Source organism: Coregonus lavaretus (genome assembly GCF_964263955.1).
Source record: "Coregonus lavaretus genome assembly, chromosome: 19".
Taxonomy (NCBI): Eukaryota; Metazoa; Chordata; class Actinopteri; order Salmoniformes; family Salmonidae; genus Coregonus; species Coregonus lavaretus.
Window position 1 is genome coordinate 25,659,205 of NC_140006.1, and position 144,179 is coordinate 25,803,383.

The window sequence follows — 144,179 nt, forward strand, 5'->3', positions numbered from 1 at the left end:
TTTGCCAACCCTGATGTTCTAGCAGTGTCTGAATCTTGGCTTAGGAAGGCCACCAAAAATTCAGACATTTCCATTCCGAATTACAACATTTTCCGTCTAGATAGAACTGCCAAAGGGGGCGGAGTTGCAATCTACTGTAGAGATAGCCTGCAGAGCTCTATCATACTATCCAGGTCTGTGCCCAAATAGTTTGAGCTTCTACTTCTAAAAATCCACCTTTCCAGAAATGTCTCTCACTTTATTTTTTAAAGGCATCTGTGACCAACAGATGCTTATCTGAATTCCCAGTCATATACAATCCATAGATTAAGGCCGGCCTAATGAATTTATTTAAATTTACTGATTTCCTTATATGAACTGTAACTCAGTAAAATCTTTGAATTTGTTGCATGTTACATTTATATTTTTGTTCAGTGTACAAACAGATTAAGATACCACAAAATGCCAGACCTCAAGGTGAGAGCAGTCTTAAAATAAACCAATGCATAATACTCAATTTACATGCCACATTGTACTGAAACACCAAAACATTGCCCATTGTCCATCCACGGTCTATCTTGGCATTGATGATATTGTTACAAGGGTTTTGATCAATTGTGAGTAGGCCTATAATCCAGTCCAAGACTATGAGATGTAGATATACATAGGCCTATTGCATGACTTACCATCTGATTCTCCCATGTATTGAGGGCATGGATGATGGCATCAAAATCTTAAACGGTATCTTTTATCTACACTACATTAGCCTAATGTTATCAAACTGTTTGGACTGAGTCACCAATTTCCAGTTTACTTTTTATTATGTCTAATGTCCCCATGTTGTGGCCACTTTATGCACTGGTGTTAGGAGTGTGTATAAATCATTATGAAGCCCTCTAGTGTCCTCTTGTGGTAAAATTCTGACAACAGAGTTTGGCTTTCTGCAATTAAAGGGAGCTTTTCCTGATCAGGTTTCATGATCAGAAAAACTCTTGGTCCTATGTATGACAGTTCTGTGGAATAGGACACAGGATACCAGAACTCTGTTCCAAAACAACAGTGGTCTCCAACCCACAGCCTGAAGTAAATTATTTGCACATTGTCATAATGATACAATTACACTTAATGTCTTTAAATTGGATTGATTTGGACATGCCTTGTTCATGTACCTGTTTATTGAAGTGCGTGTATAGGCCAAATAATACGCTAAATATACAGTATATACAGTACTGTATAGATACTAATGTGTTGTTTCATGTAGTAATGTTATACTAAACATATTCATAATTCACTAATCCATCCATTTTAATGTATTCACTATTCACCCACTCACATCTTTGATTGGGATTGATTTAGACTGATTAGCCTATCACACAGCGCCAGTGCTCTATTCTACTAGAGTGGAATGAATGTAGAACTGGCGTGCTGCCATATGCCTCACAGGGGAGAACAGATTCCCACACTTGTCAATTTCATGGTTGATGGACTTTAATTACTAGGCAGGAGACTAAAAGTGAAACATGATCTGAGCTGAGGGACACCTCTGGCCTGTAGGCCTGCCACTGACTGATTTGTCACCTCCCACTGTATATTCTCCCCATAAATTGTGTGATGGTACGATCTAGGTGAAATCTTTACACTTCAGGCACAGGTATTCAGATAGTTGTGCTTGTACAGTGTGAGTGGGTCGACAACGTCAATAGATAGACTTGGATTCTCTGGATCGCTGTAAAGTGTGAGTGGTAGAACACAATTTCCACCAGATCACTGCCAATAGCTGTCAGGAGATTCCACACACAGCCATTGTAAGTCACACAGTATATGTGCCATGCACAATGCTACAGAAGCATGAGACTCATGCAGTTGCTCCTGTCATGCAACTAGATGGTGGAATCCTTTTGCCTAAGTATGTACCGTTGGTAGGAACTGATCTAAGTGGTGGTTGGGAAGAACACTAACAGGGGTTCCCAAACTTTTTCACTCAGACCCCCCTTCTGGCATTGGGGAACATCCTGGGCCCCCCTACGCGTATGCGCGCCATGTCTATTTCTATAGGCACAAACTTTTCACACCCCTCTTGTTGGTGGAGAGAACATATTGTAGGTTTAAAGCTTATTCCCTGCAATTCTATACATTTTGTCATGGGGTGTAGAGAACATTTTGCAGTTTTAAAGCTAATTTCCTGCAATTTTACACATTTTGCCATGTCATGCGTGTGTTAACCTCTGAAGGTAAATAATGTACTTACAGTGAGGGAAAAAAGTATTTGATCCCCTGCTGATTTTGTACGTTTGCCCACTGACAAAGCAATGATCAGTCTATAATTTTTATGGTAGGTTTTATTTGAACAGTGTGAGACAGAATAACAACAACAAAAAATCCAGAAAAATGCATGTAAAAAATGTTATCAATGGATTTGCATTTTAATGAGGGAAATAAGTATTTGACCCCCTATCAATCAGAAAGATATCTGGCTCCCAGGTGTCTTTTATACAGGTAACGAGCTGAGATTAGGCGCACACTCTTACAGGGAGTGCTCCTAATCTCAGTTTGTTACCTGGTTAAAAAACACCTGTCCACAGAAGCAATCAATCAATCAGATTCCAAACTCTCCACCATGGCCAAGACCAAAGAGCTCTCCAAGGATGTCAGGGACAAGATTGTAGACCTACACAATGCTAGAATGGGCTACAAGACCATCGCCAAGCAGCTTGGTGAGAAGGTGACAACAGTTGGTGCGATTATTTGCAAATGGAAGAAACACAAAATAACTGTCAATCTCTCTTGGCCTGGGGCTCCATGCAAGATCTCACCTCGTGGAGTTGCAATGATCATGAGAACGGTGAGGAATCAGCCCAGAACTACATGGGAGGATCTTGTCAATGATCTCAAGGCAGCTGGGACCATAGTCACCAAGAAAACAATTAGTAACACACTACACCATGAAGGACTGAAATCCTGCAGCGCCCGCAAAGTCCCCCTGCTCAAGAAAGCACATATACAGGGCCGTCTGAAGTTTGCCAATGAACATCTGAATGATTCAGAGGAGAACTGGGTGAAAGTGTTGTGGTCAGATGAGACCAAAATGGAGCTCTTTGGCTCAACTCAACTCGCCGTGTTTGGAGGTGGAGGAATGCTGCCTATGACCCCATGAACACCATCCCCACCGTCAAACATGGAGGTGGAAACATTTTGCTTTGGGGGTGTTTTTCTGCATTAAAGGGACGATGGACGGGGCCATGTACCGTCAAATCTTGGGTGAGAACCTCCTTCCCTCAGCCTGGTAATTGAAAATTTGTCGTGGATGGGTATTCCAGCATGACAATGACCCAAAACACACGGCCAAGGCAACAAAGGAGTGGCTCAAGAAGAAGCACATTAAGGTCCTGGAGTGGCCTAGCCAGTCTCCAGACCTTAATCCCATAGAAAATCTGTGGAGGGAGCTGATTGTTCGAGTTGCCAAACGTCAGCCTCGAAACCTTAATGACTTGGAGAAGATCTGCAAATAGGAGTGGGACAAAATCCCTCCTGAGATGTGTGCAAAACTGGTGGCCAACTCCAAGAAACGTCTGACCTCTGTGATTGCCAACAAGGGTTTTGCCACCAAGTACTAAGTCATGTTTTGCAGAGGGGTCAAATACTTATTTCCCTCATTAAAATGCAAATCAATTTATAACATTTCTGACATGCGTTTTTCTGGATTTTTGTTTTGTTATTCTGTGTCTCACTGTTCATATATACCTACCATTAAAATTATAGACTGATCATGTCTTTGTCAGTGGGCAAATGTACAAAATCAGCAGGGGATCAAATACTTTTTTCCCTCACTGTACATTCAGTAATCTTGCTCTGAATTGTCATCCTAAGGGTCCCAGAGATAAAATGTAGCATAGTTTTGTTCCATGAAATCAATTTGTATATTCAAATATAGGAACTGGGTTCTACAGTTTGAACCCCTGCTGTCTCTGGCTCCACACCCACCCCACCCGGACATCTAGATGTGTGAAAGTTAGTGTATAAGCAAGAACCTACGGCGGAAACTAGCCAGCTAGTCAGCTAACTAGCTACTTGCTATTAGCCACCGTTAGCGGTCTTCATCACTGTCCGTGGCCTGCACTACCTACCAGCCAGCTCTAGCCTGGGCAATTATCGGCCAGTCTGCACAGCGTGCTATCGACCCAGAGCATATCGGATTTTTTGCCGGAATCACTGAATCACTGGACCTTAACACCGGACCATCGCAACTAGCTAGCTGCAACCGAATGGCTGTTGTTGCCTGTGCTTTAGCAGCCTACGATCTACTCCCGGAGTTACTTAGTTCTGTTCACTGGACCTTATGATCACTCAGCTACATAGCTAATGCCTGCTGGACTGTTCCTTTACACGGTACCCCATCCTGTTTATCTGTTTAGCATCAGCCCAAACTTTCATCGCCATTACCAGTTGTTGTCTTAGCCCTCTCGAATAACACCTGTGATTGTGTTATGCCTATTGCTGTTTGGGTTAGTTCTTATTATATAATTTCACTGTAGAGCCCCAAGTTCAGCTCAACCAGCCTCAGAGAGCATACAGTGAGGGAAAAAAGTATTTGATCCCCTGCTGATTTTGTATGTTTGCCCACTGACAAAAAAATGATCAAATGATAATTTTAATGGTAGGTTTATTTTAACAGTGAGAGCCAGAATAACAACAACAAAAATTCTGATAAACGCATGTCAAAAATGTTATAAATTGATTTGCATTTTAATGAGGGAAATAAGTATTTGACCCCTCTGCAAAACATGACTTAGTACTTGGTGGCAAAACCCTTGTTGGCAATCACAGAGGTCAGACGTTTCTTGTAGTTGGCCACCAGGTTTGCACACATCTCAGGAGGGATTTTGTCCCACTCCTCTTTGCAGATCTTCTCCAAGTCATTAAGGTTTCGAGCATGACGTTTGGCAACTCAAACCTTCAGCTCCCTCCACAGATTTTCTATGAGATTATGGTCTGGAGACTGGCTAGGCCACTCCAGGACCTTAATGTGCTTCTTCTTAAGCCACTCCTTTGTTGCCTTGGCCGTGTGTTTTGGGTCATTGTCATGCTGGAATACCCAGCCACGACCCATTTTCAATGCCCTGGCTGAGGGAAGGAGGTTCTCACCCAAGATTTGACGGAATATGGCCCCGTCCATCGTCCCTTTGATGCGGTGAAGTTGTCCTGTCCCCTTAGCAGAAAAACACCCCCAAAGCATAATGTTTCCACCTCCATGTTTGATGGTGGGGATGGTGTTCTTGGGGTCATAGGCAGCATTCCTCCTCCTCCAAACACGGCAAGTTGAGTTGATGCCAAAGAGCTCGATTTTGGTCTCATCTAACCACAACACTTTTACCCAGTTCTCCCCTGAATCATTCAGATGTTCATTGGCAAACTTCAGACGGGCCTGTATATGTGCTTTCTTGAGCAGGGGGACCTTGCGGGCGCTGCAGGATTTCAGTCCTTCACGGCGTAGTGTGTTACCAATTGTTTTCTTGGTGACTATGGTCCCAGCTGCCTTGAGATCATTGACAAGATCCTCCCGTTTAGTTCTGGGCTGATCTTGCATGGAGCTCCAGGCCGAGGGAGATTGACAGTTCTTTTGTGTTTCTTCCATTTGCGAATAATCGCACCAACTGTTGTCACCTTCTCGCCAAGCTGCTTGGCGATGGTGTTGTAGCCCATTCCAGCCTTGTGTAGGTCTACAATCTTGTCCCTGACATCCTTGGAGAGCTCTTTGGTCTTGGCCATGGTGGAGAGTTTGGAATCTGATTGATTGATTGCTTCTGTGGACAGGTGTCTTTTATACAGGTAACAAGCTGAGATTAGGAGCACTCCCTTTTAAGAGTGTGCTCCTAATCTCAGCTCGTTGCCTGCATAAAAGACACCTGGGAGCCAGAAATCTTTCTGATTGAGAGGGGGTCAAATACTTATTTCCCTCATTAAAATGCAAATCAATTTATAACATTTTTGACATGCGTTTTTCTGGATTTTTTTGTTGTTATTCTGTCTCTCACTGTTCAAATAAACCTAACATTAAAATTATAGACTGATAATTTCTTTGTCAGTGGGCAAACATACAAAATCAGCAGGGGATCAAATACTTTTTTCCCTCACTGTACACGCGGAGACCGGCTCAATCGGTACCTCCAGTGATGCTATCTCTTTCATAGTTTCCCAATGCTTAGGTGTACCTCCACTGTAATCATATCCTTCCATATCCTTGTCTGTACATAATGCCCTGAATCTATTCTACAACGCCCGGAAATCTGCCCCTTTTCTCTGTACCCAACGCACTAAAAGACCAGTTCTTAAAGCCTTTAGCCGTATCCTTATTCTATTCCTCCTCTGTTCCTCTGGTGATGTGGAGGTTAACCCAGGCCCTGTAGCCCCAAGTATCACTTCTACCCCCCAGGCGCTATCATTTCTTGACTTCTGTAACCATAAAAGCCTTGGTTTCTTGCATGTTAACATCGGAAGTCTCCTCCCCAAGTTTGAGTTATTCACTGCATTAGCACACTTTGCCAACCCTGATGTTCTAGCAGTGTCTGAATCTTGGCTTAGGAAGACCACCAAAAATTCAGACATTTCCATTCCGAATTACAACATTTTCCGTCTAGATAGAACTGCCAAAGGGGGCGGAGTTGCAATCTACTGTAGAGATAGCCTGCAGAGCTCTATCATACTATCCAGGTCTGTGCCCAAATAGTTTGAGCTTCTACTTCTAAAAATCCACCTTTCCAGAAATGTCTCTCACTGTTGCCGCTTGCTACAGACCCCCCTCAGCCCCCAGTTGTGCCCTGGACACCATATGTGAATTGCTTGCACCCCATCTATCCTCAGAGTTCGTACTGCTTGGTGACCTAAACTGGGATATGCTTAACACCCCGGCCGTCCTACAATCTAACTTGATGCCCTCAATCTCACACAAATTATCAAGGAACCTACCAGGTACAACTCTAAATCCGTAAACATGGGCACCCTCATATATATCATCCTGACTAATTTACCCTCTAAATACACCTCCGCTGTCTTCAACCAGGATCTCAGCGATCACTGCCTCATTGCCTGCATCCGTAATGGATCCGCGGTCAAACGACCACCCCTCATCACTGTCAAACGCTCCCTAAAACACTTCAGCGAGCAGGCCTTTCTAATTGACCTTGCCCGGGTATCCTGGATGGATATTGACCTCATTCCGTCAGTAGAGGATGCCTGGATGTTCTTCAAAAGTGCTTTCCTCTCCATCTTAAAAAAGCATGCCCCATTCAAAAAATGCAGAACTAAGAAAAGATATAGCCCCTGGTTCACCCCAGTCTTGACTGCCCTTGACCACCACAAAAACAAAAACATCCTGTGGCGTACTGCATTAGCATCGAACAGCCACCGCGAAATGCAACTTTTCAGGGAAGTCAGGAACCAATATACACAATCAGTTAGGAAAGCAAAGGCTAGCTTTTTCAAACAGAAATTTGCATCCTGTAGCACTAACTCCAAAAGGTTTTGGGACACTGTAAAGTCCATGGAGAATAAGAGCACCTCCTCCCAGCTACCCACTGCACTGAGGCTAGGAAACACTGTCACCACCGATAAATCTACGATAATTGAGAATTTCAATAAGCATTTTGCCACGGCTGGCCATGCTTTCCACCTGGCTACCCCTACCCCGGCCACCAGCTCTGCACCCTCCGCTGCAACTTGCCCCCCCCCCCGCTTCTCCTTCACCCAAATTCAGATAGCTGATGTCCTGAAAGGGCTGCTAAATCTGGATCCCTACAAATCAGCTGGGCTAGACAATCTGGACCCTTTCTTTCTAAAATTAGCTGCCGAAATTGTCGCAGCCCCTATTACTAGCCTGTTCAATCTCTCTTTCGTATCGTCTGAAATCCCCAGAGATTGGAAAGCTGCCGCGGTCATCCCCCTCTTCAAAGGGGGTGACACTCTAGATCCAAACTGTTACAGACCTATATCCATCCTGCCCTGCCTTTCGAAAGTATTTGAAAGCCTAGTTAACAAACAGATCACCGACCATTTCGAATCCCACCGTACCTTCTTCGCTATAAATTCTGTTTTCCGAGCTGGTCATGGGTGCACCTCAGCCACGCTCAAGGTCCTAAACGATATAATAACCGTGATCGATAAAAGACCGTACTGTGCAGCCGTCTTCATTGACCTGGCCAAGGCTTTTGACTCTGTCAATCACTGCATTCTTATTGGCAGACTAAATAGCCTCGGTTTCTCAAATGACTGCCTCGCCTGGTTCACCAACTACTTCTCAGATAGAGTTCAATGTGTCAAATCGGAGGGCCTGTTGTCTGGACCTCGGGCAGTCTCTATGGGGGTGCCACAGAGTTCAATTCTCGGGCCGACTCTATTCTCTGTGTATATCAATGATGTCGCTCTTGCTGCTGGTGACTCTCAGATCCACCTCTACGCAGACGACACCATTTTGTATACATCTGGCCCTTCATTGGACACTGTGTTAACAAACCTCCAAACGAGCTTCAATGCCATACAACACACAACACTCCTTCTGTGGCCTCCAATTGCTCTTAAACGCTAGTAAAACTAAATGCATGCTCTTCAATCGAACACTGCTTGCACCCGCCCGCCCGACTAGAATCACTACTCTCAGCGGGTCTGACTTAGAATATGTGGACGACTACAAATACCTAGGTGTCTGGTTAGACCGTAAACTCTCCTTTCAGACTCACATTAAGCGTCTCCAATCCAAAGTTAAATCTAGAATCAGCTTCCTATTTCGCTACAAAGCCTCCTTCACTCATGCTGCTAAACATGCCCTCGTAAAACTGACTATCCTACCGATCCTTGACTTCGCCGATGTCATTTACAAAATAGCTTCCAACACTCTACTCAGCAAATTGGATGTAGTCTATCACAGTGCCATCCGTTTTGTCACCAAAGCCCCATATACTACCCACCATTATGACCTGTACGCTCTCGTTGGCTGGCCCTCACTACATAATAGTCGCCAAACCCACTGGCTCCAGGTCATCTATAAATCACTTCTAGGCAAATCCCTGCCTTATCTTAGATCATTGGTCACCATAGCAACACCCACCCGTAGTATGCGTTCCAGCAGGTACAGTGGGGGAAAAAAGTATTTAGTCAGCCACCAATTGTGCAAGTTCTCCCACTTAAAAAGATGAGAGAGGCCTGTAATTTTCATCATAGGTACACATCAACTATGACAGACAAATTGAGAAAAAAAATCCAAAAAATCACATTGTAGGATTTTTTATGAATTTATTTGCAAATTATGGTGGAAAATAAGTATTTGGTCACCTACAAACAAGCAAGAATTATGGCTCTCACAAACCTGTAACTTCTTCTTTAAGAGGCTCCTCTGTCCTCCACTCGTTACCTGTATTAATGGCACCTGTTTGAACTTGTTATCAGTATAAAAGACACCTGTCCACAACCTCAAACAGTCACACTCCAAACTCCACTATGGCCAAGACCAAAGAGCTGTCAAAGGACACCAGAAACAAAATTGTAGACCTGCACCAGGCTGGGAAGACTGAATCTGCAATAGGTAAGCAGCTTGGTTTGAAGAAATCAACTGTGGGAGCAATTATTAGGAAATGGAAGACATACAAGACCACTGATAATCTCCCTCGATCTGGGGCTCCACGCAAGATCTCACCCCGTGGGGTCAAAATGATCACAAGAACGGTGAGCAAAAATCCCAGAACCACACGGGGGGACCTAGTGAATGACCTGCAGAGAGCTGGGACCAAAGTAACAAAGCCTACCATCAGTAACACACTACGCCGCCAGGGACTCAAATCCTGCAGTGCCAGACGTGTCCCCCTGCTTAAGCCAGTACATGTCTAGGCCCGTCTGAAGTTTGCTAGAGTGCATTTGGATGATCCAGAAGAGGATTGGGAGAATGTCATATGGTCAGATGAAACCAAAATAGAACTTTTTGGTAAAGACTCAACTCGTCGTGTTTGGAGGACAAAGAATGCTGAGTTGCATCCAAAGAACACCATACCTACTGTGAAGCATGGGTGTGGAAACATCATGCTTTGGGGCTGTTTTTCTGCAAAGGGACCAGGACGACTGATCCGTGTAAAGGAAAGAATGAATGGGGCCATGTATCGTGAGATTTTGAGTGAAAACCTCCTTCCATCAGCAAGGGCATTGAAGATGAAACGTGGCTGGGTCTTTCAGCATGACAATGATCCCAAACACACCGCCCGGGCAACGAAGGAGTGGCTTCGTAAGAAGCATTTCAAGGTCCTGGAGTGGCCTAGCCAGTCTCCAGATCTCAACCCCATAGAAAATCTTTGGAGGGAGTTGAAAGTCTGTGTTGCCCAGCGACAGCCCCAAAACATCACTGCTCTAGAGGAGATCTGCATGGAGGAATGGGCCAAAATACCAGCAACAGTGTGTGAAAACCTTGTGAAGACTTACATAAAACGTTTGACCTGTGTCATTGCCAACAAAGGGTATATAACAAAGTATTGAGAAACTTTTGTTATTGACCAAATACTTATTTTCCAACGTAATTTGCAAATAAATTCATAAAAAATCCTACAATGTGATTTTCTGGATTTTTTTTCCTCATTTTGTCTGTCATAGTTGACGTGTACCTATGATGAAAATTACAGGCCTCTCTCATCTTTTTAAGTGGGAGAACTTGCACAATTGGTGGCTGACTAAATACTTTTTCCCCCACTGTATATCTCACTGGTCATCCCCAAAGCCAACACCTCCTTTGGCCGCCATTCCTTCCAGTTCTCTGCTGCAAATGACTGGAACGAACTGCAAAAATCTCTGAAGCTGGAGACATTTATCTCCCTCACTAATTTTAAGCATCAGTTGTCAGAGCAGCTTGCCGATCACTGCACCTGTACACAGCCCATCTGTAATTAGCCCACCCAACTACCTCATCCCCATATTGTTATTTACATTGTTATTTATTTTGCTCATTTGCACCCCAGTATCTCTATTTGCACATCATCTTCTGCACACATCATCTATCACTCCAGTGTTAATACTAAATTGTAATTATTTTGCACTATGGCCTATTTATTGCCTTACCTCCATAACTTACTACATTTGCACACACTGTATATAGATTTTCTATTGTGATATTGACTGTACGTTTAGTTTTTGTTCATTCCATATGTAACTCTGTGTTGTTGTTGTTTTTATCGCACTGCTTTGCTTTATCTTGGCCAGGTCGCAGTTGTAAATGAAAACTTGTTCTCAACTGGCTTAGCTGGTTAAATAAAGGTGAAATAAAATTTAAAACAAAAATAAAGAAAAATAATGATCCATCATGTATGACATTCCTGGGAGTGTGTAAACTTACATTTTGTATTACTATATCATTTTTGTATGTTCTCTATAGTTATGTACTTGAAAATGTATAAATTGACCAATTCGGCACATTTGGGCAGACTTTATACAAAATAGTCCAGTATTTGCTTCACTGGATCAATCTGAAACTTTGCACACATACTGCTGCCATCTAGTTGCCAAAATCTAAATTGTGCCTAAACTACAATATTATATTGTGGCCTTTATCTTGCATTTCAAAGATGATGGAACCAAACAAATAATAAAAAATGCATGTTTTTTTGTTTGTATTATCTTTTACCAGATCTCCTACATTAATTTCACATTTCCACAAACTTCAAAGTGTTTCCTTTCAAATGGTATCAAGAATATGCATATCCTTGCTTCAGGTCCTGAGCTACAGGCAGTTCGTTTTGAGTATGTTATTTTAGGCGAAAATTGAAGAAAAAAAAAGGGTCCGATCCTTAAGAGGTTAATGTGATACAGCATTTGAGTGACTCAAACATTACAACAAAATCAATGGGTTAAAAAACCTAGCTAAAAAATATTAGCTGACATGGGCTAGTTGATCTGGACATTTCTGAAAAGTTATATGTAGCTCTCTAAGGTCTGCAATGACATGACAAGAGGAAAACTGATGATGATATACCCAATAAAAAAATTGCACCTTGTGTATTCTATTATTACAACTTTCAGGAATACGTTGAAAGCCGGACTGATTTCCTGCCGACCCAGTTTGGAAACCACTGCTCTATAGACCGGCACAGTGGACACACCATAATACCCATAAAACCTAGCGGTGAAACCCGGTAATGGTTCCAATTCTTTTTTCCAAATACATTTTTGTGTCTGAAATTTTAGAACCAGTTCATGTAAGGTCTGTGTTTCATGTAGGCTTACCCTGGCTTGAAGTTTTGATAGCAATGTAATTCTCTCTTGGACAAAGAGAGTTTTCTCAATATATTCACCTTGATTTATTCTCAAAATTCGAAATGCTAATTAGCAACAGAGAAAACCTAAGCAAGACTAGAAATTCCTGCAGGAAGCTCCTGCACCTCATCTCTAGCAAACACTGTCAGCTACCGTTCACCAGGACGAACAGAGACCTTTGTGCCCAGAGACCTTCTGTGCCCAAACCATGAATTTGCGTCCCCTTTCTCTGTCTTAGCTAGCCACTGACTACTTTTTAGCTAGCATTCTTCCTCTTCTGCCATGGTGGATGAGTTACCTTTTCTGGCAAATCCAGGGCCATTTCTCTTTCCCAACGGAAAATGGCAGCTCCAGACCCGAGTCTTGTCACTGGGTTTCCGATCCACCTGTCTGAAAGACAAAAAAAAAAGTTTATTTTACTAGCCAGCTAGGTTGATTACTAAAATGATAACATCCATATTTAAATACCATAGCCCACAGACTTGACTATAGTAACGGTAAAATAGACTGCACATCTAAAATCCTACTATGTAGATGGGACATTTCTGCTGGGATGGAGGAATGATCTGGAATGCTCAACTAGATGATCAGGACAGTCTAGGGAAATATATATGCATATATGCATGCAACGCCAATGCAGCCATAGGCCTACTACAGTATGATGGCATTAACCTTATGGGCATTTGCAATGCACCCCTTGACATTGTGCATCTGAAGCAGAGAATAGCTTCTCACACATTGTTTACATATTGTTGAGCTATATGCTCTCAATTAAAAAATGATACCAGTAGACTATTAGGCTAATCATTATACCAGATTTTGTATATGCCTTGTGATGACATGAAATTGTTTACAGCAAATCCAACCCTTGTAATCTAGGTAATGAAATGTATATAAGCAGGAGATGATGGGATCCTTAGCTTAAAACGTAGACACAACTACTACTACCCAGTACAATGCCAGATACTTTTCACTCAGAAGGTTTGAGTGGCACTTGGAGGTGATAATGAAGATGACTACCACAACAATGACATTGTCTATGCTAAATGTTTCAATTGCAAAACAAATAAAAAATTGTTAGGCTATAAGAAATACATTTTATTCAATGGGGCAAGACAAAGCAGAGATGACACACAAAATACTTTTCATTTCACCCAAGTAACATTATAGCTTATTATTAAAGTACAATATGTTTACAATATAAAAAATAGCATTTTACATGTTGTTCCAAATGACATTTGATGTATTCATACATGTGCACATGAATAAATTACTGTGAAACTGTGTTTCTGTTTAATCAGCAGTTATTGCTACCCTTCATTCGGTTTAAGGGGGAACTTTTGTAATGACGACAAGGTGCTCTCTACTCAAATGGCACAACAGATTCACAGCACATGACAACTATTTTGTCTAACTGAGGGATGTCTCCTGTTATATCTGGAAAAGGACAAGGTAGTAGAAGTAGAAACGGATGCTGCTGCAGCATTGCTCATCTTCACAGTGGGAATCCAGTCGACATGGGTGTCTTGATAGAGGTCAGTTGTTGAACCTACAGTACATAAACAAATGAAAAGCACACCTGATGTTAGAATATCACTTCTTCAGGTCACCTATACCTTCAGGGCTCTTGATTGTTTGGTTGTGTTTTAATTAATTCAGGTGTTTTAGTGTCATATAAAGATGCAATCTATTGTTGGGCTGGAAAAACCAATAGTCAACACAGCAGGTTGTCTTATCCCATTGAGGCCTTTGTCCTATGCTGTAATGTCCATACATTTTCCCTCGTCTTATAAATAAAGTTCTCAACAAATTATATCATTGGGTCAACGCCACTGGAGAGTTTTTTTGGACAATAATGTCCTCCTCCAGAATATTGTACAATTTGTCTCCCAATTTTTTTGTAAGATTAAATATGTAGCTGGTGATTTGGATGGAGTCAGGTCAAGAGGGTAAATCACAGAATAAATGGTTTATTCAGCAGATACAGCGGTACGCAGCAATGCGTAAAACACTCCAGTGCAGTAAAACGGCGCACTGGGGAAAACAAGGCACACGGGTGAATATCCCAGCGATACACAATACAATATACAGTGGGGAAAAAAAGTATTTAGTCAGCCACCAATTGTGCAAGTTCTCCCACTTAAAAAGATGAGAGAGGCCTGTCATTTTCATCATAGGTACACGTCAACTATGACAGACAAATTGAGAAAAAAAAATCCAGAAAATCACATTGTAGGATTTTTAATGAATTTATTTGCAAATTATGGTGGAAAATAAGTATTTGTTCACCTACAAACAAGCAAGATTTCTGGCTCTCACAGACCTGTAACTTCTTCTTTAAGAGGCTCCTCTGTCCTCCACTCGTTACCTGTATTAATGGTACCTGTTTGAACTTGTTATCAGTATAAAAGACACCTGTCCACAACCTCAAACAGTCACACTCCAAACTCCACTATGGTCAAGACCAAAGAGCTGTCAAAGGACACCAGAAACAAAATTGTAGACCTGCACCAGGCTGGGAAGACTGAATCTGCAATAGGTAAGCAGCTTGGTTTGAAGAAATCAACTGTGGGAGCAATAATTAGGAAATGGAAGACATACAAGACCACTGATAATCTCCCTCGATCTGGGGCTCCACGCAAGATCTCACCCCGTGGGGTCAAAATGATCACAAGAACGGTGAGCAAAAATCCCAGAACCACACGGGGGGACCTAGTGAATGACCTGCAGAGAGCTGGGACCAAAGTAACAAAGCCTACCATCAGTAACACACTACTCCGCCAGGGACTCAAATCCTGCATTGCCAGACGTGTCCCCCTGCTTAAGCCAGTACATGTCCAGGCCCGTCTGAAGTTTGCTAGAGTGCATTTGGATGATCCAGAAGAGGATTGGGAGAATGTCATATGGTCAGATGAAACCAAAATATAACTTTTTGGTAAAAACTCAACTCATCGTGTTTGGAGGACAAAGAATGCTGAGTTGCATCCAAAGAACACCATACCTACTGTGAAGCATGGCGGTGGAAACTTCATGCTTTGGGGCTGTTTTTCTGCAAAGGGACCAGGACGACTGATCCGTGTAAAGGAAAGAATGAATGGGGCCATGTATCGTGAGATTTTGAGTGAAAACCTCCTTCCATCAGCAAGGGCATTGAAGATGAAACGTGGCTGGGTCTTTCAGCATGACAATGATCCCAAACACACCGCCCGGGCAACAAAGGAGTGGCTTCGTAAGAAGCATTTCAAGGTCCTGGAGTGGCCTAGCCAGTCTCCAGATCTCAACCCCATAGAAAATCTTTGGAGGGAGTTGAAAGTCCGTGTTGCCCAGCGACAGCCCCAAAACATCACTGCTCTAGAGGAGATCTGCATGGAGGAATGGGCCAAAATACCAGCAACAGTGTGTGAAAACCTTGTGAAGACTTACAGAAAACGTTTGACCTGTGTCATTGCCAACAAGGGGTATATAACAAAGTATTGAGAAACTTTTGTTATTGACCAAATACTTATTTTCCACCATTATTTGCAAATAAATTCATAAAAAATCCTACAATGTGATTTTCTGGATTTTTTTGTCTCATTTTGTCTGTCATAGTTGACATGTACCTATGATGAAAATTACAGGCCTCTCTCATCTTTTTAAGTGGGAGAACTTGCACAATTGGTGGCTGACTAAATACTTTTTTTCCCCACTGTAGCTCCACCGAGCTATAGTAACCTCTACAATAAACAATCACACACAAAGACAAGGGAGGCAGAGGGAATATTTATACAGGTACTAATGAGGGGATATGAACCAGTAGTTTGTAATAAACAAGTCAAAACAAATGTAATGATGAGATGAGGAGCGGCAGTGGCTAGAAGGCCGGTGACGACGAACGCCGAAGCCTGCCCGAACAAGGAGAGGAGGCAGCTTCGGAGGAAGTTGTGACAAGATGTTTGCATTAAAGACATGAAGAAACGTCTCTGATATAGCCTATAGGCCTATGCCACTCCTCGCTCAGCCATGCACATTGATTAGATTGAGTTATATTAATAGCCTAAATTCTGACTATCCAATCTACTCATCACATTAGGAATACATTAGTCTGCAAATGCAATGATAGATGCATGCAATGCTTTATTATAAAGGTGCATTTTTATGGCGAAAAAATTTATTCCCCAAACTTGAAAGTCAAGCGCCGCCTATGAGAGGGATGCATACTAATAACTAGACTACAAACTAGCTGGCTACCTAACTAGTGTTGGCTAACTTACAGTGCATTTGGAAAGTATTCAGACCCCTTCAATTTTTCCACTTTGTTATGTTACAGCCTTATTCTAAAATTGATTAAAAATGTAAAAAAATCTCATCAATCTACAAACAATACCCCATAATGACAAAGCAAAAACAGGTTTTTATACATTTTTTCAAATTTATAAATAAGAAAACCCCTGAAATATCACATTTACATAAGTATGCAGACCCTTTACTCTGTACTTTGTTGAAGCACCTATGACGCTACAAGCTTCGCACACCTGTATTTGGGGTGTTTCTCCAATTCCTCTCTGCAGATCCTCTCAAGCTCTGTCAGGTTGTATGGGAAACGTCGCTGCACAGCTATTTGCAGGTCTCTCCAGAGATGTTCGATCGGGTTCAAGTCCGGGCTCTGGCTGGGCCACTCAAAGACATTCAGAGACTTGCTCCGAAGCCACTCCTGCGTTGTTTTGGCTGTGTGCTTAGGGTTGTTGTCCTGTTGGAAGGTGAGCGCTCTGGTTTTCATCAAGGATCTCTCTGTACTTTGCTCCGTTCAACTTTCCCTCGATCCTGTCTCCCAGTCCCTGCCGCTGAAAAACATCCCCACATCATGATGCTTTGACCACCGTGCTTCACCGTAGGGATGGTATTGGCCAGGTGATGAGCGGTGCCTGGTTTCCTCCAGATGTGACGCTTGGCATTCAGGCCAAAGAGTTCAATCTTGGTTTCATCAGACCAGAGAATCTTGTTTCTCATGGTCTGAGAGTCCGTTAGGTGCCTTTTGGCAAACTCCAAGTGGGCTGTTGTCGTATCGGGTGAATGGTGGCAATTATTGCTGATGAACAAAGGAGTCCGCTCATACTGAACTTGGATCATAAGGTTTATTCATATCACAAGCTTCAGCATAAGTGACAGATGTCATGACATCCGGAGAACGGCGTCCCAGATTGCAATGGCCGTTCTGCCCTTTCATTGTCTAGCCCCTACTTATAAACAATGCAAAAAGATGGGTGGCTCCCTCTTCTGGCCAATCACCAGTCTCCCCTGGGGCGTCACCCCACAAACGCCACATTTGACCTAACATAAACAACATTCCATTTCTTCAAGAAAAACATTTAACAAAGGCATAATCCCAATACACGACACTGTCATGTGCCTTTTACTGAGGAGTGGCTTCCGTCTGGCTACTCTACCATAAAGGTCTGATTGGTGGAGTGCTGCAGAGATGGTTGTCCTTCTGGAAGGTTCTCCCATCTCCACAGAGGAACTCTGAAGCTCTGTCAGAGTGACCATCGGGTCCTTGGTCACCTAACCTGACCAAGGCCCTTCTCCACCAATTGCTCAGTTTGGCCGGCGGCCAGCTCTAGGAAGAGTCTTGGTGGTTCCAAACTTCTTCCATTTAAGAATGATGGAGGCCACTGTGGTCTTAGGGACTTTCAATGCTGCAGACATTTTTGGGTACCTTTCCTGTCTCAGAGCTCTTTGGAGAATTCCTTCGACCTCATGGCTTGGTTTTTGTTCTGACATGCACTGTCAACTATGGGACCTTACATAGACAGGTGTGTGCCTTTCCAAATAATGTCCAATCAATTGAATTTACCACAGGTGAACTCCAATCAAGTTGTAGAAACATCTCAAGGATGATCAACGGAAACAGGATGCACCTGAGCTCAATTTCAAGTCTCATAGCAAAGGGTCTGAATACTTATGTAAATAAGCTATTTCTGTTTTTTATTTGTAATACATTTGCAAACATTTCTAAAAACCTGTTTTCACTTTGTCATTATGAAAAAAGAAAAAATTAATCAATTTTAGAATAAGGCTGTAAGATGACAAATGTCGAAAAAGTCAAGGGGTCTGAATACTTTCCGAAGGCACTGTAGTCTTGTTGTTAACACCTTGTTAGCATAACAGCTAACAGCTAAACTAAACTCTAAATCGATCAGACAGTGATGAAATGATCGGAGCAGACCCTGTACTGACAGCTGTCTGGGTTCAAGTCTTGACTGGCAAGAAGGTTTCTTCGCTTTTCTGACAGTTCTTGATTCTTATCTCCTTGGTGTTTCATGATCACGGATAATCTGTAAAAAACATGTTTTTCCTCTCGTCTTTCCTGCCTTGTTAGAGCAGCCAAATAGTGCACAAAAATTGACCATGGTGATGGATCAAGTTGTTTTAGACACTGTTTGGGGTAGCCACTCAGCTGTTGTTGTTGTCAGAAGAATTTATGCGGTGGTCTTTCAACATGGCCGCCAGGATGTGTTGTACGTCACCTGGTAACCCTCTATAGAATGAATACAGTACGTCTCTCACTTGTGTTGGTGACAGTCTGTGTCATGAGATGGTAATGTGACAGACAGACTGACTGATTTGGCAGTGACACAACTCAATAGGTGATCATATTTTCACATATATTAATAGCACATAGTTTGAGATAGCAGAGAATTGGTGACATCATTAGTGTTAATGGAGTAAATAATATCAATCAATCAATCAGTCAATCAAATTGTATTTATAAAGCCCTTTTTACATCAGCAGATGTCACAAAGTACTATACAGAAACCCAGCCTAAAACCCCAAACAGCAAGCAATGCAGATGTAGAAGCACAGTAGCTAGGAAAAACTCCCTAGAAAGGCAGAAACCTAGGAAGAAACCTAGAGAGGAACCAGGCTCTGAGGGGTGGCCAGTTCCCTTCTGGCTGTGCCGGATGGAGATTATAACAGTACATGGCCATTAAGACCAGATTTTTCTCCAAGATGTTCAAACGTTCATAGATGACCAGCAGGGTCAAATAATAATCACAGTGGTTGTAGAGGTTGCAACAGGTCAGTACATCAGGAGTAAATGTCACTTGGCTTTTCATAGCTGGGCATTTAGAGGTTGAAATAGCAGGTGCTGTAGAGAAAGAGAGTTGAAAACAGCAGGTCTGGGACAAGGTAGCACGTCCGGTGAACAGGTCAGGTTTCCATAGCCGCAGCCAGAAGAGTGGAAACTGGAGCAGCAGCACGACCATGTGGACTGGGGACAGCAAGGAGTCATCAGGCCAGGTAGTCCTGAGGCATGGTCCTAGGGCTCAGGTCCTCCGGGAGGGGACGCAGAGAGGGAGAAAGAGAGCATTAGAGGGAGCATACTTAAATTCACACAGGACACCGGATGAGACAGGAGAATAACACCAGATATAACAGACTGACCCTAGCCCCCCCAGCACATAGACTATTGCAGCATAGATACTGGAGGCTGAGGGGGGGGGGGGGGGGACAGGGCCAACCAGGCAGGATAAAACCCCACCCACTTTGCCAAAGCACAGCCCCCACACCACCAGAGGGATATCATCAGACCACCAACCTACTACCCTGAGACAAGGCTGAGTATACACCACAAAGATCTCCTCCACTGCACGAGCCCGAGGGGGCGACAAACCGGACAGGACGATCACGTCAGTGACTCAACCCACTCAAGTGACGCACCCCTCCTAGGGATGGCATGGAAAGCACCAGTAAGCCAGTGACTCAGCCCCCGTAATAGGGTCAGAGGCAGAGAATCCCAATGGAGAGACAGGAACATAATTAAATAACCCTTAACATTTTATTTCACATTTTCAGAAAACCATTTCAGTTTCTCAAAATGAATCGATTAAATATACAACAATTTTGCTGATTTCATACAATACATTACACAAACACAATATATTCCAATCTGTTGTCTATGTTCCATTCATAGTAAACCTGTCTCCTCTCCCTCTGAGCCACCCTGAGAACACAGTGTGGTGGCCTGCTGCTGGAGGTAGATAAGGTTTAGTAATCGGTGAGCCAGGTTGAACTAAGCTCGGCTGATCCATCTAGGTGATTGAATCAGGTGTTAGGACACTTAACACTTAAACATCAGTACAATCCCCCAAAGACGTCTTATAGCCTCTTTACACTTACTAAACTTTTCGTAAAAATTCTGTCAGCTACACATATTACTCAAATGTAAACTTGAGTACTTGCTACGTCTCAACCGGTACCTCTGGCGGTAGTGCACAACACTTGCCCGACAGTTGTCCCCTTTGAAGCAGGTATGGGTAGCTGCAGCTCAATATGGTGACCGGAGTATAGGCAAGTGGGTGTGTAGAAAGGAGTGGGTGTATGGAAAGCAATCAGCTAATTTGGCAGATTTGTTGCCACTCAAGACCGTTTTGCGTGGTTGATTGGGCTGCACAACTGAGTCGATAGTAAGCCGGCGACCAGTCCTCCGGTGTTGCGCCTGCTTCCTACTGGGTATCATGGTCATGTCGCCGGCGGTAGCTACGTGGCCATTTTTTCTCTCTCACATGATTTGATTTCAATTAGGATAACAGCCTACACAAGAAATCATTAATATTGATAACCATCTAGATGTCACCTTGATACATACATACAGTCTACTACTCAATGTGGAGGGCATGAATGGCAACAACATGGCAACAAAACCAGGACACAGTGCTCTTCGCTCTCACTTGACAAACACTAGTGTCCTGCAATGGCGTGGGAAGTAACTACCTATAGCCAATATCAGGGTGACAGTCACAGTAAGCACCTGCATACAACACAGGAAGCAACAGAACACCTAGCATCAATAGTTTTAATCAAAAATAAACAATTGTCAGTTTTATAACTGAAAATGTACAATTATTTGTGTAAAACTAACAGTGAAATACGACTCAGACTCATCCTTGGCTTAAAAACAGAAGTCTAAACTCTCGCGATACGGTAGCTCAATGTACGGTAGTTGCATGGTAAGAAACAGAAGAAAAAAAACACAGTTCAATCAAAACCGTCTAACCTATCTTTTAGTTGACAATGTATTAGACTAAGCAAAGGTGATTAGATGATATTGAAATGTTGAAGTTGAAATGGTGCTTGAATAATGGTAACTCCATGGTTCCAAATAAATAGTTGTTTAGTAGTCTGAAAATGTTACCGCATGAAACATTGCCTTGCTTGACCATGCTGTTAGTCATGTAAATGTTTGTTTACATGCAATATGTTTTGTGGATTTCACCAGACAGAGGTTGCTCTCCGGTTTTGTAATGAAACAAACGTGACCGACCACCTCGATTCAGTCTTATGTAGCAAAATTTGAAATTTTGTTTTTTACATTGGATAAAAGTAGAGACTCAGAGCAAGAAAATGGTATATCATACACTGCAGTTGAGGAACAATGGGAAAGTAAGTCTGCTTTGAAAATTGATAAACTTGTAACCCCACTTTTGAGAAAATGGCCCTTGAATGTTTTGGTACACCTACTGGAGAGCTCTTCTTTGTGTACACCCATTCAGCACCGTTGACATCCTCTTAAGCATTAGCCCCACTCATCTCTTTAAGGATTCACATGTACCATGTGGTAAACACCCGATATCAAATAAAATCTAAGTTTATTTGTCACATGCACAGGATACAGAAGGTGTAAACATAGTAGCAATATCAAAAACAGAAAGTGTCCAGATAAAAATATTGTATATATATTTTATCATTATTAGATGACACTTATACCCACCCCCAAGCCACATCTAGCTAAGTGGATGGGTCACTATTGTCTAGACATGTACACATGTTCATGAAATCCAATAGATGGCCGTAATCACCCCCAGACACACCTGGCTAATTTGATGGGTCATGTAATAATCCGGCAAAGTGGAGTCTTTTGTTTAGACATGTCGCTACCTAGCTAGCTAGCAAAACATTGAACCAGCATAATCCCAACTCATACTACTACCAATACATTGTCATAGCTGTAGTATGAATCTGCAGGTAGCTAAAGCTAACAAACTAGGTTCAATGTTAGCTAGCTAACATTACGCTATAACTAGCAATGCAAATTGATTTCTGATTCTAATAATATTACTACACAGATCATACACGTAATGTTAGCTAGCAAGCCAGCAACCTAACGTTTGCTAGCTAACTAACAGTATGCTTTCATTTGCAATAAAGATGACTTTCTGACTAAATTAGAAACGTATATCTGAAAATGTAGCCAGACGCTTACCAGTATACATGGATGAATGCTTCACGGCAGACTGGAACCATTTAACTCAGTTTTGTTTGTAGCTACATCTTGTTTGGCCAGCGTTGTGTCAAGTCACTCCGGTTCACACTGACCGTGGCATGAGCAGAAAGTAGCCCATCACTTTTTCCAACTGATCTGTCGATAGAGCCTGCTAAATTCAGGGCATCAATGTTGTTGAGAAAAGTAGCAAAACTTTTGTAGTTCTCGATGGCTAACACTATATCTTTCAAAAACGGCGTAGTAGAAAGGACTGTCAACACATACTGAACAGCTCACGTTATAGACAGAAGCATGCTACATGGCAGACCAATCCGAACTCATCTCCCGGCATGTCCAGCCCATCCATTATCTCAACCAGTCATGGCTAGTGGGAAAGTTCCTGTCTCTTTCCATGGCTAAACCAACTAGGCTCATCATTTAACACATTTATTTTTATTTATGGATGGAATGCAAATTTGTTATTAAGGCACATGAAAGTTCACATATTCCAGAAGGCATTTCTGCCAAAAAACGCATTTTGATAAAGAAATGTATGTTTACGTTCAAATGCCGCTCCTGTGAAGTAGTGACGTGCGACATACGCTTAGTTTCCTGAAATGAGTCACAAATGTGTGGTTGAATTTATTCTGCCACTGGGTCTTCTTATTGTCTCGGCCTTAGACCTATATATCACAGTGTCAAGGCATATGAACTAATAGGTTATAGAGCAAGAAATGTAATAATCACAACACATAGGTTGCAGTATGGCTTTTTTTCTGGATTGGCTTCCCCTGTGATTTTACCCACGCACCGCTACTGGTTGTAAGGTGTAGGTCTACTGTACTTTTATATTCGTCTAAGAGGGTTAATCATTCATTTTTGATAGACTAACGTTAGGCTACTTGATGAAAACACTCTATTAGCAACTCTGTGCTTTTGTCTTGAAGCTAAAATGTAATGAGTGTAGCCTACAGACAAGAATATAAACCCTTTAATTGTCTGCACATGCTTGTGAATTGTTGCATTATTCAAGAGTGTTAAATGGTTTGGTTGCATTATTCAATATTGTAATACGTTTTAGAAGTACATTTTTTGAATAGTTTGTGCTTACTGGTTAGTGGCTACTGTGACCAAGCATGTCACATTGCCAGCCACAACGAAAGGTAAGGCAAAGATGTAATTGTGATTTCACCACTCCACTCCTCAGACTGTCCTTCATCTCTTGTAGTGGGAATAGGGCCCTAGGCTGTGTATTATAGGGGTAACACTTTACATGACACCAAGCGTCATAACACATTATAACATGATCATAACCATGTCATAATATCTCATAACAGCTGACATAATTTGTCATAACCTGTCATAATATGATCATAACACTGTCATGACCCATATATTTACACCTGTTGTGACACATATTGCGTTATTTTATGGCTGGTTATGACACCTACATCAAAACCCACATTTATTCAAATGTATTTTTTCCCTGCCAAGAAGTTTCCTTTCGTTTGAAAGTTTGTTTCTTAAGTCCTTTGTTAAGTCCTTTGTTGTTGTTGTAACGAATTCTTTACAGACCAGTTTTTTTCATAATATTTTAAATAACTTGACATTATGACCATCCTGTGTCACTTTACTTAGACTAAGAAAATGCACTTTATGACAGTGTCATGAAGCATTATGATGACCATCATAATCATGGCGCAGTGGTCTAAGGCACTGCATCGCAGTGCTAGCTGTGCCACTAGAGATCCTAGTTCAAATCCAGGCTCTGTCTGGATTTGGACCTGGAGACCCATGGGCAGCGCACAATTGGTCCATCGTCGTCCAAGGTAGGGGAGGGTTTGTTTCCCACCGGGGGCCAGTATGAAAAAAATAACATAAAAATACAAATAAAACATGTATGCATTCACTAACTGTAAGTTGCTCTGGATAAGATCGTCTGCTAAATGACAAAAAAATAAATAAATGTAAATATAAGCCAGATAGGCCTATCAGGTACATGCCCTAATACCAAAGACAATATCAGCATGTAAAGTAGCTAGTTAGCTGTCAATTTAGGAGTCTACAATCTCACCATGTTCAACCTGCAGATCGATGTGCCTCACAGAGTGAAGTCTAACATTCGCAACGGAAGATATACTTTTAAGGAGATGGGAAATGTTGCCCATGATACGTAAATTGACCGCGCGGTGCATTTTGGCCTATTCTGGGACAAGGAGCGCCCTGGAAGTCTATTGGGCGCTAACTCAAAAACCCAACATTAGCACGAATTTCGTCAACAAGAAGTACAACTTTACAAATATTTTCCAAGATGTGAGATAATTAACTTGCTATCTGTAATATCGTATAGCTTTGGATTCTTGACATGAAAATAGGCACGTTTCTTGACATATACACTGACTTTGAGAAGGGATTACGTGACGATTATTTTAGCAACTGCGTGACGCAGCATAACAACGTGAACGCGATTGGTCGACAGTCTGCTGGGTGGGGCATTTAACGTTTCTTCATTCATTGGATTCCTACCACCTTTGTATAATACCTCTGGCAACTGCACCCTGCAATGCACCCTTGACTAAAAAGGCAGACAAATAGGAAAAATGTGTTAGACCCACATAAATCACACATTTCTCAAGGTAGTATTGGGGATTTATTATTCTCCTAAATTGATGGGATGACTAACTTAGAAAGAATGCATTCTTGACTGGGCTAATGTAGGTTGTGACACCTGGCAGGCTGTGATTGATGTGAAGAGCTGTTTTAGGGGGTAAAATGAGATAAGGATTGTGTCTCCAAATGCTAGACTATACTGGTTCTTTGTGATCTGTGAACCTTCCTTGGACGTAGGAATGATGTCTAAGGGAGCTGGCTCTTCTCACTATGACAGGTTGTTATGATGAACGTATGCCTGGTAACAGAAGAGGCTGGCAACAGGGGTGCATCAACGGATTGGCTGAGTAAAGTTTAAACCACACTCAGTCCTTTACTCTGATTGGCCAGCAGAGAAGTGGGAAATTCTCTCTGTCAGAGTATTTGAGTATTGGATCTGAAACAATGTGTTAGTTCTCTGGGGTGCCCTGCGAGGTATCTCAGAGAGCCCGTATATACGAAACATCATATTTACCATTGAAGGTTTTTGCATTAATGAAAATAACTAGTATATCTTAGAAGTCGTGTTGACCTCTTTTGTTCCTAATACCAGATTTGAATTGACGCGACTTTGACAGTAGGAATATCGCAAAAATATGATGAATGGGTCATTCAAGAGAAGACATCCTCCCGAGTTATGGCATTGGCCAGTATTAAAATCTGACATGTATGATAGACGTTTTCGCGATCTAAAAGTTGTATTTCTATTAACTTCCAATGTAGTGAGAGCGACTTTTTCACAACTATGCCACATCATACCGGCCTGATTCCTGCCTGCTTGAACGCCAATAGCTCAGATACACATGAAAACATGAAATGACCCAGGGAATCGATAGAACATCACCCAGAGATGCACAAATACAATATAACATTCAAGATGGGTGAACCTTTCCTTTAATATGGTCAATTTCAGAAAATGTTATATAACATAAACACACTGTTGACAAGTAGGCTATGGTGTAATGGAATGTTTTTCCTTGTGTGGTAGGTTTTGTGGGGTTTGACACTTACATAGGTGCCATAATGAGCCATAAAATAACTACCATGGTAGGTTTTGTGGGCTCTTATGTAGGTGTCATAACCAGGCATAAATTAACCAATATATATCACAACAGGTCTAAATATATGTGTCATGACAGTGTTATGACCATGTTATGACAGGTTATGACAAGTTATGTCAACTGTTATGACAAAGTATGAAAAATGTATGCACTCACTAACTGTAAGTCGCTCTGGATAAGAGCGTCTGATAAATAAAATAAATAAAATAAAAAAATAAAAAACGGTTGTGACCGTGTCATAATGTGTTATGACACTGGGTATCAAGTAAAGTGTTACCGATTATTTTATGAGAGTTTATATTTTTTCTGTTTTACTGTTGGTTAGTTAAAAAGAGTATGGAATCAGTTGTTTGGAATGGTAATAGTTGTTGAGTATTTGCCTAGCAACCACCTTGCTGTTTTGTGATTGGTGGAATGTGAGTTAATTGAAAAGGAGAGAACAGGAAGTATCTGTGTGCAATTGATGATTCAATCTACATAATAATAATCCATCTCCATCCAGTTTATGTTCACAGAGTCATCCATCCACCATTGAAAGAACCCTCAAACTACAATTGTAACACAAGTGTATGGCTTTTAACAAGTCTGTCTGGTGGCACCTTACTGAATGTCTCTGATAGTAGTTGAGTAAAAGGCTACTTTTTTACATTTTTTGTCATTTAGCAGACTTACAGTTAGTGAGTGCATACATTTTCATACTGGCCCCCCGTGGGAAACGAACCCACAACTCTGGCGTTGCAAGCGCCATGCTCTACCAACTGAGCTACACAGGGCCTCAATGTGCTAGAAGGATTCTGGACAATGCAGTTCCGCTTTTATGTACTGTATGCTGAGTCATTGTAGTATGCTGTTGGTGTATTACAGTATGTCCATTTGTGCAAATAAAGTGAAATAGGTAAGGCCACAAAAATAACAGCAAAGACATTTCTACTAACAGACAATTCTGTTCTTCCTCCAACAGTAGTATTCATGTATCCTCAGTTAAACTTTCATAAGCACCATGAGCACTATGCAGAAGACAAGGTGTACTCTGTAAGGTAGGAAAGCTCTAAAAGAGGCTGTAGTTCCCTGGGGGAGGACACATACAGTGGGAACAAAGGGAACAATACTGCTGTGATGCATCGTTTAAATCCACTCTCTACACTCTCTACTCACACATGGCTCACTCATCCCCCCTCCTCTCCCCTGTAAATATTCCCCAGGTCATTGCTTTCAATGAGAATGTGTTCTCAATCAACTTACTTGGTAAAATAAGGGTCAAATAAAATAAGCATTAATAATTTACCATTCTGGAAGACACAGCTTTAACCTTTGAACATAGACATACCACCAACCCCCCACTGCATTTACCATATCCCAAATGCACAGTAGGTATTAATATTTTCCCAAAAATCTATGAAGTTTCAATACCGGGAATAATTCATATCATATATAATATTATCCCAAAAGTCCTGGGAAATACCACAGAAATTAGAAGTGCCAATTTAAAGCGTTTAAAACCAAGATATAGTCACTATGCCAGGGTTCTCCCAAAATAAAATTGTTGCTGAGCAACATTGCCAGCTTGGCTGCGCCACTATGTAAACATTTCACAGCGAGTGAAACTGATATTTAGTAATGATAGAGTAACTTTGATCAATGACATTGTTGTGAATTGCGAAACAGGCCGTTCATAAATTCCAAGCCTTATGTTCCTCAATAAATTCAGTGCATTTCAGCGGTCTAAGCTATCTAGACACAGAGCGCGCTCAGGACGCACAGAGTAGGCTATAGCGTTGTCTAATCATACAAACTGTGTAATGGCAGTCAAAGAAAAGTCTAATGACCAAAGTTGCTAAATTTGCTAGATAATGACAGAATATCACCTATTTGGCTAAATCGAGTTGATGATTATACAGATAGCAGCTCATTAATAAAGGTGAGATGAAGAGAGGAAATTGTTTAAATATCAAGGTACAGTATCTTAATGAGGACCAACTCTGTTTTAAAAAACAACCTGGTATCAGAGCATTTCGTGTTATTATGTACGTACCTCCGTAACACTCCATTAAGGATATGTTATGATTGGTATGGTTATAGAAGACAGATGGCTACTTAAGGCAAAAATGAAAGGAGGGTATAACGCGAACGTCTAGTAACTGCGAGTTCAAATCTAATCACAGACAACTTTAGTATTTACTTTAGAAGCTAATTAGCAACTTTTCAACTACTTAATACTTTTTAGCTACTTTGCAACTACTTAGCCTGTTAGCTAACCCTTCCCCTAACCCTAACCTTAACCCTTTTTATTAAACCTTCACCTAACCCTTCCCCTAACCCTTTAACCTAACTCCTAATATTGTACGTTTTGCCAATTCGTAACATATATTACGAATTGTAATTTGTAACATATTATACAAAATAGGTGATGGATGTCACGTTGTATAATGATTAGAAGACAGGCGCAGGAATACGTATTAGGGGTTTTATTTACTCCACCCAACACAAGACACGTCATGGAAAACAACAGGGAGGAAGCCAAAAACAAACATGTGTATGTATATACAAAAGAGCAATGTGTAACTTCTACACAATACACGGGATGTAAACAACAAGAGCACAATACACGGTACTCACGAGACAAATGGACATGGGACAATAATCGACAAGGACAATGGAGAACAGAGGGCACATACAGTTGAAGTCGGAAGTTTGCATACACTTAGGTTGGAGTCATTAAAACTTGTTTTTAAACCACTCCACACATTTCTTGTTAACAAACTATAGTTTTGGCAAGTCAGTTAGGACAGCTACTTTGTGCATGACACAAGTAACTTTTCCAATAATTGTTTACAGACAGATTATTTCACTTATAATTCACTGTATCACAATTCCAGTGGGTCAGAAGTTTATATACACTAAGTTGACTGTGCCTTTAAACAGCTTGTTAAATTCCAGAAAATTATGTCATGGCTTTAGAAGCTTCTGATAGGCTAATTGACATCATTTGAGTCAATTGGAGGTGTACCTGTGGATGTATTTTAAGGCCTACCTTCAAACTCAGTGCCTTTTTGTTTGACATCATGGGAAAATCAAAAGAAATCAGCCAAGACCTCAGAAAAAAAATTGTACACCTCCACAAGTCTGGTTCATCCTTGAGAGCAATTTCCAAATGCCTGAAGGTACCACGTTCATCTGTACAAACAATAGTACGCAACTATAAACACCATGGGACCACGCAGCCATCATACCGCTCAGGAAGGAGACGCGTTCTGTCTCCTAGAGATGAACGTACTTTGGTGCGAAAAGTACAAATCAATCCCAGCACAACAGCAAAGGACCTTGTGAAGATGCTGGAGGAAACAGGTACAAAAGTATCTACAGTAAAATGAGTCCTATATCAACATAACCTGAAAGGCCGCTCAGCAAGGAAGAAGCCACTGCTCCAAAACCGCCATAAAAAAAACAGACTACGGTTTGCAACTGCACATGGGGACAAAGATCATACTTTTTGGAGCAATGTCCTCTGGTCTGATGAAACAAAAATATAACTGTTTGGCCATAATGACCATCGTTATGTTTGGAGGAAAAGGTGGGTTGCTTGCAAGCCGAACAACACCATTCCAACCGTGAAGCACGAGGGTGGCAGCATCATGCTGTGGGGGTGCTTTGCTGCAGGAGGGACTAGCGCACTTCACAAAATAGATGGCATCATGAAGAAGGAAAATTATGTGGATATATTGAAGCAACATCTCAAGACATCAGTCAGGAAGTTAAAGCTTGGTCGCAAATGGGTCTTCCAAATGGACAATGACCTCAAGCATACTTCCAAAGTTGTGGCAAAATGGCTTAAGGACAACAAAGTAAAGGTATTGGAGTGGCCATCACAAAGCCCTGACCTCAATCCTATAGAACATTTGTGGGCAGTTACACCAGCTATGTCAGGAGGAATGGGCCAAAATTCACCCAACTTATTGTGGGAAGCATGTGGAAGGCTACTCGAAACGTTTGACCCAAGTTTAACAATTTAAAGGCAATGCTACCAAATACTAATTGAGTATGTAAACTTCTGACCCACTGGGAATGTGATGAAAGAAATAAAAGCTGAAATAAATCATTCTCTCTACTATTATTTCACATTCTTAAAATAAAGTGGTGATCCTAACTGACCTAAGACAGGGAATTTTACTAGGATTAAATGTCAGGAATTGTTAAAAACTGAGTTTAAATGTATTTGGCTAAGGTGTATGTAAACTTCTGACTTCAACTGTATATACACATACTAATCAGGGGGAATGGGAACCAGGTGTGCGTAATGAGACAAGACTGTCCGAGGTTGGTGGTAATGATCCATGTCAGTGATGCCTCGAAAGCCGGTGACGTAGACCTCCTGAACTGGTGAACGGAATGAGCAGCAGTACCGGGGGGATCCGTGACAATGGACATCCACAAATTAATACATATCATACGAAACGTAACATACAGATTTACGTACAGAATACGAAATGATCTGAGCCCACGTTGTTCAAAAATAGCCATATCTACTCTCATACCGTTGTCACGACTTCCTCCGAAGCTGCCTCCCCTCCTTGTTCGGGCAGGCTTCGGCGTTCGTTGTCACCGGCCTTCTAGCCACTGCCGCTCCATATCTCATCGTTCCATTTGTCTTGTCTTGTCAATTACACACATCTGGTTCATATTCCCCTCATTAGTACGTGTTTAAGTGTTCCCTCTGCCCCCCTTGTCCTTGTGGGTGATTGTTCATTGTGAGGATTAGTAGCTCGGTTGAGCTCAGTATTTTGTATTGCCGGGGTATTTTCCCTGTGTGCATGTTTGCTCCAGTGCGCCTGTTTTGCGCACTGGACTGGTTACGCCGGATTATGGAATAAACTCGGAATACTGTGATTTACCCTCCTGCGCCTGCAATACAGCAGTCAGGATTTTGAGTTTAAGTGGGATTAGGATGATAGAAAACTTGCCTAGGCTCTATATAAGGCATTGTAAATGTTTCTGATCTGTGATTAGATGAGCAAACAAAAAAATTAGCTTCCACTTGTCCAGCCAGAGATCAATTAACCAAATATATAGACAGAGATTCAGTGAAACACATTGATTGATTATCAGACAAGTCACAGGCTTTTGGTCGGGAGTAGGACAGGCTACTACGTGAGTGAAGAGCACGCAGACTTGTATAACATGCTAGCACAATGTTCTGATCTGCTAATACATGAGCAAACTTGAATAAAGATCATTAGCACTCACCTCAATTTAGCTAACATTTCCCCAGTCTAATTGTTACCAAATATTCATATAGAGATTCAGTGAAAACTAAAATCTGACATTGATTGATTTATCTAGTCCACCACGCTTATCTCAAAGCAGGGGCTTCAGCTCACCGGGCTTGGGTCGGATCAGGATATCATTTTCAGTTCTGATGAAAACTCTTCACTGCATTCGGGTCTCGTGTGCAGTCCGGTAGTGTCAATTATGCGTGTGCTTTGAATTTATGGCGCCTTTGTGTGAAGTAAATATGCTAGTCTAAAGGCTCCCATGTGACAACTTGTTTGGATAATGTGCCATTAAATGTTTTGCCAATCTGCTGCTGCCATGTTGTGTATTTTGTGTATTGGCATTAGTGCAACATTGGGGAAAATGTTGTAATTTCCCGGGTCTTGTCATTTAATTTTTTCGGGAAATGTGAAAAGTGGTCACGCAGGACAGTCCCGGGATCCTGGTTACCCCAGGAATCCCTAATGCACAGTACATTGGGTAACTAGATGTCTGTTATTTTTGACTGCCTACTGTAGCAAAATAATCCTGCAGCAACAGGAAATGTGAATTATTATGTGGATTATAATTAATGGACATTTTTTGAAGGGGTTGATACATTTGTCATTAGGGCATATCAAGGCTGGCATTTTAAAGTGAAAATTACAAACTTTAGAAGTCTTTTTAAACCTCCAATACACAACAAGTTCTTCTAAAGTTTGTAATTTTCACTTTAAAATGTCAGACTTGATATGCCCTAATGACAAATGTATCAACCCCTACAAAAAATTTCCATTAATTATAATCCACATAATAATTCACATTTCCTGTTGCTGCAGGATTATTTTCCTGCTGTAGCAAACTGGCTCAAATTAAGGTCCTACATCTATACAGTGTTACTGTAACTAGATGTCAGTTATTTTTGACTGCTATAGCTAGCTGAGACAAATGTCAAGATAGTGGATGGATCGGGGGCAGTCAGCATATTCCAATATTTTCCTCCTGCCAGGCTAATTCACATTAGAACAGGAAAAGTTAAAAGAGCACTTTGTGTTTTATGTTTGATGACGGAATCTGTGCGGTGGCTTCACATTTTACTTTTAGCCTCTGGTTTTCTGTATAATCAAATCAAATCAAATGTTATTTGCCACATGCGCCGAATACAACAGGTGTAGACATTACAGTGAAATGCTTACTTACAAGCCCTTAAACAACAATGCAGTTTTTAAGAAAAAATATAAATATAAAAAATAATTAAAGAGCAGCAGTAAAATAAAATAACAGTAGGGAGGCTATATACAGGGGGTATCGGTACAGAGTCAATGTGCGGGGGCACCGGTTAGTCAAGGTAATTGAGGTAATATGTACATGTGGGTAGAGTTAAAGTGACTATGCATAAATAATAAACAGAGTAGCAGCAGCGTAAAAGAGGGGGTTGGGGTGGGGTGGGGGGGCAATGCAAATAGTCCGGGTAGCCATGATTAGCTGTTCAGGAGTCTAGGGTGGCTGGAGTCTTTGATCGTTTTTAGGGCCTTCCTCTGACACCGCCTGGTACAGAGGTCCTGGATGGCAGGAAGCTTGGCCCCAGTGATGTACTGGGCCTTACGCACTACCCTCTGTAGTGCCTTACAGTCGGAGGCCGAGCAGTTGCCATACCAGGCGGTGATGCAACCAGTCAGGATGCTCTCGATGGTGCAGCTGTAAAACTTTTTGAGGATCTGAGGAAGCATGCCAAATCTCTTCAGTCTCCTGGGGGGGAATAGGCTTTGTCGTGCCCTCTTCACGACTGTCTTGGTGTGTTTGGACCATGATAGTTTGTTGGTGATGTGGACACCAAGGAACTTGAAGCTCTCAACCTGTTCCACTACGGCCCCGTCGATGAGAATGGGGGCGTGCTCAGTCCTCTTTTTATTCCTCTAGTCCACAATCATCTCCTTTGTCTTGATCACGTTGAGGGAGAGGTTGTTAATTCCATTCCCAGATATTAAGTCAGGATGAAAAACTGCTTTGCTCCAAAATCTGGGGGTGCTTACTGTGACTACACACTACACAGAACCCCACTAGTAATATGACTTTGCCACCAGGAAATAACCCTGATGTGAAACTTTCCATTAGGGCTATTGGGGGCCCCATAATTAGTCATTAACATTGAGACAGATAGCGGAGTGTGATGATAGTCTCATTTCCCAATCACAGAATCTTTCATGGAATTTAATTATGCCTACATGAGGCCTAATGGAGCTTCTGTCTGAGCACATGCTGAAAGTAATTAAAATGTAACTGAGACATTCTTAAAAGTTAATCACAGATATCAAGACTTCATCCTAAATGTTTCATGGATAAAAAAGAATGTCATGGAAGGTGGGATGTGGGATGTCAGAAAGAGAAGCTTACATTTGAGGAAGAAATTGTGCAGTCAACGGTGAATTTAGGCTATGGAATATCTGCACTCAGTGGTGCAAAATACTTAAGTAAAAATACTTTAAAGTACTTAAGTAGTTTTTTGGTGTATCTGTACTTTACTCTACTGAAGAAAAATATAAACGCAAAGTTCAACAATTTCAAATATTTTACTTAGATACAGTTCATATTAGGAAATCAGTCAATTGAAAAAAATTAATGAAGCCATAATCTATGGATTTCACATGACTGAGAATACAGATATGCATTGGTTGGTCACAGATACCTTAAAAATAAGTTTGGGGCGTGGATCAGAAAACCAGTCCAGTATCTGGTGTGACCACCATTTGCCTCATGCAACATCTCCTTCGTATAGAGTTGATCAGGCTGTGCGAAGTTGCTGGATATTGGCGGAAACTGGAAAACACTGAAGTACACGTCAATCCAAAGCATCCCAAACATGCACAATGAGTGACATGTCTGGTGAGTATGCAGGCCATGCAAGAACTGGGACATTTTCAGCTTCCAGGAATTGTGTACAGATCCTTACGACAAGGGGCCATGCATTATCATGCTGAAACATGAGGTCATGGCGTTTGATGAATGGCACAACAATGGACCTCAGGATCTCGTCACGGTATCTTTGTGCATTCAAATTTCCATAGATTAAAATGCAATTGTGTTCATTGTCTGTAGCTTATGCCTGCCCATACCATAACCCCACCACCACCATTGGGCACTCTGTTCACAACATTAACATCAGTAAACCTCTTGCCCACACAATGCCATAAAAGTGGTCTGTGGTTGTGAGGCCGGTTGGATGTACTGCCAAATTCACTATAACAACGTTGGAGGCGGCTTATGGTAGAGAAATGAACAGTAAATTCTCTGGCAACAGCTCTGGTGGACATCACTGCAGTCAGCATGCCAATTGCACGCTCCCTCAAAACTTGAGACATCTGTGGCATTGTGTTGTGTGACAAAACTGCACATTTTAGAGTGACCTTTTATTGTCCCCAGCACAAGGTGCACCTGTGTAATGATCATGCTGTTTAATCAGCTTCTTGATATGCCACACCTGTCAGGTGGATAGATTATCTTTGCAAAGGAGAAATGCTCACTAACAGGGATGTAAACAAATTTGTGCACAACATTTGAGAGAAATAAGCTTTTTGTGTTTATGGAACATTTCTGGGATCTTTTATTTCAGCTCATGAAACATCATGGGACCAACACTTTACATGTCATGTTCCGTACATTTTTTTGTTCAGTGTATTTATATTTTTACAACTTTTACTCCAGTACATTCCTAAAGAAAATATGTACTTTTTACCTCCATACACTTTCCCTGACACCCAAAATAATAGTACCTTGTGGTTTGCTTAATATAAGGAATTTGATGTATAGCATTTACTTTTACTTTGTACTTTTACTCAAGTATGACAATTGAGTACTTTTTCCACCACTGTACGTAAGTACATTTAAAACCAGATAATTTTAGACTTTTACTCAAGTAGTATTTTACTGGGTGACTTTCACTTTTACTTGAGTAATTTTTTATTAAGGTATCTTGACTTTTACTTGAGTACTTTTTCCACCAATGTCTGCACTACACCCATCCATCAAATCCATCAAAAAAGGTCATATTCTCTCTCCAATTGCTATATTATTCATTATTCAAATGTTTCTTGTGGAAGTTTCTTGAATTTAAAGTGTAAGATCACAACTGCATAATTAGGTTTCATGAATTTACATTCTATCCACCTCTAAACCTTGTGAAATAATGTCTGAATGATTACATGATACTACCACTACACAGTCTGCTACAGCACAGCATCATGCGTGGCCCATTGCAATGCAGACACCTCCAGTTCTGCTTATCACCCAGAAACTGCTCTCTCTGCAGTATTTAATGCATTCTCATCTGAGCAGTATCAAACAATACCTCCACCCTGCAGTATCTGAGCTCAAACGATATGTAGGTTACTGTAAGTAGCAGAGGAGGAGCAGGAAATGCAAGAGTTCATAATAGCCTATACAGTTTTGAAGAGTTACTGCTGGATCCGACCAGTCAATAATGAAATATGCACAGGAAAACTGCTCACTGTACATTTAAAAACTTCATTCATGTGTCGTTCCATGAAATGAGTGCCTTTTGCACCTCTTTGATATTTTATGTAGACATTGTACACCAATATTGAATTTTAAAACCCTGTTATATTCAATGAAGTGCCCTTAAATATATAGTTCTATAAATGTGATTTTTAATATGAATAAAGGCTTGCTAAAGTACCAAAATGCAGCATTTTGACACACCCTCCTAGCACCATGTGACTTCTAGGAATATTTTTATCCAATTAACCCCAACATTTCTCCAAGTTTCACCATCATTGTAAAGGTCTAGTTATTTTGTTGCTTTGACAAAGTCATTTCTGAAGATGATTTATTTCATGTGATTAGTGATTAAATGTACGTCTATCCCTCATTTTAAGGTCAACCCTGTTACGTGAACAGAACTCTAGTTTTAATATGGTGAAACTATTCCTTCAATCTAATAGTCAAATCATAGTGGGGAAACTGGTTCTACTCTTTTTGGCCATTTTCTGGTGTTTTGTGGGCAGGTCGAGCATAACACGTCAACCCTATTACCCATAGATAGACAGACTGGAATGTTTTAACAGTTAATTTTTTTGTGAAGCTTGCATTCAATTGCCACTCCCTGTTGCACACATCAAGCTTCCATTCGCCCTATCAGAAGGAGATTTATGGATGATTTAAGATAAAATCGTCAACCCTGTTACAGTCAACCCTATTACTTTATTTGGCTCTTCATGTGCACTTACTATAGTATTTTTATTTATTTAAAGGGATACTTCGGGATTTTGGCAATGAGGCCCTTTATCTACTTCCCCAGAGTCAGAGGATCTCATGAATACAGTTTATGTCTCTGTGTGCAGTTTGAAGGAAGTTGCCAATTAGCGCTAGCGCAATTGCTAACTAGCGTTAGCGCAATGACTGGAAGTCTATGGGTATCTGCTCGCAGCATTGGCTCGCGGAACTACCTCTAACTTCCATCATACTGGACACAGAGACATTAAAATGGTATCAACTAGTTAATCTGACTCTGGGGAAATAGATAAAGGGCCAAAATCCTGAAGTATCCCTTTAACCTGAGATGGGGAAACTTGTTTTTTATTAAGTTAAACATTAGGTCAAATCAAAATTGCATTATACACTTTGGACTGCTTCAGAGCCTATAAGTGTACATACAGTTGAAGTCGGAAGTTTACATACACCTTAGCCAAATACATTTAAATTCAGTTTTTCATAATTCCTGACATTTAATCCTTCTAAAAATTCCCTGTCTTAGCTCAGATAGGATCACCACTTTATTTTAAGAATGTGCAATGTCAGAATATTAGTAGAGAGAATTATTTATTTCAGCTTTTATTTCTTTCATCACATTCCCAGTGGGTCAGAAGTTTACATACACTCAATTAGTATTTGGTAGCATTGCCTTTAAATTGTTTAACTTGGGTCAAACGTTTCCGGTAGCCTTCCATAAGCTTCCCACAATAAGTTGGGTGAATTTTTGTCCATTCCTCCTGACAGAGCTGGTCAGGTTTGTAGGCCTCCTTGCTCGCACACACTTTTTCAGTTCTACCCACATATTTTCTATAGGATTGAGGTCAGGGCTTTGTGATGGCCACTCCAATACCTTGACTTTGTTGTCCTTAAGCCATTTTGCCACAACTTTGGAAGTATGCTTGGGGTCATTGTCCATTTGGAAGACCTATTTGCAACCAAGCTTTAACTTCCCGACTGATGTCTTGAGATGTTGCTTCAATATATCCACATAATTTTCCTTCCTCATGATGCCATCTATTTTGTGAAGTGCACTAGTCCCTCCTGCAGCAAAGCACCCCACAGCATGATGCTGCCACCCCCGTGCTTCACGGTTGGGATGGTGTTCTTCGGCTTGCAAGCACCCCCTTTTTCCTCCAAACAGTTCTATTTTTGTTTCATCAGACCAGAGGACATTTCTCCAAAAAGTACGATCTTTGTCCCCATGTACAGTTGCAAAACGTAGTCTGTCTTTTTTATGGCGGTTTTGGAGAAGTGGCTTCTTCTTTGCTGAGCGGCCTTTCAGGTTATGTCGATATAGGACTCGTTTTACTGTGGATATAGATACTTTTGTACCGGTTTCCTCCAGCATCTTCACAAGGTCCTTTGCTTTTGTTCTGGGATTGATTTGCACTTTCCGCACAGAACGAGTCTCCTTCCTGAGCGGTATGATGGCTGCATGGTCCCATGGTGTTTATACTTGCGTACTATTGTTTGTACAGATGAACGTGGTACCTTCATGCGTTTGGAAATTGCTCCCAAGGATGAACCAGACTTGTGGAGCTCTACAAAAATTTTTTCTGAGGTCTTGGCTGATTTCTTTTGATTTTCCCATGATGTCAAGCAAAGAGGCACTGAGTTTGAAGTTAGGCCTTGAAATACATCCACAGGTACACCCCAAATTGATTCAAATGATGTCAATTATCGTATCAGAAGCTTCTAAAGCCATGACATAATTTTCTGGAATTTTCTAAGCTGTTTAAATGCACAGTCAACTTAGTGTATATAAACTTCTGACCCAGTGGAATTGTGATACAGTGAATTATAAGTGAAATAATCTGTCTGTAAACAATTGTTGGAAAAATTACTTGTGTTATTCACAAAGTAGATGTCCTAACCGGCTTGCCAAAACTATAGTTTGTTAACAAGACATTTGTGGAGTGGTTGAAAAACTAGTTTTAATGACTCCAATCTAAATGTATGTAAACTTCTGACTTCAACTGTACCTATACGTTTTCTCATAAGTGGAACATGAAAGTACATAGGCTACAACAGTTAAGCATTTGAGACTTTAATGTGAAAATCGCTCCATATAGTGTTCTTTCAGTGTCTCCAGATTTCATGCATAGACATTGTAGGTGGTCATGGCAGGTTCAAATGGAACAACTGGCACTTGAAAGCCACCCTGTGATAGTCAAGGAGGAAATTGTTCATACTAATTGAAAGATTTTTTATTTTATTTAACTTTTCCTGGCGGAAATGTTAATCATGTACAAAAGTGGTCCACTCTCTGAAATGTCAATGCAATACTTTCCATTGCCGTCCATAATTAAGAACCTGTTATCAATTGTTCTATTCCCAGCACTGAAGATATTCCAGCCAAATTGTTCTTAGTGCAGTTAGTTTATCATTTGGTTTCTGTCTAATGTTGATTCAGACCCTTCTTGTTCCCTCAGGAGACCCATCGGTCCTCATCAGACATAAGAGAAACAAGAGAGAGAAAAATATAAAATGTTTAAAGATAGCAAAGTTTCTAACATACGGCATAAAAAAAGAAGACAAAAAAATATTATTTCATACACATACTGTACCACCTGTCAGAATTGATTCAGTAAAGTCTAGGTTGCTTTCATCAACTTTCAGGAAGTTACAGTAGTGTAGAGAGAGAGAGAGCGACTGAAAGTTGTGCTTCAAAAAAGTGTAAACTACACGCTTCCATGATAATGAAATCAATTACGTTGCTTCATTGCATTTCATCCTTCCGTTCCCAATCGATTCCTTTGACATTTTCTTTGAAGTTGTTGCCACTCAGTTTCCAGTGCCATTCTGTTATTTGTCCTTGACTTCACTGTACAATATATATTTTTTAAAAGGTAATGAAAACAAAATCTTGAATCCTTTGAAGGAGGTTTGAATCACATGTTTTGAAGATGCAAAAAACGAAACTGATGATTTTTGCACAAATCTTATATTTTTCTCCCATCTTCTTTTGTGTCAGATATACAATAGACTTAGAGCTGTCATAATCCTGTACTAAAATATAACTGTCCAATAATTAATGTTATTTTCTGTTTATACATTGTTTAGACTAGAGCTGTGTACACTATGTAAAGGTAGAACTAGTAGAATTATCCTGATATCTATGAGGATGACATTTAGCAGATGCTTTTATCCAAAGCAACTTAAAGTCATGCATGCATACATTTTTGGTATGGTTGGCCCCAGCGGGAATCGAACCCACGATCCTACTTTATCCTTTGATCATCAGACCACCCTGTAACTGAATGCTATTGCTACTGTGATGTATCCCCATGCAATTGGAACTGGTCTGGTGCTGTCTTCCTGTCCTAGCGTCAGTTTACATCAGAGACTCAATCACCATCCTGTCTGAACCACCTAACTTGCTTCTGTGCCTGCCATTCTCCCTCACTCCCTCCCTCCCTCCGTCCCTCCCTCCCTCCCGCACACGCTTGCCTGCATCTAGCTGATCCTGGGTGTAATCATTAGTCCAACAGTTGCAAACAAGAGTTTCTATTGGATAAATTCAGGTATGTTTATTCCCGTTTTTTCCGTTTGCTTCCGTTTAAGAAACATTTTTCGACAGAATCGGCGGAATGAACACACCACTGATCACACGCAAACACAGTTCACTTTCAAAGCAGCCACATACAAACAGCATGATCCCTTTGATCATTGTATAATTGCTTCTCACATCTAAGCACTCTCCTCCTCTCACCTTTTCACTTAACTTGTGGACATCAGTGCACAACACATCAGCTGTCTGTGACCAGGCGAAAAAACTTTTCCAAGCCAAACCTTCATATCATAACCGCTACCCGCTACACACAGACTTTATCTTTGTCACCATACTAGCTAACATCATAGTCAACATAACTACTATAACTAACACATTAGTAAACCCGCTACAATCATGCAGTACAGTGTACAGTCAGCAAGCAGTTACAACGGTGGGCCCGGTGGCAATAAATTATTAAAACTAAAAGCTTACCTTGACATGGAAGAGTTCCAGTGTTGGATAGCCATAGCCAGCTAGGTAACATAGCATCCCTCTCTGTTTGAGCCGGGTGTTTGAGTAGGCTAAACTAGCTAGCTGCATTCGCTAGCTAAGTAAGTGAAAGTGGAAAATATAGCTAGCTCTCTCTCTCTTGCTTCTCCTTCATTTTTGAAGAAATTAATTTGTTCAAAACAGTTCAACTATTGTCTTTCTCTCTGAGTAAACTACTCACCACATGTTATGCTCTGCAGTGCTAGCTATCTTATGCTTTCCTTACTAGATTCATTCTCTAATCCTTTGATTGGGTGGACAACATGTCAGTTCATGCTGCAAGAGCTCTGATAGGTTGGAGGACATCCTCCGAAAGTTGTCATAATTACTGTGTAAGTCTATGGATGGGGGTGAGAACTACGAGCTTCCTAGGTTTTGTATTGAAGTCAATGTACCCAGAGGAGGACGGAAACTAGCTGTCCTCTGGCAACACCATGGTACTACCCTACAGAATGCTGTTGAGGCTACTGTAGACCTTCATTGCAAAACAGTGTGTTTTAATCAATTATTTGGTGACGTGAATATTTAGTATAGCTTTATCTAAAAAGGATAACTTATTTTTCAGAAAAAAGGATGGTTCCCCTCTTCCTCTTCTGAGGAGCCTCCACTGGTGCAAATAATTTGAACTATTGGCCTCGCCTAGATTTGCGACAACTTCATTGGAGCAATAGCACTAATGTTTTACCTGACTGCACACTTTGTTGCAAAGATATGGAGACTTAATCATGTGGGATAAAATTGTGCACACTGTACAGTACATCTTAGTGGCACGTAACATTTTCTGGAGTTCTGTACCTTCTAGTTTGATAATTGAAACAGTGTCCTCAGATGAATTACCTCGCTGATGACTGATGGCATGGCAGAGTCAACATGCAACAGCAACATATTGTTTCTGGAATGGTGGTCCAGCCCCAATTATTTCATTTTTGTAAATTATTTGTTTCCACCACTGTATTCGGTTAGGAACACCACCATTCCAAGTAAGTGTGTCTTAGTAGATCGTGGAAACCCATGGTCATTTTAAATATAAATGTTCATGAATAATAACCAGATATACCATACATGTATCTTTCAGTAGGTGGTTCTGTTAGTTGTTCAACAGACTTATGGCAAAAACAACATCCCCCAAGAGGCCGTAACCGTCCCTGTAAGTAATAACCCTCTATCTGCAGAGAAGGATAGTATTTCCCTCTCATCCAAAGGCCAATAGTGATGGCCAATTATGTAGGTTACTATTTCTAATACCAGCAGTCATGTCTAACAGGAGCATGGAGAATGTCTTTGCCTTAGCTCCTGTATCGCTGTAGCTGTCAAAGTCAGCATGGGAAATTACAGCACACCAGCCTTAGTCTATGTAGTAGAATAGCTCATCACTGTTTGATTCCCCCAACTACTTATGCAGAGGGGGATCAAATGCATACATGCATGTGACATTCTGCATTCGTCCATGGTCTACTTTGTAGTTAAACGTGCGTCTAATCAATTTGCACAATAGGAGAGTGTGTAGCTACAGTATACAGCGCTGTCTGAAAGAAGGAGGATAGAAGTTCTTCGTTTTTTCAGCCTGACAGGATTCAGGATCAACAGCAGCTAGTCTTGTGATAGAGAGGAAGGTAAAGTGACAAGGGCTCTAAAGTAGTATACATTTCTAAAATTCCCTAGGTAAACAAACCCTGACAATTTTAAGCTTGTGGCAACAATGGCAAGTTGTGTTCAATGCAGAAGTGAATTTTTATAGGATTTATAACACCTTGCCTTCATCAAGCTAAACATTTGTTTTGGTTTAAGATTTACACTCTACATTTAATAAAGGATAGTTCACCCAAATGACACAATTACACATTGGTTTCCTTACCATGTAAGCAGTCTATGGACAAGGTATAAAAGCAATCCATGCTTTGGTTTAGTTTCCACATGCTAACATTTTAGCATTTCTGGCACAAATCCCGTGCATCGTGTCCAATTAATCCGAAAATTGACTGTGAAGCTCAACAAAGTCACTTATAGATGATTTGAACATGAATGCTATTATCGATACCATGACTTGAATGGGATTTGTGCCACAAAAGCTAAAACGTTAGCATGCAGAAACAGTGCCAGGGAAACTAAACCAAAGCATGGATTGCTGTCATACCTTATCAATAGACTGCTTACAGGGTTAGGAAACCAATATGTCATTTTGTAATTTGGGTGAACTATCCCTTTAACACTAGGCCTATTAAAAGAATGGCTACTATTCTACTGATTTGGATCTGATGCATACAGCCACTAAAGCTGTAGTATGGCAGGGACACCTTTGGGATGAATTGGAACGCCGACTGCTAGCCAGGCCTAATCGCCCAACATCAGTGCCCGACCTCACTAACACTCGTGGCTGAATGGAAGCAAGTGCCCGCAGCAATGTTCCAACATCTAGTGGAAAGCCTTCCCAGAAGAGTGGAGGCTGTTAAAGCAGCAAAGGGGGGACCAACTCCATATTAATGCCCATGATTTTGGTTTTGGAATTCGATGTTTTATGTGTGATGAGGTGTGAATGACGGAGTCAGGCGCACGAGGTAAAACACCGAAATCCAGAGTTTATTCAGTGTTCATGAATAAAGCGCAGCAAGCGTCAAAACGAAACTAGCACAAGGGAAAATTCCACGTTGGCTACATGCAACCGAGCTACTCACTCTCACAATGAACAATCACTCACAAAGGACAAGGGGGCAGAGGGAACACTTATACACAGACTAATGAGGGTATGAGTACCAGATGTGTGTGATTGACAAGACAAGACAAGACAAATGGAGTGATGATAAATGGAGCGGTAGTGGCTAGTAAGCCGGTGACGATGAACGCCGAAACCTGCCCGAGCAAGGAGGAGGGGCAGCCTCGGCTGAATTCATGACAGTACCCCCCCCCCCCCCCCCCCCCCCCCCCCCTTGACGTGCAGCTCCAGCAGCGCGCCGACACCGGCCTTGGGGACAGCCAGGAGGACGCGGAGCAGGGCGAGTCAGATGGCGACGATGGAAGTCACTCAACAGAGAGGGATCGAGGATATCCCTCACCGGGACCCAGCACCGTTCCGTACCCTTCCCACTCCACGAGGTACTGAAGGCCCCCCGCCCGGCGCCTCGAATCCAGTATGGAACGGACAGAGTACGGCGCCCCCTCGATGTCCAAAGGAGGTGGAGGGACCTCCCGCACCTCAGACTCCTGGGGCGGACCAGCCACCACCGGCCTGAGGAGAGACACATGAAACGAGGGGTTAATACGGTAATCAGGGGGGAGTAATAACCTATATGTGACCTCGTTGATTCTCCTCAGGACTTTGAACGGCCCTACAAACCGCGGGCTCAGCTTCCGGGCAGGGCAGGGGCAGATTCCGGGTCGAGAGGCAGATCTGATCCCCCGGTACAAAGACGAGGGCCTCACTGCGGTGACGGTCAGCGTTGGCCTTCTGACGATGCACAGCGCGTTGGAGGTGAACATGGGCAGCGTTTCACATCTCCTCCACGCGCCGAAACCAGTCATCCACCGCAGGAGCTTCGGTCTGGCTCTAGTGCCACGGTGCCAGAACCGGTTGATAACCTAAAACACACTGAAATGGCATTAGGTTCGTAGAGGAGTGGTGGAGAGAGTTCTGGGCATATTCTGCCCATGGAGAAACACTGACCACTCCCCCGGCCGGTCCTGGCAATAGGACCTCAGGAACCTACCCACATCCTGATTTACCCATTCCACCTGCCCATTACTCTCAGGGTGGAACCCAGAGGTCAGGCTGACCGAGACTCCCAGACATTCCATGAACGCCTTCCAGACTTTTGACGTGAACTGGGGACCTCGGTCAGACACTATATCCTCTGGTACCCCGTAGTGCCGGAAGACATGTGTAAACAGGGCCTCCGCAGTTTGCAGAGCCGTGGGGAGACCGGGCAGAGGAAGGAGGAGGCAGGCCTTCGAAAAGCGGTCCACAACGACCAGGATGGTGGTGTTCCCTTGAGAGAGAGGCAGATCAGTTTAAAAAAACAACACTCAAATGAGACCATGGTCGTTGTGGAACTGGTAAAGGTATTAACTTACCTGCTGGGAGGTGCCTAGGTGCCTTACTCTGGGCGCACACTGAGCAGGAGGAAACATACACCCTCACGTCCTTAGCCAAGGTAGGCCACCAGTACTTCTCGGTCAGGCAGCGCACTGTACGACCGATACCTGGGTGACCAGAGGAGGGTGACATGTGTGCCCAGTAGATAAGACGATCACGGATAAGCGCAGGCACGTACTGCAGCCCAGCTGGACACTGCGGTGGAGATGGATCTGTGCATAATGCCTGCGCTATATCTGCGTCCATCGCCCATACTACTGGCGCCACAATGCATGAGTCTGGCAGTATGGGGGTATTGTCTCTGGGCCTCTCCTCTGTATCATACAGCCGGGACAATGCGTCTGCCTTCACGTTCTTCGTACCCGGAATGTATGACAGTGTGAAATCAAACCGGGTGAAGAATAGGGCCCACCTGGCCTGGCGAGGGTTCAGCCTCCTCGCTGCCCGGATGTACTCCAGGTTACGGTGGTCCGTCCAGACGAGGAATGGTTGTTTCGCCCTCTCGAGCCAATGTCTTCACACGGTCAGAGCTAGGACAACAGCTCCGATCGCCAACGCCGTAGTTCTGCTCCGCCGGGCTGAGCTTCTTTGAGAAGAACGCACAGGGGCGGAGCTTGGGTGGCGTGCCCGAGCATTGAGACAGGACTGCTCCCATCCCAACCTCGGACGCATCCACCTCCACTACGAACGGTAGTGATAGATCTGGGTGGGCCAGTACCGGGGCCGAGGTGAACAGTTCCCTAAGGTTACTGAAGGCTCTGTCAGCCTCGGCAGACCAGCGGAGCCGGGACGGCCCACCCTTCAACAGAGATGTAATGGGGCGATGCGACCTTGCCAAAGCCCCGGATAAACCTCAGATAATAGTTGGCGAAGCCAAGGAAGCGCTGCACCTCCTTTACCGTGGTTGGAGTCGGCCAATTACGCACGGCTGCAATGCGGTCGCCCTCCATCTCCACACCTGTGGTAGAAATGCGGTATCCGAGGAAGGAGACGGACTGCTGGAAAAACATACACATTTCTGCCTTAGCATAAAAGTAATTTTCCAACAGTCGGGACAGTACTTTGCGAACCAGGGACACATGCTTGGCGCGCGTAGCGGAATACACCAAGATGTCATCGATTTAGACCACTACACTGCGACCAAGCATGTCCCGAAACACCTCGTTCACAAAGGAAGACTGAGGGAGCATTCATCAAACCATAGGGCATCACCAGGTATTCATAATGCCCCGTGGTTGTGCTGAATGCTGTCTTCCACTCATCTCACTCTCGGATACGCACCAGGTTGTACGCACTCCTGAGATCTAATTTAGTGAAGAAGCGCGCTCCATGCAATGACTCAACCACTGACGGAATGAGGGGGAGAGGATAACTAAATCTAATCGTCTCCTTGTTCAGTGGTCGATAGTCAATGCACGGGCGCAGACCGCCGCCTTTCTTCTTCACAAAAAATAAACTTGAGGAGGCGGGTGAAGTGGAGGGACGTATGTACCCCTGGCGCAGGGACTCGGTGACGTATGTCTCCATAGCCTCCGTCTCCGCCTGCGACAGGGGATACACATGACTCCTGGGAGGTACAGCGTCTACCCGAAGGTTTATTGCGCAATGAGGTGGCAATTTAGTTGCTTTATTCTTGGAGAAAACTTGTGCCAGATCATGGTATTCGGGGGGAATGCGCACGGTGGAGGCACCGTCTGGACTTTCCACTGTGGTTGCACCAACGGAAACACCCAGACACCTACCCTGACACTCTCGCGACCACCCCGTGAGAACCCTCTGCAGCCATGAGAAAGTGGGGTTGTGGAGTGCTAGCCACGGAATACCTAACACCACAGGGAAAGCAGGAGAACCAATGATGGAAAAAGTGACCTGCTCACAATGCGTCTCCTGTGTGATCATGGTGACTGGTACCGTGACTTCCTTTATCAACCCTAATCCTAATGGTCGACTATCAAGTGCTCTGATGGGGCGTGGAATGGATAGGGGGACTAATGAAATGCCCTGGCGGCGTGCGAAAGTTTTATCCATAAAGTTCCCAGCTGCGCTTGAATCTACTAGTGCCTTGCTCTTGGGAACTCTCATGTAATCAGGGAAGTAGAGTGAGGGAAAAAAGTATTTGATCCCCTGCTGATTTTGTACGTTTGCCCACTGACAAAGAAATGATCAGTCTATAATTTTAATGGTAGGTTTATTTGAACAGTGAGAGACAGAATAACAACAAAAAAATCCAGAAAAACTAATGTCAAAAATGTTATAAATTGATTTGCATTTTAATGAGGGAAATAAGTATTTGACCCCCTCTCAATCAGAAAGATTTCTGTCTCCCAGGTGTCTTTTATACAGGTAACGAGCTGAGATTAGGAGCACACTCTTAAAGGGAGTGCTCCTAATCTCAGCTTGTTACCTGTATAAAAGACACCTGTCCACAGAAGCAATCAATCAGATTCCAAACTCTCCACCATGGCCAAGACCAAAGAGCTCTCCAAGGATGTCAGAGACAAGATTGTAGACCTACACAAGGCTGAAATGGGCTACAAGACCATCGCCAAGCAGCTTGGTGAGAAGGTGACAACAGTTGGGGTGATTATTCGCAAATGGAAGAAACACAAAAGAACTGTCTATCTCCCTCGGCCTGGGGCTCCATGCAAGATCTCACCTCGTGGAGTTGCAATGATCATGAGAACGGTGAGGAATCAGCCCAGAACTACACAGGAGGATCTTGTCAATGATCTCAAGGCAGCTGGGACCATAGTCACCAAGACAACAATTGGTAACACACTACGCCGCAAAGGACTGAAATCCTGCAGCGCCCGCAAGGTCCCCCTGCTCAAGAAAGCACATATACAGGCCCGTCTGAAGTTTGCCAATGAACATCTGAATGATTCAGAGGAGAACTGGGTGAAAGTGTTGTGGTCAGATGAGACCAAAATCGAGCTCTTCGGCATCAACTCAACTTGCCGTGTTTGGAGGAGGAGGAATGCTGCCTATGACCCCAAGAACACCATCCCCACCGTCAAACATGGAGGTGGAAACATTATGCTTTGGGGGTGCTTTTCTGCTAAGGGGACAGGACAACTTCACCGCATCAAAGGGACGATGGACGGGGCCATGTACCGTCAAATCTTGGGTGAGAACCTCCTTCCCTCAGTCAGGGCATTGAAAATGGTTTGTGGATTGGTATTCCGGCATGACAATGACCCAAAACACACAGCCAAGGCAACAAAGGAGTGGCTCAAGAAGAAGCACATTAAGGTCCTGGAGTGGCCTAGCCAGTCTCCAGACCTTAATCACATAGAAAATCTGTGGAGGAAACTAAAGGTTTGAGTTGCCAAATGTCAGCCTCGAAATGTTAATGACTTGGAGAAGATCTGCAAAGAGGAGTGGGACACCTGGTGGCCAACTACAAGAAACGTCTGACCTCTGTGATTGCCAACAAGGGTTTTGCAACCAAGTACTAAGTCATGTTTTGCAGAGGGGTCAAATACGTATTTCCCTCATTAAACTGCAAATCAATTTACAACATTTTGACATGCGTTTTTCTGGATTTCTTTGTTGTTATTCTGTCTCTCACTGTTCAAATAAACCTACCATTAAAAATATAGACTGATCATGTTTTTGTCAGTGGGCAAACGTACAAAATCAGCAGGGGATCAAATATTTTTTTCCCTCACTGTATATGGGTATGGTACAGTGCGCAGCAGAGGGCTGGTGTGGGTGCTCAATACCTGGGGTGATGCGAGAGTGCCCTGCCGGCCGCCTCCTGACTCAAAAGACCGCTGACGACAACGTGTGGTGGAATGTCCCTTCGTGCCATCCGATTGGCACTGTCGCTGTCGTCTTCTGTTCTCTCAGTGCGCGGTACCACCCAGCTCCATGAGCTCTGGATCCGCATTGGTTGGGGGCGGGAATGGGCAGACCTCCTCCAGGACGTCCACTGGTTGCCAGCAGGTTATCCAGACGAATGGCCATGTCCACCAGTTCGGTAAAAGACAAACTGGTGTCACGGCAGGCTAGCTCCCGTCGGACGTTCTCCTGTAGATGGCACCAGAACTGGTTGATCAGGGCCCGCTCGTTCCACCCGGATCCTGTTGCCAGAATCTGGAAATCTAGCGCGAACTCCTGTACTGTCCCCATCCCCTGCCTCAAGTGGACCAGCTCTCACCTGCCTCTCGACCCTCGGGTGGGTGATCGAAAACCGCCCAAAATAGGCGGGCAAACTCCCTGTAGTCCTCCAACGCGGCTCCTCCTTCTCTCCAAACCGCGTTGGCTCACTCCAGGGCTTTCCCCTAGAGGCAGGAAATGAGGACGGACACCTGCTCTCGATCTGATGGTGCAGGACTGACACTGGAGCAGTACAGCTCCAGTTGGAGAAGGAATCCCTGACATAGAGCCGGCATCCCATCGAACGCCCGTGGTCGAGAAATCTGGATCCCTCCGGGTGCTGTGATGTAGGTGGCTGGATCCGGTTGGCGAGCTGGTCTCGACGGATCGGTTCCTCTTCTCTCCAGGCGTTGGACGACCTGAAGAACCCGATCCATCGCTTCCCCCAAGCTGACCAGCATAGTGGAATGTTCCTGGACCCTTGCCACGATTCCAGGCATGCGCTCCTCTCCTGCTGACTCCATAAAGGTGAGTGATTCTGTGATGAGGTGTGAATGACGGAGTCAGACGCAGGGGGTAAAACACCGAAATCCAGAGTTTATTCAGTGTACATGAATAAAGCGCAGCAAGCGTCAAAACGAAACTAGCACAAGGGAAAATTCCACCTTAGCTACATACAAGGAAAGCGTAGCTCAACCAAGCTACTCACTCTCACAATGAACAATCACTCACAAAGGACAAGGGGCAGAGGGAACACATATACACAGACTAATGAGGGAATGAGTACCAGGTGTGTGTGATTGACAAGACAAGACAAGACATCTGTAGCTCAATTGGTAGAGCATGGCGCTTGTAACGCCAGGGTAGTGGGTTCGATCCCCGGGACCACCCATACGTAAAAATTTATGCACACATGACTGTAAGACGCTTTGGATAAAAGCGTCTGTTAAATGGCATATTATATTATTATTATAAGACAAATGGAGTGATGATAAATGGATCAGTAGTGGCTAGTAAGCCGATGACGATGAACGCCGAAACCTGCCCGAGCAAGGAGGAGGGGCAGCATCGGCTGAATTCGTGACATTATGAGCAGGTGTCCACATACTTTTGTTCATGTAGTGTATATTCTTCAAGAATCAATGGGTACATATCTTTAATTTATAAGTCCAAAAATCGATGTAGCAACTCATGATAGCCCCTTTAATTCATGAGGAAGTACAGTATATAGCATCATCTAACACTGAGATACAGGAATCTATACCGTATTAGAATTTATTCCCTGGGATTCACCAGGATTTTCCTTTTATCAGCAGCTCTTTGTTGATCCGACAACTTTAAAGCAAAATTGTCATAACCGTTCACCTGGTGGGTTTCCTTTTTCCTTTATGGGTAAAAGGAACTGGACAAGTAATCACATTGGTGGAGGCCGCAGAGATGCTATTTACCCTCCATAGCCTTTAAACATCCTTCTCAGATAGAATGCAATTATATAGTAATGCATTATTCTTAATCTAACCACCATTACAACAACAGAATGATTATCTTTGTTGGGGTCACAGTTATTTTCAAAGGAGTAAGTACACACAATGTTTGCAATGCAGCATATTGTGTAATATTGTAGGTAGGTGTGGAATGGTCTTATGGGCTGTTTAGCTGTATTATCATATTCAAAGAAGTGATAGTAGTGGGAGTCATGATACATTATCATTTCAATATGATATATAAGACATGGTGTGAGTAAATGGATAAGCTCTTACTTGATTATCATTATTCCTGTTTTATGTGTATTATAAGAAAATGAAACCATTATTAATATTGTATTGTAAAAATAGCCCAATAATTCAAATAAGAGTCCCCTCATCGCCTGTTATTATTAAAGACATTAAGGAACGGTTTATTGTTGCTTTATTGACGGAGCTGGCTCTCATGGGAATTGATCAAGACTGAGCAGGAAACAAGACCTTTTCACAGCTGATTTATAAATCCCTGGGAAGTAATAAAAAGCTGCACACCAAAGCATTTGGATCCAATTATCATTCGTAGAATGGTGTTGTTTCCCAATTAAAAGTTGCTCTGCTCCTCTGATGTAGTTTTGGGTAACTGTACACAAATTTATATTGGTTAACTAAAGAAAGAGTTGAAAGACCTTGGAAGGTTACAGTTGTACTCCAGACTGTGGGGTCAGCAATCATATTGAGAAGAACAGGGCCCGTATTCATAAAGCGTCTCATAGTAGGAGTGTTGATTTAAGATCAGTTTTGCCTTTTAGATCATAATGACCACGATAATATGGACAGAGGGGACATACCTGATCATATATCAGTACTCATACTCTGAGACACTTTATGAATACTGACCCAGATACTTACCACAACGGTACTAAGTAGGCAACTCCTACAAAACTGGACACATTATACATCATGACACATGACTTGCATATAAATTCACCTATCTGGAATCATTGAACTTTATTTATCAATAAAAATATACACTAGGGAAAATAGTTACCTTTTTTTTATACCAACTTCATGATTTTGGGGGTTTGTTTTTCTCCAAAAATTGTAATACTTTCCTCCACTTCAGTTGTCAGAGCCCAGTGTAAAATGACAGTCAATTCCACAACGAAACGGAACAAGTTGTATAACTCAAATAGCTCTGTATTGTTAGGTTAACCTTTAATGGGATAGAAGAGGAGATACGTTTTAGGGGGCTATGGTCTGTTCTGTCTCAGAGAGTTCTGTCCCAAACAGTGTGTGACCCTCCGGCTCCCAGTCCTTCAGGTCACTGTAGCTGAGTTCAGGGGGCAGGACCTGGGCCAGCCCCAGAGAGCTGACCGACCCCGTGGGGGAGCCACGGCCCTCGTACGAGTACGTCTGGAGGGAGTCATAGGGCGGCCCGCTGGTGTCCCTGTCAGCTTCCACCACTTTCTGTCTAATGACATGGTGCATGTCCTCTGTATCCATCAGCACCAGGGACGGGCTCTGGGGCCCGCAGGCCACCAGCCACCCCTCTGTCCCCGGCCTTTCCTCCCGTCGCAGCCTCCTCCATTCCGCCCCGGCGGGGTTCCGCAGTGCTGCGATGTCAAACGCCTCTGTGTCCTCCTCGCCCCCGCCCTCGTCGTCGTAGGTGACCACGTTCTCCCGGACGTCCTCCTCAGAGATGATTAACGGCTCCTTCTTGCCCTTTTTGCTCCGCAGGATGACAAATAGCACCACGATGGCTACAGTACAGGCCAGAGGAGAGGGGACAAGACCACAGCGATTAATATGTCATTACAGGCTCAAAATGCACAGCCTATTCTCCAATGCATCGATTTAAAAGTAGAATTGTGGCCTTAGCTGCTGGAAACAAATCAGACAGAGTTACTCCTCCAGCTGGTGTGAAGCCTTTCATTATTTCTACCCCATTGGCAAGAAGGTCACTCCCCCAACTCTGGAGTGTGGCTCTAAGTGGCTGACTTAACACACACACAGGCAAGAAGAGTCTCTCTCCCTCCCCATCTCTCTCTCTCCCTCCATCCCTCCCTCCCTCTCTCAATTCAATTTAAGGGCTTTATTGGCATGGGAAACATATGTTAACATTGCCAAAGCAAGTGAAGTAGATAGTAAACAAAAGTGAAATACAGTGAGGGAAAAAAGTATTTGATCCCCTGCTGATTTTGTACGTTTGCCCACTGACAAAGAAATGATCAGCCTATAATTTTAATGGTAGGTTTATTTGAACAGTGAGAGACAGAATAACAACAAACAAATCCAGAAAAACGCATGTCAAAAATGTTATACATTGATTTGCATTTTAATGAGGGAAATAAGTATTTGACCCCCTATCAATCAGAAAGATTTCTGGCTGCCAGGTGTCTTTTATACAGGTAACGAGCTGAGATTAGGAGCACACTCTTAAAGGGAGTGCTCCTAATCTCAGCTTGTTACCTGTATAAAAGACACCTGTCCACAGAAGCAATCAATCAATCAGATTCCAAACTCTCCACGATGGCCAAGACCAAAGAGCTCTCCAAGGATGTCAGGGACAAGATTGTAGACCTACACAAGGCTGGAATGGGCTACAAGACCATCGCCAAGCAGCTTGGTGAGAAGGTGACAACAGTTGGGGCGATTATTCGCAAAAGGAAGAAACACAAAAGAACTGTCTATCTCCCTCGGCCTGGGGCTCCATGCAAGATCTCACCTCGTGGAGTTGCAATGATCATGAGAACGGTGAGGAATCAGCCCAGAACTACACAAGAGGATCTTGTCAATGATCTCAAGACAGCTGGGACCATTGTCACCAAGAAAACAATTGGTAACACACGACGCTGTGAAGGACTGAAATCCTGCAGCGCCCGCAAGGTCCTCCTGCTCAAGAAAGCACATATACAGGGCCGTCTGAAGTTTGCCAATGAACATCTGAATGATTCAGAGGAGAACTGGGTGAAAGTGTTGTGGTCAGATGATACCAAAATCTTTGGCATTAAATGTTTTACATTTTAGTAGACTCTCTTATCCAGAGCGACTTACAGTTAGTGAGTGCATACATTATTTTTTTAATTTTTCATACTGGCCCCCCGTGGGAATCGAACCCACAACCCTGACGTTGCAAACACCATGCTCTACCAACTGAGCTACATCCCTGCCGGCCATTCCCTCCCCTACCCTGGGCCAATTGTGCGCCGCCCCATGGGTCTCCCGGTCACGGCCGGCTACGACGGGGCCTGGATTCAGACCAGGATCACTAGTGGCAAAAGACCACTACGCCACTGCATCAACTCAACTCGCCGTGTTTGGAGGAGGAGGAATGCTGCCTATGACCCCAAGAACACCATCCCCACTGTCAAACATGGAGGTGGAAACATTATGCTTTGGGGGTGCTTTTCTGCTAAGGGGACAGGACAACTTCACCGCATCAAAGGGACGATGGACGGGGCCATGTACCGTCAAATCTTGGGTGAGAACCTCCTTCCCTCAGCCAGGGCATTGAAAATGGGTCGTGGATGGGTATTCCAGCATGACAATGACCCAAAACACACAGCCAAGGCAACAAAGGAGTGGCTCAAGAAGAAGCACATTAAGGTCCTGGAGTGGCCTAGCCAGTCTCCAGACCTTAATCCCATAGGAAATCTGTGGAGGGAGCTGAAGGTTCGAGTTGCCAAACGTCAGGCTCGAAACCTTAATGACTTGGAGAAGATCTGCAAAGAGGAGTGGGACAAAATCCCTCCTGAGATGTGTGCAAACCTGGTGGCCAACTACAAGAAACGTCTGACCTCTGTGATTGCTAACAAGGGTTTTGCCACCAAGTACTAAGTCATGTTTTGCAGAGGGGTCAAATACTTATTTCCCTCATTATAATGCAAATCAATTTACAACATTTTGGACATGCGTTTTTCTGGATTTCTTTGTTGTTATTCTGTCTCTCACTGTTCAAATAAACATACCATTAAAATTATAGACTGATCATGTCTTTGTCAGTGGGCAAACGTACAAAATCAGCAGGGGATCAAATACTTTTTTCCCTCACTGTAAACAATAAAAATGAACAGTTCTCTCTCTCTCCCAACTTCTCTTCCCCACCATGCCACCTTCCTCCCTGCCCCCTCCACACCCTCTCTTGTCTCTTACCCAGCAGGATGATGATGCAGAGCAGAATGGCGACGAAGGCCCCGGTGCTCAGGCCTGCTGTGGAGAGGAAGGCCGGGACTCGGCAGGCCTTCACCCTGCTGCTGCTGCTGCTACCTCCTCCTCTCTGGCAGACACACACCCGGAGGCTCAGGGTGGAGGTGCTGCTCAGGACAGGCTCTCCTCCGTCCCTCACAACCACAGGGAGCTGGTAGAGATCCTGCTCCGATTGGCTGAACTGACGCCTCCGCGCCACGATGCTGGCAGTATTGTCTGGAGTGGAATGACAAGGTTTAAAATACACTGGATGTATAATTGTATTGACAAAAAGTCACTATAAGACTTGATACAGACATTACTCCAAAATGCAGTGTATTTTCATCATTTGATCTACTTTTCCAAAATATACCATCTAAAGGAACGTTGCCCTGACCTGATTTCCCCCTGAAATAACATAGGCAACCACAGAGAACAGAAGAGTAGTACAACAAATAACTTTCCCTGAAATATGAGGAGTGTTCGCCAACATTGCAGAGGAAGCCCATAGTTCCCCACTCATTCCCGCTGCTATCTCTTAGAAAAGACTGGGGTCAGATAGCGACTGCCTCTTCAGGCTTTATTAAAACTAGCCAACAGTATTCTATCCAGCCCAGCACCGCTGTTGCCATAGCTTTTCTCATTCAGGAGAGGCTCCAGCAGATTTTCATTTTCACGTCCCAGAGCGACGCTTTTGTATGCACAATCACGGCCCTCCTCTTCACAATACAGATTCATTTTCCCCCAGGAGCACAGAGCCATGATAAAGCATGTCACTTGGGATGGTAAGAGACAGGGGAAGAGGGGTGGGGGGAGGAGGAGGGGTCAACCCTTGCATCCTTCTTGATATCAACAAATGTTTTCCAACAGAGCGAGCCCATGGGAAGGTGCATAGGAGGAAGCATTAATTTACATAGGATTCCTATTGGCATGCAGGAGCGCTGGCCCACAAGCTTCAAGTCCAAATTCATCACTGTACCTCCTCGCCCACTTAGAGGAAACAAATAGACAAGAAAGACCCAATATATCTCTCATTCATCCTCCACTTGGGAGACAATAGAATATAAAGCCACCTCCCAGCTTCTTTCTTCCTCCAAATTATTCTGATTACAGCAGAGGAAATCATAGATTATTATCTTTCTCTCTAACACATCCTAGAGAGTAAGCTGCTGTAGGTCTGTAAAATTCTACCGCATTCACAAGGCATTTCTGGCAATATCAATCATGACTATCAGTTGGTGAACGATAGGAAATCATCCAGATTGTACCACAGGACACTGATTATATATTAAATAATTAATATAAATTCAATCAAAACCTTTCAAAAGCAAAACATAATAACCACATCTACTAGATTCCACAGCCTGAGGGAGCTAGCGTATCCTACTTCCACCCAATCACTGCACTGATGCAGCAGTGTTCCTTTTAGCTCTATCTGAGGAGTACTACCTGGTCCTCCTGTATGTGTAAACATAGGCCTAATGCACATCAGTGGAAATGTGGTTTCACTGAAAAAGCGCCTGAGGGAAAACAGGGCCAGTTGGGGAGGGGATAAAAGCCAAGTGCTAGGCTACACCACCACCGAGAGCACAGAGCGCTGATCAAAAACTCAGTGGAAGCTCACTGCCTCTGTCTTGCATCGTACTGATTGCTGTCATCCGTCTTGGAAGTCTACCTTAATCTCGAGGTTCTCCCTGATCTGCCAAAGGAGCAATTGGGTTTTCAGACAAGGAAAAAAAAAAAAGAACATAACAGTGTTCTCTCTGAATTCAGCCAAGCAGCCTTAAGCTAAAATAAGGACAAGGAAAAAATATTGTGTTACCAAGGAAACACCCCTCCAAGGAAACATCCCTGCCCTTTTATTATACATTTGTCTCCAGGGAGGAGAAAGTGTAAACGGGGAAAACTGTTTGACAACAAACGCCACTAGATATATTTGTGTTAGTAATGCTGCTCCAGAGTATCTGCCACAAATATCTGTCCACACCCAGAATCCCTGGTGGCGGTTGAACAACATGTTGTGCAAATGTAGCCAGCCTACCTTCGTTATCCTTCAGGGTGAAGTTAGGATTGACTGGAAGGTCAATAGGCAGGGCAAACGAGAATCGTCCATTTGCAAAGTTGTCCATGTCTGATGGCCTCACTGTCTGGATCACCTGTCAAAGAAGACGGAGAGGAGTGAGGGGAAGAGAGGGAGAGGGAAATGGGGATGTATATATACAGTGGGGGAAAAAAGTATTTAGTCAGCCACCAATTGTGCAAGTTCTCCCACTTAAAAAGATCAGAGAGGCCTGTAATTTTCATCATAGGTACACGTCAAATATGACAGACAAAATGAGAAAAAAAATGCCAGATAATCACATTGTAGGATTTTTAATGAATTTATTTGCAGATTATGGTGGAAAATAAGTATTTGGTCAATAACAAAAGTTTCTCAATACTTTGTTATATACCCTTTGTTGGCAATGACACAGCTCAAACGTTTTCTGTAAGTCTTCACAAGGTTTTCACACACTGTTGCTGGTATTTTGGCCCATTACTCCATGCAGATCTCCTCTAGAGCAGTGTCGCTGGGCAACACAGACTTTCAACTCCCTCCAAAGATTTTCTATGGGGTTGAGATCTGGAGACTGGCTAGGCCACTCCAGGACCTTGAAATGCTTCTTACGAAGCCACTCCTTCGTTGCCCGGGCGGTGTGTTTGGGATCATTGTCATGCTGAAAGACCCAGCCACGTTTCATCTTCAATGCCCTTGCTTATGGAAGGAGGTTTTCACTCAAAATCTCACGATACATGGCCCCATTCATTCTTTCCTTTACACGGATCAGTCGTCCTGGTCCCTTTGCAGAAAAACAGCCCCAAAGCATGATGTTTCCACCCCCATGCTTCACAGTAGGTATGGTGTTCTTTGGATGCAACTCAGCATTCTCTGTCCTCCAAACACGACGAGTTGAGTTTTTACCAAAAAGTAATATTTTGGTTTCATCTGACCATATGACATTCTCCCAATCCTCTTCTGGATCATCCAAATGCACTCTAGCAAACTTCAGACGGGCCTGGACATGTACTGGCTTAAGCAGGGGGACACGTCTGGCACTACGTCTGGCGGCATAGTGTGTTACTGATGGTAGGCTTTGTTACTTTGGTCCCAGCTCTCTGCAGGTCATTCACTAGGTCCCCCCGTGTGGTTCTGGGATTTTTGCTCACCGTTCTTGTGATCATTTTGACCCCACAGGGTGAGATCTTGCGTGGAGCCCCAGATCGAGGGAGATTATCAGTGGTCTTGTATGTCTTCCATTTCCTAATAATTGCTCCCACAGTTGATTTCTTCAAACCAAGCTACTTACCTATTGCAGATTCAGTCTTCCCAGCCTAGTGCAGGTCTACAATTTTGTTTCTGGTGTCCTTTGACAGCTCTTTGGTCTTGGCCATAGTGGAGTTTGGAGTGTGACTGTTTGAGGTTGTGGACAGGTGTCTTTTATACTGATAACAAGTTCAAACAGGTGCCATTAATACAGGTAACGAGTGGAGGACAGAGGAGCCTCTTAAAGAAGAAGTTACAGGTCTGTGAGAGACAGAAATCTTGCTTGTTTGTAGGTGACCAAATACTTATTTTCCACCATAATTTGCAAATAAATTCATAAAAAATCCTACAATGTGATTTTCTGGATTTTTTCCCCTCAATTTGTCTGTCATAGTTGACGTGTACCTATGATGAAAATTACAGGCCTCTCTCATCTTTTTAAGTGGGAGAACTTGCACAATTGGTGGCTGACTAAATACTTTTTCCCCCCACTGTATATATATATATATATATATACAGTGGGGAGAACAAGTATTTGATACACTGCCGATTTTGCAGGTTTTCCTACTTACAAAGCATGTAGAGGTCTGTAATTTTTATCATAGGTACACTTCAACTGTGAGAGACGGAATCAAAAAATTCAGAAAATCACATTGTATGATTTTTAAGTAATTAATTTGCATTTTATTGCATGACATAAGTATTTGATCACCTACCAACCAGTAAGAATTCCGGCTCTCACAGACCTGTTAGTTTTTCTTTAAGAAGCCCTCCTGTTCTCCACTCATTACCTGTATTAACTGCACCTGTTTGAACTCTGTATAAAAGTATAAAAGACACCTGTCCACACACTCAATCAAACAGACTCCAACCTCTCCACAATGGCTAAGACCAGAGAGCTGTGTAAGGACATCAGGGATAAAATTGTTGACCTGCACAAGGCTGGGATGGGCTACAGGACAATAGGCAAGCAGCTTGGTGAGAAGGCAACAACTGTTGGCGCAATTATTAGAAAATGGAAGAAGTTCAAGATGACGGCCAATCACCTTCGGTCTGGGGCTCCATGCAAGATCTCACCTCGTGGGGCATCAATGATCATGAGGAAGGTGAGGGATCAGCCCAGAACTACATGGCAGGACCTGGTCAATGACCTGAAGAGAGCAGGGACCACAGTCTCAAAGAAAACCATTAGTAACACACTACGCCGTCATGGATTAAAATCCTGCAGCGCACGCAAGGTCCCCCTGCTCAAGCCAGCGCATGTCCAGGCCCATCTGAAGTTTGCCAATGACCATCTGGATGATCCAGAGGAGGAATGGGAGAAGGTCATGTGGTCTGATGAGACAAAAATAGAGCTTTTTGGTCTAAACTCCACTCGCCGTGTTTGGAGGAAGAATAAGGATGAGTACAACCCCAAGAACACCATCCCAACCGTGAAGCATGGAGGTGGAAACATCATTCTTTGGGGATGCTGTTCTGCAAAGGGGACAGGACGACTGCACCGTATTGAGGGGAGGATGGATGGGGCCATGTATCGCGAGATCTTGGCCAACAACCTCCTTCCCTCAGTAAGAGCAGTGAAGATGGGTCGTGGCTGGGTCTTCCAGCATGACAACGACCCGAAACACACAGCCAGGGCAACTAAGGAGTGGCTCCGTAAGAAGCATCTCAAGGTCCTAGAGTGGCCTAGCCAGTCTCCAGACCTGAACCCAATAGAAAATCTTTGGAGGGAGCTGAAAGTCCGTATTGCCCAGCGACAGCCCCGAAACCTGAAGGATCTGTATGGAGGAGTGGGCCAAAATCCCTGCTGCAGTGTGTGCAAACCTGGTCAAGACCTACAGGAAACGTATGATCTCTGTAATTGCAAACAAAGGTTTCTGTACCAAATATTAAGTTCTGATTTTCTGATGTATCAAATACTTATGTCATGCAATAAAATGAAAATGAATTACTTAAAAATCATACAATGTGATTTTCTGGATTTTTGTTTTATATTCCGTCTCTCACAGTTGAAGTGTACCTCTGATAAAAATGTAATACATTTAATATATATCACCACCCAAAAGGGCACTTGGCGAGTGGGAGGGCAAAGGAGCATGTGCTCGGCAGTGGCAGACTTCTATCTGTGCACGTCCTCATGGAATGGCCAACAAAGGGAGGGAGGGAAAACACATCTTCCGATAGTCAGATTGTCATTACTATGATACAAAACTATACTGTGCAATGACTTACTTGACTTATTCCTATTATATTTACCTACTAGTGGAGCAGTACATAATGTACTGTATATATACAGTACCAGTCAAAAGTTCGGACAAACCTACACATTCAAGGGTTTTTCTTTATTTTTACTATTTTCTACATCGTAGAATAATAGTGAAGACATCAAAACTATGAATATAACACATATGGAATCATGTAGTAACCAGAAAAGTGTTAAACAAATCAAAATATATTTTATATTTGAGGTTCTTCAAATAGCCACCCCTTGTCTTGATGACAGCTTTGCACACTCTTGGCATTCTCTCAACCAGCTTCACCTGGAATGCTTTTCCAACCGTCTTGAAGGAGTTCCCACATATGCTGAGCACTTGTTGGCTGCTTTAACTTCACTCTGCTGTCCGACTCAGAGGCAGTTGGTACACTACATGACCAAAAGTATGTGGACACCTGCTCGTCGAACTTCTCATTACAAAATCATGGGCATTTATATGGAGTTGGTCTCCCCTTTGCTGCTATAACAGCCTCCACTCTTCTGGGAAGGCTTTCTACTAGATGTTCGAACATTTCTGTGTGGACTTGCTTCCATTCAGACATAAGAGCATTAGTGAGGTCGGGCACTGATGTTGGATGATTAGGCCTGGCTCGTAGTCGGCGTTCCAATTCATCCCAAAGGTGTTCGATGGGGTTGAGGTTAGGGCTCTGTGCAGGCCAGTCAAGTTATTTTTATTATTATTATTTGTTTTATTATTATTTACACACATACACATACACATATACACATACATACACACACATACACACACATACACATATCCTTTTAAAAATTATATTTCCCTTCATTACTTTCCAACCCCACCACCCCTTCCCCAATTGGAGTAAACTAGTGAACAACAACGCTTAGGCCTCTAATTCCAGCCCATACATACTATATACATTTTATGGACAATAATTATATTTTGTTTGTTTTTACTCCTGAACTTCCTCTGATCATTTTCATGATGTCCATCTGGTTTGCTTCTATATGCCATATTTTTCTAACTGTGCTCTTTCACAAAAGCTCTCAACCTATAACCTATATACTTATTATGGACACAGTATGCTTTACATTAGTTATCTTGTTGTTATTAGTTGTTGATATTAGTCCCATCGTTCAGCTCCATTCAACACCTCCCATCTATCTCTTAACACCATCCATATTGGATTTCTATTTGCCATATATTTTTCAACTGTACTGTGATGTTTTACAAAAGTTCTGAACCTTTCTATTCTCATTGTTTCTACAGATCGTAAATTGAAAATAAACATTTTTGCTAAAAGTATTATTATATTATTGATCGATTGACTATGACTTTTCAGATCACCCAGTAGTGCTATCTGCAGGGTTAGCTCCAGGTAAATATTGCAATCCTTTAGCCATTCCTGGACCTGTGTCCAAAAACAAGCTACAAATGGACAGTACCAAAACAAATTATATAATGATTCTGTCTCTTCGCAGCAAAATCTGCAGAGCTGGGAAGATTGTATCCCCCATATAAATAACATTCTGTTGGTAGCAAGAATTTTATATAATAATTTAAATTGAAAAATTCTAAGTTTTGAATCCGGCGTCGTTTTGCGTATCAATTCATAAACACTATGCCATGGAATCGGTACGTCAAAAATCTCTTCCCAACTATTTTGCAATCTATATGGGACAGCTGTCAATCATTTGGTCCTTAAGTGAAACTGGTATACTTTTTTTATTTATCACAATTTTCTTTAACCAATTATACTCTTTAATGCAAGGTCGACAGACAAGTTCCTTACTTTTTCCCCCTTCCACTTTCCTTTTCCATTTTTGCGGTAATGCTGCAATTATTTGGTTGTCATTTTGGGTAGAGCAGACATTTCCATATGTTTTTGTTAGCTGCATGTGCGACATAACTCCACCAGTCCTACCGATAATATCATTTACGAAGATTATACATTTTTTAAACATTTTGTCAAACCAAAAGTATTTTATCAATTAGTATATTTGAGTTTAACCACAATATTTGTTGCATTATTTGTTCTGTCACTTCTGGAGGATTACATTGAAATTGCAACCAACTTTCTATGGCTTGTTTTAGAAATAGTGATATTTGGGAGATTATTTCCTTTTCAAATAACTTAAAGTGAAAGGTTGTAATCTGAATAAAGGGAAAAAGGCCATTCTTGAACATTGGGTGAGACAATCTTACTAATTTGCTAGAGAACCAGTTCGGATTTAAGTATAACTTTTGTATGCCTGAAGCTTTTAGTGATAGGTCTAATGCTTTCATATTTAATCATTTCTGTCCTCCGAATTCATATTCATTATATAAATAGGCCCGTTTAATTTTGTCTGGCTTGCCGTTCCAAATAAAATGGAATTTCTTTTTCTCATATAATTTAAAAAACTGTTTGCTAGGCGTAGGCAAGACCATAAGAAAATAGATAAACTGGTATAATACTAAAGAGTTAATCAGGGTGATTTTTCCACAAATTGACAGGTATTTACCTTTCCATGGTAGCAAGATCTTATCAATTTTTGCTAACTTTCTATTAAAATGTATTGGAGTGAGATCATTTATTTCATTTGGGATATGTATTCAGAGTATATCCACATGGTGATCTTAGGCTTGTGTGCGGCTGCTCGGCCATGGAAACTCATTTCATGAAGCTCCTGACAAACAATTATTGTGCTGACGTTGCTTCCAGAGGCTGTTTGGAACTTGGTAGTGAGTGTTGCAACCGAGGACAAACAATTTTTATGCACTTCAGCACTCGGCGGTCCAGTTCTGTGAGCTTGTGTGGCCTACCACTTCGCGGCTGAGCCGTTGTTGCTCCTAGACATTTCCACTTCACAATAACAGCACTTAACAGTTGCCGGGGCAGCTCTAGCAGGGCTGAAATTTGATGAACTGATTTGTTGGAAAGGTGGCATCCTATGATGGTGCCATGTTTAAAGTCATTGAGCTCTTCATTAAGGCCAATATACTGCTAATGTTTGTTTATGGAGATTGCATGGCTGTGTGCTCGATTTTATAAACCTGCTAGCAACCGGTATGGCTGAAATAGCTGAATCCACTAATTTGAAAGGGTGTCCACATACTTTTGTATAGATGTTATGTATGTTATGAATTGTACCCTTTTTTTCATTTTGAGCATCTGCCCCCTGAATGGTATGTGCACGGCCCTGGTGGTTACTCACCTGGCTACCTACACACTCCACTGTGCTATAGCATTGTCAGTCTATAAGAAACATTCAAATCAAATCAAATGTATTGGTCACATACACATGGTTAGCAGATATTATTGCGAGTGTAGCGAAATGCTTGTGCTTCTAGTTCCGACAGTGCAGTAATATCTAGCAAGTAATATCTAACAGTTCCAAAAACAAATATCTAATACACACAAATCTAAGTAAAGGCATGGAATATATAAATATATGGATGAGCAATGTCATTGTCAGAGCGGCATAGGCTAAGATGCAATAAATAGTATAGAATACAGTATATACATATGAGATGGGTAATGCAAGTTATGTAAACATTATTACAATAGTATATAATACAGTATATACATATGAGATGAGTAATGCAAGATATATAAACATTATTAAAGTGGCATTATTAAAGTGGCCAGTGATTTTCAAGTCTGTATGTAGGTAGCAGCCTCTAATGTGCTAGTGATGGCTGTTTAACAGTCTGATGGCCTTGAGATAGGAGCTGTTTTTCAGTCTCTCGGTCCCAGCTTTGATGCACCTGTACTGACCTCGCCTTCTGGATGATAGCGAGGTGAACAGGCAGTGGCTCGGGTGGTAGTTGTCCTTGATTATCTTTTTGGCCTTCCTGTGACATCGGGTTCTGTAGGTGTCCTGGAGGGCAGGTAGTTTGCCCCCGGTGATGCGTTGTGCAGACCGCACCACCCTCTGGAGAGCTCTGCGGTTGTGGGCGGTGCAGTTGCCATACCAGGCGGTGATACAGCCCGACAGGATTCTCTCAATTGTGCATCTGTAAAAGTTTGTGAGGGTTTTAGGTGACATGCCAAATTTCTTCAGCCTCCTGAGGTTGAAGAGATACTGTTGCGCTTTCTTCACCACACTGTCTGTGTGGGTGGACCATTTCAGTTTGTCAGTGAAATGGACGCACAGGAACTTAAAACTTTCCACCTTCTTCACTGCTGTCCCGTCGATGTGGATAGGGGGGGTACTCCCTCTGCTGTTTCCTGAAGTCCCACGATCATCTCCTTTGTTTTGTTTACGTTGAGTGAGAGGTTATTTTCCTGACACCACACTCCGAGAGCCCTCACCTCCTCCCTGTAGGCTGTCTCATCGTTGTTGGTAATCAAGCCTACTACTGTTGTGTCGTCTGCAAACTTGATGATTGAGTTGGAGGCGTGCATGGCTACGCAGTCATGGGTGAACAGGGAGTACAGGAGGGGGCTGAGCACACACCCTTGTGGGGCCCCAGTGTTGAGGATCAGTGAAGTGGAGATGTTGTTTCCTACCTTCACCTCCTGGGGGCGGCCCGTCAGGAAGTCCAGGACCCAATTGCACAGGGCGGGGTTGAAACCCAGGGCCTTAAGCTTAATGATGAGTTTTGAGGTCACTATGGGGTTGAATGCTGAGCTATAGTCAATGAACAGCATTCTAACATAGGTATTCCTCTTGTCCTGATGGGATAGGGCAGTGTGCAGTGTGATGTTGATTGCATCGTCTGTGGACCTATTGGGGCGGTAAGCAATTTGCGGTGGGTCAAGGGTGACAGGAAAGGTGGAGGTGATATGATCCTTGACTAGTCTCTCAAAGCATTTCATGATGAAAGAAGTGAGTGCTACGGGGCGGTAGTCATTTAGTTCAGCTACCTTTGCATTCTTGGGTACAGGTACAATGGTGGCCATCTTGAAGCATGTGGGGACAGCATACTGGGATAGGTAGAGATTGAATATGTCCGTAAACACACCAGCCAGCTGGTCTGCGCATGCTGAGGACGCGGCTAGGAATGCCGTCTGGGCCGACAGCCTTGCGAGGGTTAACACTTTTAAATGTCTTACTCACGTCGGCCACGTAGAAGGAGATCCCACAGTTCTTGGTAGCTGGCCGCGTCGGTGGCACTGTGTTATCCTCAAAGTGGGCAAAGAACTGGTTTAGCTTGTCTGGCAGCAAGCCGTCGGTGTCCGCGACGTGGCTGGTTTTGCTATTGTAGTCCGTGATTGTCTGTAAACCCTGCCACATACGTCTCATGTCTGAGCCGTTGAATTGCCACTCCACTTTGTCTCAATATTGACATTTTGCCTGTTTGATTGCCTTGCGGAGGGAACGACCACTCTGTTTGTATTCTGCCATATTCCCTGTCACCTTGCCATGGTTAAATTCGGTGGTTCGTGCTTTCAGTTTTTCGCAAATGCTGCCATCAATCCACGGTTTCTGGTTAGGGTAGGTTTTAATAGTTACAGTGGGTACGACATCTTCTATACACTTCCTTATAAACCCACTCACTGAATCAGCATATACGTATATATTATTCTTAGAGGCTACCCGGAACATTTCCCAGTCTGCGTGATCAAAACAATCTTGAAGCGTGGATTCCGATTGGTCAGACCAGCGTTGAATAGTCCTTAGCGCGGGTGCTTCCTGTTTGAGTTTCTGCCTATAGGAAGGGAGGAGCAAAATGGAGTCGTGGTCAGATTTGCCGAAAGGAGGTCGGGGGAGGGCCTTGTATGCTTAGCAGAAATTAGTGTAGCAGTGATCCAGTGTTTTTCCAGCGCGAGTGCTACAGTCAATATGCTGATAGAATTTAGATAGCCTTTCCTGAACTTTTGGTAGCATACAGTAATACACTAAGCTTTTGAAATACAGAATTAGCTGTCAAGAGGCAACGAATATGAATCATTTTGTGTGTCCCTAAAAAAAGTACAATTAGGTCTAAACTAAATTATTATTTATTTCCTTTCGATGAATATAACAGCATAATTTACCATACATCAAGCCAAATTTCCTGAAAGTTACTTTAAGTAACTGTAATTTGTTCAATGTTGGAAAAAGACCCACGACATCTTAGCATGCATAATCTGTCGCCTTCAGCCAACTAACTGATTATATGCTGCAGCCTATTTAGTAATCTTCATTCAAGGGGAAAAATATGAAGAGAGAATGCTATTACGATGTGAATCTGAGCAGTCGTGCTTTGCTGCACACGGGCCAAATTTGAATGAGAGATGATAAAAAAATTCTGCAATCTGGCTCTGTTGCGCTTAATGAAAATGTATGCACTCACTAACTGTAAGTCGCTCTGGATAAGAGCGTCTGCTAAAATGATTAAAATGTAAAAATGTAAATGTTAATGCAGCTCCAATCTGCTTGTGGAGACCTTGGTACATGCTGAATAATTTATGGGTTCAAGAGGCTGCAAAAGTCTGCAGCACCACAGATAAATCCATTCCTGATGTTGTCAAACACACAACAGAGGTAGAGAGGGTATGTGTGTGTGTGTACTGTGTGTGTGTGTGTGTGTGTGTGTGTGTGTGTGTGTGTGTGTGTGTGTGTGTGTGTGTGTGTGTGTGTGTGTGTGTGTGTGTGTGTGTGTGTGTGTGTGTGTGCGTGCATGTCTGTGGGAGAATGTGTGTGACTACATGCATTTGCATTCGTGATAAGAGGTTTTAAAAGACAACAGTTGAAGAAGGGAGAATATTAACTCATGGGAGAGAAGGTGGGAGAGAGAGTAAAGTGGAAAAGAGCTGGAAAGCGGGAGGGAGGTGTGTGAAAATGAAGGCTACTCACCTGTCCTGCCCTGGAGGTTTCACACACAATGATCTCATCATCTCTTGCTATGTAGGGAGCATTGTCATTTACATCCAACACCTGGATTGTTACAGGAACATGGCTGATGAGACTCGGATTGTCTGAAAATCACAAACAAACAAAAAAACTGAATTAAATAGAACACTTTTATATTGCATAGCTACTGCATGTATAAAACACTAAACACATGTTATAACCACCTATGTAAAAAAATATGAAAATCTAAAAAGCACGTCACAAGCCATAGCATGGGTTTTTCAAGACATTGTTATATACAGCGCCTTGCAAAAGTATTCATCCCACTTGGCGTTTTTTCCTATTTTGGGGGGTGAATAGTTATGCACACTCAAGTTTTTTGTTTTTTTGTCTTATTTCTTGTTTGTTTCACAAGAAAAAAAAAATGTATCTTCAAAGTGGTAGGCATGTTGTGTAAATCAAATGATACAAACCACCCAAAAATCAATTTTAATTCCAGGTTGTAAGGCAACAAAATAGGAAAAATGCCAAGGGGGGTGAATACTTTCGCAAGCCAGTGCATGCGGAAAGTATTCAGACCACTTGAGATTTTCGACATTTTGTTACCTTACAGCCATATTCTAAAATAGATAAAATTGTTTTTCCCCCCTCATCAATCTACACACAATACCCCTTAATGACAAAGCAAAAACAGGTTTGACATTTTTTTTTGCAAATATATTACAAATAGAAAACGTAAATTTGACATTTACATAAGTATTCAGACCGTTTACTCAGTACCTTTGGCAGCGATTACAGCCTTGAGTCTTCTTGGGTATGACGCTACAAACTTGGCACACCTGTATTTGGGGAGTTTCTCCCATTCTTCTCTGCAGATCCTCTCAAGCTTTGTCAGGTTGGATGGGGAGCGTCGCTGCACAGTTATTTTCAGGTCTCTACAGAGAGGTTCAATTGGATTCAAGTCTGGGCTTTGGCTGGGCCACTCAGGGACATTCAGAGACTTGTCCCGAAGCCACTCCTGCGTTGTCTTGGCTGTGTGCTTAGGGTCGTTGTCCTGTTGGAAGGTGAACCTTCACCCCAGTCTGAGTTCCTGAGCGCTCTGGAGCAGGTTTCCATCAAGGATCTCTCTGTACTTTGCTCCGTTCATCTTTCCCTCGATACTGACTAGTCTCCTAGGCCCTGCCACTTAAAAACATCCCCACAGCATGATGCTGCCACCCCCATGCTTCCACGTAGGGATGGTTTTTGCCAGGTGATGAGAGGTGCCTGGTTTCCTCCAGACGTGACACCTGGCATTCAGGCCAAAGAGTTCAACCTTGGTTTCATTAGACGAGAGAATCTTGTTTCTCATGGTCTGAGAGTCTTCAGGTGCCTTTTGGCAAAGTCCAAGCGGGCTGTCATGTGCCTTTTTACTGAGGAGTGGCTTCCGTCTGGCCGCTCTACCATATAGGCCTGATTGGTGGAGTGCTGCAGAGATTGTTGTCCTTCTGGAAGGTTCTCCCATCTCCACAGAGGAACTCTAGAGCTCTGTCAGAGTGACCATCGCGTTCTTGGTCACCTCCCTGACCAAGGCCCTTTTCCCCCAAGTTTGGCTGGGCAGCCTGCTCTAGGAAGAGTCTTGGTGGTTCCAAACTTCTTCCATTTAAGAATGAAGGATGCCACTGTGTTCTTGGGGACCTTCAATGCTGCAGACATTTTTTGGTATCCTTCCCCAGAACTGTGCCTCGACACAATCCTGTCTTGGAGCTCTATGGACAATTCCTTCGCCCTCATGGCTTGTTTGTTGCTCTGACATGCACTGTCAACTGTGGGACCTTATATAGACAGGTGTGTGCCTTTCCAAATCATGTCCAATCAATTGAATTTACCACAGGTGGACTCCAATCAAGTTGTAGAAGCATCTCAAGGATGATCAATGGAAACAGGATGCATCTGAGCTCAATTTCGAGTCTCATAGCAAATGGTCTGAATACTTATGTTAGTAAGGTATTTCCATAGTTTATTTTTAATAACTTTACAAAAAAATTGTGCGTAGATTGCTGAGGATTTTTATTTATTTAATACATTTTAGAAGAAGGCTGTAACGTAACAAAATGCTGAAATAGTCAAGGGGTCTGAATACTTTCCGAAGGCAGTGTATGTATTTCTGTCCAGTGTTCATGGCAGGCACTTTTAGCGCATGTGATGTACATCCTTCTTTTGTCAGAGCATCTCTCCATCAATTAAGGTCACATCCCCACTGAGCCTCCATCCATTTGTATATCTCGTGTTTATCTGTATTCTGAGGTTCACCATGTTGCCGGGCGGCACTTAAATAAACTGCACTCCCTTTCATCATTGGATAAGAACTGCCGGCTGCCGCTTCACATCCTACCACTTGTGGATTATAAATACACATCTAATCCAATACCACACGGATTTAAGGGATTCTTGAGGATCAAATAAAATCAAATGTTTTTTGTCACATGCGCCGTGAAATGCTTACTTACAAGCCATTAACCAACAATGCAGTTTTAGGAAAATAGAGTTAAGAAAATATTTACTAAATAAACTAAAGTAAAAGAAAAAAAGAAAAAAAAGGAACACAATAAAATAACAATAATGAGGCAATATAGAGGTTCTACCGGTACCGAGTCAATGTGTGGGGGTACAGGTTAGTCGAGGTAATTTGTACATGTAGTAGGGGTAAAGTGACTATGCATACATAATAAACAGCGAGTAGCATCGGTGTAAAAACAAAAGGGGGGAGGTAGGGGGGTCAATTCAAATAGTCCGGGTGGCCATGATGAATTGTTCAGCAGTCTTATGGCTTGGGGGTAGAAGCTGTTAAGGAGCCTTTTGGACCTAGACTTGGCGCTCCGGTAGCAGAGAGCTGTCTATGACTTTGGTGACTGGAGACTTTGACAATTTTTTGGGCCTTCCTCTGACACCGCCTGGTATATAGGTCCTGGATGGCAGGAAGCTTGGACCCAGTGATGTACTGGGCTGTATGCACTACCGTCTGTAGCGCCTTACAGTCGGATGCTGAGCAGTTGCCATACCAGGTGGTGATAGAACCGGTCAGGATGCTCTCAATGGTGCAGCTGTACAACTTTATTTTGTTGTTGTACTTTTTACCCCTTTTTCTCCGCTTAACACGGAAGCCAGTCGCACCAATTTGTCGGAGGAAACACCATCCAACTGGCGACACGAGTCAGCGTGCATGCGCCCGTCCCACCACAAGGAGTTGCTAGAGCGCGATGGAAAAAGGACATCTCAGCCAGCCAAACCCTCTCCTAACCCAGACGATGCTGGGCCAATTGTGCGCCACCTCATGGGACTCCCGGTCGCGGCTGGCTGCGACAAAGCCCGGGTCTGTAGTGACACCTCTAGCACTGCGATACAGTGCCTTAGACCGCTTCGCCACTCAGGAGGCCCAGCTGTAGAACTTTTTGAGAATCTGGGGACCCATGTCAAATATTTTCTGAGGGGGAAAAGGCTTTGTCGTGTTCACTTCACAATTGTCTTGGTGTGTTTGGACCATGAAAGTTTGTTGGTGATGTGGACACCAAGGAACTTGAGACTCTCAACCCGCTCCACTACACACCCGTCGATGTGATTGGGGAAGTGTTCAGACCTCCTTTTCCTGTAGTACATGATCATCTCCTTTGTCTTGCTCACGTTGAGGGAGAGGTTGTTGTCCTGGCACCACACTGCCAGGTCTCTGACCTCCTCCCTATAGGTTGTCTCATCATTGTCGGTGATCAGGCCTACCACCATTGTGTCGTCAGAAAACGTAATGATGGTGTTGGAGTCATGCTTGGCCACGCAGTCATGGGTGAACAGGGAGTACAGGAGGGGACTAAGCACGCACCCCTGAGGGACCACCATGTTGAGGATCAGCGTGGCAGATGTGTTGTTGCCTACCCTTACCACCTGGGGGTGGCCCGTCAGGAAGTCCAGGATCCAGTTGCAGAGGGAGGTGTTTAGTCCCAGGGTCCTTAGCTTAGTGATGAGCTTTGTGGTTACTGTGGTGTTGAATGCTGAGCTGTAGTCAATGAACAGCATTCTCACATAGGTGTTACTTTTGTCCAGGTGGGTAACGGCAGTGTGGAGTGCATTTGAGATTGCATCATCTGTTGATCTGTTGGGGCAGTGTGCGAATTGGAGTGGGTCTAGGTTTTCCGGGATGATGGTGTTGATGTGAGCCATGACCAGCCTTTTAAAGCATTTCATGCCTACCGACCTGAGTGCTACAGGGCGGTAGTCATTTAGGCAGGTTAGGTTCACTTTCTTGGGCACAGGGACTATGGTGGTCTGCTTGAAACATGTAGGTTTTACAGACTCGGCCAGTGATAGGTTAAAAATGTCAGTGAAGACACTTGCCAGTTGGTCCGTACAAGCTCTGGTAATCCGTCTGGCCACGCGGCCTTGTGAATGTTGACCTGTTTAAAGGTCTTGCTCACATCAGCTACGGAGAGCGTGATCACACTGTCGTCCAGAACAGCTGGTGCTCTTATGCATGCTTCAGTGTTGCTTGCCTTGAAGCGAGCATAAAAGGCATTTAGCCCATCTGGTATGCTCGCGTCACTGGGCAGCTCATGGCTGGGTTTCCCTTTGTAGTAGTTTGCAAGCACTGCCACATCCGACGAGCGTCAGAGCCGGTGTATTAGGATTCATTCTTAGTCCTGTATTGACGCTTTGCCCGTTTGATGGTTCGTCTGAGGGCATAGCGGGATATCTTATAAGCGTCCGGATTAGTGTCCCACTCCTTGAAAGCGGCAGCTCTAGCCTTTAGCTCGGTGTGGATGTTGCCTGTAATCCATGGCTTCTGGTTGGGATATGTACGTACAGTCACTGTGAGGATGACATCGTCAATGCACTTATTGATGAAGCTGTTGACTGAGGTGGTATCTCCTCAATGCCATTGAATGAATCCTGGAACATTTTCCAGTATGTGCTAGCAAAACAGTCCTGTAGCGTAGCATCCGTGTCATCTGACCACTTCCGTATTGACTAAATTGACTAAAATGTAAATGTATTGAGCGAGTCACTTGTAATTCCTGCTTTAGTTTTTGCTTGTAAGCAGGAATCAGGAGGATAGTATTATGGTCAGATTTGCCAAATGGAGGGTGAGGGAGAGCTTTGTACGCGTCTCCGTGTGAGGAGTAAAGGTGGTCTAGAGTTTTTTTTCCCTCTGGTAGCACATTTGACATGCTGGTAGAAATTTGGTAAAACTGATTTAAGTTTCCCTGCATTAAAGTCCCCGGTCACTAGGAGCGCCGCTTCTGGTTGAGCATTTTCTTGTTTGCTTTGGCCTTATACAGCTCGCTGAGTGCAGTCTTAGTGCCAGCGTCAGTTTGTGGTGGTAAATATACGGCTTTGAAAAATATAGATAAACTCTCTTGGTAGATAGTGTGGTCTACAACTATCATGAAGTACTCTACCTCAGGCAAGCAATACCTCGAGACTTCCTTAATATTAGACATCGCGCACCAGCTGTTATTGACAAATAGACACACACCCCCGCACCTCGTCTTACTGGACGTAGCTGTTCTGTCCTGCCGACGCACGGAAAACCCAGCCAACTGTATATTATCTGTGTCGTCATTCAGCCACGACTCAGTGAAACTTAAGATATTACAGTTTTTAAGGTCCCATGGTCCGATAGTCTCGAACAGAGCTCATCCAATTTATTCTCCAGTGATTGCACGTTGGCTAATAGAACGGATGGTAGAGGTGGGTTACCCACTCGCTGACGAATTCTCACAAGGCACCCTGATCTCCGCCCCCTATTTTTCCTTATTTACTTCATGCGAATGATGGGGATTTGGGCATTGTCTGGGAGAAACATTATATCCTTCACGTCAGACTCATTAAAGAAAAATGATTAGTCCAGTTCGAGGTTAGTAATCGCTGTTCTGATATCCAGAAGCTCTTTTCGGTCATAAGAGACAGTAGCATCAACATTACGTACAAAATAGGTTACAAACAATGACATAAAAAAAAAGAAAAAAATAGCACAATTGGTTAGGAGCCCGTGAAACGGCAGCCATCCCCTCCGGCGCCAATCTTTTCAGGATCTAGCTAGTTTACCTTTGGTGCGGGTTTAGTCAGTACCTCTCACGGAGTTGAGACCGCATGGAGAGAAATCATGTTCCTATTTCACGCATCCATAAATTACAGCCACAACGACCACCAACAACTAGAGTCGTGACAGGAGAGGTGCTAACCCAAAGCTACAGCAGTAGGCAGAATGGAACAGAGACATGCTGTGTGGTTGCACAGTCGTTTGTCTCACTTAACATATAGCTAGCACACAGGACATTTCAAAAGACAGTTTGCTAATATACAGTGCCTTCAGAAACAATGTTCCCTCAAAATGTTTTGGGGCACTGAGCAGATTTCAGGTCTGCTGAGCACAAACTTGAACGTTGTGAAAATCCTGTGCAACTTCTAGCGCGTGTTTACTGTGAACACTGAGGCTGTACCTGCTTTAAGTTACAGTTTAACAGTGGTCATGTAGGCTACTGTGGCTATTTGATCATAATGTAGGGCTACCAGAGTGGCCTACCATAAAAAACTATGGAGAAAATGCATCCAATAACATTTTAACATAGAAATAGCTGTTCTATCATTCAGCTTACAGTAGAAGCCAATGTGTGGTATTCAATGTAGGCCTACATTCCATGAGCCTTAAAAAAACAAAAACATAGATGGCTTGACACCAACCTGTTTATCCACTTGTCCTTCAGACAAGGAGGTGACTGAAAATTTTGTTGTGTTTGATGCAAGAAACCACTTTACAAAATAAAATGCATTATTATTCCCATACCATTATTACAGAGAATCAGACAAATTATGCTACCCTCTGCCTATTGGCTATTTAGCTTATTCAAGCCTGTCTCAAAATAGAACACTGCCCCTTTAAGACAAAAAAAAGCTCTTTACCTGACTCGCTTTTCAAAAATATCTAGAAATGTACACATTTGCTGACTAGAAATAATCTATAACTGGGCTAATAAATCACTAACTAGCACAGGATATGAACAAAATGTGCACACGTGGCTACATGCAGCTCTCGCTTTGATCTCAAAACAACTGCATCTACTCATGACCGCTCATGCGGTAAACACAGTCCAGTTCAAAGTAAATGGCACAGATCCATATATGGCAATGGTCTATTTGCATATAGGCCTACTGCAGCTCTGATTGTTTATGCCGCACCGGTCTGTGTAAAGTACGGACTGAGTAGTGCATCTCAATGCAATAGAATCCTACTCTATGTGTTCTGCCTACAACAAAATATGTTGCATAGTTTGTTTTGTTTTGGTATGTTGCATTGAAAGTGGGTAATATTGCGTTGATTAGATCACAAAAGCCACAATAAAGGGAAACGTTGATAGTGTTAACAGGAAAACCTCTAGAACACTGGTCACCAACCTTTTTTGAGTCAAGATCACTTTGAGTCAGATTTCTTTTTTTACATTGCTTTAAAAAAGTAAGCCTATGCAACATTAACCATTTAAAAACAGTACTGTAGCAATGAGGTTTGTGCAGTAAGCTATATGCCCAATGCATTATCACTGCATGTTGGCTTTGCTTGAATTGCCCTGCCAATGAATGCATTGTTGTTTGGGCCATTTTTTCAAATAATTTTTCAAATAATACATCTCTTTGCTGTATTCGTTGACAGTCTCTCTGTAGTCATGGTTTTAAACGTTTTGAAATCTCACAATATCAACTTTGCTGTAGCTTTCTTTTATGCCTGCTACGTTACTGCAGACACGTTTTACAGAAATGTTTGCCGATCGACTAGGAATGCCTTGGAGATCGACTAGTCGGTGACCACTGCTCTAGAAAGTTGAGTGAAGTTCAATCCCCTGATTCTCTTTGTGGGCTGATATTTCTGCGGGGCAGTCCCGGGGCTAGTGCGTCCGAGTGCACGCCCGCAGTTTAGAGGGAACATTGTTCCAAAAGTATTCGCACCCCTTGACTTTTTCCACATTTTGTTGTGTTACAGCCTGAATTGAAAATGGATTACAATTCGATTTTATGTCACTATGGCCTACACACAATACCTAATAATGTCAAAGTGGAAATATGATTTTAAAAAAGTTTACAAGTTCATTAAAAATAAAAAGCTGAAATGTCTTGAGTCAATAAGTATTCAACCCCTTTGTTATGGCAAACCTAAATAAGTTCAGGAGTAAAAAATTGTTTAACAAGTCACATAATAAGTTGCATGGCCTCACTCCGTGAGCAATAATACTGTTTAACATGAGTTTTGAATGACTTCCTTATCTCTGTACCCCACATATACAATTATCTGTAAGGTCCCTCAGTCGAGCACTGAATTTCAAACACAGATTCAACCACAAAGACCAGGGAGGTTTTCCAATGCCTTGCATAGAAGGGCACCTATTGGTATATGGGTAAAAAAAAAAAAAGCAGACATTGTAATTTATATCCCTTTGAGCGTGGTGAAGTTATTAATTACACTTTGGATGGTGTATCAGTTTCTGGAGAAGAAGGAAACCGCTCAGGGATTTCACCATGAACCCCAATGGTGACTTTAAAACAGTTACAGATTTTAATGGCTGTCATAGGAGAAAACTGAAGATGGTTCAACAACATTGTAGTTACTCCACAATACTAACCTAAATGACAGAGTGAAAAGAAGGAAGCTTGTACAGAATAAACATATTTCAAAACATGCATCCTGTTTACAATAAGGCACTAAAGTAAAACTGCAAAGAATGTGGCAATGAAATTAACTTTATGTCCTGAACACAAAGCGTTATGTTTGGGGTAAATCCAACACAACACATCACTGAGAAAAACTCACAGCTGTAATTGCTGCCACAGGTCATTTTAACATGTATTGACTCAGGGGTGTGAATACTTATGTACATTACATATTTCTGTATTTAATTTTTATACATTTGCAAACATGTCAAAAAAACATGTTTTCACTTTGTCATTATGGGTGTAGATGGGTGAGAGAAAAAATATATTTAATCCATTTTGATTTCAGGGTGTAACACAACAAAGTGTGGAATAAGTCAAGGGGTATGAATACTTTCTGAAGGCACTGTACTCTGCACTATATGTATAGTGTTTATGTAAGTCATGAATCCCTCATTAACAAACACCAGTCTCCAGAAAGGTGCGGACTGGTTTTCCCATTAATGATGGTGACTTAATATCATCAGCGCAGTGTCAGCTGACATTTATCAATGGCTAGTTCAGTCCATTAGCTGAACAACATTGTACAGAAAAGGGTAAAGGAAAGGGTAATTGCTTAGATAAGCATCAGTGGAAAAAGAGAGGGAAAATAAAAATTGATTGACCCGACCACCTTCAGCATCACACTATGATGTTACATGCAGCCCCGGCATCAATCCCAAAAGCCACTGCTGGCTGTTCATTTTAGTGAGCCATGTGTTTAATACTGATACATATTATTAAAGTGACATGATGTCTTCATGCAGGGTCGTGAGCATATTTTATCCTCCATTTTGAAAGCCATGATAAAGTTGTAATTATTTAAAATAAAATAATGGAAGATGATCTTCTGTGTATTATGGTACTTACCAACCTCTGATGCCATCACAGTGATGTTGTGCCAGGCCACATCCTCTCTGTCCAGACTCCGGGTGGTTTTGATCACCCCGTTATTCAAACCAATGGTGAAATACACCTGCTCCTCTTCACTGTGGTCTATAAAATACCTACATGTAGGAGAGGGAACAATTAAAATAGAATGAATTAAATAAAGTTATTTGAATTTGATTGAATTGAAAATCAAATGATGCTGTTGAATTTCTCGTTCAAAACATATTACTTTCAATGTGCAAAGGTAGAAGCTTTCATTCTTGTGATGGTGTTTTAGATGCCCACAAAATGTTCGCCCCATGCATGTAATTTACCTTACAGGGCTTTTGGTACTGTCAGGGTCCTGAGCCGTCACTGTGCCGACCTCTGTTCCCACGGGGGAGTTCTCGTATACATCCATGATGTAATAGTCTATGGAAAAGACAGGCGGCTCATCCACATCTCCGATGATGATCTGGAGGGTGGTGGTGTCTTTGAAGGCACCCAGGTGGGAGAAGCGTGGATCCAGGTGTGTGTTCACTCCCTCTATGTGAAGCGTGTGGACTTTCCTCTTCTCATAGTTCAAAGGCTGCGGAGGAAACCAGCAATCAATCCTCTTTTCAAAGCAGTGCTTTTTGTTTTACAGTCCTGTCTCTGCTAGTATTTGAGAAAGTATGTGGTAACGATGGGTACTTAATAATAGTATTTAACAATTGGTAACTACCTGGCATATTTATTAAGCAATTATTATGTAATTACCATATTATCTGTGGATTTCCTCAACTAACCTGTACCCCCGCACATTGACTCGGTACCGGTACCCCCTTTATATAGCCTCGTTATTGTTATTTTATTGTGTTACTTTTTATTAATTTTTTACTTTAGTTTATTACTTAACTGCATTGTTGGTTAAGGGCTTGTAAGTAAGCATTTCACAGTAAGGTCTACACCTGTTGTATTCGGCGCATGTGACAAATAAAAATAGATTTGAAAAAAAAATAGATTTTATATCGATCTTTAAAAAAGTGGACTATTACATGAACCATAACCATAGGTGTTGTTGTTGTTGTTGTTGTTGTTGTTGTTGTTGTTATAGAATGAAGGTGAGCATCAGAACTGTACTGTACCAGTCTTAGTGATATGATGCCTTCCTTCTGGTCAGTGTCTGTAGTGATGGAGAACATGGCTGTCCCCTCTGCATTGGTTATGCTGTACCTCATCTCTGCATTAACGCCCAAATCTTCATCATTGGCTTTAATTTTACCCACAGCTTTTCCAATCTGAGCAGACTCTGGAACGTACAGCTGGTAGTTTTCTTTAATGGGATGAGCACATGAATAAGCAAGAAGTTATTATCTTGGCATGTATGATAAAGCATTTATGACTAGATGGAGGAATAATTAACCTACTGTTTATGCATACCAGCTAGCTGTAAATGTGAATAAATGGGTAAATTAATCACATTTCCTGCCTGCTTGCGATTCAACGATCATCTACACACCACATCATGTTTGTATCACTTATAGCCACTCCCACATTAGCGAAACATCTACTATAGGCTACAACTTTTGAAATTGTTTTTAAAATAACATTTGGCTGTGCATTACACATCAACAGAATAACAGATTCTTTGATTCTATTTCTATCGTGCATTACTTACAGTACAAGCATCTTTGTGTTTTAAAATCCTATATAGCGTTCGATATAGCGCTATATAAATATTGTGTTTTATTACAGCAGAGAATCAATATATAAGGACAAACAGTGAGGTAGAAAAACAAACAAACAATAAGACGTATGTCTACATACTCTGGGGGAATTTGGGAGGATTGTCATTGACGTCTGTCAGTGTGACATTGACAGTGGTGGAGCCTGACAACCCACCCACCGAGCCGGCCATGTCTTTGGCTTGGACCACCACAGAGTAGCGCTCCCTGGCCTCTCTGTCCATGTTGGATAGGGCTGTCCTGATGACACCTGGGTAATGGCAAGACGAGAATGCTAATTTATATCACACAAATATCCATAAATAAACATTGTCTGTTAGAGTAGATACTGTATGTATTGATAATAATAATAATAATAATAATAATAATAATAATAATAATAATAATAATAATAATAATAATAATAATAATAATTGGTGGGTGCTTATTATATTTGTCCTATTTCACACATGTACACGTGTGTATGAATACGCATGTATGAATTGGAAATGTGTTTTTTGCATATCCCATCTCTCCCTGAGACACCCTCAGACAGTATTCTTCCTCAACAGCATCAATCCAATCTTGGATGGATAAGATGCCGGTCACTTTCATTCAGGTTGAAGGCAGGAAAAGACAGTCTGACTTGTTGTACAGGATAAGGAACATTGATTTCTTCAAAATGAGTATCACTTCATGTTAATAAATCATTTATAAAGGTTTTCAGCCAGAATTACAATCAGCTTTAATACAATGTTTGCCAAACCCCCCTAATGTCTTCATCCACATGTTTCACCCCTGTGCTGGTTCATTACCCCATTTGATATGCTAACACATAAGCAAGCTTGCCTTGCCCCTCTCTGAACTATCAGCATGCCACCCCCTCCTTCTCTCCTACCTCCTCTACTTTCAGCTAGACCCGCACCTAAACACCGTGCTCTGGCCAGAGGCGCTGCTATGGCGCATTACTCGCTTCACAGCATTACAAAGGAGAATGCCATCTGCCCTAATCTTACCCTGAAGACTGAACAAGGGCTAGAAGGAAAAGAGAACAGATTGACCATACTGTACATTGTGCACCTGTACAAGAGGAAGGCCAAGGGGAAAATAGCCAGAGCATAGCTCACTCAGTACTGAAAGCAAAGTGTCCTCGGTGGAACATTGGCTGGAACAACCACCGCTAAACGGAAGGACACAGGGTCTGACATGCCATAGTTAACTGTGCATGGTGTCACACGGTTGGGGGTTAACTAGTTATTCTGGAACACTCAGGCATTTGTCAGTTATTGGGATCACATGGATTACAGTAAGACGACTCGTCTCAAAGAAGGTTATTTCCCAAGATTTTTGAGATGTGATAACCTTAGGTGAAAATACGAGTCAACCCATCCCCCACACATTGAATCAATGAATGTGTGGATTAACCAGTCAGGACATATTGGTTCTGTGCCTTAAAGGTTTATTCGAGATTATTAGTACAGTATGTCTTGTTAACGAGTACAGTGACATTCAATAAACAGACAAACAGCAGGATACGTTTACTCAGAACATATAGTTGAAAAGAGAGAACATTTTAGAGCACCTGTGTGAAATGGCTTCACTCCAATGTATGAAGTGTCCTTATAACTTACTTGACAGTCCTACACATACTGTAGCGGTTACATCAGTCTGCTTTCTACCCTATGTATCCACACTTCAAAAGACCAAGGTTAGCCTACTTTTTTTCATGATATGTCAAGTACATACTTATAGACAAGCTCCCAGTAATGTATTGGGTAAACCACCAATGTTTCGGCATCACTGTGCCTTCTTCAGAGTAATGTCCTGAATGCTTGAACCAGGTTATGTAGACAGTAGTGAGGGGTGTGTCATAGTTATTAGGGTGATGAGAATGAAAAAATTAAACTGTTAAAAGACAATAGTTTACAGCATGTTGAATATATTAGGCTATTGTTATTATATTGCAACATAATTAGATATTGTACATAGTAATAGCATCAACATACATTATTATTTAATTTCATATACATGTTTTATTGTTTACAATTAATTGAATCTTTGTTACATGTAATCAGTTGGTTCAACCGTAATGCATAATAATTGTTGATGATGCTTATTATGCATTACGGTTTAATCAAAAGATGACATGTTACAAAGATAAAATGAAATGGAAACAATGTTGCAGTATGATAACAATAGCCTAATATATTCAACATGCTGTAAACTATTGTCTTTTAACAGTTAAATGTTTTCATTCTCATCACCCTAATAACTATGACACACCCCTCACTATTGTCATTGGTTGCACTAATTGCACTGTTTGTCTACATAACCTTGTTCAAGCATTAACCTCCTTTAGCTCAGTTGGTAGAGTATGGCGCTTGCAATGCCAGGGTTGTGGGTTCGATTCCCACGGGGGGCCAGTATGAAAAATGTATGCACTCACTAACTGTAAGTCGCTCTGGATAAGAGCGTCTGCTAAATGACAAAAATGTAAATTACATTACCCTGAAGAAGGCACAGTGATGCCGAAAAATTGGTGGTTTACCCAATAAATTACTGGGAGCTTGTATATAGAGTGTGCGACTCTTTATTTATTTTAATAGCATACCGTTTTCTCGCCGTTAGTCAGCACCTCTACCATGGTTTTTATCAGTATACTTATACAACCATGAAGGCACTGAAATACAGCCTCCCAAGGCCACAGTTAAATTACTGTATAATGTAACAAAAAATATATAAAAGGTTTTTAGAAAACCTTGCCAATGCTATGGTGTATCTTATGGGCAACAATTCACAAGGTTGCTTTCCTTTCAGAAACTAAAATACTCTGTAGCTGAATGCTCAACAAATGTCTTCCTGTCCTTTATTGAATTAATGAATGAATGGTGAGAAAATGAGAGAAAGAAAAACATGCTAACAGATAGCTCAACCTGCCAGAACAAATGAATACAGAGAAGTGTTCCGCCCCAGAGAATGTCATAGAGATTGCACCAAACACATTGTGGCCACAAACCACCTGCCTGGACAAGTAAGTTCAGCTGTCAACACACCAAAAGCACAATAATGCTTAAAAGCCTCTCAGTATTCAGCCGGTGGAAGAAGAAAAATATAGGCTGAACACGAATACACTGAATTTAGCCTGACCAAATTACAGAACACAGCAAATGGAGTATACTTCGGTCTTTCTCCGTTCTCATTCTGTCGAGGTTAAGGCATTACCATAGAACCAATTTGTTCAGCTTCCATTCTCATTACACGGGAACAATTAGTGCTAGGAATTGCCAGGGACCTCATGATACGATATTAACAATGCTTAGGTGCCAAATTATATGTATTGTGATTCTCACGATTCTATATGTATTGCGATTCGATACTAGGATTTGATATGCGATTCCATGGTCCAAACATATTGCTCACCATATGTCTGCTGCAGAGGGACAAGAGAGATGATTTTTGATCAGTCATGGGAATAAAATTGCTGAAAACAAATTGGCTCCCTATTTAAAAAGAAGATGGAGAACGAGCTATGAAGGAAAAACACTGAAGTTTTGGTGAATGTACAGCCAACTAGCACAAAAATAATATTGCGATATTGTCAAAACGATATGATACGATATATCATAACAAATTATATTACGATATGGAAATGTATCTATTTTTTCCCCCCATCACTAGGAATAATGTAGTGCCACTGTGACAAGGGATAAAAGGCTGTTAGGGCCATGTTGTTGTGCCGTTTGCTTTCCAGTTGACCTTGGCATTCCCCAGTCATTTTCCCTCAGCTCTCAGGACCAGCCAGAGTGGGTGATGTGATGCCTTTGACTTTGCTCTTGACCCAGGGACTCTCCGAGGCACAGCCAAACTACTGTAGTACAAGTCCCTTCTCTGGATCATCTGAAGAGTAGACAATGCCTACTCTGCTCACTTAGCCAAAGCAATTCAGAGTTCAGGCAGGTTGTTCATTATACAGTAAGAACAATACCAATGATTGGCCAGTCTGCACTGTCTGCACAGCGCGTTATCGACCCATAACATATCGGTTTTTCTGCCGGAATCACTGATTCACTGGACCTTTAACACTGGATCATCGTAGCTAGATAGCTGCAATGAAATGGACGTTGTTGTTGGTTAATCAGCCTTGAGCTAGCCGCGAGCCAGGCCCTTCTCCCGGCTATCTACCTCTCTGTCAACCGGACGGGACCTCCTAGTGTTGACACGGAGCCCCGCCGATCCAATACGACTGGTCTGCCGACAAAATCGTCTGATGTGATTACAACAGGTTTCCCGTTACGACGTCGACCATGAAGATCCATCTGCTAGCCCCGGCCAGCTAGCACACGCTAGCCGTGGCCTCTTGCTCGCTAGTGCTATAGCAGCCCCCGAACTACCTCCGAACTCTCCTATTGCTGTTCACCGGACCTTATGATAACTCAGCTATACAGCTGATGCCTGCTGGACTGTTCCTTTATAAGGTACCGCATCCTGTTTATGTTTAGCCTCAGCCCAAACTTTGTCGCTATTACCAGCTGTTGTCTTAGCTCTCTCGAATAACACCTGTGATTGCTTTATGCCTCTCTCCCATGTCAATATGCCTTGCTTATTGCTGTTTCGGTTATTTCTTATTGTACTATTTCACTGTAGATCAGCCAGCCCAGCTCAACCTGCCATAGATAGCTCCTTTGTCCCACCCAATCGGTGCCTCCAGTGATGCTATCTCTTTCATCGTTACCCAACGCTTAGGTTTACCTCCACTGTACTCATATCCTTCCATATCCTTTTTTGTACATAATGCCCTGAATCTATTCTACAACGCCCGGAAACCTGCCCCTTTTTTTCTCTGTACCCAACGCACTAGAAGACCAGAGCTTCAACCCTTTAGCCATATCCTTATTCTACTCCTCCTCTGTTCCTCTGGTGATTTAGAGGTTAACCCAGGCCCTGTAGCCCCCAGTATCACTCCTACTCCCCAGGCGTTGACTTCTGTAACCGTAAAAGCATTGGTTTCTTGCACGTTAACATCCGAAGCCTCCTCCCTAAGTTTTAGTTATTCACTGCGTTAGCACACTCCGCCAACCCTGATGTTCTAGCAGTGTCTGAATCCTGGCTTAGGAAGGCCACCAAAAATTCAGAAATGTCCATCCCCAACTACAACATTTTCTGTCTCGATAGAACTGCCAAAGGGGGTGGGGTTGCAATCTACTGTAGAGATAGCCTGCAGAGCTCTATCGTACTATCCAGGTCTGTGCCCAAACAGTTTGAGCTTCTACTTCTAAAAATCCACCTTTCCAGAAATAAGTCTCTCACTGTTGCCGCTTGCTACAGACCCCCCTCAGCCCTGAGCTGTGCCCTGGACACCATATGTGAACTGATTGCCCCCCATCTATCCTCAGAGTTCGTACTGCTTGGTGAACTAAACTGGGATATGCTTAACACCCCGGCCAACCTACAACCTAAACTAGATGCCCTCAATCTCACACAAATTATCAACGAACCTACCAGGTACAACCCTAAATCTGTAAACATGGGCACCCTCATAGATATCATCCTGACAAATGTACCCTCTAAATACACCTCCACTGTCTTCAACCAGGATCTCAGCGATCACTGCCTTATTGCCTGCGTCCGTAATGGGTCCGCGGTCAAACGACCACCCCTCATCACTGTCAAACGCTCCCTAAAACACTTTAGCGAGCAGGCCTTTCTAATTGACCTGGCCCGGGTATCCTGGATGGATATTGACCTCATTCCGTCAGTAGAGGATGCCTGGATGTTCTTTAAAAGTGCTTTCCTCTCAATCTTAAATAAGCATGTCCCATTCAAAAAATTCAGAACTAAGAACAGATATAGCCCCTGGTTCTCCTCAGACTTGACTGCCCTTGACCAGCACAAAAACATCCTGTGGCGTACTGCATTAGCATCGAACAGCCCCCGCGATATGCAACTTTTCAGGGAAGTCAGGAACCAATATACACAATCAGTTAGGAAAGCAAAGGCTAGCTTTTTCAAACAGAAATTTGCATCCTGTAGCACTAACTCCAAAAAGTTTTGGGACACTGTAAAGTCCATGGAAAATAAGAGCACCTCCTCCCAACTGCCCACTGCACTGAGGCTAGGAAACACTGTCACCACTGATAAATCTACAATAATCGAGAATTTCAACAAGCATTTTGCTACGGCTGGCCATGCTTTCCACCTGGCTACCACTACCCCGGCCTCCAGCTCTGCACCCTCCACTGCAACTTGCCCGTGCCCCCCCCGCTTCTCCTTCACACAAATTCAGAAAGCTGATGTTCTGAAAGAGCTGAAAAATCTGGACCCCTACAAATCAGCTGGGCTAGACAATCTGGACCCTTTCTTTCTAAAATTAGCCGCCGAAATTGTCGCAACCCCTATTTCTAGCCTGTTCAACCTCTCTTTCGTAACGTCTGAGATCCCCAGAGATTGGAAACCTGCCACGGTCATCCCCCTTTTCAAAGGGGGTGACACTCTAGATCCAAACTGTTACAGACCTATATCCATCCTGCCCTGCCTTTCGAAACTATTTGAAAGCCAAGTTAACAAACAGATCACTGACCATTTCGAATCCCACCGTATCTTCTCCGCTATGCAATCCGGTTTCCGAGCTGGTCATGGGTGCACCTCATCCACGCTCAAGGTCCTAAACAATATTATAACCGCGATCGATAAAAGACAGTACTGCACAGCCGTCTTCATCGACCTGGCCAAGGCTTTCGACTCTGTCAACCACCGCATTCTTATTGGCAGACTAAATAGCCTTGGTTTCTCTAATGACTGTCTCGCCTTGTTCACCAACTACTTCTCAGATAGAGTTCAATGTTTCAAATCGGAGGGCCTGTTGTCTGGACCTCTGGCCGCCTCTATGGGGGTGCCACAGGGTTCAATTCTCGGGCTGACTCTATTCTCTGTGGATATCAATGATGTTGCTCTTGCTGCTGGTGAAGCTCAGATCCACCTCTATGCAGACGACACCATTTTGTATATATCTGGCCCTTCATTGGACACTGTGTTAACAAACCTCCAAACGAGTTTCAACGCCATACAACACTCCTTCCGTAGCCTCCAACTGCTCTTAAACACTAGTAAAACTAAATGCATGCTCTTCAACCGAACGCTGCTTGCACCTGCCCACCCGACTAGAATCACTACTCTCAGCGGGTCTGACCTAGAGTATGTGGACAACTACAAATACCTAGGTGTCTGGTTAGACTGTAAACTCTCCTTCCAGACTCACATTAAGCATATCCAATCAAAAGTTAGATCTAGAATCGGCTTCCTATTTCGCAACAAAGCCTCCTTCACTCATGCTGCTAAACATGCCCTCGTAAAACTGACAATCCTACTGATCCTTGACTTCGGCGATGTCATTTACAAAATAGCCTCCAACACTCTACTCAGCAAATTGGATGTAGTCTATCACAGTGCCATCTGTTTTGTCACCAAAGCCCCATATACTACCCACCATTGTGACCTGTACGCTCTTGTTGGCTGGCCCTCACTACATATTCGTCGCCAAACCCACTGGCTCCAGGTCATCTATAAATCACTGCTAGGCAAATCCCCGTCTTACCTTAGCTCACTGGTCACCATAGCAACACCCAACCGTAGTCTGTGCTCCAGCAGGTATATCTCACTGGTCATCCCCAAAGCCAACACCTCCTTTGGCCGCCATTCCTTCCAGTTCTCTGCTGCCAATGACTGGAACGAACTGCAAAAATCTCTGAAGCTGGAGACTCTTATCTCCCTCACTAACTTTAAGCGTCGGTTGTCAGAGCAGCTTACCGATCACTGCACCTGTACACAGCCATTCTGAAATTAGCCCACCCAACTACCTCATCCCCATATTGTAATTTATTTTGCTAATTTGCACCCCAGTATCTCTATTTGAACATCATCTTTTGCACATCTATCATTCCAGTGTTAATACGAAATTGTAACTATTTTGCACTATGGCCTATTTATTGCCTTACCTCCATAACTTACTGCATTTGCACACACTGTATATATATATTTCTGTTTTTATTTTTGACTTTATGTTTTGTTTACCCCATATGTAACTCTGTGTTGTTGTTTTTATCGCACTGCTTTGCGTTATCTTGGTCAGGTCGCAGTTGTAAATGAGAACTTGTTCTCAACTGGCTTACCTGGTTAAATAAAGGTGAAATAAAAAAATACAAAAATGACTGATGCAAAGCTGACATTTGCTCATGCGTATTCTAGTGTAATCTGACAAAATAACTTCATATTACATACAAACTGTCAGGTATTCACCCATTGTTCCTTACAGCATCTTATGGAGATATTTCTTTAAAGATTAAAATAGCTCAGTGTTGCGCTATAATGCTTTGTCAGATGGCTAGCTTCATTGGAGGGGGTGGGTGGTGAATGAACTACATCATTTTAGAGAAGACTGACTGTGAGAATGTAAATATCAATGAAATCCAAAAGGACAGCAGGCACTTCCTTCAATTGATCAAAAGTGAAATGTTTTATAATCCCTGCTCACATTAAAATGTATGTACGTGTCAGCCTTTCAGTCAATGGAATGGACTGTATCGCCTAACTGCAAGAAAACAAACAAAAAACCTATCCTACTTAAACGGTAAATGGGAAACATGGTGTCCTCCTTACTGTCTATGTATCTCCTAACAGGAGTATATGGAGGAAACACCGGTATCTTACTGTAATTCTGTTAGTCAGATCAGGGATGGGTAATCAATGCCATTAAATGCAGGTCTTATTATGAAATATTCCTCTGGGTCCTTTATTTACTCCAGTCAATATTACCTGCCTTACTTTTGTTGTCTATTGGAAGATACAGGTAGACTGTTCACGCTGTTTAAGTATCATATCCTCTCAGGCCTTTTATTCAACCTCCTAATCAATGTCAGATTGATTATGCTAACAATGTAGCTTTTTACAGCTGTATCAGGGTTGATTATACATAAAAAAGGATTCATATTTAATTTGCATGCTCACTATGTCCAAATATTGCTTTTCGTATGGGTTGTGATTAGCTATGTCTGAAGAAGAAGCATTTTTGTAAATGTTTGTGTGTGTGTCTAAGTGATGATCATTGGTCAGGAGCTGAACACCTCACTCCCTGATCACAGACAGATGACTGTAGTGAAGAGGAAGCTCTGATTATGCTCTGACTGTGAGCTGAGTGACTGGGTCTCCTGGGCCAGCCTGCTGATGGGGCCCCAATGAGCTGCTGGAGAGAGGCAAGAACAGCTGGCACTGCCATGGCCCAGGATGCAATGCAGCTGGCATGGCCACAATCCAGCCAGGCTACTTCACAGCTATGCCTCAATCCATGCGTGTCAGTAGCACTTGAGCATATGTGAGCAGAACATGGCTAGAACTATCATCTTGAGTATTGACAGATGGTATATAATACAGATTCGCTTTGCCTACTCAACACACATTAACAGACTGTTGAAGCAAAGACAACAACTTATGTCTATACCTTGTTCTCTTTAGGTATGCATATCACTGTAAAACACACGAATGCACTCACACATCTTATCCAGAGCATTACAGTAGTAAGTGCATACATTTTTCATACTGGCCCCCAATGGGAATCGAACCCACAACCCTTTCATTACAAGCACCATGCTCTACCAACTGCGCCACACGGGACCCAGGATAAGGATGCACTGCACACAGACACACACCACAGGTCCTCTGTAGCTCAATTGGTAGAGCATGGCGCTTGTAACACCAGGGTAGTGGGTTCGATCCCCGGGACCACCCATACATGACTGTAAGTCGCTTTGGATAAAAGCGTCTGCAAAATGGCATATTATTATTATTTAAACATTTTGCAATTTCTAAACGAACTATTGTTATTACACAGTCTCAGGGATGGCTAACTCTGGAAATGTCTTTGGTCTCTACTGAGTTAGATAAATCAGCTTTTAGTTTTTTTTACACCGTATTCGTGGAACAATCTTCAAAATGTAATTTAATTTGATGTTTTGGTGCCTCCAGGGCAATTCAGAAAGCTGATTGAGGACCGTATTACTGATGAATGTGTTTGTTTGTATGACTGTTTTCTTTCTGAATGCATTTTGTATTTGTATTTACATATGTGTATTTCTGTAATATCTGTAATTCAGGGCTCATCTGTAAAATAAACCTTGACCTCAGTATGATTACCTGATAAAATAATAAAATAATTACATGGACTGGAATCCTTTGAAAACCATCCTCACAGAATATGTACACTATATATACAAAAGTATGTGGACACCCCTTCAAATTTGTGGATTCGGCTATTTCAGCCACACCCGTTGCTGACAGGTGTATAAAATTGAGAAAACAGCCATGCTATCTCCATAGACAAACATTGGCAGTAGAATGGCCTTACTGAAGAGCTCAGTGTCTTTCAACGTGGCACCGTCATAGGATGCCACCTTTCCAACAAGTCAGTTCATCAGATTTCTGCCCTGCTAGAGCTGTTGTGAAGTGGAAACGTCTAGGCGCAACAACGGCTCAGCCGCGAAGTGGTAGGCCACACAAGCTCACAGAACGGGACCGTCGAGTGCTGAAGCGCATAGCACGTAAAAATCGCCTGTCCTCAGTTGCAACACTCTTTATGGAGTTCCAAACTGCCTCTGGAAGCAACGTCAGCATAAAAACTGTTCGTCGGGAGCTTCATGAAATGGGTTTCCTTGGCCGAGCAGCCGCACGCAAGCCTAAGATCACCATGCGCAATGCCAAGCGTCGGCTGGAGTGGTGTAAAGCTCGCCGCCATTGGACTCTGGAGCAGTGTAAACGCGTTCTCCGGAGTGATGAATCACGCTTCACCATCTGGCAGTCCAACAGACGAATCTGTGTTTGGCGGATGCCAGGAGAATGCTACCTGCCCCAATGCATAGTACCAACTGTAAAGTTTGGTGGAGGAGGAATAATGGTCTGGGGCTGATTTTCATGGTTCGTTCTAGGCCCCTTAGTTCCAGTGAAGGGAAATATTAATGCTACAGCATACACTGAGATTCTAGATTATTATGTGCTTCCAACTTTGTGGCAACAGTTTGTGGAAGGCCCTTTCCTGTTTCAGCATGACAATGCCCCCGTGCACAAAGCGAAGTCCATACAGAAATGGTTTGTTGAGATCGGTGTTGAAGAACTTGACTGGCCTGCCCAGAGCCCTGACCTCAACCCAATCAAACACCTTTGGGATGAATTGGGAATGCCAACTGCGAGCCAGGCCTAATCGCCCATCATCAGCACCCAACCTCATTAATGCTCTTGTGGCTTAATGGAAGTCCCCGCAGCAATGTGTCAATATCTAGTGGAAAGACATCCCAGAAGAGTGGAGGCTGTTATAGCAGCAAAGGGAGAACCAACTCCATATTAATGCACATGATTATGGAATGAGATGTTCGAGAGCAGGTGTCCGCATACTTTTGGTCATTTCGTGTATTTTGTCATGGGTGGATGTTATTTTCAAAGTTCTTCAAGGCTTTTTTAGTCATCTTATGTCTTCAAAGCAAAGAACAAGATGTCTAAGAGCCTTTTTACAATGAGCGGGAGGGTGATTAAGACCGGGGAACACTATTGCCGTGTTTTTCCCTCGACTGTGTCATTTATTGAACCCATATAAACCGCAGCCATCTCTAAAACTAGACCCAATTTGAGCTTATTGCCTCTGTAATCAGCTGTGTCATTAAACATCATCATGAGGTACTTTGGCCCTATTTCACAGCTTAACAGCCTGATTTCAACAATCAACATCTAATAAATCATATACTGTAGAACAAAGCTATTTTCACTTGGCAGAAGCAATTCACAGATGGAGCATTATATTGCAGTAAATGTTAAATAGGAGGCAGGCATCTCACCGGTTTTTGGATCTACAGAGAAGTAAGGCTGTCCCTGTAGTATGCTATACACAATCTTGGCACTGTTCCCATAGGTGGGGTCGTCTGCGTCTGTGGCTGTGAGCTGAAACACTGATGTGCCTGCACGGATGAAAGGTTATATCAGTACTGCATTGGCACAAAAAACCCATACATCTACAACCACACAAACTCACAGACAGTACAATGTGCTATGATCACTGTAGAAACTACAATTGCATACTGTAGCACAACTCACTATATTGTCAGGGTTTTCTTATTGTAAATCTACATGGAAATACCACAGAGTGTTTCTGTATCGCATAAAGTGAGGCCGAAATCTGTTATCTCCCAATTAATCTAAACCCATGTATCAGGACTGTCAAAATCCATTTACAGAGTTGTGCATCAATGCCTGACTGCCTCTGGGATGCAGCAGGGATCTGTACCAATACTGATGACCCAGCTAATGATGTGACTGCTCTCACAGTCAGGGTACAAAGCCAGCTCCCTCCAGCCAGGTGCACCCAGCATATCAAAAGTATGTTGTCAGTATTCTGCCTTACCAACATCGGCCATCTCGGGAACAGCAGCAGCAAATGGGCCATCTGGAAACTTGGGTGCGTTGTCGTTGACATCCTGGACCTTGATTATGAATTCGGACTCAGGCTCTACAGATCTATTGGTGTAACGATCGATGGCCTGGGCATGTAAGACATACTGGCCCTTCTTCTCCCGGTCCAGGCTCTTGCTGGCATGGATGTCCCCTGTGACCTCGTTGATGACGAATATAGTGCCAGCGCCCTCTCCTGTCAGCAAGTATCTGACGGAGCCGTCTCCTTTGTCTGAGTTGGAGTGCAGCTGGAAAGGAAATGAGAGAAACTTTACACACAGATGTAACAATACTCATGTGAACATAGAAAACTATACCCAGGGATTTCACCACCAGGGTTGAGCAGGGGTTGGAACCAGTTCAAGAAACAGAAACGGAACCTGGAACGAAAATGATCCATGCTGTTCCGGAACAGAACCGTTATTTTAAAAGCATGGGAACCATTTAATAACGTTATTTTATGTTCCAGATTTTTTTTTCTAGTCCCACAACAAAACGGAACAAAGCGTCTATGCAAAGCCCTCACTCTGTCACTCAAAAACGTGAAAATCTTTGCCTGTATGTGTTTAGGCTACCTGACCCTCCCCCTCCGAAGCATAGGCTACTGTGCTGATGTTATACGTTTGATTCAGAAGATAGAGAGATTTTTTATTAACTAGAGAATAATGGTCAATGCTAGTTAAGGATAATATAGGCCTAGTTATCACATTTCATGTTGGAGTCATTAACGACAAAAAAGTAAGATGTGTTTTTAATTCTGGTGCCGCTCTGCACACACAAGCTTGATAGCTAGCTAGCTCAAAGGACATTCAAATTTCCACAATAGAAGCTGCTCCTCCTAGGTATAATTCGGTGGACCTAATTCAGATAATGCATGTCATAACAAGATGCCCAGCACTTCAAGTGTCCTCCTCAACCCTCTCTTTCAGTCGCATCTTGCACCATAGGCTACAGTTTTCTGTCCATCACGCATGTAATTAACTAGCTTGCCTGCTCTAGCCGCACTGATTGGTGAAGTAATTTAATAAGCTAAATGTAAAAAACTTGATTTCGCATGTATAAAAGGAACATAAAAGAAATATATAAACAAATACTTTTTTGGGGTTCGAACTGGTTCAGAACTTTATTTTGCTGGTCGGAACAGTGCTGGTAGAGTGGTTCTGTTCAGAATGAAACGATTGGAAAATAATTTCAGTTCCAACCCCTGGGGTAGAGGTCGATTCTAGTTCAGTCAGTTCAGGAGAGGAACTAAAATTGCGCCTCACTAATGGAAGTGACTAACCATAATTAAAAAATAGGTTTACCAGAGGGGTACCAGCTGTATAAATCTACAGAATGTTAGTGTACAAGTAGCCTGGGTACCCGACTGTTTCTGCATTCACTTAAATCAAAAGCAGACTGGCAGAAAAATATAGATAATTGTCACATAGCTGCATAACGCTATCACTACATACCATTTAAGTGTTCAGTGTTTCAAAAATAATCTGTTTGTAGTGTAGACATTAATAATTCATACAAATCATGAATGGGAAAGTCTCTGCTATACAACTGATAATTTATCAGTTACACTAGTAAACAAACCATGCATCATTGTTGTCTGACATATCACATGCAGCCAATGTTATGCAAAGAGAATCCACACTCCTCAAGTATTTGGAGCTAGGCTAAATCATTGGGGTATCATATGATACTGATCTATATAAAAATGCTGTGTCAACTCTGATGTAAAATGTTGAAAAGAAGAACAAGAAGAAGAAGAGAAGAACAGTGTTTCTAGCTGCCTTGGCATTTTGAGACTAATGTATTCCCCTTCGTAGCCTAGCAGAACAAAGCCAATGCAATGTGTGAACACTTATTCATTCAAACAGGTAAATCCAGCTCTATCCAGATTAGTTGTGCTACACCGAGTTGCATCATTTCAAATTAAATCTGTTGTACCTTGTTGACGTGTCATCTGAATATTTCGGGGTTGTGCCTGCGTGCCTGGCACATGGCTTTTTACAAACACTTAAACAAGTCAAGGGGGTGGAAGGTCATTTGAGAGAGGTGTAAAACACCCCCATTAGCTTTATAATTGATCAGATGGAATATCATAAATATAGCAACCAGAGTATGACTTCTCCATTCATATCAATACACCACTTCTTAAGAACATGGGCTGAATCCCAATAATCACTCCTTTCTCCCAAAGTGTGCACTTGTTAACTTCCCCTCATGCATTTGAAAAAAAGACTGGTCTATGGAAACTCCCTCTAGCCCATGCCTTCACCAATCCAATGCTTTTATATTTTGGGGAGTAGTGAACAAGTGCACACATCAGGAGGATGGAGAGATTATTGAGATGCACCCATAGCCTCCATGTTTGCAGACAGCAGTGGTGCTGACGCTGAGGGGGGTTCTGTAAGGAGGAAAGTGAATGATGGATAACAAACCATTAAAGAAAAACTGTGAATCCCTTGACAGCACCAACGTTGTTGGAGCTAGCTTGCATCATCTGTAGAACAACACAACTGGCCAGCAAGTCAGTTATCCTATTATGAATGCAAGTGTTTGCTCTTTGGCAGAATGTTATTTTCTCTACAGACACTGAGGGGAAATGTTCTGAATGAAGAATGAAGCCAGCAGCTGTTGGCAGTTACAGTCCTCAGTGTATGGTTTTTATTGCCTCCACCTTCAACCCTTCAGACGCACACGCACACGCACACACACACACACACACACACACACACACACACACACACACACACACACACACACACACACACACACACAAACTGCTCTTAATTCTTGGCAGTGAGTGTAATCCCTTAACAGAGAGCAATTAGCTAAGACAGTGTTCACCTCCACACCTCCTCCCATGCCTGAAGAGCGTACATGCAGCAACCCTGTTTGCTACAGAATCACATGGAGAGTGTCCAAGATGTTACTGCTGCAGATTCACATGAATGAAGACCAATATAGACCAATAGAGGACCAAATTTACAACATGTAGGTTAAGTAGTGGACATTATTGTTCACTTAGGACACCCCAAAACACAGTTTAATAGGCTACTACACAAGAATAAACGTTATTGCGTAGTACACAGTAGGTGCAATATACAGTACATAAGAATCCAAGGCCGATGTTGTCACTCAGTGGAAGTTGGTGGAACTACTGTGATGACAACCTTGGCTTTCTCAGGAAGTTTGGGCTGGCGCAAGCATTTACACTGGCTCAGAATACTGCGCTTACTCACAGAACATGCTGCCTGCAGTGAGGGAGTAGCATTAATTTATCTTTCGCTATGGTGCCTTTATTCAGTAGCAGGGTAATGGGTGTACAGCTCATGACTGATGCTTACCCTAGGCCCTGCGTTATCAAAGAGATGAAAGGATAAAATAAGAGCCCTGTCTGGGAGCTGGTGGGGGGAAAACCCCCAAAAGATAAATAGATAAATAAATATATGGAACTATCCACTTTGGTAATATATCACCAAGGGCCTGGTTGCAGAATGGATGCAGAGCATGAACTGATTTCATGATATGCAGACAGGCTGTGTGTCTGCTGTCCACTTTTTCCATATGGTGCGTTTCTTGTCTCTCTTTGTGTAAGAATTAGTTATTGTGCTTGGTACGCCTTTACTTCATCGAATTTCATAAAAGGGAAAATGCTTTATCTACAGGGAGGAAGAATAGCCTCAGTTGCTATACTGCAAGATCCCACTGTAAAATTCCTCCACTACTTCATCCAGTAATAGACTCTCACCGGCATACTGTAAATACTTCCAGTCTTAGAAGCAGTTTTAGAAGCGTTTTTGGAGTAAGACGTGTGTATGCACATAGAGCCGATAGCCTAGTTTGCAAACAAAGACAGTGCATAGCCTACACATTTCTATTGTGGGATTTGATTGAATTCCAGCCTGAGGACACTAATATTCATAATGATGCCATTTAGATTGTACTTAAATAATGACACGAAACTGTCTTCCCATACACTGGCAGCTATCCACTCACTAAGTTCCCATAGAGCCAAGATAACTGGTAGAAGCTTGTACAGAGACTGATAAACTGACTATGATCCAAGAACCCGCTGACTGAATAAATCAGGACTCTACCCCCTCTGCTAACCACAAATTACATGAGGCACACTGATGGAAAGGTCAACTTTATGCTGCAGCAAGAGCTCACTGACAATTATTTTTTTATACCCAGTCTTGGTATTAGTGAGCCGGGGTGAAAGATTTTGTGTAATCTTTGTCTCTGAGGTCTGATAAGGGATATTTAATCATACTATCTAACTCTACACTCTTCGAAAAAAGGTGCTATCTAGAACCAATAAGGGTTATTCGGCTGTTCCCATAGGAGAACCCTTTGAAAAACCCTTTTTGGTTCCAACACCCTCCTCTACACGTCAATCCCGGTCACGTTCGTTAAGGAACGGATCAGACCAAGGTGCAGCGTGATATGCATACATGTTTATTAGAACCGAATAAACAACTACAAAACAACAAACGAAACGTGAAGTCCAAGGTACACAAACAACATACCTAACACGGAACAAGATCCCACAACCCACTAGTGCCAATAGGCTGCCTAAGTATTGTCCCCAATCAGAGACAACGAGCGACAGCTGCCTCTGATTGGGAACCACACCGGCCAACATAGATCTAGAAAACCTAGATCACAAACATAGAAAATCACACCCTCGCTCAACAAATAAGAGTCCCCAGAGTCAGGGCGTGACAGTACCCCCCCCCCCCCCCCAAAGGTGCGGACTCCGACCGCACAACATAAACATAACAGGGTAGGGGCCGGGTGGGCATTCCGCCTCGGAGGCGGATCCGGCTCAGGGCGTGACGACCTCTCACTCTTCGCCTCCCTGTTGTGCCCCTGGTCTGGTCTAGACCTCGGCGCGTTGCTTCCCCTCTCCTTCCTCCCACTATACTCCAAGCCCTGTCTGGACCCTGGTGTAGGAGACCCCGAACCTGGAGAGGGGCTGACGTCTGGGTCTGGACTGGAGCCGCTGACCGGAGCTGGACCGGGCACCGGTGGAGCGGACTGCTCAGGCTCCGGACTGGAGCCGCTGACCAGAGCTGGACTAGGCACCGGTGGAGTGGACAGATCTGGCTCCGGAGTGGAGCCGCTGACCGGATCTGGACTTGACCCCGGTGGAGCGGACTGCTCTGGCTCCGGAGTGGAGCAGCTGACCGGAGCTGGATCAGGCACCGGTGGAGCGGACTGCTCTGGCTCCGGAGTGGAGCCGCTGACCGGAGCTGAACTGGGCACCGGTGGAGCGGACTGCTCTGGCTCCGGAGTAGAGCAGCTGACCGGTGCCGAACCAGGCACCGGTGGAACAGGCACGGGCCGTGCCGGACTGGACACTCGCACCACTGGCTTGGTGCGAGGAGCAGGAACAGCCCGGACCGGGCTGGCGACGCGCACCACTGGCTTGGTGCGAGGGGCAGGAACAGGCCGGGCCGAGCTGGCGACGCGCACCACTGGCTTGGTGCGAGGGACAGGAACAGGCCGGACCGGGCTGGCGACGCGCACCACTGGCTTGGTGCGAGGGGCAGGAACAGGCCGGGCCGGGCCGGGCTGGCGACGGGCACTACTGGCTTGGTGCGAGGGACAGGAACAGGCCGGGCCGGGCTGGCGACGCACACCACTGGCTTGGTGCGAGGGGCAGGAACAGGCCGGGCCGGGCTGGCGACGCGCACCACTGGCTTGGTGCGAGGGACAGGAACAGGCCGAACCGGGCTGGCGACGTGCACCACTGTCTTGGTGCGAGGGGCAGGAACGGGCCGGGCTGGCGACGCGCACCACTGGCTTGGTGCGAGGGACAGGAACAGGCCGGACCGGGCTGGCGACGCGCACCACTGGCTTGGTGCGAGGGGCAGGAACAGGCCGGGCCGGGCTGGCGACGCGCACCACTGGCTTGGTGCGAGGGGCAGGAACAGGCCGGACCGGACTGCAAAGGCGGACTGGAGGTCTGGAGCGGAGAGCTGGCACAACCCGTCCTGGCTGGCTACCCACTTTCGCACTACACGTGCGGGGGCGCTGGCACAGGACGCACTGGGCTGTGCACGCGTACTGGCGATACAGCTCGTAGAACTGGCGCAGGATATGCGGGACCGAGGAGGCGTACTGGAGACCAGGAGCGTTGAGCCGGCAGACCCCGTCCTGGCTGGATGCCCATCTTCGCACGCACGTGCGTGGTGCTAGCACAGGACGCACTGGGCTGTGCACTCGTACTGGCGATACAGTACGTAGCTCCGCATAACACGGAGCCTGCCCAGTCACACGCCTCCTCGCGTGAGTACGGGGAGTTGGCTCTGCTCTAACACTAGGCTCCGCCAACCACCCTTTTAACCCCCCAAAAACATTTTCTTGGGGCTGTTTCTCTGGCTTCTTCCTCGGCCGGCGCCTTATGCGTTGCCGCTGCTCCTCTCTATACCGCGCCTCCATTGTCTCATCCCAAGGACGGCGATCCATCCCGGCCTGAATCTCCTCCCATGTCCAGGAACCCTTTCCTTCCAGGATCTCCTCCCATGTCCAGGCTGTCTGCTCCTGGACACGCTGCTTGGTCCTCGTTTGGTGGGATCTTCTGTCACGTTCGTTAAGGAACGGGTCAGACCAAGGTGCAGCGTGATATGCATACATGTTTATTAGAACCGAATAAACAACTACAAAACAACAAACGAAACGTGAAGTCCAAGGTACACAAACAACATACCTAACACGGAACAAGATCCCACAACCCACTAGTGCCAATAGGCTGCCTAAGTATTGTCCCCAATCAGAGACAACGAGCGACAGCTGCCTCTGATTGGGAACCACACCGGCCAACATAGATCTAGAAAACCTAGATCACAAATATAGAAAATCACACCCTGGCTCAACAAATAAGAGTCCCCAGAGTCAGGGCGTGACAATCCCATTGATTGATAAGAGGTTGGGATGTCTGTGGACTGGGGCTGTAACCTTGTAATCTAAATCAGAGGAAAGGTTAGCATCAACAATCAGTGTGCAGTACATGTCTAGCCTATACAGAGAACAGCTAGTTATATATAGTAGCTGTGTGGAAGGAGAAGGTTGTGTAGCTAATTAGTCACAGCAGAGCAGAGTTGAGATAATTCAGATACATGTGGCCATTTTTAATCCTTTCATCTGAAGCTGTGAAAAGTACAACACAGTTTTCTAGGGCAGGTCTGTCTGGGTCTGGGCTTCACTCTTTGCACTCTATCCTGGCTGAGCCTCTAAGGGGATAAAGGAGGCAGAGAAAATGTCTGTGGGAATTTGGAAAGGTGTAAACTATATTCTTTGGGTGGTGGACCATTCTTGATACACACAGGAAGCTGGTGAACGTGAAAAACCTAGCAGCGTGGTAGTTCTTGACAGAAATCGGTGCGCCTGACACTTACTACCATACCACATTCAAAGGCACTTCAATCTTTTGTCTTGCACATTTACCCTCTGAATGGCACACATACACAATCCATGTCTCAATTGTCTCAAGGCTTAAAAGTCCTTTGATAACCTGTCTCCTCCCCTTCATCTACACTGATTGAAGTGGATTTAACAAGTGACCTCAATAAGGGATCATAGCTTTCACCTTGATTCACCTGGTCAGTCTATGTCATGGAAAGGGCAGGTGTCCTTAATGTTTTGTATACTCAGTGTAGATCTGTGGTGCCCACTAGAATCAAGCAGATAAATGTAGGCTTATGTGCTGTTGAAAATGGCTACTTGATACTTTATTGCCTGCTGTTTTCCTCATGGTGAAATCAATACCAAGAGAGGTACCATCTTACTGGAAGAAGAAACCACAATTCCACTGTCACAGCATCTTTGAGAAGAGTGACTCACACTCTCAATCACCCCAACAAACAATTGATCAAATGTATCCTCCCAAAATGTCTTCTTCATTCAAATTCATACAGAAAATGATTTATTTAGATAACTTCTTTAGGTTGTATCGTCGTATAATAGGTTTACCCATTTCTATAATTTATCATAGGGAGTAGAAATGTATGTTTTTTGTTGTTGCTGAAAGTAAACAGAGTTTTAAGCTATAAGCTCAAATCTTTTCCAAAAGAAAGAAAAGTGCTCTAAACTTTCGTAAACGTACGTCTCAAATAACCTGGTACAAAATTGCTTTCAAATGACTTACTGTGCACCCCCAGGTGCAGTGGCAATCATCAACTTTGTATCATGCAAAAACACAGACAGACTGCAATATGTAGGCATACTGTTTTCCTCTCAGCATGAAAATACCTCACATCAAAATAATGCCATTAAAGGTGAACATGAATAGCATACATACCTTTCCAACATGCTGAGCTTCAGGTCCAATATGTTCCTCTAAAACGAAGAACTGGTTCCATATCCAGCCCCTCTTGGGCCGGTGGTGCACGTCTCTCTCTCCGTCTGGGTGTTTGGTTTGGTTACTGGGTGCTCTGACGTTTGGCCTGAGCTGGGATGTCCCATAGCTCCTCTGGACAAAGCACAGGCAGATCAGCAAAGGGCAGAGGCAGGCAGTGGTAGCAGGAATTCTCATGGTAGAGAACGTATGCTTCTCTAAGTCCTCCACTGTACCATAGGCACACAGTGTACCCAGAGGCCACAACAATGTCTCAATAGTAAGACAGTACTAGGTGTAGATCAGACCAGTCCAGAGATTTCTCTTAAATTCCATGGTTTGTTTCAGTCTGTCCATTAGGGAGAAGAACCAAGGTCCATTTCCATGTCGGATGGAGGCGGAGGAGAGAGGCTGGTTGTTAATTTGCTCAGAGAATCCTCAGAAGATTTCACCAGTGGTCTGGTCTGAGCAGGTTGCCATGCTGTTTCCCCTTGAAAAGATAAGAAGAAACAATATTAAGAAAACAGGGATAATGAGTCATGTTTTTCTTTCTGTGAAATCCCCCGATGCAATTTGATGGAACGGCTACTCTGAAATTACACGTTGACTCATTTTTAGAAGCACAATGTTCTTTGCTGATGAAAACTGTCATTTTGACTTGATTTCTGAGAGGCAATTTCCACTGTGTCCATGAATTAAGTATTTCTGTCCGCTTCGGATGCAAACCGAGGATTCAAAACTACATTGCTGAGTCTGAGCTCAAAAGGCTAAGTTGTCTCTGACATACCTCACAACTGAAAGACATTCAATTTAACATGGTTTTATGAAAGCAGGAGAGCCATAACTGTATCTCCATAGGCCATAACAGCATTTTGGGGACATTTTGGGGAGTCTATCACAATGATAAGCTGATTTTGAGCATTTGATTCTCACAATCTATTACCCTGTTACAGAACATTTGTCACTTGGTAAACACATGCATAACTGTGGTTCTATCTTCCAGTTTCTGTCAATATTGTACTTTTAATACTTTTGAATAATTCAGTTGTTTGGATATTCTGTGAGAAAACAATAAAAAAAAATTAAATCACTGTTTTTAAAAATGATATTGCCATGACATGTTAGAAGACATGTTATGCGTCTGCTACTCAGCAAAGCAATGGAGGCTGGTGGGAGGAGCTATAGGAGGACGGGCTCATTGTAATGGCTGGAATGGAATCAATGGAACGGAATCAAACATGTGGTTTCCATATGTTTGATGTGGTTGATACCGTTCCATTAATTCCATTCCAGCCATTACAATGAGCCAGTCCTCCTATAACTCCTCCCACCAGCCTCCACTGCAGCAACGCATTTTGTGTTTTCCTTTCCTTTTGATAAGACCAATATCTCAATATACAATAAATATATTTATCATACAAAAGAGCCGAAACTCTGAGTGATGTTTTAAATGTTTACTCAGCGAAGATGTACCAGCTGAATACATCCATTCAATACAGTGCAGTGTCCACTTTCACCCTTAGCTCTCGCCCCCTCCCTTCCACAAAGGTCCCAGAACTCCGGGAGGTATGTCAAATGTTTATCTCTTCACAAAAAAAGGAGGAGAGAGTAGTGGCGTTGAGAGTGTCGAGCACAAAACTCTGAGTCACATGCAAAAAAATTATAACATTGAGATATTTGGTTACAGTAATCAAATTCAACATATCACAACAGCTTGAGTGTAGAGTTTCAATAAACCGGTAGACCATACTTGGCTAAGCAACCAGGTGACGAACTTAACCATTATAACAGTGTTGTTGACATGAGACTACAGATACAAGTAGCTTGTTAGCGGCTGGGGTGTACAACAGGGCCTTCTCTCTCGACCTTGGAGGAAACCCTCCCTAACTTAGACTCAATGGATTCTTACAAAGATTTAACTTGTTTCAGAAACCACCTGCAGGATGACCCCATATTCTATGATAACACCCACCTTGGCAGTGTAACTTAATATTACCTCTAAAAAAAATAATAACATAATAACAAATATAATTAATTACCCATGCCGAATTAGAATGACAACCCTCGATCAAGTCATAAGGAACATCAAATAGACTAGATACAGGTTTCTCTCACACCCCTCATGTGCTGTTGTGTGAGTAATGCACCCGCCCCTCCCTTTGTGCTTTCTTCATAGTTCAGGGGCCGCGCTCTGTCTCCCCCCCCCCCCCCCCCCCCGCTCCCTCCTGGCACTCATTCTTCTGGCATCTCTTCATTTTCTTCTTCAGATAGCTTTACAGTTCATACTCACAATGCCACACATGTAACTGTGTGAGTGGGTGGCCCTTGATGATATCCCAACCAGTATCTGGGGGATAGTCAGATTTTCCCAACCAGACAAGTCTCTCAACCATCCATTACTGTCCATTCTGTCTCCTCCATTTTTTTAAATTAGAGAGCAGCATGAGAGAAGCTTAGAAGTGATCTCTCTCCATGCTCACTCCACGTGCTCGGTCTCAGGACTCATGCCGCACTCCTGAGAGAAAAGGCAGTTGATATATGACTGAATGCTGTACAAAGGTTGCTGGCTCGGTCTCAGGTAGAAATGCTGAGGGACAGGGCTGCAGTGGACGCCATTGCCACCATTACTTCAGTCGGTTATAGGGGGTGGGGCTCACACTGATTTCGGTCAAATTATCCCTTCAATGCATCTAGATACCATCCGGGGTCACTATCGCCATAACCTTGAGAGAAGACAGACCAGAACAACAGTTATGGGCATTTCTGATTCAAGAATTCAAGACAGACTATTCACTATATGACTAATTATTACACTTTCCAACATTCTTAATACAAATATTTTAAAAAATGTCAAAGAGAATACAAAAACACTTTTGAAACCATTTTGCAGGTTGGCTTATACTTCCCTATCATATTTGGCGATCTCACCGCAGAGTTACAGGGTCAGGGATTTAGAGGGCTAATCTCGACAATACAGCAGACCCAATTTTGGCGAGATTTATATTGAAGCAAAGACAGTAAACAAAACAAACAAAACAACAACAGCAATACACTTCTTCACATAATTAGCATTTACATATTATATTAACATTTCACCCAGTGTCTCTGATCTTTTTAGTGAGAGTGATCAGGCCTCACCAGAAAATCAAAATTCAGTCACTAGATACTAGAAAATGTTATTTGTGTGTCCTTAAAAGTGCTAAAGTGCATCCTTTATCACCCGTGAAGAACCTACTAAAACCAAATAAAAAGACCACAAACAATAAATCAGACACGGTATTAACACTACTAACAAATATTCCTAATTATAAACTGGGTGGTTCGAGCCCTGAATGCTGATTGGCTGACAGCCGTGGTATATCTAAGCAATAAGGCCCGAGGAAGTGTGGTGTATGGCCAATATACCATGGCTAAGGACTGTTCTTACGCACGACACAACACAGAGTGCCTGGACACAGCCCTTAGCCATGGTATATTGGCCATATACCACAAACCCCCAAGGTGCCTTATTGCTATTATAAACTGGTTACCAACATAATTAGAACAGTAAAAATAGATGTTTTGTCATACCCGTGGTATACGGTCTGATATACCACAGCTGTCAGCCAATCAGCATTCAGGCCTCAAACCACCCAGTTTATAATAGACTGTATACCACGGGTATGACAAAACATTTATTTTTACTGCTCTAATTACGTTGGTAACCAGTTTATAATAGCAATAAGGCACCTCGGGGGTTTGTGGTATATGGCCAATATACCATGGCTAATGTCTGTATCCAGGCACTCCGCGTTGCGTCGTGCCTAATTGGCCATATACCACACCCCCTCGGGCCATATTGCTTAAGTAAAGATGGATGTGTTGTGTGTATGCAGTTGTGTGTGTGTGTGTGTGTGTGCTCTCCCAAGACAGCAGGCTTCAGGAATCATTTCTAAGGGAGGAATACAGAATCATTGTTAAACTCATCAGAATACTTGGTAGGGGACACCCCATCCTCTCCTAGAAAATAAAATAAACATTTTGTTAGTTTTCCCTATGCTAAATCGTAATCAGTCCTAAAAATGTAAAATCTTAATCAGTCCTAAAAATGCAATATTAAAAACATATCCTATTAAATTATTCATACCACTGTTCCAATTTTTCTACTCTCTTATAGCCTGTTTGAGTTCACAACACAAAGGGCACATCTTATCTTTATCCCAAACACCAGATGTGCTGGGGAGGGAGAGGAATGGTGAGCTCGGATTTAATATCAGTCCCAAAGCTCAATCCCTCTGTTCACTTAGGAGCATATCAAACAATAGAACGCAGATGCTGTCAACAATCGTATTTGTCATGTGACCTTATATTGAGAACCGTAGCTTCAAATTACTAAGATATTGTATTATTAGAGTGCTGGCTGAAAACATATTACTAGGAACTATACTGGCCAGGGGCGCAACTTCCACTGGGGACGGGGGACATGGGGGGACGGGGGGGACGGGGGGGTGGGACATGTACAGTGTGCTTTAGGACCATGCGGACGCCTCTGAGCGGTCGAGTAGGCTGTTTGGAGTGTTTATCTGACTGGATAAAAAAAAAAAATCCTCCCCACTTCTAAAACCAAAGTTGCGCCCCTGATACTGGCAATACTCATTACACTTGACTCAAACTGATAGAATACCATGAATCCTTCCTTTTTACTCAGAACACACTTTCTTTATGTTACTTTCACTAGTCTACATATCTGTTTCCTTCAACTCAGACTCTTCCACTCTTCCCAAATGGAAAGCTCTCTCAATCACCATCACCCAGTACATTTCTCTTCCACTCCAACACTTGTTTTACTAGGTGAACAGAAAGGTTTTAATTACAGACAAAACATGACAACTTCTATTCACAGGGAGGCAAGTGTCCCCCCTTTACTTTCTCCTTATTGGAAGGCATCGTTTGTATTTTAGTCTACCCTAATGTTTTTACTGTATATACTGTATTTATTAACAATCTCCGTTGGATATTCACCATTGGCTTCACACTCATTAATGTCTATTATTTTGAGATTAATATGTTATGTACCAAAATTATAAAATACATCAGCCAGATACCAATTTTAACCAAATTAAAACATACTGTATTGATTGAACTACTCTTTGCCGCTTTCTGCATCGTTTCCTGTTTTGTTTTAGTCTCTTTTAACTCTTGGGCGAAGTGGGTGGGTTCTTTCATTGAGGACTGTTGTTTAAATTGTAACCATTTACATAATAGCAAATGGGCCCACTTTTGCTGCATATTTTAGACTCTGGAGCATTACATCCCACAATCACCTATTTTACCACGTCCTTTGCTGTCTCTGGAAACACAGGAAAATTACTGTGACAACCTTTATACACACTTTTAAACTACTCTTCTGCTTGTGCACACAATTGCTTCACTGTTTGTGCCCACTGGTCCGTGGATTGGGAGGCAGGAAGAGCCATATCACCACAAAGCGCTCGGTCCTTGCCTCCACTTATAAAAGAAATAATAAAAAAACTACTTCTCAAAGGTTTAATGCATAGGTTCGATGAACTGAATGAATAGTCACCACATCTACATAATGTCTCTATTCTCATCATATTCATAAAATGGAACCAACATTTTTTACCCCCTTCTTCTAAAACTATTGTACTGTAATTTCAAATTGTGGGTTATATTGTGTTGTTTTTATAGTGTATCCTTTGATAATACTTTGATCGTCACTCACTAATTGTGTTTCTGGATTCATTAATTAATTTAGGAATATTTTGTATATGCACAATATTTTCTCCTCCGGTTAGATACAATTCCCACCCCAGAACCATACGCTGTTATGTTCTAAATACACAGGCTACTTCACCCACCCGTCCACAATGGCACATGCCAAAACCACCGCCTACATTTTTATGTGGGGGATCTACACTGAGTGTACAAAATATTAGGAACACTTGCTCTTTCCATGACATAGACTGACCAGGTGAATCTAGGTGAAATCTATGATCCCTTATTGATGTCACATGTTAAATCCACTTCAATCCGTGTAGATGAAGGGGAGGAGACAGGTTAAAGAAGGACTTTTAAGCCTTGAGACATTTGAGACATGGATTGTGTATGTGTGCCATTCAGAGGGTGAATGGGCAAGACAAAAATGTATGATGCATCCACCTGTCACACACACCTGGGATTTTCCTAAATGGCCTTATTGAATTTGCTTAAACATTTGAAACTTCACTCTTTGCAGATACTTTGATTCAGTAATCTCAAGACTCACAACAGGTTTGTAGTGGAATAATATTTGATATGTGTATATTATATTGTATATACCTCACATGCGACTATGCAATTTGCCCACTAAATGAATTATCTGACACCATAGCATAAATAGTAATATACATGAGACTATGTAAACCATGTGCAATCAAGTATTATGTGTTTAGCTGACTAAGATTGAAGAATGGTCATGAGAATGGAATTCTAAATACAAGTATATTGAATTACTGTAAAATGAATGGATTCACATTCAAGGCATAAAGCTTAAGTTACAAGGCCATATAGACATTAACAAAGCATTATTCTAGGCATATAGATCTTAAGGGTAGCCCTTCCCTGCAGTCAAATGACCTAGTGGCCTCATGGGTGGAATGTTATTAATATTTTTCATAATTTCATAATTAATCAATATTATAATTTTTTTAAATGCTGAAAATCTGGTGTTTCTATGTCAAACGGTTTTGTTATATTTCAGTCTTCTGTGATGTACACTGAACAAAAATATAAATGCAACATATAAAGTGTTGGTCCCATGTTTCATGAGCTGAAATAAAAGATCCCAGAAATTTTCGAAAAAGCTAATTTCTCTCAAATTTTGTGCAGAAATTTGTTTACATCCCTGTTAGTGAGCATTTCTCCTTTGCCAAGGTATTCCATCCACCTGACAGGTGTTGCATATCAAGAAGTTGATTAAACACCATGATCATTACACAGGTGCACCTTGTGCCAGGGACAATAAAAGGCCACTCTAAAATATGCAGTTTTGTCACACAACACAATGCCACAGATGTCTCAAGTTTTGAGGAAGCATGCAATTGGCAGGCTCACTGCAGGAATGTCCATCAGAGCTGTTGCCAGATAATTTAATGTTCCTTTCTCAACCATAACCCGCCTCCGATGTTGTTTTAGATAATTTGGCAGAACGTCCAACCGGCCTCAAAACTGCAGACCATGTGTATGGCGCCGTGTGTGCGAGCGGTATGCTGACATCAACGTTGTGAACAGAGTGCCCAATGGTGGCATTGGGGTTATGGTATGGGCAGGCATAAGCTACGAACAATGAACACAATTGCATTTTATTGATGGCAATTTGAATGCACAGAGATACCATGACGAGATCCTGAGGCCCATTGTCGTGCCATTCATCCACCGCCATCACCTCATGTTTCAGCATAATAATGACATTCCACAGGCCACAATCAACAGCCTGATCAACTCAATGCGAAGGAGATGTGTCGCACTGCATGAGGCAAATGGTGGTCACACCAGATACTAATATTTTTTTAAGGTATCTGTGACCAAATCTGTATTTCCAGTCATGTGAAATCCATAGATTAGGGCCTAATGAATGAATTTCAATTGACTGATTTCCTTATATGAACTGTAACTCAGTGAAATCTTAGAAATTGTTGCATGTTGTGTTTATATTTTTGTTCAGTACATATAAAGTATAATATTGGGATTCAAACTCAAAATGTAATACATTCCAACTCTATATCTGACAGGTGTCGTATTTTTTCTAAGCCTATAACCATGTGTGTGAAGTGTATACTTTTGTTTCAAAGTAGATTTGTTTAAGTCTACCAAATAACACTCTGTGTGACCCTGAGTTAGCCCACTGCAGTAAAATGTTAACTTACAAGACAAAGAATGAACAAAGAAATGCCTACTAGGCCAGAGGCCTAGAAGCCTGGGAAATTAGAATTGATCATACAACCTTCCTCCATGGACTGGAAACAGGATAAGATAAATTCCATTTATAGCATCTAAAGGTGTAACCTTTCAACCCAAAACCAACCACCAATGACCAATCAAATAATACCAATTTTACAGAGTAACCTGACCATCAAGGCCCAATCTCCACAGGGTGACACAGCATCTAAGAGCTTGTGTGGGGAATGAGACCAATGTAAATTAGACAGAACTCTTGAGAGGACCATAAAAACTCTTTGCATAGAGTAATTTAGAGTTCACCCTGTACAGATACAAGTCACCACAGAGATCATATATCCATATAGATAGCAGCGGAGTTATCCTCAGTGAGCAAGTTTCAGATAGATACCAAACATGGACGCTATAACATTATTCGATCACACATTCAATTGTCAGTCCTCTGAATACTATAACAGAGAGATACATTTGGCCCCTCAGAGGGGGAAGGGCTGACTAGTCCTTGGGCATTGTCCTTTGTGCTTTCCTTGTGTTCCTGGACCATTTGCCATGCAGCCCCAGGTGACAGAGAGCACGTAAATTAGGGCCGAGCCTACAGTTGGTAAGAATTGGTAAGAAACAGAATGGGTAAGAAACAAGCTTACCTTTTTTTTGGCCAGCCTCTTCTACTACCGATTTTCCGTCCTAACCAATTTTGTTCCTTAAGTGTGAAATCAAGTTTGTGACATCAATTGATAAGACCAATATCTCAATATGCAATAAACATATTTATCATACAAAAGAATACCAGCTGAATGCATACATTCAATACAGTGCAGTGTCCACTTATCCCTTAGCTCTCACCCCTCCCTTCCACAAAGATGTACTTCAGTACTGTTCCATCACACAGGATTTCTCCGTGCTCCTCCATGCATATCTCAGGACTTCTTATCAGTCAGGAGAGGCTTTGAGTTATTGGAAGTACACATTCTTATTCCTACAGTCCACTGCAGTCCATACACAAAGAGCTTAAACCTAACACTACTTTCAATCTCTAAGGATTATTAAAACAATATTTTCATACTAAGAGGATATAATGATATAAAACAGTAAATATATAAAATGGTAATATAAAACAGTAATTTACAATCTATAACTTTCCTTAGGGTTTGATTGGTAACTCAACTGTGTTATTTTCTGATGCATTTCCAAAAACCTTAAAAATAAATCAGTCCACCTGTCAGCAGAGTACCAGCCACCCAACAATAAACAATTTGCAAGTGATAAATGTTTGATGCAAGGCTTCATAGAGGCTTCTCTGAGAATGCTTTTGTTACTGTATATCTTCCTTGCTTCGCTGTCTGCAATGTAATAAGCCAAATTAACTTTGAGATGTCAAAGACAAATAAAAACAGATTGAGAAGCAAAGTTAATTGTAACCATCCTTTGAAATGATTTATGGCTTAATTCTAGTTATTTATTTACCTCTAGTGGGCTTGTATAGCCTACAATATAATGAGTTGAGGAAAGATTATCCTTTGATGGGAACAATAAACCATTTGGATAGGGCACGTTTGCTTGACTTCAGACCCGGGTTCAAATACTATTTAGGGCAGGGGTGTCAAACGTCCGGCCCGCGGGCCGGATCAGGCCCGCAAACAGGTTTAATCCGGCCCGCGAGATGATTTTGAAAAAAATAAAAAAATAAAAATAATAATAATAATTGTAAAGTATAAAAATGCGCTGCAATTTTTCTATAAAATAAACTGCTGTTCCAATTGCGTCCACTGGATGGCGCAATAGCAATTATGTTAAGCAAGCAAACTGTTTATACCGGGGCAGAGCAAGTAGGTCAAGCACGTGCAGCCAATGAGCTACTTCGTTTTACCCGCGATATTTATTACGGCTTCTACTTTTAACATTATGTGCTTTGGCACCCTCATTGCCCCAATATGTCTCTGTCAAAAAAGAGAAAAGTGGACGCAGAGTGCAGAGTGTTCCAAGAAAAATGGTCATCCTATTTATTCACGGAATTGAATGGGAAAGCTGTATGTTTGGTGTGTTCAGAGCATGTTGCAGTGCTGAAAGAATATAACCTTCGTCGCCACTATGTGAGTCTTCATGCCGACAAATATGACAACTTTCAAGGACAGCGGAGATGAGAGAAGGTGAATGAACTGTTGGCGGGTCTGAAGAAACAGCAGTCTGTGTTTAATCACAGCCGAGACATCAGTGACGCTGCAGTGAAAGCTAGCTACCTCATTGCTAATGAAATCGCAGTGGCTTCAAAACCATTTAGTGAGGGTGAATTTGTAAAAACATGCATGATGAAGGCAGCGGAGATTGTGTGCCCTGAAAAGCGGCAGGCTTTTGCAAATATCAGCCTGACAAGAAACACAGTTGCAGACAGGATTTCCGATCTTTCAGTGGATTTGGACAGCCAGTTGAAGCAAAAAGTAAAGTCATTTATTGCGTTTTCGGTTGCAATTGATGAAAGCACGGACATTACAGATGTTGCACAACTGGCCATTTTCATCCGCGGAGTTGATGACACATTGACCGTCACCGAGGAGTTCGTGGAGTTGGTGCCGATGACAGATACAACGACAGCAGCTGATATTTTTACCGCACTCGTCGGCGCGCTGGACAGGGTCGGAGTGGACTGGTCCCGCGCTGTCAGCCTGGCTACAGATGGTGCGCCCTCAATGATCGGGAAAAAAGCAGGCGTTGTGACAAAGTTCAGAGAGAAAGTGCAATCTGCAAATGGAGGACGTGATTTTTTGACTTTTCACTGTATTTTGCACCAGGAGGCTTTGTGTTGCAAGTCATTAAAGATGGATAACGTCATGAAGGTGGTCATCCAAACTGTTAATTTCATCCGATCCAGAAGCCTGAATCACCGTCAGTTTGACAGCCTTCTCAGAGAGAAAGACCACATCTATGGCCTGCCATACCACACTGAGGTAAGATGGTTAAGCCGAGGTGCTGTGCTGAGGCGTTTCTTTGATTTACGAGAAGAAATTGAACAGTTCATGGAAGAAAAGGGCAAACCAGTGTTAGAATTTCATTCCGCAGAATGGATGCAGGACCTTGCATTTATGGTGGATGTTACAGAGCACCTGAATAACTTGAACAAACAGCTGCAAGGGCGCAACAAAGTTGTCACGCAGTATTATGACAGCATACGTTCTTTCAAGTTGAAGCTGTCATTGTGGGAGACGCAACTTGCCGGTGGTGATGCAGCTCACTTTCCCTGTCTGAAAAATGTGTGTGCGACCCAACATGTGGCAGACATGAAGCGGTTCAAAGATAAAATAACGGGACTGTTACGGGAGTTTGAGCAACGCTTTCAGATTTATGTTTATATGTTTTTATGTTGATGTGCTATTGTTTTTAATTGATTTTATTTTATTTGTATATTTAACCTATTCTTGACTCTGTGGTTCTTGCACTTGTTTGGGGAACAGGATTTCATTATTTTTATCTACATTTCTGCCTGAGAAATGACACCCTGATATAGTTCTGTGATCTGTGAAACAGTTTTGTTAATCACTGAGGCATTGTGTGTTTGTGTGTTCTTTGTCCTCAGAACTTTCAAATAACTTGAGGTGTTTTATGATTAATAGTGATGGTGTGCTTTTGGACACTGTCCTCAGGCTCCAGCTTTATGTTTATATGTTTTTATGTTGATGTGCTATTGTTTTTAATTGATTTTATTTTATTTGTATATTTAACCTATTCTTGACTCTGTGGTTCTTGCACTTGTTTGAGGAACAGGATTTCATAATTTTTATCTACATTTCTGCCTGAGAAATGACACCCTGATATAGTTCTGTGATCTGTGAAACAGTTCTGTTAATCACTGAGGCATTGTGTGTTTGTTTGTGTGTTCTTTTTCTTTAGAATTTTCAAATAAACTTGACGTGTTTTATGATTAATAGTGATGTTGTGCTTGTACTATTTTGGACACACTGTCCTCAGGCTCCAGCTTTATGTTGTATGTTGATCGTATTAAAACAAAGAAAACAATCTGAAGTTGTTGTTTTTAAGTTATATATACCATGATTTTTCCGGTCCGGCCCACTTGGGAATAGATTTAACTCCATGTGGCCCCTGAGCTAAAATGAGTTTGACACCCCTGATTTAGGGTATTTCAATTACTTTCAAAGACATTCCAAAGTAAGTATTTTGATATTTTTCTTTGAGAATACTAACCCATTCATAGACGCTAACTACCTTTAGCGCCTATTGACGATAGTATCTTCTGGCCAGTGGAGTTTTGTTAAGAGTCCTGACGCTCGTTCGGAATGTTAAAACGCATCACTTGCGGTATGGTTTTGGAAACATAATGAACGTGTCTTTCATATCAATGAGAAATCATTTTCAAATTGTTAAATTACTACACACCTTTATAGGGTTAGGGTTGGTGTTCCCACACGGCCATATCTCCATGTTACAGTGCTTGTTTACAGAAGACAGATGAAATAAATAAGCGGCCACCTTTGCTAATTAGTTATCTACAGTAGCTTGCGAAAGTATTCACCCCCCTTGGCATTTTTCCTATTTTACAACCTGGAATTTAAATGGATTTTTGGGGGGTTTGTATCAATTGATTTACACAACATGCCTACCACTTTGAAGATCCAAAATATTTTTTATTGTAAAACAAACAAGAAATAAGACAAAAAAACTGAAAACTTGAGCGTGCATAACTATTCAACCCCCTAAAGTCCATAATTTGTAGAGACACCTTTTGAAGCAATTACAGCTGCAAGTCTCTTGGGGTATGTCTCTATAAGCTTGGCACATCATTTCAAGGCAAAACTGCTCCAGCTCCTTCAAGTTGGATGGGTTCCGCTGGTGTACAGCAATCTTTAAGTAATTGGATTGTGGTCTGGGCTTTGACTAGGCCATTCCAAGATTAGGTCATTCCATTTAAATGTTTCTCCTTAAACCACTTGAGTCTTGTTTAGCAGTATGCTTAGGGTCATTGTCCTGATGGAAGGTGAACCTCCGTCCCAGTCTCAAATCTCTGGAAGACTGAAACAGGTTTCCCTCAAGAATTTCCCTGTATTTAGCGCCATCCATCAATTCTGACCAGTTTCCAAGTCCCTGCCGATGAAAAACATCCCCACAGCATGATGCTGCCACCACCATGCTTCACTGTGGGGATGGTGTTCTCGGGGTGATGAGAGGTGTTGGGTTTTCCCCAGCCATAGTGTTTTCCTTAATGGCCAAAAAGCTCAATTTTTGTCTCATCTGACCAGAGTACCTTCTTCCATATGTTTGGGGAGTCTCCCACATGCCTTTTGGCGAACACCAAACGTGTTTGCTTATTTTTTTCTTTAAGCAATGGCTTTTTTCTGGCCACTCTTCTGTAAAGCCCAGCTCTGTGGAGTGTACAGCTTAAAGTGGTCCTATGGACAGATACTCCTATCTCCGCTGTGGAGCTTTGCAGCTCCTTCAGGGTTATCTTTGGTCTCTTGGTTGCCTCTCTGATTAATGCCTTCCTTGCCTGGTCCGTGAGTTTTGGTGGGCGGTCCTCTCTTGGCAGGTTTGTTGTGGTGCCATATTCTTTCCATTTTTTTATAATGGATTTAATGGTGCTCCGTGGGATGTTCAAAGTTTCTGATATTTTTTATAACCCAACCCTGATCTGTACTTCTCCACAACTTTGTCCCTGATCTGTTTGGAGAGCTCCTTTGTCTTCATGGTGCCGCTTGCTTGGTGGTGCCCCTTGCTTAGTGGTGTTGCTGACTCTGGGGCCTTTTAGAACAGGTGTATATATACTGAGATCGTGTGACACTTAGATTGCACATAGGTGGACTTTATTTAACTACTTATGTGACTTCTGAAGGTAATTGGTAGCACCAGATCTTATTTAGGGGCTTCATAGCAAGAGGGATGAATACATATGCACACACCACTTTTCCATTATTTATTTTTTAGAATTTTTTGAAACAAGTAATTTTTTTCATTTCACTTCACCAATTTTGACTATTTTGTGTATGTCCATTACATGAAATCCAAATAAATATCAATTTAAATTACAGGTTGTAATGCAACAAAATAGGAAAAACGCCAAGGGGGATGAATACTTTTGCAAGGCACTGTAACGTGATCCAAACACATGTGTGTAAGTATAACTGGGGAGTTACAGTAAGTGTATCTTTTTTATGTGAAAGATTCTATAAAATTTAAGAGGCATATCAGCATATGTTTCGAAAGCCTTTTAGCAAGCAATGATTATTGATGTTTATAAACGTTAAAACAAAGTGTCAGAATTGTAATTCACACGCAGCCAACCGTGGACGAAGGGATTTTGAGTAGTTTAATATTGGAATGTATTCGGAAATAAACTTGGACAGTATTTAAATATTAAAATACAGTATTTAAATATTAAAATACTACATGCATTTGAACCCTGATCTGAATTTGGAAATAAGTATTTGAAAATAGTTTTGGATATTTATAGGACGTTTTTGAAAATACTTTAAATTAGTTCAAATAGAAGTAGCTGATTTGGCCAAATTATTAGAAAATACTCAAATACACAGAAAATAAGTATTTAAATAACAAACAATTAAATACAAATGTATTTGAACCCAGGTCTGCTTGACTTAAGTGTTTGTATGTTTTTCTACAATACCACCCACCCACCATACATCCAGTATACTATTGTAGATACAAATGAGGATTTCTCTGTGATGGGAAGTGAAGAGTGAAAAGCAGGCATAGGTGCACTGCTATACAGTGGGGAAAAAAGTATTTAGTCAGCCACCAATTGTGCAAGTTCTCCCACTTAAAAAGATGAGAGAGGCCTGTAATTTTCATCATAGGTACACGTCAACTATGACAGACAAAATGAGGAAGAAAAATCCAGAAAATCACATTGTAGGATTTTAAATGAATTTATTTGCAAATTATGGTGGAAAATAAGTATTTGGTCAATAACAAAAGTTTCTCAATACTTTGTTGTATACCCTTTGTTGGCAATGACACAGGTCAAACGTTTTCTGTAAGTCTTCACAAGGTTTTCACACACTGTTGCTGGTATTTTGGCCCATTCCTCCATGCAGATCTTCTCTAGAGCAGTGATGTTTTGGGGCTGTCGCTGGGCAACACAGACTTTCAACTCCCTCCAAAGATTTTCTATGGGGTTGAGATCTGGAGACTGGCTAGGCCACTCCAGGACCTTGAAATGCTTCTTACGAAGCCACTCCTTCGTTGCCCGGGTGGTGTGTTTGGGATCATTGTCATGCTGAAAGACCCAGCCACATTTCATCTTCAATGCCCTTGCTGATGGAAGGAGGTTTTCACTCAAAATCTCACGATACATGGCCCCATTCATTCTTTCCTTTACACGGATCAGTCGTCCTTGTCCCTTTGCAGAAAAACAGCCCCAAAGCATGATGTTTCCACCCCCATGCTTCACAATAGGTATGGTTTTCTTTGGATGCAACTCAGCATTCTTTGTCCTCCAAACACGACGAGTTGAGTTTTTACCAAAAAGTTCTATTTTGGTTTCATCTGACCATATGACATTCTCCCAATCCTCTTCTAGATCATCCAAATGCACTCTAGCAAACTTCAGACGGGCCTGGACATGTACTGGCTTAAGCAGGGGGACACGTCTGGCACTGCAGGATTTGAGTCCCTGGCGGCGTAGTGTGTTACTGATGGTAGGCTTTGTTACTTTGGTCCCATCTCTCTGCAGGTCATTCACTAGGTCCCCCCGTGTGGTTCTGGGATTTTTGCTCACCGTTCTTGTGATCATTTTGACCCCACAGGGTGAGATCTTGCGTGGAGCCCCAGATCGAGGGAGATTATCAGTGGTCTTGTATGTCTTCCATTTCCTAATAATTGCTCCCACAGTTGATTTCTTCAAACCAAGCTGCTTAGCTATTGCAGATTCAGTCTTCCCAGCCTGGTGCGGGTCTACAATTTTGTTTGTGGTGTCCTTTGACAGCTCTTTGGTCTTGGCCATAGTGGAGTTTGGAGTGTGACTGTTTGAGGTTGTGGACAGGTGTCTTTTATACTGATAACAAGTTCAAACAGGTGCCATTAATACAGGTAACGAGTGGAGGACAGAGGAGCCTCTTAAAGAAGAAGTTACAGGTCTGTGAGAGCCAGAAATCTTGCTTGTTTGTAGGTGACCAAATACTTATTTTCCACCATAATTTGCAAATACATTTATTAAAAATCCTACAATGTGATTTTTTGGATTTTTTTTCCTCAATTTGTCTGTCATAGTTGACGTGTACCTATGATGAAAATTACAGGCCTCTCTCATCTTTTTAAGTGGGAGAACTTGCACAATTGGTGGCTGACTAAATACTTTTTTCCTCACTGTATAACATCCCTAGCCTTCACAAATGCATGATCCCATTCCCAATATACATACCAGCAGCAATCCATGTCTATGAAATGTCCATGTTATGAAGGATTGCTGTCCTCATTTTAATTGACTAGCTCTAAACAAGTACTTACTGCAATTATAATAATGAAATTAGACAGTTCTGCCACTCATGCCTTATCTTTACATTAGGTTCAATTTGAAGCGCAATTTATCCAGTGAGCATGAAAAGAGCACTAGTGGGTCAGTGATAGTGTCTTTCCATCAGTGGAGGCTCTTCAAAGGAGGAAGGGGAGTACCATCCTCCTCAGTGAATTTCATAAAAATAGTGAAACATTAAAAAAGTTATCCTTTTTAGATAAAACTATACTAAATATATTCACGTAACCAAATAATTGATTAATACACACTGTTTTGTAATTAAGGTCTATAGTAGCCTCAACAGCACCATGGTGTAGACATCCTCCTCTGGGTACATTGACTTCAATACAAAACCTAGGAGGCTCATGGTTCTCACCCCCTTCCATAGACTTACACAGTAATTATGACAAAATCCGGAGGACGTCCTCCAACCTATCAGAGCTCTTGCAGCATGAACTGACATGTTGTCCACCCAATCAAAGGATCAGAGAATGAATATTGTACTGAAAGCATAAGCTACAGCTAGCTAGCACTGCAGTGCATAACATGTGGTGAGTAGTTGACTCAAAGAGAGAGAAAGACAATAGTTTAACAGTTTTTGTAAAGTTTTTTTCATTAATAAGCAAGAGCAAAAGAGAGAGCGAGCGATAGCTATATTTTCACTTTCACTTTCACTTAGCTAGAGAATTAAGCTAGCTAGTTTAGCCTACTCCAACAACCGGCTCAAACAGCAAGGTATGCTATATTAGCTAGCTGGATATGGCTATCCATCACTGGAACTCTTCCAAGTAAAGGTAAGCTTTTGTTTTTATAAATGTATTGCCACCGGAGCCCACCGGTGTAACTTCTAAACTGCTTGCTGACTCTACACTGTACTGCATGATTGTAGCGGGTTTACTAACTCGTTAGTTCTAGCAGCTATGTTGACTATCACGTTAGCTAATATGGTGACAAATATGTAGGCTGTGTGTAGTGGTTATCGGTTATGATATGAAGGTTTGCCTTGGAAATATATTTTCGCCTTGTCACAGACAGCTGATGTGTTGTGCACTGAAGTCCACAAGCGAAGGGAAAAGGTGAGAAGACGAGAGCGCGTAGATGCGAGAAGGAATTATACAAGCAAAGTGATCATGCTATTTGTATGTGGCTGCTATGAAAGTTAACTGTGTTTGTGTGTGATCATGGGTGTATTCACTTTTCAGCCCATTCTGTTACAGGAGAGGGTTGCAGTTCCGGAGCGACCCACTAGGTGACATCCTCCGACAACCATAGGCACCTCCTCGCTCACAGTCGGGACTAATTATCTGCCTATTGGTGTCACATGTGTCTATCTGATTCACCTGTGTATTTATGCCCTCACTTCCCTGTGTTCCCTTGCTCAGTTTTCTCTGCTAGTTCCTTAATGTCAAGTAGTACGTATCAGTGTCGGATCACGTGATGGAGTTACAGGTACTCGAGAAGTGTTCTCCCTATGTCATTGTGCTTTTCCAGTCAGAGTTAGTATTTCGTATTGTTTGTTGTCAGCTTGTTTTCTGGAGATCTATGTGCTCCTCATTTGTTTTCGTGTATAGTCTGTTGTTTTGTATCCTGGCTTTTGGACCACCAGTAAAGATCCTTGTTTCACCATCCTTGCCTACTGCCTACTATCTATCCTGCACCGCACCTGGGTCAGACCTCACACCAACCCTTACACCATTCTGTTGAAACAAGTTTCTTAAACGGAAGCAAACGGGAATGAAACAGGGATAAACATACCTGAATTTGTCCAATAGAAACACTTGTTTGCAACTGTTGGACTAATGATTACACCCTAGATCAGCTAGATTGAATGTGTCACTGTCTGTCACCTTGATTACTCAAAATGTTCTCTCGATCTGTGCACCTACGCTGTTAACTTTCATTCATAGGCTAGGTTGTAGCAACCTCATGATGGGTATAGGGAACATTAGGGTATCATGTAATAGCCTATACCCATCTATGTTACATTGAGCTGGTTGAATGGAATATGAATCATAGTCATCCAATATGTTGTAATAGAAATAAGGCCATGCTCATTAAAAAAATGATCATCCTCCCTCATCTTAAATGGTACCGACCGCCATTGCTTTCCATGTTACTTGGATGTACTACACCAAGCACGTAAATCACAGTATCTGTGTATTGCAAATATTGCATTCATAAATGATGTAGATACAGCTTTTAATTTTCTAATCATTAACTACAGAAAACAATTCATTTCAACTTGTCACACCATAAGGTTGATGTACATATCAATCAATAATTCTCCATGTGTGCGGCTTCATGCATCAAGAGTTAGCATCATTATGGGCACGGTATCACCAGAACTGCTCCACAATCTCTTCTTACGTGATTATTTATGTCTATCAACATCCACAATCATAGATCATAGCTCTTCTGACATCAAGGTAGCATTTGCTCTATGAAATTATAGCCATGGGAAATGATTGCTATAAGCTGTAGATTCACGTAGGATATTCACTCTATCGCTACATCCCTCAACATGGTTTAAATAAGAATGACAGCTGAAATGCATGTAGCTTCAAATAACAGTCAGTGATATATAGTGGATATTGCTCTGTAGGTTCTCTCTCTACAAATATGAAATATGAAACTTATACCCTGAAAACACTCACATATGTGTTGTACAGTATAGCTAAACATGCTTCCAGGCTATCAGTGTATAAATCAAATATCCAATGTTTCCAAGGTTAATTTATTGTTCTTGTATGCAATTCAAGGTAAGGATGTTGCAACTATTGGTTCTGGGTAGTTGAGGACCACACAACAAACTAGCAATTTTATTTAATGTTGCTAATTATGATGCTAATTGGAGATAAATACTTTGTGGACCTTGAGACTACATCTGAGGCCGTGACTTACATTATGACAAGTTGGGTACTGTAGCTTAGACCTATGCATATGCCTCCCCTTCTCCCCTGCACTAAGTTTAGGAATCATGTTGCTAAAACTGGTTTTAAATACTTAGCCATGATGTGCAGTTTAGCTAAGCTGTAGCCTGTATCTAGCTAAATTGCTTGCTGGCTAAATCAGCTATTAGCCTGAAACCTCTGAAAATTGTGCTGTTAGCATGAAACGTGATCTTACCCTAGAATATACATATGCCAAGCCAGCACAATACAGTTAGATGTTTGCTAGAGAAATACAATTACTGTTCACTGCACTACAGTATCTACGTATTTTGAGAAGGCTGGCCTTACACTTCACTATCATGTCACTAGCTAACACAGCTTTGGGCATGTCCCTCAACACTAGGCTACTGGGGGATACATCAGCTAGCTAGGCTTAAACCTCACATACATGAACTCAACGTGCTACTTCTATGCTACCAAGCTTGGACCCTTGCATTGTTGTAAGTCCAGGAGTAGGCTAGATGAGACTTCTCAACTCCACAATATGTACATCACATCTCAATGGAGTTGAGTGGCGATAAGTTTCCTGTCCGCCGTTGAATTTCAAAATCTTGATGAGGCCCTCGAGCAAAATAGTTTGCCCACCCCTGCTGTAAGTGCAGCTTTATTTACATTTTAGTCATTTATGTTATGAAGTCTATACTATAGGTCTTTTCGACACCAAGGTCTGTCATGTTCTGTTCATTTGGCCATTTGCTAACAAATCTGCTAACAAGACACAATTTCTAAAATGCTACATCCTGCTTGGTGTTTGAAGTTTGGTAACAATGACATTTAAGTAGACAATGCATTAGCTATCTTTACTGACAAAACATACACTATATATACAACAGTATGTGGACATTCCTTCAAATTAGTGGATTAAGCTATTCCAGCCACACCCGTTGCTGACAGAAACGCCATGCAATCTCCATAAACAAACATTGGCAGTAGAATGGTCTTACTGAAGAGCTCACTGACTTTCAACATGGCACTCTCATAGGATGCCACCTTTCCAACAAGTCAGTTCATCAAATTTCTGCCTTGCTAGAGCTGCCCATGTCAACTGTAAGTGCTGTTATTGTGAAGTGGAAACGTCTAGGAGCAACAACTGCTCAGCGTTGGTAGGCCACACAAGCTTACAGAACGGGACCGCCGAGTGCTAAAGCGCATAGCGCTTAAAAATCGTCAGTCCTCGGTTGCAACACTCACTACCTAGTTCCAAACTGCGTCTGGAAGCAACTTTTGGTAATGTAGTGTAGCTAATTATAGTGGGAGTAAAACATTATGGGACCACTACGGGATTAGCCCAGACATATTTTTCATAAGACTCAACTCCTAGTGTTTGAAATCTACAAAACCTAGCAGGAGGTTTTTGCTCCCCACAAAGAATCTCATGTGACTTGGCTTCCGGTATCCCCTTCCCTCTGTGAAGACTGGAGGGAGAGGAAAGGAAGGAAGAACACCCCTTGTTTTAGTAAGGCTCAGGAGATGATGATGAGAATGATTGCTCATTACAGGATTAGCAGAGTCCAGAGAATGACTCAAGGGAGGGATTGACGTGGGTCTGGCACATTGACATGAAGCATTAGTGAAGAGGTATCTAGCAAGCAGAGACGGGCTGTCCCAGTGAGTCTTAATCCTTCCCCCTCTAGATTAACTGGAACTCAGGAGAATTGCTTTGGCCTTTCAAATGGAGGGAATTATGCATACATTTAGCATGGATCTCTCTAATCATAAAGTCATGAGCAGCAGCTGACAAATGCACTTAATTACATTTTAGAATAGCATTCTATACAAATCAGCACTTGCAGAAATTACCACTCTTCCTCTACATATTAGGTAGACATTTTTTGCAGAACCACAACATATTTTCCAGTTCTTTAGCCAGCTACACCTAGTGAGGCAGTAACATACAGTAGCTAATTGCTAGACTGCAGTGAATTGATCATGGAGCAGTGAAATTGTTTCCACAGGATTTCACTCTCCTGTTTAGTTCCATCTTAGAGCTGGAGCTGTGAGTGGCTATGAGAGGTCCAATGGTAATTTGATAGATAACTTGGTGATAATAAAAAGGACACCACTGCCCATTAAAGCTCAAACAATTAAACCATTAAACATGTGGCGGCAGGGCTCTCGCTTTCGCACTCCCCTGGCCGTATAGACAGGCTCTAAAGCAGTGTGAATAAAACATAAATTAACTTGCACTTATTCACAGCAGCATTGCTCACCACAGGCAAAAGCAGCTTCAGAGGATCCAACAGCAGAGGCAGCAGCAGTAGCAGCACAAACAGTAGCATATGTGAAGGCTATGTGACAACAGAGAGAGAGAGAGATGGATTGAAAGTTCTGAACAATTTGCCCAATTTGCCCTTAACAGACTCTCCCTCTAAACACACACACACACACACACACATACACACACACACACACACACACACACACACACACACACACACACACACACACACACACACACACACACACACACACACACACACACACACACACACACACACACACACACACACACACACACACACACACAGGCAGGGAGACACACACAGATGCTCTCTCTCTCTCTCTCTCTCTCTCGCTATCACACATGCACATGTCAGATGTTGCTCGCCGTTATATTTCCCCAAAATTGGATACCAGCCCTTTTTGTGTGTATTTAATTTGTATTTGAGAGTTTGCATTGACTTTTCATTTGGAAATAGTTTGCCTTTTTTCTTAGCATGACTTACCTTGGTTTGATGTGTTTCTCTTCCTTGATTTCTTAATTGATTTGTTATAGACCTCACCCTCTGCTCAGAATGACTCCCTGCTCATGCATGTTTTCCTTTCCCCTCTCTGTCGCCTGCACTGGACTGGACCATGGTCTGGGTACCACAGACGGTTGATGACAATGGACGATGAGGAACAACTGCCAAATGGCTACCGATGAACAAATAAACGTACCAACGGCAGATGAGCATCTGACGTATGGTTGGAGTGAATGCGTGTGTGAATGGTGTGAACCAGATATTGTTTTATTTAACACTTAACCTGTATAATCTTGTCTGTATGGCGGGCTGGGATCTCAAAGAAACCTGTTTCTGACACTTGACGGCAGGATCCCAGCACCCCACACATATATACACATTACACACGTGCACACTCACACACTTTTACACTCATAATTTGCTGCTGCTACGCTGTTCTTTATTTTACTCTTATTATTTATCCTGATTCCTAGTATCTTTACCATGCCTTCATGTACATATCTACCTCAAACACATCGTACCTCTGCACATTGATCTGGTACTGGTACTCCCTGTATATAGCTCCATTCTTGTGTATTTAATTTTATTCCTCTTGTATTACTATTTAATTTTTTTACTCTGCATTGTTGGGAAGGGCTCGTAAGCAAGCATAAAGTCTACACCAGTTGTATTCGCCACATGTGACGAATATAATTTGATTTAGAATTTGATTTGATTTAGATTTCTAGAATGCCCGGTAGCAGTATTTTATGCCTAAGCAAAAGTAATTGTAGGCCTATTTGAGGTGTTCGGGACGACCACCATTTTAGTGGGGGGAAATGTTGGAGGTGCCAACCAGCTATTTGTGAATTTTGTTAAGATCAACCTTTTTCGTGTGATATTCTTAGTTTGAGTTGCAGTGGCAATACCCAAACAGACCCGTACTGAGCCATGACTACAATGCCACCTACCAGGAAAATTGGACTGTTTTGTGATTGTATTATCTGTTGGACTTTGTCTTGTAAATGTTTTGGGTGGTTCTGTGTTGTGTTGCCTGCAATATAATGTGAATGTCCAGTCAGTACCTTTCTAGGTAAGTTGTTTAAACGCACGCTCACCAGAATGCCTCAAGATAACTGACGCACTGTTTTACGACATCCCAAAACACTATCGTGCCTGGATAATGGCGCCGGAGGGGATTGCTGCCGTTTTACGAGCTCCTAACTAACTGTGCTATTTTGTGTGTTTTTTCGCATTGTTTGTAACTTATTTTGTACATAATGTTGCTGCTACCGTCTCTTATGACCGAAAAGAGCTACCGGATAGCAGAACAGCGATTGCTCACCTCGAACTGGACAAATACTTTTTCTTTAATGAGTCCGACGCGAATAATATACTGCTTCTCCGAGACCAGGCCCAAATCCCTGTCATTCGCGTGAAGAAAACACGGGAATACAGGGGGTGGAGATCGGGGTGACCTGTGAGAATTTGTCGGCTAGTGGCTAACCCGCCTCTACCATCCGTTCTATTGGCCAACGTGCAATCACTGGAAAAATAAACTGGATGATCTCCGCTCGAGACTATCCTACCAACGGGACATTAAAAACTGTAATATCTTATGTTTCACCGAGTAGTGGCTGAACGACGACACGGATAATATTCAGTTGGCTGTGTTTTCCGTTCATCGGCAGGACAGAACAGCTTCGTCTGGTAAGACGACGGGTGGATGTGTGTGTATATTTGTCAATAACAGCTGGTGCGCAATGTCTAAAATTAAGGAGTTCTCGAGGTATTGCTCGCCTGAGGTAGAGTAGCTCATGATAAACTGTAGACCACACTTTCTATCAAGAGAGTTTTCATCTATGTTTTTCATCTATGTTTTTCCTATTTACCACCACAAACCGATGCTGGCACTAAGACCACACTCAACGAGCTGTATAAGGCCAGAAGCAAAGAAGAAAATGCTCATCCAGAAGTGGCACTCCTAGTGGCCGGGGACTTTAATGCAGGCAAACTTAAATCAGTTTACCTAATTTCTACAAGCATGTCAAGTGCAACCAGAGGAAAAAAAACTCTAGACCACCTTTACTCCACAGACAGACACGCATACAAAGCTCTCCCTCGCCTTCCATTTGGCAAATCTGACCATAACTCTATCCTCCTGATTCCTGCTCCTGATTCCTGCTTATAAGCAAAAACTAAAGCAGGAAGCACCAGTGACTCGGTTAATAAAAAAGTGGTCAGATGACGCAGATGCTAAGCCAATAGCATCCAATAGCATTGAGGAGTATACCACCTCAGTCACCGGCTTCTTCAATAAGTACATTGACATCATCATCCCCACAGTGACCGTATGGGCATATCTCAACCAGAAGCCATGGATTACAGGCAACCTCCTCACCGAGTTAGAGCTGCCGCTTTCAAGGAGCGGGACACTAATCCGGACGTTTATAAGAAATCCCGCTATGCCCTCAGACGAGCCATCAAACAGGCAAAGCGTCAACACAGGACTAAGATTGAATCCTACTACACCGGCTCTGATGCTCGTCGGATGTGGAAGGGCTTGCAAACTATTACGGACTACAAAGGGAAACCCAGCCGCGAGCTGCCCAGGGACGCGAGCCTACCAGACAAACTAAATGCCTTGTATGCTCGCTTCGAGGCAAGCTACACTGAAACATGCATGAGAGCACCAGCTGTTCTGGACAACTGTGTGATCACGCCCTCCGTAGCTAACGTGAGCAAGACCTGTAAACAGGTCAACATTCACAAGGCCGCGGGGCCAAACGGATTACCAGGACGTGTACTCAGAGCATGCGCGGACCAACTGGCAAGTGTCTTCACTGACATTTTCAACCTCTCCCTCACCGAGTCTGTTAAACCTACATGTGTCAAGCAGACTACCATAGTCTCTGTGCCCAAGAAAGCGAATATAACCTGCCTAAATGACTACGCCCCGTAGCACTCACGTCGGTAGGCATGAAGTGCTTTGAAAAGCTGATCATGGCTCACATCAACACATATTTATGTTTTATTGTATTTTTTTGTCATTTTTAGCAGACGTTCTTATCCAGAGCGACTTACAGTTTTAGTGAGTGCATACATTTTTCATACTGGCTCCCCGTGGGAATCGAACCCACAACCCTGGCGTTGCAAGCGCCATGCTATACCAACCATCATCCCAGAAACCTTAGACCCACTCCAATTCGCATGCCGCCCCAACAGATCCACAGATGATGCAATCTGAATCGCACTCCACACTGCCCTTTCCCACCTGGACAAAAGCAACACCTATGTGAGAATGCTGTTCATTGACTACAGCTCAGTGTTCATCACCATAGTGCCCACAAAGCTCATCACTAAGCTAAGGACCCTGGGACTAAACACCTCCCTCTACAACTGGATCCTGGTCTTCCTGACGGGCCGCCCCCAGGTGGTAAGGGTAGGCAACAACACATCTGCCACGCTGAATCTCAACATGGGGGCCCTCAGGGGTGCGTGCTTAGTCCCCCAAGCACGACTCCAACTACATCATTACATTTGCTGACGACACAACTGTGGTAGGCCTGATCACCGACAATGATGAGACAACCTATAGGGAGGAGGTCAGAGACCTGGCAGTGTGGTGCCAGGACAACAACCTCTCCCTCAACGTGAGCAAGACAAAGGAGATGATCGTGGACTACAGGAAAAGGAGGGCTGAACACGCCCCCATTCACATCGACAGGGCTATAGTGGAGCGGGTCGAGAGTTTCAAGTTCCTTGGTGTCCACATCACCAACAAACTATCATAGTCCAAACACACCAAGATGGTCATGAAGAGGGCACAACAACACCTTTTCCCCCTCAGGAGACTGAAAAGATTTGGCATGGGTTCCCAGATCCTCAAAAAGTTCTGCAGCTGCACCATTGAGAGCATCCTGACTGGTTGCATCATCGCCTGGTATGGCAACTGCTCGGCCTCCGACAATAAGGCGCTACAGAGGGTAGTGCATATGGCCCAGTGCATATGCCCCCCCTCCCCTCCTTTGTTTTTATACTGCTGCTACTCGCTGTTTATTATCTATGCATAGTCACTTTACCCCTACCTACATGTACAAATTACCTCGACTAACCTGTACCCCCACACATTGACTCGGTACCGGTACCCCCTGTATATAGCCTCGGTATTGTTATTTTATTGTGTTATTTTAATTTTATTTTTTACTTTAGTTTATTTGAACTGCATTGTTGGTTAAGGGCTTGTAAGTAAGCATTTCACGGTAAGGTCTACACCTGTTGTATTCGGTGCATATGACAAATACAATTTAATTTCCCCCTTTAACTTTAACACATTTTCCTTTTAACACCTTCTACAAATTAGTGTAACCAAAATGAAACAACAGTTTTTCAGAATAGCAATAAACAGAAACAATGTTACAGTAAAGATTTTGAAAGAACACTAAAGCAACGCAACATTTCACATGTACATTTTCTTTTTATCACCACTGACCTGTAGTGTCTCTTTTCAATGTCTCTTGGATTCTATTGCTGTTCTTTACAGGTCCAGTCTGACAACTGGTTTTTACATTTTACATTTAAGTCATTTAGCAGACGCTCTTATCCAGAGCGACTTACAGGAGCAATTAGGGTTAAGTGCCTTGCTTAAGGGCACATCGACAGATTTTTCACCTAGTCGGCTCGGGGATTAGAACCAGCGACCTTTCGGTTACTGGCACAACGCTCTTACCCACTAAGCTACCTGCCGCCGGTTTGCTACCCCTACCAGACCTGTTAAGTAACAATCCTTAACCAGCAATCTGTGTGCTGTCACTTGAGGTAGGTGTAACAGTCTCTTGTTGACCATTGTCTGGCAGTACACTATTTTCTCTTCTTTCAGGAGAGGCAGTCGTAATGCCTTTAGTTGGGGTAGGCACTGCCTGGAGGTGGCGACGGTTAAGTCGTAGTGTTCCTTCTTTCTGCATCTTGATGACATAAGACCTGGGTGTGGTGCTTTCACCTGTTACCACTGCAGGTGTCGTCCACTCCTTTTGGTGATCGAGCTTTGTAAGCACGTTCTCCCGGCAGTAGCAACTGTAATGGTCTGTGACATTGGTTGTAGTAGAAGGCTTATTTCCTATTTTCTGCTGTATCCTTTAGCCTGATGTGTTTTTTGTTGGGCCACTTAGGTTGCAGGTTTCTCTCCAAGGTTGGGAGTGTCATTCTGATTTTTCTAACCATGGGCTCGCTCCTGTTGTTGTTCATGGGGTTGACCTGTAGCACATGAGAGCAACCAGCAGGTCTTTCTGTATCAGAATCCTCTTTACGATCTGTACTGCCCTTTCTGCATGACCGTTACCCTGAGGGTTGTGCGGGCTGGAGGTAATGTCCTTAAAGTCAAGCTGCTTTGCCATTTCTTGGAACTTGGAACTAGAGAATTGGGGCCCATTTTCACTAACGACCTCATCTGCAATATCATACCTTGCAAAGGTTCCTTTCAGCTTCAGGGCGACCTATGTGCTTGTGGTTGTAGGCATTTGTGACTCATTTTGCTGTGCCTTTCTAAGCTCACAACAAGACTGACATGACAGGACCTTTTTCTTTATCTCTGATGAGATCCCCAGCCACCATACTGAGGCATTGGCCCTCAAAGGACTTATTGACAGTGTCTGCCACGACCAAGGTTTTGCCTTCCGTGTACTCCGCTTTGGGTTTGAACCTCATAAGCCTCATGAGTAGTCGGTTTATCAAAGCTAAAGTTTTGCGGTGGGTCAAACTTCGCCATAGTCCACTTTCTTAGTAGGATGTGAGCCGGTCATCCCACTTCTGACACCATGTAATATAACGTGAATGTCCAGTCAGAGGAGTACCTTTCTAGGTAAGTTGTTTTAATGCACGCCTCACCAGAATGCCTCAAGATAACTGACACACAGCCTTACGTACTGCTTTACGACATCCCATAACACTGTCGTGCATACTATGACATTGCCCAGAAGTCTTTTTATATAGAATCAATTCGTTTCAACAAAAACCTTGTCTGTGTGGTGGCCTGGGACATTTAAAACCTGTTTGACACATGCACATACAGTCACCTCAGCATTTTCCTTAAATGTTTTAGTCTCTCGCACACAATCTCTTTTTGCTCTCTCTCTCTCTTTCTACACAAGCTGCATAAGGGACTTGGCTAAGGTGTAACAAACTCAAAGCAGAGGGCTGAATTCGCTTTAAGTCGAGTGTCTCTCCTAAAGGAATCCTAATAAATAATATAAGACTGACGAGAGTGAGGGGAGGGAAGAGTGATGTGCAGCAAAGATCATGAAGCCCCTCCAGACCACAGGACATGTTTACTGACAGCGACTGTGTCGGCACATTAAAAAATAAAGGGTAGGGAGGATTGCGCCTACTATTGTGGAAGCAAGCAGATACATTTGTGTGATAAAACAAAGGGTTTATGGGTGGAAAGAGGTTTACATGCCAGAGCCCCAAAGTCATCAAACCTTCAGTTGACTCTCATGCCATCCGTCACCGATCCCAATCATCATTGATTTTGACAAACCAATCGGTCAATCTGTGCGGCCCTCTGACATTCAAAATCCTGATGAGGCCCTTGAGCCAAAAAGTTTGCCCACCCCTGCTGTAAGTGCAGCTTTATTTTTTGAAGTTTATACTGTAGGTCTTCAAGACCAATGTCTGTCATGTTCTGTTCATCTGGCCATTTGCCAACAAATCTAACAATTGCAATCAAGAAACACTTTCTAAAATGCTACATCCTGCTTGGTGTTTGGAGTTTGGCAATAATGACATTTTGAGATTTCGGTAGACAATGCATTTGCTATCTTCACTGACATCACATAGCTGGTTATAGTGGGAGTAAAACATTATGGGACCACCATGGATCAACCACAATGGTCAAATGGGATTAACCCAGAAATGTATTTCATAAGACTCAACTCCTAGTGTTTGAGATCTACAAAACCTAGCAGGAGGTTTTTGCTCCCCACAAAGAATCTCATGTGACTTGGCTTCCGGTATCCCCTTCCCTCTGTGAAGACTGGAGGGAGAGGAAAGGAAGGAAGAACACCCCTTGTTTTAGTAAGGCTCAGGAGATGATGATGAGAATGATTGCTCATGGGAGGGATTGACGTGGGTCTGGCACATTGACATCTCCACTGCATGAAGCATTAGTGAAGAAGTACTGTATCTAGCAAGCAGAGACGGCCTGTCCCAGTGAGTCTTAATCTTCTCCCCTCTACATTAACTGGAACTCAGGAGAATTGCTTTGGCCTTTCAATGGAGGGAATTATACATACATTTAGCATGGATCTCTCTAATCATAAAGTAATGAACAGCAGCTGACAAATACACTTCATTACATTTGAGAATAGCAGCTAACATACACCCTTATGTATTCTATACAAATCAGCACTTGCAGAAACTGCAATTCTTTCTCTACACATTAGGTGGATATTTTTTTGCACAACCACCATATATTTTCCAGTTCTTTAGCCAGCTACAACTTGTGAGGCACTAACATAGCCAATTGCTAGACTGCAGTGAATTGATCATGGATCAGTGAAATTGTTTCCACAGGGTTCCACTCTCCTGTTTAGTTCCATCTTAGAGCTGGAGCTGTGAGTGGCTATGAGAGGTCCAATGGTAATTTGATAGATACATACATTGGTGATAATAAAAAGAACACCACTTCCCATTAAAGCTCAAACAATAAAACCATTAAACATGTGGCAGCAGGGCTCTCGCTTTTGCACTCACCTGGCCGTATAGACAGGCTCTAAAGCAGCGTGAATAAAACATAAATTAACTTGCACTTATTCACAGCAGCAGTGCTCACCACAGGCAAAAGCAGCTTCAGAGGATCCAACAGCAGAGGCAGCAGGAGTAGAAGCACAAACAGTAGCAGATGTGAAGGCAATGACAACAGAGAGAGATGGATTGAAAGTGCTGAACAATTTGCCCTTACCTTTCCTCTCCTAACAGATTATAAGGTGTGTGAACAGTGAACTGTGATCAGATTCTCCCTCTTCATTTTTCTTCCCACCCCATCTGTCTACTGCTGCTCCCAATCCACCTCAGTAGAGTCATCTCCCCAATCCGCCAGGTTGCTGCCTCACTTGCCTGCTGCAGCTCTGGAGTGGGCTTCTGATTGGCTGACTAAACACACTCTGTCTCTCTCTCTTTCTCTCTCTCTCTACATCTGCTGCATCAGGGACTAAGGTGTAACAAGCTGAAAGCAGACGGTTGAATTTGCTTTAAGGTGAGTGTCGCACCTAAAGGAATCCTAATGAATAATATAAGACTGAGGAGAGTGAGGGGGAGGGAGGGAAGAGTGATGTGCAGCAAAGATCGGGAAGCCCCTCCAGACCATAGGACATTTATAACTGAGATGAAAGCGAATGTGTCGGCACATAGAAAAATTAAGTGGAGGGAGGGAGGGAGGGTTGCGCATAGTATTGTGGAAGAAAGCAAAGAGATGAGAATGTGATAAAACCAAGGGCTTATGGGAGGCAAACTAGGTTTACATACCAGAGCCCCAAAGTCATCAAACCTTCACAGTTGACTCCCATGCCATCCATCATCTATGCCCGGTATCCACCCACATAGTCGAAGGATAGGGAGGTGATTTATCATTTCTGCCTCATTTATTTATTTACCTCTGCCAACATTATGAGTGGCCCTGTTGGTGGGCCCCAGGTTGAGTTATGTAGGGGAGACCGGGGTTGGTTGTCACACTGTTTACTCTTGTGTGTATTTCTCAGCACCAGTATAACTTACAAGACTCTTTCCAATATTAGGAGAAAGAGCAAGGTCCTGGGTTGGAATGGGGAACCTTTCAATCCTCAGGAGTTATAAGCATCAAATACAATCTGTCCACCTGTGACAACCATCCCCATCGCGGGGTTGGATGTCACACAGTATGTTGTTGGTTGTCACAATGTTTGTTAGTAACTTATTCCTTTTGTAACAGGAAATGAAGGAATATAGTATATAGAGTTTTAGAAATAGCTTTTATTTGATGGAATGATATTCCTGACAAAATTTAGCATTTTATGCCATGAGAATAAATGTACACTACCAGTCAAAAGTTTGGACACACCTACTCATTCAAGGGTTTTTCTTTATTTTTTACAATTTTTTACATTGTAGAATAATAGTGAAGACATCAAAACCATGAAATATGTGTTATTTCATAGTTTTGATGTCTTCACTATTATTCTACAATGTAAAAAATAGTAAAAAAAGAAAAAAAAAGAAAACTTGAATGAGTAGGTGTGTCCAAACTTTTGACTGGTACTGTATGTGTATGTGTGTGTGTTTGAACATGCATGTGTGCGTGTGTAGGTGTCTGACAGAAAGACTATATGTGTAAGAGAGAGGCAACAAAGGGAGTTTTTTAAAGCACAAGCGCAAAAGAGCTTAGGATTCATTATAATAAAGTTGATAGTGACGGCCAATCCCACATTCCATGTGACATCCATGGAATGTGGGATTGACCTAGGAACTCAGAAATAGGTTTTATATACATTGTAGCTCTCCCGTTCTTCTCTTCAACAAACATCATTGTTCATGGATACTCCCATAATTCAAACATTTACAAAGAAAATACAGAGATTTTTATTTTTACTTTCACCTATGAAAAACATACATTGAGTGTACAAACTCAATGTTAGAAAGGTGTCCTTAATGCTTTGTTCACTCAGTGTAAATTCCCCTCACCTCATTGTCATGCTAGAAAAGATTTTATCGACAATGACGATGCTTTACAATATAACTGCAACATATAATTGAATGAGAGTGTTATAGTATTGGGAGGCCCTTTAAAAGCATTTTCTATGTATGGGGATACTGTATAAATGGCGCCGGAGAAGATGGCTGCCGTTTAACAGCCCTCTAATCAATTGTACTATTATGTGTGTTTTTCTGCATTATTTGTAACTTATTTTGTACATAATGTTTCTGCCATCGTCTCTTATAACCAAAAAGAGCTTCTGGATATCAGGACAGCGATTACTCACCTCGTATTGGACCAAGATTTTTTCTTCAATGAGGCGGCCGCGAAGGATATCCTACAGACACCCGACACGGCCCAAATCCCCGTCATTCGCATGAGAAAGAGACGGAGATATCGTGGACGTAGGTCGGGGTGCCTTGTAAGGATCCGACGGCGAGCGAGTGAACTGCCTCTCCCATCAATCCTATTAGCCAATCTTCAATCATTTGAGAATAAATTGGATGACCTAAGATTACGGTTATCCTACCAATGGGACATTAAAAACTGTAATATCTTATATTTCACCGAGTCGTGGCTAAACGACGACATGGAAAACATACAGCTAGCGGGCTATACGCTACATCGGCAGGATAGAACGGCTGACTCCGGTAAGACAAGGGGTGGCGGTCTGTGTATATTTGTAAACAACAGCTGGTGCACAAAATCAAATACTAAGGAAGTCTCTAGGTTTTGCTCGCCTGAGGCAGAGTATCTTATGATAAGCTGTAGACCACACTATTTACCAAGAGAGTTTTCATCTATATTTTTCATAGCTGTCTATTTACCACCACAAACCAATGCTGGCATTAAAATTGCACTGAATGAGCTGTATAAGGCCATAAGTGAACAGGAAAACGCTCATCCAGAGGCAGCGCTCCTAGTGGCCGGGGACTTTAATGCAGGGAAACTTAAATCCGTTCTACCTAATTTCTACCAGCATGTTAAATGTGCAACCAGAGGAAAAAAAACTCTAGACCACCTTTACTCCACACACAGAGACGCATACAAAGCTCTCCCTCGCCCTCCATTTGGCAAATCTGACCACATCTCTATCCTCCTGATTCCTGCTTATAAGCAAAAACTAAAGCAGGAAGCACCAGTGACTCGGTTAATAAAAAAGTGGTCAGATGACGCAGATGCTAAGCTACAGGACTGTTTTGCTAGCACAGACTGGAACATGTTCAGGGATTCTTCCGATAGCATTGAGGAGTACACTACATCAGTCACTGGCTTCATCAATAAGTGCATCGATGATGTCGTCCCCACAGTGACTGTACGTACATACCCCAACCAGAAGCCATGGATTACAGGAAACATCCGCACTGAGCTAAAGGGTAGAGCTGCCGCTTTCAAGGAGCGGGACTCTAACCCGGACGCTTATAAGAAATCCCGCTATGCCCTCCGATGAACCATCAAACAGGCAAAGAGTCAATACAGGACTAAGATTGAATCGTACTACACCGGCTCTGACGCTCGTCGGATGTGGCAGGGCTTGAAAACTATTACAGACTACAAAGGGAAGCACAGCCGCGAGCTGCCCAGTGACACAAGACTTCCAGACGAGCTAAACCACTTCTATGCTCGCTTCGAGGCAAGCAACACTGAAGCATGCATGAGAGCACCAGCTGTTCCGGATGACTATGTGATCACGCTCTCCGTAGCCGATGTGAGTAAGACTTTTAAGCAGTTCAACATTCACAAGGCCGCAGGCCAGACGGATTACCAGGACGTGTACTCCGATCATGTGCTGACCAACTGGCAAGTGTCTTCACTGACATTTTCAACATGTCCCTGACTGAGTCTGTAATACCAACATGTTTCAAGCAGACCACCATAGTCCCCGTGCCCAAGGACACTAAGATAACCTGCCTAAATGACTACCGACCCGTAGCAATGACGTCTGTAGCCATGAAGTGCTTTGAAAGGCTGGTCATGGCTCACATCAACACCATTATCCCAGAAACCCTAGACCCACTCCAATTTGCATACCGCCCCAACAGATCCACAGATGATGCAATCTCTATTGCACTCCACACTGCCCTTTCCCACCTGGACAAGAGGAACACCTACGTGAGAATGCTATTCATTGACTACAGCTCAGCATTCAACACCATAGTGCCCTCAAAGCTCATCACTAAGCTAAGGATCCTGGGACTAAACACCTCTCTCTGCAACTGGATCCTGGACTTCCTGACGGGCCGCCCCCCAGGTGGTAAGGGTAGGTAACAACACATCTGCCACACTGATCCTCAACACGGGGGCCCCTCAGGGGTGCATGCTCAGTCCCCTCCTGTACTCCCTGTTCACCCATGACTGCATGGCCAGGCACGACTCCAACACCATCATTAAGTTTGCCGATGACACAACAGTGGTAGGCCTGATCACCGACAACGATGAGACAGCCTATAGAGAGGAGGTCAGAGACCTGGCCGTGTGGTGCCAGGATAACAACCTCTCGCTCTACGTGACCAAGACAAAGGAGATGATTGTGGTCTACAGGAAAAAAAAGAGGACTGAGCATGCCCTCATTTTCAACGACGGGGCTGTAGTGGAACAGGTTGAGAGCTTCAAGTTCCTTGGTGTCCACATCACCAACAAACTATCATGGTCCAAACACACCAATACAGTCGTGAAGAGGGCACGACAAAGCCTATTCCCCCTCAGGAGACTGAAAAGATTTGGCATGGTTCCTCAGATCCTCAAAAAATTATACAGCTGCACCATCAAGAGCATCCTGACTGGTTGCATCACCGCCTGGTATGGCAACTGTTCGGCCTCCAACCGCAAGGCACTACAGAGGGTAGTGCGTACGGCCCAGTACATCACTGGGGCCAAGCTTCCTGCCATCCAGGACCTCTATACCAGGCGGTGTCAGAGGAAGGCCCTCAAAATTGTCAAAGACTCCAGCCACCCTAGTCATAGACTGTTCTCTCTGCTCCCGCATGGCAAGCGGTAACGGAGTGCCAAGTCTAGGTCCAAAAGACTTCTCAACAGCTTCTACCCCCAAGCCATAAGACACCTGAACAGCTAATCATGGCTACCCGGACTATTTGCACTGCCCCCCCACCCCCACCCCATCTTTTTACACTGCTGCTACTCTGTTAATTATTTATGCATAGTCACTTTAACTCTACCCACATGTACATATTACTTCAACTACCTCAACCAGCAGGTGCCCCCGCACATTGACTCTGCACCGGTACCCCTCTGTATATATATAGCCTCCTTACTGTTATTTTATTTTACTTCTGCTCTTTTTTGTTGTTGTTTTATTTTACTTTTTTATTAAAAATAAATGCACTGTTGGTTAAGGGCTGTAGGTAAGCATTTCACTGTAATGTCTGCACCTGTTGTATTCGGCGCATGTGGCCAATACAATTGTATTTTATTTTATTTTATTTGTATGGCATATACATCAGCATATCACATAGCATGATCGCTCATCAAATAAATCAATATTCATTGCAAACTGGTTTAGCCAAGCCTTTGAGACAGTAATTATTTTCAAATGAGTGGACCTGACAAGGTCCCATTATCCAATATCTTAATTCAGCATCAGTGTTACATGGTGTCAGGGAGTATTTTGCCTAAGAGGAAGACATCAATTACATTAACTGACTTAAATAGGTAGGACCAATCACAATTTCAAATAATTTGAATTTGACGAGACAAGTTACAGAAATGATGAAAAGAGAGAGTGAATATCTTCAAAGTGGAACATTGGAACTATACAATGTGATATTTGCACTGTATGGCCCAAAGTTTTTCCTGGTCTCATAGTAAGCAAAAAAAAACTGCTGGCCTTGGTTATTATATGCAATGCGCCTGTGTATCCATACCATGGTTCATGTCTTATTTGTCTAAGCTTTGACAAGGGCTTTAGTAATTGAAATGAATGCATTACAATGGGTTTAGTGATGAAAGCTTTCCCTCATGCTCATTTTCCATCCAGAAATGTGCTTTCTTTCCAGGCAGCTAGGCAGCTGGCAATTTAGAAGATGGGGGCATGCACATGGTGTAGCCTTCTCTTATCTTTTGAAATTGTGAATAAATGTCACATTGAAATTCCACAGTTGGGCATTAGTCAAAGATGACGAATGGGCACTGATACTGGTAATTTATTTTCATGGCTGTGGTAGTGGTGGTGTGTGACTGAGATTGCAAAAGGGGTGGCATTAATCTGGGCGAGGCAGTCACTTTAGTGGGCCAGAACTGCTGCAAGGTCAACATCATGGGATGCTCAAGCAGGCAGGGGTTGAAGAAAGCACAAGCTGGGGTCTGATATAGGGTGCAACAAGAAAAAAATGATGTGATATGAAATCATATGTACTGTATTTAGTTTATAGTATAGCACTAATAACCGTTATTTGAATGGCAACGTTGAGCAGGGCAGTACATTAATTATTAAATCTTGGAACTCTATTTGATTCTCTACAAAGTTTATAGGAGGGCAACTAATTTTCCTCATCCTGTGTTAAGACACTAAAACATCTCTGGATAAACATTTACTACAGTTTCTTAGAACATAATCTATCTGACGGGTCATTGTAATGTTAGAATTGTTCTAAACGTTCCAATTTACCCTTCCCGTGAGGTAGGTTGTCGTCTGAGATAATTTCTCTCTCGCTCTATTTCAAGTTAAACTAAGAAACGGCATCAGGCATTTGATGGAGACTTCTTTTAAAGTTTCTTTCTTCTCCTCCACTGACTCGGAGCACTTGAATGTGCCGCTTACATCACATAGAGTTCCAATCATAATTTCCCCCTCTTTCTTCTTCACTCAACTTCATATGCTTTGTACTTCTCTTTGCACATAAAAGTCTGCTCGCTCTAGGTTTCTCCTCAGGAGCTAGCTACCCACCCTTCCGAATCCTCCAAACTGCTCTCAACATTTGGGGACTGTTATACTATTTCCAATTTCCTGTCACCCTACATTCCCTCATCCTCTGACACTGGGGTGTCAGATAAGTTAGAAATGGAGGAATGGAGCCTTACATAGACTTGACAGTCTTCTATCTCATCAGCTTGTTATTTCTGTGGCCAAATCTTCATCGCTGTCTGGGATCACCGGTATAGGTCCATCAAATATTCTTGTGGACATTCTCAGTGACAGGGCGCCTTTCTGAGTAAGTGATAAGAGTGGCTAAAGAGCAGATAACTGGCAAGCGGCATCAGCATCAATCTCTTGTTATTCTGACTGGGTGCTTGGGAAGCTGTGGGTGTAGTTGTGCTGAAGCAAGGGAGTCTTTTTTCTTTTTCTTGTTGCTCTATTCTCAATGTGTTCTCACAGAATGACCTGATGTCTGTTTGGTTTTGTTAGAGTTTGTTTTGGAGTTTGATGGGTGGCTGTGTTAGTTTTGTTAGACCTGTCTAAAAACATGAGTGCTAATCCACAGCATTCTAGTAAAAATCATTCTACTAGATGTGTCAAGATGTGCCATAGGGAGATAAGCCATAGTTTTGGGACTATGTGAATGGAATATAATCATGTATACCTCTATACACCTGCATTTTCATGCTAGTAACCGACACACAAACCGAAAATGAATCTTTCCTTGAGTTGTGTCTCTTGAAACATCCTAGTCGCATATGACGCACTATGCATTTAAGGTGCATATGACACAGTATTTATTATTAGACCACACCACTGTTGGTTTATCCTTGGGAATGGGAAATGTGTGTTACATAAACACCATTTTGGATTGTTGCTGAAATGACCAGATCGATTTGGGATTATCTTTTGTGTAAATGTTACCTCTGCAAATTCTTACTTTTGCTGAGCACTCTACTGGTAGGCCATGATTGCCTGGAATACTCTGGAGTGCATGCCTTAATATAGGAATGCCAGTGGAGCTGCCAAAACTGGACAGAAACAGGGCAGCTAGAGTAACAGGTCATATACCAACTACAGCAGTACAATAAATAATATAGAGTACAAAATTGCATATATGGGTATCTGTCAATATCAAGATGGTCTTCCAATTTTGCCAACATATCCCATAACAGCACATAATAGTTATCCACTGTATGGCAGACCTCTCATGTTATGACTGATAAGTCTGACAATTATCCACACGTCATGATGTTAACATTATGAAAGTGTCTAGCAATTATCCCCAATGCAATTACCTTTGGTCATTAGGATTTGGGACTTGAGTACACTGCCAGTCTGAGCCTCATCACACATAGTCATTACTCAACTGCAGACCCTGATGACAAAGTACTATAAAGATGGATGTCTGCATATCAACATACTGTAATATTGAGATGTCCACATTTGTGTTTGTGCCTTAGACTACCCTCTCCTGAAGGACAGCTTCTGAACTACTTTGTGAGCTTAATGACAGTGGAACTATCCCCATTATACACATATTTAAAACAGCTGCTGTTCTTTAAAGGGATACTTGGCAATGAAGCCCTTTATCTACTTCCCCATAGTCAGCTAATGTTGTGGATACCATTTTTATTTATCTGTGTCCAGTATGAAGAGAGTTAGAGGTAGTTTCTAGCAGTTACCCATAGACTTCCAGTCATTGCGCTAACGCTAGTTATCATTGGCTCGCAAAGCTACCGCTAACTTCCTTCATACTGGACACGGAGACATGAATATGGCATCCACTAGTTCATCTGACTCTGGGGAAGAAGCTAAAGGGCCTTGTCGCCAAAATCCCAAAGTAACCCTTCAACAAAAAGACAGCTGATAGATGGGTTCTGGATAGAAGATGGGACTCTTTAGTGGGAGGCAGCTGATAAAAGGTAAGATTGAACCACACCTTCCAGTCGGTGGACAACTTCATTAACAGTCAGTTAGGTCAGGCCAGAGAACCATCACTCGAGGCTGGTTTGAGTAGGTGTTGGACTGTTATATAATGTCTCTGTCCCAAATGGCACCCTATTCCCAATAAAGTGCACTACTTTCTGTCAGGGCCAAAAGGGCTCTGGTCAAAAGTAGTGCACTATGTAGGGAACAGGGTGCCATTTGGGACGCAGTTTTTAAACATTCAACCTACACTTTCACCTGTATCAGGATTTTGAACATTACAGATGGTGTAATATCCCTGCTCGTCCTCTGCATTATTATATATTCTCCACATGTGATTTGAGATCCTGTTGTCTGAGGTATACCAAGAGATACTGGATATAATGACGAGATGCTTGTGTCTCCGCCCTAACAATGAGATTTGTTGTCCACAGAGAGGAACGGCGGGCTGTCAAACTGGTGGATACATCTCTTGTTTGAATATTCGATAAGGGGTGTTGACTTCAAGCGCCTGTATTCAATGGAGAGTGAGATGCTAGTCTCACAGTTGCCGGGATGTCACGTACATCACACTTACAGTACCATTCAAAAGACACACCTACTCATTCAAGGGTTTTTCTTTAATTGTACTATTTTCTACACTGTATAATAATAGTGAAGACATCAAAACTATGAAATAACAAAAAAAGTGTTAAACAAATCAAAATATATGTTATATTTCAGCTTCAAACAGCCACCTTTTGCCTTGATGACAGCTTTGAAACACTCTTGGAATTCTCTCAACCAGCTTCACCTGGAATTATTTTACAACAGTCTTGAAGAAGTTTCCACATATGCTGAGCACTTGCTGGCTGCTTTTCCTTCACTCTGCCGTCGACTCATCCCAAACCATTTCGATTGGGTTGAGGTTGAGTTATTGTGGAGGCCAGGTCATCTGATGCAGCACTCCATCACTCTCCTTCTTGGTCAAATAGCCCTTACACAGCCTAAACAAATGATAGTCCCACTAAGCCCAAACCAGATGGGATGGCGTATCGCTGCAGAATGCTGTGGTAGCCATGCTGGTTAAGTGTGCCTTGAATTCTAAATAAATCACAGACGGTGTCACCAGCAAAGCACCCCCACACCATAACACCTCCTCCTCCATGCTTTACGATGGGAACTACATATGCGGAGAGATCATCCGTTCACCCACACTGCGTCTCACAAAGACACGGCGGTTGGAACCAAAAATCTCCAATTTGGACTCCAGACCAAAGGACACATGTCCATGGTCTAATGTCCATTGCTCATGTTTCTTGCCCAAGCAGGTCTCTTCTTCTTATTGGTGTCCTTTCGTAGTGGTTTCTTTGCAGCAATTCGACCATGAAGGCCTGATTCACACAGTCTCCTCTGAACAGTTGATGTTGAGATGTGTCTGTGACTTGAACTCTGTGAAGCATTTATTTGGGCTGCAATTTCTGAGGCTGGTAACTCTAATGAACTTATCCATTGCAGCAGAGGTAACTATGGGTCTTCCATTCCTGTGGCGGTCATCATCATGGTTTGAGCTACTGCACTTGAAGAAAAGTTCAAAGTTCATAACATTTTCCGTATTGACTGACCTTAAAGTAATGATGGACTGTTGTTTCTCTTTGCTTATTTGAGCTGTTCTTGCCATAATATGGACTTGGTCTTTTACCAAATAGGACTATCTTGTGTATACCCCCACTACCTTGTCACAACACAACTGATTGGCTCAAACGCATTAAGAAGGAAAGAAATTACACAAATTAACTTTTAAGAAGGCACAGCTGTTAATTTAAATGCATTCCAGGTGACTACCTCATGACGCAGGTTGAGAGAATGCCAAGAGTGTGCAAAGCTGTCATCAAGGCAAAGGGTGGCTATTTGAAGAATCTAAAATCTAAAATATATTTTGATTTGTTTAACACTTTTTTGGTTACTACATGATTCCATGTGTTATTTCATAATGTTGATGTCTTCACTATTATTCTACAATTTAAAAATAAAGAAAAACCCTTGAATGAGTAGGTGTGTCCAAACCTTTGACTGGTAGTGTATATCAGCACACCCGTAACAACCTAATCATTACGAAACGTCTATTAGATCAAATAAGCCTCACGTATCAAAATAGCTATTAATTTTTTATCTTGACTAAATTCAACACTCTCTCATTGCCCCCCATATAAAAACTTCTGACTTGCTTAATAATGAATTATCTGCTTAACGTGGACAGATTTTGGGCAGATTAAAAACCCTTCCTCTCTGGGTATACTGCCTAATGCGGTGTGAAAAGCGATTCACAAGCCAGCTGCAGCTGTCAGTGCTAGTGCATCCACTCTAAGAACATCAACAGACAGAGGAGCACTCCATACCTGTTTGGAATAGAGGTAATTGATGCCCCAATGAGTCATACCTGGCTGCACCATTAACACTTAGGATACACTTTATTCTGAGGCATAGTATTTCCAGGATATTACTGAGAAACTAGGTAAGCATCATTAAATGTTGCCTATTTCAGAGGGTTAGTGCCTTAATGTACTTAAGTAATGTAAGCAATTACTAGCTGTCACAGTAGGAATATTCACCAATTATTTAGTGTTTTCACGCTGTGAATGATGGTGCGCACATGCATACAATATAATGAAATACACAAACGTGTAGTACACTACCCTGCCAATACACACAAATGCCTGGTCGCACGCATGTGCACACACACACACACACACACACACACACACACACAAACACACACCTATCGACAGCCTCAGAACCCTGAAGTTATCCAGCCATTCAAACTGAAACTGAATTATGTGAGCTATCTGCCCTTTACCCTCTGATGTTTATTTTTTGATGTGCTATTCACTAGTCTGTCAGTTCATGGACTTGTAAATGGCTGTTTTCACTTCAATTGTATCATCACTAAAGACCCTCATTGTGCACATATTGTACACAGCATTTCAAAAAACTTTTTACTGCATCTGCTGAATTTCTCTCTTACATGTTATAGTCGGTCTGTCTTCTCCACTGTATCCTCTGTACATCCCATGCCTATCCGGTGTATGTGACAATAAAACATATTATAAGACAACACAACTAAAGCCATACCTTATGAGTGAAAATTCCCTCAGCCGGAAATAGCTCTCTTGACAGTCACACACAAAACATTCTTTAAAAAGTAACTGAAAACAACATTTTCTATCAACTAGAAAATCTCAGAAGTGTTCCACCCTACCTGTTTCACTTTCAATGATATCTCATGGCTCCATTTCAAAGGCGCGTGGCTCAGGTAAAGAAACCACATGCAGAGAGAGGAATGCAATGCACATGCTGCATTCCGGATGCTACAAAGAATGAACAAATCCAGAGCTCCAGTCACCCAAGAGACCTAGGGATGTGCCTTGTCCTCATTTGAGCACCGCCACAAACAGCTCCAAGGAAAAAATGTCCATTACAAGGAAATGTTTAAATATACAGAGGAAAAGCAGGGGAAAAGGAAGAGTATGACAGCACAAGACTCTGGCAGTCTGCTCTCTCTCCCTCTTGCTCTCGGTTCCCCTCTCCCTCTCTTTCTTTCTTGTCCCCCCTCGCTCCTCTCTCTTGCTCTATTTTTCTCTCTCTCTGTCCCTCTCTCTAACCCCCCCCCCCCCCCCCCCACACACACACACACACACACACACACACACGCACGCACGCACGCATGCACGCACACACACACACACAGACAGACTCTGCTGTGCTCTTGCACTCCCACTACTGTTGTGTAATCAATTGGGTCTGACGGAAAATACTGTTTTTTTTATCGCTTCAGTGCAATTTTCACAAGTATGTGGTACATTTTCACCGAAAAGGCAGTTGACTAAGTACAACACAAAAAACATACAGTCATCTAGAAATACTGTACATGTTTCACATTGCAATTCATGTTCATATGAAGTAATTGCCTTTCAAAATGAAATGCTCACATTACTTTGATATGATTCTCTTCTCTTTTGTTAAAATACATTTTACTATTACTTAATCCGACTGCTCTTAATTGATGATCACTTAAACGTTTTGTAAACCTGTAGATTTTACATGTAAGCTTGTTTGTCTACTAAAGATTTGGAGAACTACACAGAACAAAAATATAAACTCAACATGTAAAGTTTTGGTCCCATGTTTCCAATTTTCCATAGCACAAAAAGCGTATTTCTCTCAGATTTGGCACACAAATTTGTTTTTCTAGCCTGTTAGTGAACATTTCTCCTTTGCCAAGATAATCCATTAAACAGCATGATCATTACACAGGTGCACCTTGTGCTGGGGACAATAAAAGGCCACTCTAAATGTGCAGTTTTGTCACACAACACAATGCCACAGATGTCTCAAGTTTTGAGGTAGTGTGCAATTGGCATGCTGACTGCAGGAATGTCCACCAGAGCTGGTGCCAGAAAATGTAATGTTCATTTCTCTACCATAAGCCACCTCCAATGTCATTTTAGAGAAGTTGGCAGTACGTCCAACCGGTCTCACAACCGTAGACCATGTGTAACCACACCAGCCCAGGACCTCCACATCCGGCATCCTCACCTGCGGGATGGTCTGACACCAGCCACCCGGACAGCTGATTAAACTGTGGGTTTGCACAACTGAAGAATTTCTGCACAAACTGTCAGAAACCGTCTCAGGGAAACTCATCTGCGTGCTCGTCATCCTCACCAGGGTCTTGACCTGAATGCAATTCAGCGTCATAACCGACTTCAGTGGGCAAATGCTCAACTTTGATGGCCACTGGCATGCTAGAGAAGTGTGCTCTTCACAGATGAATCCCGGTTTCAATTGTACCGGGCAGATGGCAGACAGCATGTATGGCGTTGTGGGTGAGCGGTTTGCAGGTGTCAACATTGTGAACAGAGTGTCCCATGATGGCGGTGGGGTTATTTTATGGGCAGGCTTAAGCTACGGACAATGAACACAATAGCATTTTATCATTGGCAATTTAAATGCACAGAGATACTGTACCATGACGAGATCCTGAGGACCATTGTCGTGCCATTCATCCACCGCCATCACCTCATGTTTCAGCATGAGAATGCACGCCCCATGTCGCAAGGATCTGTACACAATTCCTGGAAGCTGATAATGTCCCAGTTCTTCAATGGCTTGCATAATCACCAGTCACCCATTGAGCATGTTTGGGATGCTCTGGATCGAAGTGTATGACATGATGTTCCAGTTCCCGCAACTTCGCACAGCCATTGAAGAGGAGTGGGACAACCTTCCACAGGCCACAATCAACAGCCTGATCAATTCTATGCGAAGGAAATGTGTCACTCTGCATGAGGCAAATGGTGGTCACACCAGATATTGACTGGTTTTCTGATCCACGCCCCTACATTTCTTTTAAGGTATATCTGACCAATCATGTGAAATCCATAGATTAGGCCCTAATTTATTTATTTCAATAGACTGATTTTCTTATATGAACTGTAACTCAGTAAAATCTTTAAAATTGTTGCATGTTGCGTTTATATTTTTGTTCAGTGTACATAATGAAAATATATGTCTGTAAAGTAAAAACATAAAAAGTATGATTTATATACTTGAATGTACTACTATGATGATTACTATTATGATTTTACTTCACAGTAAGTAAAAAAAAACTGATAATGACAAGATCAGATATGTATTGTATGTAACAAATCAAATCAGTTCATACTGCTTTGCAAAAATGTCATTGGCCATACAGTACTGTAATACCGTAATATATGCAGTTTACATAGCAGACACTTTTATCCAAAATGGCGAACAGTCCACACATTTTGGTATGTGACCCCAGTGGGAATTGAACCCACAACTCTGGTGTTGCTTGTGGCATGCTCTTATGAACTGAACCACATACAGGTCCACTACAATCCATATGTACAACACTGTAAAATACAACACACGATTACAATACAGGTGGAAGATGTATGATTGCCATCCGCATGTGCTTACCACCCTCCTTCAGGCCATGGATGACGCATGCAATTATTTCAATCCAGACCTACTGTATGTCAGGCATGGCTTCGACATACCAAAACGTTTTTCTCCAGGTGCATGAACAATGAAGATATTTACTCCGATTCTGATGAGAACCTATGGCCAAATGCTCAAGACAGGCTTGATGCAAACTAGTGCCTGCTAAATATTATGTTTCTTTAATTTCCTTAGTTTCATTACACTGTGAAAGATGATAATACCTTTGATCACACATGGGATAGACATTATGGAAATTTGAAGTTCACTCATTTTTAATGGGTAGTGCAAGTGTATTGCCTAATGTGAAAACAGTGTAATGTACTGTAAGTTACAGTACTGTATTCAAAGGGCAATTTTGAAACATGTTTTGCTATTGGATTAGCTGGTTATTAAAATAACTAAAATGAGAAGACACAGTATCATTATGTTGTGTTTTGGTGATTAAACCAATGTAGTATTAAACCAATGTAGTTATTATATTTCACATTAAACTTATATTTTGGATCAATGGTTGTGTGGTGAAATATGTCTACAAACAAAATGAATGCACAATTAA

The 144,179-nt window shown here is 42.6% G+C and overlaps 1 protein-coding gene across 1 annotated transcript; it reads right to left on the reverse strand.

Annotated features, from left to right (window-relative positions):
- Positions 1–51,658: 51,658 nt before the first annotated feature.
- Positions 51,659–99,204, reverse strand: LOC311147097 (cadherin-18-like; the record flags this gene model as incomplete). Its single annotated transcript, XM_084183722.1, has 11 exons — positions 51,659–52,176; positions 54,569–54,838; positions 56,643–56,757; positions 66,910–67,031; positions 76,483–76,619; positions 76,818–77,071; positions 77,610–77,797; positions 78,292–78,459; positions 90,059–90,178; positions 90,622–90,916; positions 98,971–99,204. The coding sequence occupies 11 exons, from the start codon at positions 99,202–99,204 to the stop codon at positions 51,659–51,661; spliced, it is 2,421 nt and encodes an 806-aa protein (XP_084039848.1).
- Between the last annotated feature and the right edge of the window lie 44,975 nt (positions 99,205–144,179).